The following is a 121,896-nucleotide window of genomic DNA, read 5'->3' on the forward strand; positions in this document are numbered from 1 at the left end:
TGGATGTCAGAGTGAGAATCTACTATAGACCTCCTAGCCAGCACGATAATCCAGTGAATTACTCTTCTAGGAACTAACAGACACCTGTAAATCAACCGTCCTTGTCCTGACAGGTGACTTCAGCTTGCCAGATGTTAACTGGGGAAACCACACAGATGGCACAAACAGGTCTAGAAGACTCCTGAACACCTGAATGATTGTTATAGATTGTAAGCTGTAGACAAACCCTGCCTTAGGATCAGATTTTTGGCAGCAACTCTAAATCCCTGTACCTAAATCACTCTGTTTTGCAAGTTCTTAAGGATGCCCAATCAGGTCTGTTATAAAATAAGTTATTTACTGAATAGAAAGGAGATTAGCAGACAAAAGGCCTAATTTAAAGAGTTACCTACTAGACAGGATAAAGCAAAACTAGTACTACTAATGGATTATGTAAAACAGCACATGACATAAAGGTACCTATATTATTGCTAGCAAAAAAAAATAACATAGATTAGGAGTCAATGTAACTTACCACTGAATTGACGATAGGGTACAATAGTGATGATAGTCCTTTCTCTCAGTCCCCACGAGAATAATCACAAAGTAGGCATCCTGACTTCGGGAGAAAGCTCCACACATTTCAGGGAATGTGTGGACTTCTGCTTTGTGAAAGTATGGTGTAGCTTTTATAGTTTTTGAAATGAAATGTCTGTCAGTCAGAAATTCCAGCTCATCTTTCCACATCTGCTTCCACAGCAAGATGTTTACTGTCAGCTGAAAGCATCAATCTGAATGGCACTGAAATAACTCACTACAAGGCAAACTGTCCTGATTGAGTTATTTCACCAAGGCTCATCTTAGGCTTATGTGAGAGAAAGATGTCCTGAGTTATTGCACCAGCTAACAAACAACAGATAAGCTCTCCTGTGGCAGAGGGCGAAACCCTGCTACAATGATAACTTCATGGTACATGTACTAAAGGAGCTGATCAAAGTTCCTTGATGTGTCGCTTGTTAACAGAGAAGGTCTTATGAGCGAAGCACTGATTGGTGCTGTCTTGGCCACAGTGGTCATAAAGCAATCAAGTTCAAAGTCTCTGTTGTCAATTGGAGCAAAACTTCAGCTCTGGACAGGGGCGGCGCAGACGTCAGACTGCTCAGAATAATAGTGAGAAAGGTCTTGTGGGGAAAAAGTTTTTGAAGGTGCAGGGGCCCATCAGTGCTGGTCACCTTTTAAGCATCTCCTCTGAAGGGCACAGGAGATGACCAAAGAAAGCCAGTTGTTGTGATGCTTCTGGATTTCAGTAAAGCCTTCAATATTGTCTCTCACAGGATCCTTCTGAAAAAAACAATGGGCAGCCCACAGCTGGATAAACACATCACAGGATGTGTGAGCAACTGGGTCACAGGTCACACAGGTCAGGCACAAAAGGTTACAGTGAATGGGGTGACATCAGACTGGGGACCTGTCACTACTGGGGTTTCACAGGGCCCCATCCTCAGCCCTCTGCTCTTCAACATCTTCATAAATGACCTGGACACGGAACTGGAAGGGATACTGAGCAAGTTTGCAGATGATACAAAAATGGGAGGAGCTGTTGACTCCCTCCAGGGCAGGGAGAGGCCCTGCAGAGAGACCTCCACAAATTGGGGGTCTGGGCAATCACCAGCCATATGAAGCTCAGCAGGGGAAAGTGCTGGAATCTGCATCTGGGATGGGGCAACCCCGGATATATGGACAGACTGGGAATGAGATGCTGTAAGCAGAGCCATGGGAAGGGACCTGGGGGTCCTGGCAAGTTGAACATGGGTCAGCAGTGCCCTGGCAGCCAGGAGGGCCAACCCTGTCCTGGGGGGCATCAGGCACAGCATCACAGCTGGGCAAGGGAGGGGATTGTCCTGCTCTGCTCTGAGCTGGGGCAGCCTCACCTCGAGTACTGGGGAGAGTTTTGAGTGCCAAAATATGAGAAGGATCTAAATCTATTAGACTGTGTCCAAAGGAGCCTGCAAAGATGGTGGAGGGCCTTGAGGGGAAGCTGTATGAGGAGCAGCTGAGGCCACTTGATCTGTTCAGCCTGGAGGAGACTGAGGACAGACCTCACTGCAGTTACAACTTCCTTGTGAGGGGAAGAGGAGGGGCAGGAACAGATCTCTCTTCTGTGGCAATCAGTGACAGGGCCCAAGGGAATGGACTGAAGTTGTGTCAGGATATTAGGAAAGGCTTTTTCCCCAATAGTAGCTGGGCACTGGAACAGGCTCCCCAGGGAGCCTGCATCAGGATTGTAGCATCAGCCTGACAGAATTCAGAAAGCATTTGGACAATGCTTTCAGGCACATTGTGTGACTCTTGGGAATCGTGCTGTGCAGGGCCAGGAGTTGAATTCAACGAACCTTCTGGGTCCCTTCCAACTCAGGGTGTTTTATGATTCTATTCTATGAGTCTATTATTGCAATCAAGAGATGCATCTTTTATTTATTAAATAAGAGACCACTATTACATCTGAAATGTGGAGTAATTATTCTAAATGCATTGATCAATTTGTTAAGAGCTTTTAGGTAAAAATGTAGAGTCTCTGTTGCTGCCACAGTAAGATTCTGCTCACTGATACAAATACCACCTCCTTTTAGTTAATTTCAGGAAACATCTCAGAAGTACTCTAGGCCAAAAAGGGATGATAAATGATTTGACATAGAAAATTGAAGTCCGTTGATTAGAAGCAATTTTTTGTATTTTACAATAGAAAGATGAAGTACATGATTCATGGAGACAATTTGCAGCACAACTTCTTCTCTCTAATTGCTGTTGGTCTAATGTAGGGGCACACTACTAGAAAGTAGAGAAATCCATTTACCCAATCATATAATTTAAGCAGTAAAGAAAAATAGTGGATTTTTCCATTACCTTTTATATTTGCTTTGCTACATTCCATCTGTGACCCTTATTTTGAGAGTGCTATGCTCCTTTAAACAATTCTGTAAGCATAATAAAGTTCCATTTCAGAATTTTTCAAAGTAGACTAAGGACTTTTCAAAAAAAACCCATAATTAAGGACGTAACCAATCTCACTAATTCCTGATAATCTACTGTAAAACTAAATTATCTGCTAAGAGGTCTAATGAATTCTCATCTTCAGGAGCAGGAAAGAACATTTTCTGTATTTCCTTTGGAATAAAAACTAGATGCTGTTCTCTTCTGACTACTTACTCTGTGGTTGTCCCAGGATCTGCAAATTTTGTTTTTAGTATTGTTTGAGGCTTTGGGGTTTTGTAACTGGAAATAGAGAGTCCTATTTAAATCAAGATAGGATTTCTTTTCTTTTAGTACTGTTCATGGGATAATAGATGGCTTTTTGCTACTGGAGAGATAGAAAGCATATCCTTAACTCCACTCATTGCATCAAGTCACAATGCACAAAATAATTATCTTTGTGTTCCAGATGTCTCCACTCAGAACCATTTCTATTAATTGCTGGAACTGCATTAAAACAAACAACATCAGTAAAAACAACCCTGGAGCAGAAGCTGATTCTGTGTAATGCTTTTAAGTTTTTTTTATTGAAATAAGAACTTGTTTTGAAAGATATTTTCAAAAATACCCAGAAGGAAAATGCAAACATATTTGAAGTAAGTATTCTTCATTATTTCATATTGAAAACAAACAACATCAGTAGCAGTGTCAGGTTCCCTAGGAAGCTGAAATATTTTTATACATTGTTTTCTGATCATCCCAATGAATGTATGCAGTAAATGCAACGTGTTGTGACACTTCAAAATATTTTCTGTGTTATAGCAATACCAAATTAAAGAATTTATGCAGGAATAACAGCTTGAATTCTGCACTACACATAGAAAGGCCCCAAGAATGTGAAAAAAATGTTGCAGCTTTTATAGTGGGATAATTAAGATCTGTACAGAAAAAATTGAAGAACTGAAAATGCCAGTTTATTTCTTTTAATTACAGCAGCTCTACTTATAAACATTAATATAACTAATAACAGTCTCATTGCACAATGCTCTGTTTTAAAACATCAGAGAAACCTGCAGCTTCCTGAAATCTGTATTAATGCTAACTGCAGTAATTCAAAACCAATGTTAAATATCAGCTACTTTTCTAAATACTGATTTGAATGCATTATTTAGCTACTGTAGAGCACGGCTAGCATAGATACATCAGTGTTATAGTATTTGCTGATATTTCAGCAGTACCTAGGGTTTTAAAACTGGCCTCACGATTACTTGATTGGGATGTTAGGGAAAAAGAAAGGAGTTAGTAAATATAAATTTTGCAAAGACACATTTTAGTTAATATATTATACATACCTAAACACGGGAAGTAATTTTTTATAAGTAATTAGTATCTAAAAAAGGGGTCAGTAGTTTTGATCTGTCTGCTGCATGTGCTGGTAATCCCACTACATATAAAGGATTTACTGATGATTTAGATAAAATGGGCTAAGTAAATTGCTCTTGAAAGGACTTCTCCAAACCAAACAGAGCTCATTACCTGCTCCAGGAAAACCAAGGAAAAAGTGAAAAATAGGCTACAATGTCCTTTTTGAACAGCAGGAACTGCATTACCAAAAACTGTCAAGCAAGAATGAACTGGTGAGGAGGAGGAGATGTATTTGTGAAGTTTTCATTTTCCTTGTGTGTTTCTTTTTTTTTTTTCCTTTCCCTTGTGGTTTAGTTAATAATTTTTTTTTTCTAAGTGGGAGCCTGCTTTGCTTATTCCTGGTCACATCTCACAGCAGAAACCAAGGGAGAGAGTATTCTCATGGAGGCACTGGCATTGTGCCAGTGTCAAACCATGACAAATACTTAAAACCACACAAATCTATGTGGCCAGATGGAATCCACCTGAGGATACTGAGGGAGATCTTGAAAGTGCTATCTGAGCCACATTCTATCATTTATCATTAGCCCTTGTCAAATGAGGGATCTTAGATGACTGAAGGCTGGCCAATGTGATGTTCATCTACAGAAGGGTCAGAAGAAGAATCCAGACAGCTATGGGCCTGTCAGTCTGACCTGGGTGCCAAGGAAAGGCATAGAGTAGATCATCCTGAGTGTCATTGCATGGCATTTGCAGGACAACCCAGTCAGGAGGTAGGTCCTGCTTGAACAACCTGATCTCACCCTATGAAGTGGGTGATCCACTTAACAAATGAGGGAAAGGCTCTGAACATTGTCTGCTTTTTCAACATTTTTCACAGCATTCTCCTGGGGAATCTCGATGTTCATGTCTTGGATGGGTCCACTACTCACTGGGTTAAAAATTGCCTGGATGACTGGTTGGAGGGCATTGTTGAATGGAGTTACATCCAGTTGGTGGCCAGTAACTACTGGTGTTCTCCAGGGATCAGTATTGGGACCATGCTCTTTGATATCTTGATCAAGGATCTGGATGAGGGTGTTAAGCACATTTAGTAAGTCTGCAGATTAATTAAGTTGGGTAGGAGTGTTGATCTGCTGCAGTTTAGGAAGGCCCTGCAGAGGGATCTGAACTGAGGCTGAGAACAACAGTATGAGGTTCAACAAGTATGACAATGGTGTCGTCAGCAGAACTAGGAACGAGATTGTTTCCCTGTATTTTGCCCTGATGAAACTGCACCTTGTTTTGGGTCCCTCACAACAAGAAGAACATTAAGGGGCTGGAGCATGTCCAGAGAAGGGCAATGGAGCTGGTAAAGGGTCTGGATCATAAGTCTAGAACTTGAGGAGTGGCTGAGAGAGCTGGAGGTGTTTAGCCTGGAGAAAAGGAGACTCAGGGGAAACCTTATCACTCCCTACAGCTCCCTGACAGGAAGGTGCAGCCAGGTGGGTGTCAGCCTCTTCTCCCTGGCAACCAAAGACAGGACGAAAGGTAATGGTCTCAAATTGCTCCAGGAGAAGTTTAGATTGGATGTTAGTAAAAATTCCTTCACTGAACAGGCTGTCAGTTGGAACAAATTACCCAAAGAAGTGGTTGAGTCACCATCCTTGGATGCATTTAAAACGTGTAGACGTGGAACTTAGGGACATGGTTTAGTGGTAGATGTGGTAATGCTGCATGAATGGTTGAACCCAATGATCTTGAAGGATCTTTTCTAACTGCACTGAGTCTATTACACTAAGTAAAACATTATTTCATATTTTAGGGTTAGAATTAAGGGTTAGGGATTATGGAGTTTGGTTTAGGGTGTTAACAGTTTTGTATTGAGGTTTATTAGGTTTGATTTATGTCTCCTTGTATTATGTTTTATGTTTTTACTATTACCTACTTAGAAGTTCCAAGTGAGTGTAGAGAAACAGTATAAGACCCTTCGGTTGAAAAAGCACAATTACTAAAATAGTACAAATGATAATGAATTTACAATTCAAGAACAAAAACTGGAAAGAATATGAGAAAAAGTAGTATAAGCAGTGCACACAATGGTAAAGTCAGAAACTGGAGGATAGGATTACATTATTGGTAAGGTTTTTGTGCGATTGAGATACTTTTTCTTAGCAATATACTAGTTCTGTGTATTTATTTCTTTAGCCTAGTGAAGATTTTCCTTAGACTAGCTCTATATATCCTCACTGAATTTATCAGTTATCAAAAAATATTTCAAACAGTACTATAATAGCCACTTCATGTAGCTTTGCTATGAATTCCAAATTATTATTAATAAATACTGTGATGATTAATGTTACTTATAAATGTTAAATTAGTGTTTTAAATCAGTTTTCATACTTTGATTAACTTGTGTGGAGATTTTGGTTTGCTGGGTTTTTTGGTGTTGTTTTTACAGTTTAAGTAATACTAATGGTGTGTGGATTATGGCATAAACTGTACTTGTATTAGGTTGTGCACATACCAGGTTTTTTAGAAACAACCTGACTAAGGTTTGTGTGGTAACTGAAAGATGTAAGAATTTCAGAAAACTAGGAATAGATTTTATATTCAAAAAATAGTTTTTCTTTGCACATAAGTGTTGCAGTACCTGAATCAGAGATAATAGACAAGAAACACATTTTAACAACATTTTATATTCACTAAAACCTCTGATTATCTGTCTTGGTCTGATTGTCTCATTTTCTTGATTTCCAGCTATTAAGTGCAAAGATACAACCTCTGGCTGAGGATGCCCACAAGCCTAAGATTGCTGAAAGAATCCAGGAGATAACACTTTCCTCTTGCCATGCTACCCTCCACGCCTAGTACTAGACATTTTCAGATAAAATACTCTACTACATGGGTTATTGATATCAATCTTTACAGGCTTTCTTTATTGTTAGTTATTTATTTAAAAAGTATTAAAAATTTCATGTGGCTGCCCTGCTATTCCACCATAAGTTAATATTTGAATTCTTGTGTATGAGTATGTGTTGTTTACAAATGGTTTTCTGTACACCAGAAGTGTGGAAAATCCCATTTTGTGTTTACTGTATCATTGATATACTTTAGTAATATATTTTGAGAACTCATTGGGATACATGGATTGAAAATTCTCATTTAAAGTTGAATAGTTCTTTAGCAACTTTAAAATTTAATCAGAACCTTTTCCTGCATTTCATTATGAGGTTATTTCATAATTACTCAGTAAATAGGTCCTACCTGTTTACTAATGCAGAAATGACAACTCATGACACTGCTGAATTACAACTGCACAGCTGGAGAAGATACTCAGAGAAATAAAGAACAGATTATTTAAAAAGCATCGGGGAAAAGTCAGCATCAAGAATCCTTCCTCAACCTTCACCCATTCTCCCCTTCACTGTTGTAAACAGTGCTACAAAATTCAGCATGGTTGTCTATATTCTAATTAGAGCCAGTTCATTATTTACTTAGGCAGCTTAGAGGAATTGGGATATTGATACCTAGAAGAAAGCTATGCTTCTAACCAATGGAAGGATGGGTGAAATGCTGCAACAGACCCTGTACTCACTGCATTGAGTTTAGTCCTGTGAGTGAACAGGATGGTGTAGAATTGGGTTCAAAATATACCAAGACACACCACATTTTGTTTTTCTTTGGGAGTAAAGTCCTAAACATACAATGTCCTTTGCTTGTGTGATACCTGCATTGCATGCTCCTCTGAATTCTGACAGGAAAAAAGAAGTTAACACCATGATTCAAGACTGTTTAAAGGTTTATTAAAGGTAATGTTTTATTACGATAACAGTTGGACTGATGATCTTAGAGATATTTTCCAACCAAAACAATTCAATGATTCTGTGTTACTACCTCTCAAAAAGACAAGCATGTTATTATTACAGTAACCTTATTTTTGTAGTCATTCACAAAACTACAGTATATACTTATCACTTCCAAGAAATTAGTTCAGTGGAATACTTATGAGAAAATAATGATTCACTGTGCCTTCCTTTCTCTTTCAGTAGGAAAATTTCAACAAGAACCATACTGTAGATACTAAGCCCTCTCAAATTAAGCAATTTATTCCAATTATTTTGTATACCTTCACTGGTAGCTTTAATCATTATTACCATGTATGTTTTTCATTCTAGGCTGCTTTGCAGTTGAATTGGGCTTTCTACAATTACATACAGATCACATCACAGAATTCTTTGATTTTCTCTTTTCCCCTTCTTTATTATTCTTTTTTGCTCCTAATAAAGACATTCTTTGTTTCATGATAGAAAACAAAGGATACAGTAAGCTCTTTCTCATTTTGATATTCATAGCTCTACCTCTTATCTTCCTTCCCTTCAGTTCTTGACTTCCCTCTTCATATATTTTCATCCTATTTTCTTCCTGCTGACTCCAAAGGATGCCTGTTGCTATCCTTCAGCAGAACAGTGGCTATGGCTCCACACACAAAAAACTGGCATATGCATTCTCCATGTCCCTCCCCCTGCTTCTTCCCACCCCTGCAGTATTTCCTCCTTTTTGCCTCGGAGAACTAATTCAAGCTAAAATCCAGCCCAACAACTACAGAGAATTTTTAACCCAGCAGCTAATGGTGATGGTTTTGATTGTTTTTAATGCAGACATGGAAGATGACATGCAAGCATGAAAAACTGGGCCAGGAAAGATTTAATACCTTCTTTTAGTGGCTAGTATGGTTTATACAGATCTAAAGCAAATGCAGAACTAAGCTATGAAGTGATCAGGTCATTTTTTCAGTCAGCCAAATTCTACTTAAAGTTTTAGGTGCAACATGGGGCGTTATTTTATTAACTAGGGTTATTACACAACTTTCTTTAAAAATGACATAAATTATATCAGCTTACACATCTTCATACCAATACCACAATGTCCAGCAGTTCTCAGTCTGTGTCAATTGTACCACAAATAATTAATTGCACTAAACCTGTTCCCCATAAAACCCAAACACATTCACTTCCTGTGCCCGAAAAGCATGAGGTTACCAAAGCATCTGAGAGGCTCATAGGCTTCTTCTGTAGAAATAATATACAAATTTTTGATTTCAACAACATTCCAAATGGGTTAAAAGACCCATCGAGCAGCGTGAAGCTTTTGGCAGATAAGTTCTGCCACGAGAGTGTCCAATAAAAGTTTTGGCACTTAATGGTCAGTGCATACCACTAGAGCAGCATCAAGCACATCATATGTGTAAAGCACATTGTTTCCTTGCCTAGGACAGCAACCTTAGTTTATTTAAATAGACTTTTCTACAGAAACCAAATCAAATTAAAACCTGTATATGATGCTTAGGCTTTTTTAAAGTTGTTTTATTTAAGCTTTTGTTTTTCTTCCCTCCAATCAAGTACAGAAGCATCTTGCTAAAATACACTTTCTTTAAGATACCTTTCTTTCCAACCACCCTTTCCTTTTCCACTAAAAAATTCTCCTGCTCTAACAATCCCTTTCACTCCCAAAATGAAGTCAGAAACAGACACACCATTTCCCAATATCAGAATATGCTTCTGTCATGATAAAAATTTGTTTTGTTTACTTCCATCACAAAACATCTTTCTTAAACATTTAAATGCTTGTTATAATACATTATGAAAGTATTTCTCAGGAAGATGTAAATTACACTGAAGACATACTACTGGATTCTTAGATTCAAAACTATTCACGAAATAATGAGTCTTCATAAATAACATAAACTGTGGATTTAAATCAGTTTGTTAAGATTATCAGAAGATTAATATTTTTTCTTAGCACATATTTTCATGTATGTGCTATTCAAATTTTCATGTAGATGAGAAAAACACTTCTGTAAAGAAAGCTTCAAAGAAGCTTTTTGCTGCTACAAAGAAGCAGCAACAGAGGCTTTAATATTTAATGTCTATCTACAAGCTAATGGTTTTGTGAAAGTTCCATCAATACATAGCATATGGTTGAAACATGTCAGATTCTGTGTCACATGGATAAATTACTAGTAAAAAATATGGAAAACATATAAATACGTAGACCTGCTGTGTTTTGTATACTTGTTTCTGTCTTTGCAATGTGATTAACAATCACTACTTATGTATGAAGAAATAGTACTGAGCTGTCAATATTCACTTATGCTACCTGTTTATTTTTGTACATGTACCCAGGGCCTAATTTACTGATTATTATTAAGGCCATTATGAAGATATCATTAGATCAAACTAACTCCCAATTCTATTTTTCAAATAATAGAAATGGAAGAATGGTCACTTAAATGCATTTGGGAAAATGATAGTCACCTAACCTTCTATCAAGTGTCACTTGATAGAAGAAAACCAGACTTTTAGGGCATTTTGGTCTCTTGATTAGTCATCGCCCATCACCAATATTAGACAGTAGATAAAGAACTTGGTTAGAGATTGAGGATTATTTCACACTGTCCTTTCTTATTTTACATTAAAAGATTATAATTCATATTTTACAACACTGGTATTAGAAAATAAGGTCATAGATAAAACATAATGTTGATTTTAAAAATATCATGAGCATTAGCCTTATGTTCTTTCATGAACAGGCCCTGTAAGTAAGACACCTACTTTTCTCCTATTTTGTCTTTGCCTATACTACCCAATGTGATCCCATGGCACTGAACAGCTGATGCTTACCTTTGCATCCGACCACCTCTAAAGTAAAAAGTAAAATATATGTGGAAGTGCTCTTCCATATACTAACATTTATTTTAAAGTAATATATTATTTATACAGGCCCTTACTGCACATAAGCTTGGCAGAATATTCTTGGCAGCTCAAACAAATTTTTCTGTATTTGCATTTGAGTCATCCATTTGTAATAAAAGGTTTAAGACAAAAGACATGTTTTCATAAAAAGGTATCTAATGAAAGATAATTTGAATGTTTTAAGTTGCAAATAGATCCTTATTTACACTTTCTACTTAATGGCACTTACTAGTTTGGAGAAACTGTAAGAGGGAATTACACTAACATTTGGTACAAGGGTGTAAATTACATAAACGTATGCTTAGGCAGTCAGCAGCATTAGAGGCTGCTGTATTTCTTTACGATAAATGATAGATTTTTGTTTAATAGCAATAATACTTGCCCAAATTTTATATATAGTACACATCTGTTAAATTATGATTGTACTCTAATTATAAATATAACAAGAGATTGTCCTAGGAGCAGGAAAGTCAGTTGTGAATATTTAGGTTGAAATTACATTTATTTCCTAAATCCTGTTATTGGAGCACAACACTTTCTTTTAATTATCACAAATCACAATCTTTTCCGTCACAGATTCTTTCAATATACGTATATTTTCATCTTAGCATTTATATGTTTATTTTAATTTGAAGAAATGCTTTGTGAAGGTTGTTATTCTGTCAATAATTTAAAACTGAGAAAAGACTTTAATCTTCTGCAGTTAGTGCTACTATTGCATCATTCTTGGACTGTGATTATCAACATCAATAAAATAAATCCTTGACCCTTTAAGTGGAAATAATAATCTGCTTTTCATAGAATAATCATAGAATTGCCAAGGTTACAAGAAGCCTTTAAGATCATCCAGTCCCACCATCCAGCATTACCCCTGCAATAACCCCTAAATCACTAAAGCACACCACCCAGCAACAGATCCAGAATCCTTTTGAGCACCTCCTGGGAAACCTATTTCCTGACCACCCTAACAGTGAAAAAGAATTCTTCTAATATCTGATCTGAATCTCTCCTGTCTCATCTTATGGCCATTTCCTCTGGTCCTCTCCTGCTGGCACAGTAGAGGAAACCAGTCCCCACCTCACTACACCCTCCTTTCAGGGCATGAAGTCCCCCCTGAGCCTCCTCTCCTCCAGACTAAACAAACCCAGATCCCTCAGCCATTCCTCATAAGACAGGTTTTCTAGTCCTTTCACAAGCCTTGTTGGTCTTCTCTGGACACTCTCCAGCACCTCAAAGTCCTTTTTAAAGTGAGGGTCCCAGAACTGAACACAGGATTCAAGGTGTGGCCTCACCAGTGCCAAGTGCAGGGGAACAATCTCTGCCCTGGTCCTGCAGGTCACACTATTCTTGATAGAGGCCAGGGTGCCACAGGGCTTCTTGGCCACCTGGGCACACTGTTGGCTTATATTGAGCTGGCTTCAACCAGCACCCCCAAGCCCCCTGCCGCTGAACAGCTCTCCAGCCACCAGCCATCCTCCCCCAGCCTGTAACACTGCATGGGGTGGTTGTGACCCAAGTGCAGGACACAGCACTTTGCCTTATTGAGCCTCATGAAGCTGTCCTTAGCTTGAGTCTCTCCAGGTCTCTCTGTAGAGCTTTTTTCCCCCCTATAGTAAAGACTATGCTCATCCTAGAAGAAAATTCCAACCTACCAAGTATGCAAACAAAAAGTTGTTTAACATGTCAAGGTGGACTATACCAGCTAAATTAACTGTATTGGATATCTCTGAAGTTTATACAAGGAATTAAACTGAAAAAACTATGTCAGTGTGCAGGGAGATGCTCATTCAGCTACTAAGAAGCATTAAGTATGGAATGTCTCCCAGCTCCAATCTCCAGCTACCATAAAGATGCTCAACAAGGCATCTAGAGGACTAGATGCTCTCTCTCAGTCAATTGGTTTGGAATTCCTACTTCTTTTTGAATAGCCACAGAATTGAGGCAAATTTTCTTTACCACAATGACTCTGTGAGAGCTCCCCTGGTACACAGGGAAATGCCCTTATCCTGAAAAGTCTCTAATCTGTTACTCCTTCTATGAATATCTCTCTCAGTTCACCCAACTCAGCTCATCTCTCTGGTTTATGTTGTATTACCAATTCAGACGGTATTTTTGGAGCCTGCATTTTGCCCTTTTTTATATTAACTGAACTTTGCTGAAGTCAATGTTTGTTTTGTCCATGAAAATAATGTAAAAGATGTTTTGGTATTCACTTGCCACAAAGCAGTAAGTTATATATTACCATGGCTTTTTAAGTAGTATCATCTAGCCAAAAATGTTCTTCCAGCATCTGCAGTGCCACTACAGTAAAACTATTTTAAAGCTAGCATTAATTGTGACTTGTATTACAGTATGAAACCCGTAATACAGCCTAAATAACTTACAGCTTACAGAGGCAACACAGATACTGGAAGAAGCAGGTGATCCATGAGCAGATGACAAAAAGCCTACTAACCTTCCCAAGCCTACTAACAGTATCTGTTGAAGGGTATTACAACCTACGTGAGTAATGGGGCAGGGAATGCGGTGATGCTGACCAGAAGATGTTGAGGGGTCAGTGACCCACATCATGTTATGGCTAACTTGAGCAGGCAAGGTCTGTGCTCTGCACAGCCAGTGTGGCCTTCAGACTGTGTTGGGCTGTGCAAATCTCTTGGTGGTGGGACAAACTCAGGAAGCACAGTGGTGAAGGAGCCAGTAGGCAGCTCTTGTCTTGACAAAACTCTTGTACCAGAGCTTATGCCACCTGCATGGCCTTGCCTTCATCTGAAAATGTCTTGTGTCCTAATATCCCAATAACTAGTTCTAATAACTAGTTATTGGGATATTAGGACACAAGACAGATGATTGACTTTGGACCTGGTTAGCAAAAGAGATTTGATAACAGGATGCCTTGGCAAGAGCAAACAGAACTTTGAGAATTAAATCAAGATTGCAAGAAGATCAAATCAGACAGATTTACTTAAAAAAAAGAAAATTACATCAGACTTCTGCAAGCAAGAGATGTTTAAAATGCATAAGTTTGTTTATGTGATTTTTAACCCAATCATTGTAGTAAAACATTTCTTGTGTTCCTAAAATACTATATGAGCAGTTGTACTTCACAATAAATTCGGACTCTTTGACCACCTCAGAGTCTTCCCTGTCTGTCCTTATTGCTGATAACTTTTGTTTTAAATGGTATTTTAGAGTCAGAGCGTCTTTCTTACTGAAATAATATGTATCAGCACCTCCTTGTAGCAACAGACAACTCTACCCTGCAAACATGCAACTCCCCAAGGGACCAGAGAGGGTGCTGGCTTATGTCCCACAAGGACATTCTCGATGACATTGGAAAGATTACAGCAGTACCTGATGAGTGGTAAAAGGCAAGTGTCACACCCATGTACCAGGAGGAGAATCCAGGGAATTACTAACTTGACAGTCTGACCTCAGTCCCAGCAGTTAGAGCAAATCCTCTCTGAATCCATACCTAGGCACATGAAGGTGATGGTATTTTGAAACAGTCAGCACATGTCAAGCCTACAATATCAAGTCATGTCTGCCCAAACTAATTCCCTCTAGAAAGAGGTGTCTGATTGTGTAAATAATGGGAAAGTGGTAGAGAATCTTCCACACATGGCAGGGAGGGGCAAGAAAAGAAAAGAAAGCAATGAGAGATAGAGAACCAGTACAGCACAGGTTGGACACATGGACTTGTAGAAATGAAATACAAGTTCAACAAAGACAAATACAAATTACTTCATCCTTGCAGAAATAACTCCATGCAACAGTGTGGGCTGGGAAACAGCTGCTTAGGGAGCTTTAGAGTAAGAGCTGTGTGCACCTGTGTGCAGCTTAACAGAAGTCAGCCATGTGACCTTGCGGTGGCAATGACCATCAGAGCCAGCAAGCAGGTCCCAGAAAGAAGCTGCCTCCTGCTTTCAGCACTTGTGAGGCTGCATGTGGAGTGTCGTGTCCTATTTAGCATTCCCCAGCACAAGAACACTGCTGACAGTGAAGCAGGTGACCAGCAGACACTGCCAAGGTGGTCAGGGAGATGGAGCACATGCCATTTCCTGGAAAGGATGAGAGAGCCAAGTTTTTTTAGACTTAAGAAAATAATCAGAGGCTGAACAAATTCTAACATCCACACACTGCAATTTCACCCTGTTAGAAAACCCAGTACAATAAGGAAAGAAGTCCTTAACGAAAAGAGTAAAAGTGATAGACTGTACAATATACATTTAGATGAGCTGCTGATCTGTAAGAAACTTACAAACACTTCTGTGGAATTCACCAGTTGCAATGTCAGTTTACCTTCATCCTCTCATTTGCTGTTATTACTATTGGTATTCTGTTCCTTCTAGGAGCATAACACCAAAGAATTGGATCTAAAATGAGAGGTGTTACCTACATTTTAAAGTCCTTTCTGCCTTTCCCTCTCAGATAAATACCATTTAATTTCCCTTGCCGCCAGATAATTCAGAAACATTGTACTATAAATCATTCTTTCCTCCCTATAGCAAAAAGTTTAAAGTTATTACCTTTTTGTTCAAAACAGGAATGTCTGAGATTATTACAACAAGACATCAAGAAATAGATCTTTATATTTAGAACCAAATGTTATGTTTATGGTTCCATCTAATCATGTTGCATAACCATGAAAATTTCTGCTTTTGATATGACCTGAAATATATAATTCTTCTACTGTGAACTTGCATTACTGATCAGTCCAGAATATCTTTTAGGATATTCTAAACATTCTTCACTCATACTTTGAAATTACATTATGTCAACTAGCTGATAACTTCCTGAGAGCACAGCCTGCATTCAACAAGGAGGCTGCTGGGTTATAATGACATGCACATTTGTGGCCAAACTAATATCCATGATTAGACTAGCTCTCAAGCTGTTTTTTCCAGCCTACTCTATTTGAAAACCTGCCATATTTCTTGGGCCAGCCATGGCCTTGTTCTACAGTTTGAAAAGAACTAGGGCACAGCAAAGTTTCTGAGAGCCTTCTGTGTTCTACTAGCTTCCCTTAGCGACAGAGCTTTTAAAGGACATTCTGATGCAGGTACCTGGCACTGCCATAGCACATTCATTGGCTTCATTTTCTTGAATAATGATCAGGCAAGAACTGACTTTCATTGTTAACAGGGTAACATCCATGTCCCTGTGTGAGAATATATATCGACACCGATTTAATTGGATGTTTTTACTGTGCCCTGTGCCTGGTGTTTTTCAACAAAAAAGGAGCTTATTTTCACCATTAAAAGGAAAACATTCTTGAAGAACACAGACCCTGAAACTGCAGTCAGATATGCTGCAAGTGCAGAAGTCTACTTAACACCTGAAACAAAGATAAGAAGAAGAAGTTAGTTGGTGACATACTGTAAACAAGAGATGACAGAAAGTGCAAAGGCTGCCTTCTGCCAGAAGGCTACATGTAACTTGTGAGAGCAGCTGCCATGACAAGTGCTACAGGAGTGCTGTTGCACTCTACAGAAATGTGGCCATACCTCTGCTGGGGTGACAACCTGTGTTGTGAATTCAGCCTGTAAGAACAGTGGTTATCTGAAGGGCTCTGACACACACCACTGCCAGGTACAGTGAGGCAATATATGAACACCATGCATACACACAGCACCAAATCATTATGAATTTTAAGAGAAAAGTTGATTCTGAGAGCGGACAAAGTGGTTAAGGCAAGAACCAATGACTGCTACGCAGAACCACACAAACCATTTTCTGTTTGACATCAGCTCTTAAATAAGCATGTTCTCTCAATATAACTAATTGAATTCCTTTTCTTGTTGGAAAAACTATGCAATATTTCTCATTAATTCTAAAAGCTTGAACACAGATCTGGAAACCTTATACACCAGAAAATTGTACTGAAATATCTGCACAGCAGTCATGCTGTAAACAGCTTTATTGAGTTCTTCTTGCTTGCACTGGACCACAGGCATGACAGTGGCTTTCCAGAGATCACATGTTGCAAGTGAAGACAAGGACAATGGGGGAGGAGAAGAAGAAAAAGTCAGACAAGTAACATTGCCTTTAAGATGGGAAGGTGGGGGAGGGAGGAAGATAACAGAAGGTACATGCAATTATTGTAGCAGAGATGGCTAAATATTAATGCAAATGCAAAAAAAGAGGGGCAGGTGTGACTTCATCATCTAAACCAAACACAACACTTAGATTTTGCAGTTTGAATAACATGACTCTTGCTTTGCACAAGCAGAATAAAAAACTATGGATTATTTGTGCTATTTGAAGTCTGAAGACTCCTATCCTCTTACATGCTAAAACAAAAACTTCAAAGGAAGTTTCCTAACTCATTATAGGAGAAATATTTCCACAAAACAGCATTGAAGGTTTACAGTCAGCTCTATTAACATCTAAAAGGTTTACATGAAATGAAGCTTGGTCAGTTTCCTACTAACAAGCAATTTTTTCTGAAACTGTAACTCAAGATCCAGTAATGTAGGTTCCAAACAGGCCAAAGCTTTTGCTGTTACAGTTTTAAACAATGTACTGCTCCCAAAATCCTCAGAAAAGAAACCCAGAGGTGGCTCATGAGGTTTTTAATTTCCTCAGGTTCTCTTCAAAGTGGGAGGGGCAAGGAAAGAAAGGGACACAGGGATGGTTGTCTTTGTAAAAAAAAAGCCTAAACTCCCTTACACCTCAAGCATAAAAACCCTCAAGATGTCTCATGCTCTACCTTCCTCCATTTTTACCTTACTTGGCAAATCATCTCTAGTTTTCCTTGAGTCTTAAAGCATGGTTCTCAATTTGGGATTGAGCAGTAAGCTATACTGACAACTTGTCACAGCAAATCTCAATGGCCTAACAGACATTGTTCAGAGAAAGAAAAGGCTTTGAAAAAATATAATGACGGGTCATTTAAAAAAAAAAAATTCCTCTCCCAGTCACCAATTTTACATTCTTTGCAAACACTGCCAATGCTGGGCAGACTGCTCCTGTTCCCCTATTCCTGCCAGAATATGAATTCTTCTGAATCGACAGAGAAGGAACCCAACTCAAGCCAACCAACCAAAGGAAAAAACAAACAAAAAACCCCAAGACAAAACAAACCAAAAAATGGGCGAAGGGAAAAGAATGGGAAGAAGCAAATAGAAGAACAAACAACTTAATAAAATAATTTCTTATACTCTATACACTCAATAAAATATTTATTTTTCTTTCAAAGTGACTAAGCAGCATCCACCAAAATTTAAATGAAAACTTTAATATATTATTTTAGAAGCAGAAATTTAAAAAAATCAATCAAAATTAAAACCAGCAATAAGTATACTATACAACATGTGCACAGCAAAAATATTTGACTGCACATGTAGTCAAGTAACTATAAGAGTTAATGAATGAGTTGCCTCTGGTTTCAAAACTACTAGCAATGATTAACATTAATGTGACAAAAATAGAATCCCCATATGTTATAGTAATTTTCTGCTAATAAACACCTTAAAACACTTGGCTTTAAGTTATTTGTAAAAATATGGAGGGTTTTAAAATCTCCTTTTTTCATAGGATTGGATTTTTTTCCCTCACACCTGAATATTTAGAAGACAATCTTTCATGTCTCTATACTTTAGGTTTTTGCACAGTGAATATAGATTTGAGTCTTCAGATTGGCATAGACAGAAGGGACTGTATTTGATTTAAATTTATTAAACTGATTTTCTCCAAGAAAAAACTGAGTCTCCTGTACCTTTCTTTTAAAAATCAGGTAAGTGCCTGAAAAAGTAAAATAGCAAGATGGTTTGTTCATTGTTATACATTTATTGACAAATTCTGCTACTCAAGATTACCAGTCTAGAATGCGCAGGATTTTGCAGAATGAAAAGGTGAAGACACAAATATTCGAAATCTTATTCCAATACTGTCACCATACAAAGCAATCTGCCCAGTTTAGCTCCAATGAGTCATCTCTTTGTCTCACTTTTACATTATAATTACTGATAAAAGACACACCACTTAACTTGAAGTTTAACTTTCAAGAATTCTTCAAGGGAAATCTGACTTTAACATTTCCTAATCTATAGTCTGGAATTTTGCACATATTATTTATTCAAACGTTTCTTCAATTGTTCTAGATGCCTAGCATCAGCATCCTGGAGAATTAATACAGTAGCTTTAGACTGAAATGGATTAAACTCAATGGTCATCAAACAACAAAGATCTATCAGCTGCTTTTGACATTTCTCTAAACCATCCTTAAGTTTTAGACGTAAAGCAGGATCCTTTTTCAACTCATTAATCTCGGGCACTGAAAAGCCAATGAAACTTGTCAGAATATCATCAGCAAAGTCTACTTCAAGATAAGCAGAGCCATCAGAAATTTTTGCCTTTATACCCCAGGACCCATTGCTTTTTGTGAGGTTTCCAGTGAGAGTGACAATAAAACATTTAACTTTCAGAAGTCTAACAGTTTCTGGTTTTTTTGCAAGGAGAAGGGAAATATATGTGAAAGGTGGAGAATCTAAATCTAAATGTGTCTCTACTGCCTTGCAAGGAAACATCTGTGAATCAGGTCTTTGCTGACCTCCTTCTGGATCCATTTTTAAGGAAAATACAGGATCATCATTTAATACCCTGCTGTCAGAAGTGTGTTGGTGTTTACATCTGCTCTCATCTAGGTCTGTATAATTCTGCCCCTCTTCAGGAGGAGTTTCCAAAGAAAATGCTGATGAACTGCAGGTCTGATGTAAGCCCTTGTGCGGCAAAAAGTTACTAATGCTATTTCCATCTTCATCAAATATTGTTCTTCTCATGTTCTTTTCGTTGCTGATAGCTTCCCTGGGCTTATCTCTTTCATTCACATTGTCTTCTTCACCAGTGCCATTTAAAGATGAATTGCAGGAGTTTCTAGATGTATGTGGAAGTCTGCCAGTAATTAAATCGATGTTTCTGTTCATCTCCACTGGTGGCACATCTTCCATCTCTCTTTGCATCTCTTCTTCCAGAAGAAAGTCATCTTCTAACGGAAAGTCATTTAAAAAGCCATCAGCATATTCTACGGGAGGTGAAACTTGTTCATCTGAGTGAGGCAAAGGACTTCCAGATTTTTGTAGCAAAACATTTCCATTGTGTGGACTCAGTGAACCTGAGGCTGTATTAAAATTGTTGCTTCTACTACAGTATCCACTTTCTAAAGATGTTATTTTGTTTAAAGTAAATTCATTATTTTCATCAAGGCTGGCTAAAAGCTCTTCATCTGAAGGGCCAAGAGTTTGTTCTAACTCATCCACAGGCCTTGAAAAAATCTGTTCATGTCCAGCTTGTCCAACAGAATTAGGGTTTTCAGCTTCTCCAATTAATCTAGCAAGGACTCTTTCCTGACAATAATCTTCAAGAAGAGCATCAACTTCACCACCCAACAGTTTCACATTTTCTGGTTTAAGCAGAAGAACTCCAAGACGATATGCAATATTGCCCTGTACAGTGATTTTTGTTCCAGGAGGAAGATTACTGCAGAGAACGGGCACTGGTTGATACTCCATGCCCTGAATTTGATGTACGCCATCTGTTAATTGCAGCATCAGCATTCGAGTCGGCTTTGCTTCCCAGGGCTTCTGAAATGTCTGAGTACTGGCTGTCACTTCTTCATTTACAGTGCTTTTCCCTCTTAGCTTCTGCAACTGAGAATATGCTGGCTGGCTAACATCCACCAGTGAATCAATCTGTATGGAGAAGCAGCCTGATAACTCTCCTTTGGGAGTATCTAAGATGCAGTTAGGCAAAATGGGATATTCCAAGTCTCTCAGATCAGTAAGAAGCCATTGCTCAAATACCTGCTTGTTAATCTGAGCTTGACTTAAATTACTACCACTATTTTCTTCCTGGATCCAATTAATACATGCTTCCAGCCACGCTAAAGGAACTTTCACGTGCCATGTGGATGAAAGCCAGGTTTCCACTCTTGCAACAATGCTAGACGTAGACATTTTCTTTTATGGTTAGATACGGAATTCCCTAAAATTGAATTCAAAAAGACATTTAATCTTCTGACAAAAACTGAAATTATTACAAGTTTCATGCTTATATTGCATAAAAAAATTTAAATTAAAAACACTTCTACAGACAAGGAAATTCATAGGCATTTCCAACATTTAACGTTTCAATCAGCATAGAACATATGTGCAATTATCAGCATAAAAGTTATGTGCAAAATATAAGAAAAGCATGGAGACTTATACAAGCAACCACACTTTTCTGTTTATTAAACTAGAAACATATAAATGAAACTCTTTTCTTATAGATTGAAAGTGAATGGACAAAAAACCCAAACCATAAGAGCAATAGGTTTTAAAATAGATTTCCTCTTTTTTTATGGTATTCTTTCTGTTAACACACAGCTTACTTTAGAAATTGACCTGGGATGTTACTCTCCCACTTCACCAGCACTGTTAGGAACAGAAGAGGATCTATAGAACCAAGCTGAGGTCTATCAACACCTATGTCAGAGGAGTGACTTTCAGTCCGTGACTGAAAGCTTTGTACCGACAACAGAAAGCTGGCTTTGAAACATTGTTATCTGGAGACCCAGTGCAGGACTTGGCTGCATAAGTGCCAAGTCTTGGCAGCTATCAAGGACATCAGTGGCTAATAAACTCTAACTCCTTGTTAGTTTAGGAAGTAGTTCTGCACAAACAGAGTAGAACAGAAGTATTTCAGTTGGAATGGACTCTGAACGATCATTTAGTCCAAGCACCTGAAAAATTCAGAGCTGACCAAAAGTAAAAGCACGTTAGTAAGGATATTGTCCAGATACATCTTAGAAACTAACAGGTTTAGGGCATCAGCCACTTCTACAGGAAGCCTGTTTCAGTGTTTGATCATGCTCTTAGAACTAGAATAATTCAGATTGGAAAAGACTTCCAAGATCATTGAGTCCAACCTCTGAACACCACTACCATGCCAACTAGATCATGGCACCAAGTGCCATGTCCAATCACTTCTTGAACAATTTCAGGGATGGTGACTCCATCATTGCTTAAACACACATTCTGTGAAAAATTCCTGATGTCCAACCTGAATTTCTCTTGGTACAACCTAAGGCCTATTTCAGAGACTGACCCCCAGCTTACAACAATTTCCTTTCAAGTAGATTGTGGAGACCAATAACGTCTCCCCTGAGCCTCCTTTTTTCCACCCCTGCTTCCTCAACCACTCCTAACACCACTTACTCTCTCGGCCTTGCACCAGCTTTATTGTCCTTGGTAAAGATATTATTCCTCTTGTCAAGACTGAACTTCCCTGATGCAGCTTTGAATCATTCCCACATCTGTTGCTGGATGAGAGGAACACAGCAGCATTCCCTCTCTAGGTCCCCTGCCCAGGGAGCTGTACAGAGCAATGAGGTCACCCCTGAGCCTCCTTCTCTCCAACCCAGACAGACCCAGAGCCCTCAGCCCCTCCTCACAGGATGTGCCTTCCAGCCCTGCCACCAGCTCTGTTGTCCTCCTCTGGACCATTCCAGGACCTTCTTCCCACCCTTCTCAGAGTGTGGGGCCCAGCACTGCACACAGGACTCGGGGTGAGGCGCACCAGGGCTGGATCCAGCGGGATGATCCCAATCCCAGCTGGTGATGCTGTGTCTGCTGCACCCCGGAATGGGGTTTGCCCTCCTGGCTGCCCGGGCACACACTGCTGGCTCACCCTGAGCTGCTGCCCACCAGCACCCCCAGATCCCTTTTGCAGGGCTGCTCTACACACACTCCTCTCCCAGCTTATACTGGTGCTCAGCTTTACTGCATCCCAGGGGCAGAATCTGGATTTGTTCTTGTTTAATTTCTTGCCACTGATAATTACCCAGTGCTCCAATCTATTTCAGATCCCTCTGCAAGGCTCTTCTCCATCAAGAAAGTCAGCAGCACCTCCCAACCCAGTATCGCTAGCACACCTGCTAATGATGCATTCAAATCCTGCATCCATATCACTACTATAAATATTGAAAAGATACCAAGTTGCCTAACTGCGCATGGATCATATTCAATCCCTTAGAAAGGGCGACCGAGTAGCTCAATCCCTCTACAGGACACAACGAAAACAAAACCTACACTAAGAATATTTAAGAAACCCCAGGTGTGGGTACTGTTGTGTTTATTGGGGTATTTTTGGCCTTTAGAGTGAACAAAAGAACACCCTGCCTCCAAGCTCTCCCCAGACGATCCACCACTCGGAAGATACCGCCTAGTTAGTCCAAGCAAAACCCCAGCTTTCAACAGAGGAGGTGAAAGGGCTGAGGGAGGAAGGGAAGCAGAGGTGGGGGGAGGAGGAAGACCTGAATGAGGACACGCCGCACCTCGCAGCTCCTCGGAGGGGCCGAGAGCTCCAACTCACCGGGGCGAGCGAGCAAACGAGCAAGCGGTGGCAGCGCGGTGGCAGCGAGCCGGCCGCGGCTACCGCCGGCCTGAGGGACCGGGCTGCGCCCGAGCCCGCGCTCCCCGAAACCGCCGCGAGCACCCACCAGCCAATGGGAGGCGTGCGTGGAATCATCGCGAGAGTCTCGCTACAGCCGGCACCAGGGTGCACGCACAAGGCGGGGTTTTAGGGGCCGCCATTTTCTCGCCTCCTGGCCGCAGCCGCTCCCGCTTTTCTGGGCCGCCCGCTCGCTGCCCGCGCCACTCCCGCAGCCCAGGTAGGAAAGGCAGACCAACCAGCCGCGGCACGGGTCTAGCGGCGCCACCCTTTCCCCGGACCCGTCTCATCCTTTTCCTCACGGAGGGCGGTGCGGGTCGCGGCGCCGCCTCCTGTGCTGACGGGCAGCGGCTTCACCCAACGAGGCGGCGGCGGTGCCTCACGGAGGGCGGTGGCGGGGCCAATCGCGGGTGGCGCTGGTGGATGTGTGCGTCGGAGTCCTAGGCTGCTCCCCTTTCTCTCCCGTACGCGGCGGGGCCGGCGGCGGCCGCAGGTACGCGCAGCCCGCGGCGCCGTGCGGCCGGGGCCGGCGAGGAGGGAAGGGGGGGTGGGAGAAGGACACAGGCCGGTTAAGGCCTTGTCTGGGCCGGTAGAGCCGCCGATGGACTCCGCTTGGCGGCGCGGCGTGACACAGCGGTGCGAGACGGCCTGTCTCCTGTCGTGGGGCCTCAACCGCCAAGGGCTGCCGTGGCCATAGGTCTTTCGTGGGATTGGCGGTAGAGCGAGGAAAACACTGCATGGAGGACAGTGGTGTGTGGCCACTTCGGCTATTGCTGAGGGTCTTAAGGTGGCCTCTGTCCCCGTTGCCCCGCGGGGACAACGCGCGTTTCGCAGCACCGGCGGGTGCGCTCCAAGGGCAGGGGTGCGGCGGCCGCTGCCGCCTTCCCGCGCCCGCCCCAGGCAACTGTGCCTAGGGAGAGCTTCTGTGGGGGATTATGATGGGGGCAGCGAGGGTGCTCCGGGCCGCGGCCTGCGCGGAAGCGGCCGCAGAGGCGGATCGGGGGGCGGAGGCTCCGCATCGCGACCGCGCCGCTTTAGGGGAAGGGCGGAGTGCCCGTAGCACTAGGGCTGACCCTGCCCCGCCCGCTGCGCCGGGCTTAGAGCCGCCGGGCACCTCCTTTGTGTCCGCTCGGGCCGGGATGGGTAACGCTCTCCGCGGCCGCGTGGTGGTGGCGGCGGCCCTTCCGCTCCCGGCTCCGCCTCGCAGCGGGTTGGCGGGCGCCATTTCGGAGGGCGCCATTTCCGTTGCTCCTCCGCGGGGGTGCCGCAGCAGCGCCGCCGCGCTCGCCCCTGTCCCCCCCGCGCTGGGCGGGCGGCTGGAGTGGGTGAAGAGAGGGGCAGGCGGGAAGCCCCGCTGCGCCTTGGAGGCGCTCTGACGTTCCTCATCTCTTAGGTCTGTGGTCGCTGGTTCCACCTCTCGTGTGTGCTTTAGCCCTTCGGTGTTCACAGAGAACCTGACTTTATTAGTAATGTGAATGCCCTCGATTTACCTAGCTGAGCAAGATTACTGAGAACACATGACGTATGGGGAAGCTTGACTAGGAGAGACTAAGCCTCGAATGGTAACTGCAGCTGATCACAGTTAGCTCCCCGCCGCCTTAAAATTCTTGGGATAGTTGGAAGTAGATTAGCCGGTGTCTGAAAGGGCTGTTTCACTTTGTCCATGTCTTCCTTACCGCCCGTCCACGTAACAGCGCAATATTGGCAGTGTCTTGTCTGAGATCCCGCTATTACTAAACTTGTGCATGCCCGTTAGTCCGCTTCAAATACGTGGAAATGCCGGCATGTGTTGGGAAGACAGAGCCTGCTTTTAGCCCCTACAAGCCGGGCAGCAATTACATAGTTGTCTGAGAGTACGTTTAATAAATTAGAATCAGCTTCTTCCCCACCCCCATTCCCTCTCCGCCGATTATGGATACAAGAATGAGTGCCTGCTGTTTGTTGAGGCAGTGGAAGTTAATGGAATGCAAAGGGAAATATGTGATTGTTCGGCTGTATTTGTAAATCACATTTTTAATGATAGTAAGTTGAATTTCTTTTAATTTATGCTTCTCGCTAATGTGATTTAGTCCCTAAAAGCAGGTCACAGACTGTTTCAGAAAATTGTAGTGAAGTAGAGGTGATTTTGGAGGTTTTGGGGGGGTGTGCATGCAGTGGGTTGTATATAACTGCAGAGGGTGATATTTTTAAAAAGACGTTATTTTAGTGTAGTTGGAAGTTGTCATTTTATTCATCAATTATAGTTGAGAGGAACACATGCTCAAATTCGTGCTAGTAGAGAATTTGTAAAACAAATGCTGATGATTATCGTAACAGGAATTTTTATTAAGTGTAAATAGTGTTGGCCTAAATAGCAGGACCAGATTTTGGTGTAGTGCCCTTTAGAAAGAGAAACCAAGGCACATATCTTATAATGTTGAGATTATGTGGTTACTTGAAACTTGTGTGTGCCCAAGAAGTGTAATTCAGACATTATGGGTTTATGTAGGTCTACAGATTTCACCTTCAACTTCTCTTCATGGTGTGTTTGGCTTGGCTATGGTTTTTCTTTTATAAGGAAAAAAATTGCAGCAATAGTTTAGGTCAACCCTTTGGTTTCTGACTGTAGCAGAATCAGACTCACAACGTGGGAAGACTCACAACTGATTTATGCTGTTTTCATAGGCTCTTGAAGCAATAGGCTGTTGGATTTTGATCCCGCCCAGAGTACTTGAGTTTTTGTCAGCAAGGATATATAACAGCGGTAAGTTCTAGCAGCAGGCATTTATTTTTTTCACTTTAGCATGAGGTACAGTTTGTCTTTTTACAAAAAAAATGTACTGTCTTTATTTTTCAACAGGTTTTGCTTGCCTACATAAGAAAAAAAGGCAATGGAGACTGAACAACAGGAGGAGACCTTTACCAACACAGAGACAAATGGTAAATTTTTTAAAGGACTATTCGTTTTTAGAAAGACTCTCTTTAAAATTTCAGTATTTCAAAGAATTTTATAATGATTTACCTTTACTATATATTTGCATCAGCAGTAATTTTGTGTTCTGCATTGTCTTCTATTTTAATTAATGTATCTTTACACATGCTTTTGAAGCATAAATATATAATCTTTCTGTTAATATGTTTTAGACATGAGAACTGAAAGTTATTACTAAATGTTGAAAAATATTTCATAGGCGTATGAAGAACGTGAATATGTATGAATGCTATAGGGCATATCTGTTCATTGCATTTTGTTCATTGTAACAGTTACATGCAGGGGTACGAATATATGAAATATTGCTTAAGAGCTTAATGGAAAATTTCTTGGGAATTACCAGGGACGTTTGGGCATTATTGTTGTTGATTCGTGCCATTTTTTCCCAGAACATTTGAAGTGCTACTTTGCTGTTGTTTCACCAGTATTTCAGTGTCGGACAAAATACATTTGAGCTTTATGCCTGAAAGGTTTTCCCCAATTGAAATTTTAAATAAGTACTAAGTGGGTGATGATCCGCTCCTTTGGATGTGTCTAAAATGTCGTGAATTTCTTACTGACTATGTGCAGCATTCTCATTTAAGCCATAGTTCATAGATTTTTAGATGCATTTTCAGTTGTTAATTAGTAAGAAAGCTGTTGACGTGAAGACTGGTTTCTGTGCTGAGGATGCTCAGAATAGAGCATTAACTGTAATTAGTTTTGTGCTAATAGGAATGAATGTATTAATAGTACAGAGCATAAGTTTGGCATGTGTTCCACTTCATTATGACTTAGAAAGTTAAATAAATGTTTATGTTTCCCCCCTATGGACCTCTCTACAGGCAAACGTCCTGCAGAAGATATGGAGGAAGAGCAGGCCTTCAAAAGATCTCGGAACACTGATGAGATGGTTGAACTGCGCATCTTGCTTCAGAGCAAAGTACGCTTTTTTACTTTCTTCGTGTGTAGCATTGTTCAAGATGGTGGTGACAAAGTGTGTGGTGAGATGGAAGTGTAGAGAGATTATGTGCTTTTTTTGAAATGAGGTAACAGATTAATTTTCAGTATATAGGAATGGTAGCTGTAGGTGTATTGCAATGGAATTGTCCTCCAGGTTCTCTTAAAAGGGTAAGTCCCTAAGCATCAATACAGGGTTTATTAAAAATATATACTTGCAAAGAAGTAGGGCAGTAAAGAGTCTAAGATACATTTGAGTGGAGGGTAGCTATTTTGGGGGGAATGACTGTATATGAGTCTTTGAAGAAGAAGGTTTTTAGAGGATTATAAATAAGTGCTTTTAGATTAAATATGTGAGATGAGAACTTAAGATTTTAGTAATTCTCTCAAATAGATCTACTAAACTTGGTCAACTATATCAACAGGAAGAAATGTGGGAGTAGTTCTTCAGGGATTGCAGTGATTTTGTTGACAAGTGTAAATAATTCAAGTTGCTGTGTATGAATTTTCTCTGGTGTTTCCAGTTGCTACAGATGATTTATATGTTCTGAAGTATCTCAGTCTTTGGTGTTGGTGTGAAAGACTGTTGCCTGAACTCTGTGTAGCATTTCTGACCAATAGCCAAGTTACGTGGAGTGTAACTATTAAATATTAAATATGTGGAGTGTACCATTAAATATTTTGCATCCCTTTAGCATAATGTGTAATAAAAGCAATATTTTTTGTAGAATCCTTGAAAAAACCTGGTAAAAATGTGGTTTTCCTATTCCTACTTTTTACTGTTTGTCAGTTTATTCCTGTTAATGTTGGTGGCTTTAATGAAGTTGGTGGCTGTTAACATTAATTTCAGCCTTTTTCAGTTTATATTGCTTTGAGAAATTAGTTACTTTACTCATGTGCAAAACAATACTAGCCCTTGAAATTATCAAATGTTTGGAGCTTAAAAGTGGAATTTGCAAACATATTCCGTAAGGGGGAAAAAAAAGATTAGATAATGGAGGAAATAGTTGTCCTGCATTACACTCATTTAGTTTGGTGAGAAGTTCAACATGGGCAGAATTGCCTAAAACTTCTCTTTAGAATTGAAATATTAATGGCAAAGCTGAGTTATCTTTCTTTGTGTGCTGTGTTCTGTGGTTGTAAGAGCTTTTGGTAATTTTTTTTAATGCCAAAATGATGCCTCCCCCCACCTCTTAAGCCAGCCAAAATAGATCTACTGTTTTTAGTGTTGAGTTCATAAACTTAGTCTGTACTGAGTTGTCATAATGTAACTTCTGAAAACTGTTTTCCAGAATGCTGGAGCAGTGATTGGAAAAGGTGGCAAAAATATTAAAGCACTTCGTACAGACGTGAGTATATATGAGTTTGAACTAATTTAACACTGCTTCTTTCAGAGCACTACATCGAAAACTTTATTGCGTGCATTTCTAGAAATGGGAGCAATTCAACTCTATAGACATCCAAGTTACAATCCATTTGTATTGATTGTCAGAGTAGATAACAGTTCCTCAATTTCTGTTTCAATTAAAATCCAGCCTGATGCATGGGAGGAGAGGTTTATGTTAAATCTCTTCACTTTTTAGTAGGATTCTGCTAAATTACACACTTGAACATGAAGTGAGTTACTATCCTAATTAAAAATATTGACAAAACTTAAACTCTTAATAATACCATTCCCCATATGTGTGCATCAGTTATAGTACTGCTGAAACCCTTGCAGGTGGTTGGCTTGGCCCAGTGATAAAAGAATTCTTTAACTTCCTTCAAAAAAGCAAAATGAAGTCACCCATCCGTTCCTCAACAGCTTGCACATGAAGCACAAAACCATTAATATTAAGGTTTCTTGCTTTAAATATGAGTATAAAACACTAAAGGAACATTGTATTCTATTACTTGGAAGTATTTTTAAATGGTCATGACTTAATGCCTTTTCACATTTTACAGGGGGGTTGACTCTGGTGATTGGACACATGCTCAGCGTTAATGTTGTGTATTTATAAAACTTGGCAACACTTCTTAAATTTCATTCGTTTACACTCCTGTACTTAACATCAGCTACAATTTCAATGGTTTTTCCAATCAAGACTCTGTCCAGCACAAGATTTGGCAGTATATCATTACAAATCAGTTCCAACTGCGTTCATAAACTACTGCAACTAGAGTTGAGATTTTAGTTGAAATGGTCAGGAATCATACATATGCTCTCTAACTTTGGCAACTAGTTGTTCCTCTTTTTTTAGGGTTTTTTTTAGTCGGGTTTTTTGTTTTGATTTTTGTTTTGGTTTGGTTTTTTGAGTAAATCAGTATGTCACCTATGTCCAGATAATTTAGATTGGTCTGGATCACAAACTCCCGATTTGCCCAAGGTTCTAGTACTATCAGTCTCGACAGTTTTTGCGTCTACCCTCAAGAGCCAGCCTGCTACTGGAACATCATTTATTGAAAATAAATAGTAGTTTAGTCAGATCAAGAGACTCATTTTTAAAGTCCATACTGTTAGGCCACAGTCGGTGTAGCAATCCGTTATTGTGTTAGCCTTCAGAACAACTTAAGCTTGTTTCATTAATTGAGAGTAATGAGTATAGTTTGTATTAAATTAAAATTTATTGCTTTTCCCCCTTTTCCCTCTCCTTGTTTTTTTGGCCATATATCTCCGTTGCCCATGTACTGGATCGACTTGCCCCTGCGTTGCCCACCATGACGTTGGCCCATCCGCCCCTGAACGCCCATGTGAAAACCCTGGTTGGCTATGCCCAAAAATGTGCTCGTTGCCAAACGGGTACCATACTTGACAACTTCCGATTGAATACCCATGCCCAATGCCAACATCCACGAACGCCAATGACCAATGCAGTACAATGCCAGTGTTTCAGTCCCAGACAGCAGTGGCCCCGAGCGGTATGTCCCAACAGTTTATGCCTCACTGCCTGAATAGAAAGAGAGAAATGTATTTTATTACCTGCCTTTGATATAATTAAATAGTATCCCCTTATAGACGGTGTATTGTTTTTTTTCAAGTTTTCTGTCTTATTTTCCCCATTAAGTCTTTTTGTCACTGAACTTTTACGTGAGTTGCCCACCCAAACAATCCACTAATTTTATTTCAATGGAAGGAGCACAGCTTCAAGTGTTGCATATTTGCTGCATTGTAAATCAGATTGGTTCAAAATAGTCTCTCGCTCTGTCTTTGTGGCCCACCTTGCTCCCCTCAACATTGCCTGTTCATAATTATTTCTGATGAAGTGCTAATTCCGGTTCGCTTTCCTTCACTTCTCATTTGTTTCGTCTTTTTTTTGTCTTGCATTTGTATTTGTTTTCTTGGAGGCCCCATTAGTAATCTGAGTTCCATAACCTTATTCCAGATACAACGTTCACCACTTGTATATCCTCACATTTAAAATGAGAAGGTGTGCCAGTTCTACGAATGTAATAGCGAGGGTATCCTATTTAGTGGTGGCGGGGAACATGAATATTCACTTCTACTTTTCAGTTCTGCGTCAGTTTCTTGCCCGCTTAATTTGAGCCCTTCCAAAAGCCCATTCTGTCTTTCTCTTTCTGCAAGACCTACCTAATCTTAAATTTCTCATGCATATATACTGGGCATAAACAAAGATGCATGTGTTGTAAATTGAGCAAACAGGTTTACTTTAAATGGGGAATACTTGTAATCTCTTCTTTGTAGTAAATCTTGTTAAAATGTTGTGCGTGATGATAAAAAGAATTTACTTCTATTTTTCTTTTCTACCTTCTCCATATTGTCTGTCATTGTGGCTTCCAACAGCATCTTGAGTATAAGTGCAGATATAGAGACAATTGGAGAAATCTTGAAGAAGATTATCCCTACTTTAGAAGAGGTATTTATCTTGAAATTTTCTTCTGTTTAGAATGAAAAGATTAATTTTTGAATAAGATTGTTCTAGAGTATTTACTACTTTTTAAACACAGGAAATTAGAAAAGTGAAAAACGCCAAAAGCCTTTTAAAGAAGGATTATGGCTGTCATGTTGGCATTTTTTGGGTAGAGGGCAAAGTCTGTCATTGTTTATTAAACTAACATTTTTAACATTTCCCGTTTTCCAAATAATAAGTGTTGCACTTTTTGATGCCTTCTTAAGTCATTATAGCAAGCGGTGCAGTGTAATTTAATAAATAATGTAAAAAATAGGGAAAAGTGATACTTCACATTGAGGTGAGGTGTTTAAATTGTTGTGGTTGTATCAAAAGAAATACACAACTACAATTCGGCAATAAATTAAATTGCCCCATTCTGTTTATAAAGAAGAAGCTTAAAACCCCAAATGTTGAATTTTTGTGAATCATCTTTATTTGCTTCTCCCTATATGCATCGTATTTACAGTATCAACACTACAAAGGCAGTGACTTCGACTGCGAACTTCGACTTCTTATTCACCAGAGTTTGGCAGGAGGCATTATTGGTGTCAAAGGTGCTAAAATTAAAGAACTCAGAGAGGTACTTGCTTTCTGCTATTCTGAGATTTCATTTTGTTCAATAAGCAATGTTTTCTGTTAATAAAGGGTACATCTAAGTATCTGCTGTGTGGTAATTCCTTCTCAATGTGTTGCATACATGCTTTTGATGTTGTGGGGCAGAGAAGTTGCAATTTCTGTGGGAAGTTGCAATTTTCTTGCAGACCCTCAGAAGTAATGTCAGTGGTAGGGCAAGGAGTTGGTTAAACATATTTTTGGTAGAGTACTGTTTTTAAAGAAAGTATTTTTACTTCATTTTATTACAATTGTATTCATTTCTCCTTTTAGACCAAACTGCTGCATAGTGTAGAATTATTTGTGTGGTTGAACACACAAAACAGCTGAGAATGAAACCATCTCCACAGCAGATATACTGTGGAAAGACTTCATGCTTGCTTTTGTATTTTTTCATTCTAACTCCTGGAAGACCATATTTTTTTAAGTGAAAGAGTAAGATTCTAAAAACTTTATGGTCTCTATGAACTGAAAACCCATGGTTGAGTATCTTTGCATTGTGTCAGGCAGTTTCAGGTCAGTTCAGGTATAAGCCAATACTTGTTTGCATGGATTAAGACAAGACAACTAGACATAATCCTAGCAACATTGCTGTCTTAGCATTCAGAGCATGTTTAATTTGGAAGCTAATACAGCCTGTAAGCTCACAATGGTTATGTGGTCCTTTTTCTAATACTTAATTAAAAGATGCATCATAGCTGCATCATAATTAAAATAGGAGAAAATTGGTTTTTTTTTCTTCTTAATACAAAACTTAGAGCAGTGAGATCTTTAAAATAGGTAATCTTGAAATTTTGTGTGGTAACTCAAAAGCGAGCATGCAAAATGAAGTGGGTAGGAACTTAATTGTATTTTGAATCTATTTTTAAAATATTGTAATGGTTTTATAAAGTTTTTAAAAATATATTTGATAATCTTGGTTTTTTTTTTCTTCTGCAGAACACTCAGACCACCATTAAGCTCTTTCAGGAGTGTTGTCCTCATTCGACTGACAGAGTGGTGCTTATTGGTGGGAAACCTGATAGAGTTGTTGAGTGCATCAAGATTATCTTGGATCTTATCTCTGAGGTAATGTTTATTAAATTTATTCTTTCACTGGCATTCATGAATGTTTTAGACGTTAATGGGATGAAAAATGGTGTCTTTCAGTTTGTGGTTTAAATTTAGTACCTCATGCTTTCCCAGCAGCAAATGATGGACAGTTACGAACCTTGGGATCTGTTCCTGTTGTTTAGAATTGGGGTACACCTCATGAGCAATTTTGGTGGTACTGGGCCATTTATGCTTTGCATGTGATCAGAATGAAAAATTCGAAGAGGAAGAAAAACAAAATGTGTCTGCCACATCTAAGTAGTTTTACTGTCATAGTTAAGTTCACAGGAAGCACATCAACATCTCCTTTCTTGGCAGCATTGTGAAATCAAGAACATGTTCCAAATGCATTGTGTTAGTAATTAAATATGCCAGTTGTAATATAAATATCTGATTTGGGGAATTGTTTTGTTTGTTTATATTAGTCTCCAATTAAAGGACGGGCCCAGCCTTACGATCCCAATTTCTATGATGAAACGTATGACTATGGTGGCTTCACAATGATGTTTGATGATAGAAGGGGACGGCCAGTGGGCTTTCCAATGCGTGGAAGAGGAGGTTTTGATCGAATGCCCCCTGGTCGTGGTGGACGACCTATGCCTCCCTCAAGAAGAGATTATGATGATATGAGCCCTCGCAGAGGACCTCCACCACCTCCACCAGGTCGTGGTGTTAGAGGTGGCAGCAGAGCTCGTAATCTTCCTCTTCCTCCTCCACCACCTCCTCGTGGCGGGTAAGTTGTTGGATAATTATAAATATAAAATATAGGAGATAATAGAACTCATGTTCTATATCTGAGTCATATTCATATTTTCAGTGATTTTTCCATGCTTCTATATTGGTAGTGATTATGCAGGATTGAGCCTGTATTAGACAAGAGTATTTTGAAGTATACTGAAATTTAATTACCTGCTGTGATGTAGTAAGTTGCCAGGACTATAGTCAGTAGTTCTGAAACTTCTCTTATTCAGTACTTGATTAGAGTAGTTTGATACTAAGTTTATGTGAACCCTGAATGGGAAAATTCAGATAAGAATAAACAAGCTAGCTTATAATACACGTAACACAATTAAAATACTACTGTCTTTCTCGTTTTAGAGATCTGATGTCCTATGACCGAAGGGGCAGACCAGGAGACCGTTACGATGGCATGGTATGAGTTTAAAATTTGCTCTGTTGTGTCCCTAAATACAGTTAGCATGCTGAACTACGTGCACTTTCATGCGGGACATACGTGGTTCTTATAGTAAAACCATATGTTTTGTCCATACAAATGGTCCTCCTGTGGATGAATATTTGAGATGTAAATGGTACTCTTTTGTTTTCTTTCTTTCTCCCTGTCATCAAAAAGATTCAGTGATTTTGATTGTGCTCAGGTCTGTAGGTTTTCTTGAACTGGCCATCTTTCAGATTTTTTTAATCAGTATGACATTCATTCTTGTCAGTTACTAAACTGTTCTTATCTCAAGCTGTAAGTTTAACTTTTGATTCTTGTCCAGTTCCACTGGGGTTTGGTTGTGGGTGTGTGAGCAAGCAGCTCTGTAGTGCTTAGTTACCAGCTGCTCTTAAATCACAACAGAGGTGGATATCTATAGTAGCAATATTCTTTTCTCCTCTGGCTTTGTTTGGCACCTTCTTTAAGATAACAGGTGACACATTTTTTTTTTCTTCAAAATCAGTGTAGAAGGTAAAAATGAAAAAGAGCTATGAAGTGAGCTACCTAAATGGGCTTCATATGAACTCCTTGGGAGTTACTGGAACTAAGAGTTACTGGAGCTCCAGATTGCAAGAATGCCATATGCTTATTAGTAATAATAAAAGGAAAGATTTGCAGTTACAAATATTTGCAGTCACAAAAAAAACCCTGTTTCCCATGCTAATCTACATGCTAAGAAACTGGAAGAATGGAGAAGTACCTCTCCAAGATTCCTTATCTGTAATGACATGTTTTCAGGGCTAAGGTATTGTGTTCTTCTGTTAGCAGCTTATAAAGCCTGTGCTAGAGTACATAAACTTAACAGCCTGCCCTTCTTTGGGTATTTGGTTGAGCACAGTCTTACTTAGCTTGACTCTTGGGCAGTAGTTTGTTCTAATTTTGTTCTATTTTTATTCAGTTCAGCTAGAAAATCCATTTTAACTTAGGCTTAGCCTGTCAGGTTGACCTTCATTTTATTGCTATGAGTTTCTATACACAAGGGAGGAATTTCTACTAGCTTGGTTTCTTTCATGGGAAAAAAAAAAACAATTTCATTTCTTTTCATAGTGAAGCTGCTTATAACTTTGGCTCCTTTGTAACCAAGTGTTATAGCCATTGAAGTGAGGACTACTTCCCAGCAAAGATAGAATTTAATTTCTAGTTTTAGTTAATCATGATCCTAATATCCTAAATTGTGTAGGCAGAAATTTCCACACTGAGCACGACATCACAGTTTCAAGCATTATGCCAAAAAGTAATGTCCTCCTGTGCTACAAGCATCAAAAATTGTTGTGTAGCTAAAAGTTTAAATGAAACCAATATTACTGTGGTTTGTGATGGAAAAAACTGCTCTTAAAGAGTAGAAATGCTGTTTTCACATGAATTCTGTCCTACATAGGTGTAATGAAAGGCAACAATTGATGAACATCTCAAAAATACTGGAAAAACTTACTGTACAAAACCAATTTTTTTTTGCCAGTTCTCTTTTTCACTAAAGGCAGAAAGATGGAACAGTTGACAGTCTTTAAGACTGGATGCTGAACTGTGGTTTTTCCTGTTCCAGAGATATGACAGAGCATTGACAGCTTTGTAAATGCTGAGATGAGAAAAACCCATTTTGATTTTAAAAGATGCGTAAATTTCTCTTGGCATACAGATTTAATCACTTAAGATGCTCCTTGTCTGTTAGCCTGGCTTAAAGTTGTAGTATAAGTACATACTGCTGTTTAAATGCTCATTTGACTTACAGTCTGTTCTGAAGCTTTTTCTCCAAAGTACAGACTTGTTTATCAGCATATAGAAATGTAACTACTACAGTGTGTAACACTCCAGATCGAGTCCTGCGTACCATAAGGGCTATGGTGATCTGAAAAATCCTGAGTTCTGTGTATTTTTTAACACCCTCATTATCAGGAGCATGTAAAAATTAGTAAAGGAAGAATGTATGACAACTCTTCTATTTATTAGTGCAGATGCCGGAAGGAAGTAACAAAATTTCACTTTCCTAGGTCACTCTTAAAAACTAGAAAAACTTAGTACAAAAAAATTTGACATCAGTTAGGACTCCATGCAGGGGTTTTTATTATATGTCAAAGTTAAGCTCTTTGCCTTATCCAGCCCATCTGTCATCTGGTTTCTGTTCCAGTTCTGAGTAGTGACTAGCACTACTCAGTGCTGGTCTGCAACGTGAAATATTATGTATGCCAAGACACCCTGGTTCAGAAACTAATTTTGCACAAATAAACATCACTTGTTGAAACGGTAAAATTCTGAAAGAAAGAAATGCCATATATCATATGTTTTAGAAACATAGTTAAGTTTCTAATGTGGTTAGGCAGTGGTAGATTGTTAGTCTACTTGCTAACAGGATGAGGTATATTACAGTAAAACATAAGAAGCAGTGTCCTTCCTGCTTAACCTGCAGTTGGCATAATCACTTGCAGTTACTTGTTTCAATCTTACTAAACCTTTTTTAGTAGATAGCAGAATTAATACATGTAAAAATATAAAAAGTCTTTCTGGAAGAAAAAAGAAGGCTTAAGTTTTGCCTTGCTTCTGAGTGAGAGGAAAAAGTTTCTGAGCTTCTTAGTGAGAGGAAAAATCTGCTAATACCATAGAAAGAGAAGGAAAACAAAAGTTGCCCATTTAGAGTTGCCCCAAAGTAAAATTAAAAGCCAGTGAGTTCTGAAAGTAGTCTAAATCACATAATTTCAAGTCTTTGTTAATGGTATAAGGGTTTCTTTATACCACTTTGCATTCTGTTTGGCTGCAACATTCTCTAAAAGTCTGTATGACCTGGATTTCCTTTCTTCCTCTAATGTTGCGTCTGGAAGATGATGCAGTGTCATGTGGATGCCTGTGATGACATGCAGCCACCAGAGTTGGTGAGTGTTTTCAGCCTGTTTTGGAAAACTGCTTTATTGAATGAATTCAGTGATAAAGCAAATTTAAGAGATTTTGAGTGTAGTCCATGGCAACTTGTGCCTATTAAAATTTATAAAGCCATTCTTCTGACTCTGAATTTAGGGGCAGACTTAATGATGTGTCCTTTGATGGCAGGTAATGTTAATAGAAATACAGAATTATGAAGCAGCCTGGTGGTGAGAATAGAGGAGCTTCTCTGTGCCTCTTTTGCCTCCTTTACACAGTATTTTCATTTGGGTAAATGGTAACTTTCTCTGTAACTGATGCACCGTAGATGCATCAATTTATGATTTATGTTTTGTTTTACTTCCATAATGTTGTGGGATTTTATTTCAAGCAGCAAATATTTAAAATAGCTTCTCAATTATTTGTGAATCAACTATGTTTACCTATCAATCTATTTGAAAATGTGTCATTTGACTGGATAGGTTTTGGGATGTTATTGCAGAATTACAGCATGATTTTGGTTGGAAGTAACCTTAAAGATCATCTAATTCCAGCCTGCCATGGGTAGAGAACCTTGAACTAGTCTGGGATGCTCAGGGGTCCATTGAACCTGGCTTTGAACACTTCCAGTAATTGGGAGTCCACAGATTTCTGGGCAGCCTGTTCCAGTGCCTCATCACCCTTGCAGTGAAAAATTTCTTTCCAACACTTAAACTAAACCAACGCTCTTGCACTTTAAAGTTGTTGCCCCTTGTCCTTCCTCTACATACCTGTGTGAAAATTCCTCTCCAGCCTTCTAGTAGGCTGCCTTTTGGAGCTAGAAGGCCACAATAAGGTCACCCTGGAGCCTTCTCCTCTCCAAGGTGAACAATTCCAGCTCTCAGACTCTCTTACAGGAGAGGTGCTGCATCCCTCTAATAATCCTTGTGGTCCTCCTCCAGACTTAATCCAGTTGATCCATGCCCTTAATGTTGAGGGCCCCAGAGCTGGATGCAGTACTCCTATTGGGATCTCAAGGCTTGACCTTTTGATGCAGCCCAGAGTAGCAACCATGCCCTGAGCTGCAAAGTACTCATTGCTGGGTCATGTCCCACCTTTCACTCGCCAGCATCCCCAAGTTCTTCTGGGCAGGGCTGCTCTCCATCTTTTCCTCCCCCAGCCTGTATTGGTACTGGAGGTTGCATCAGCTCAGGTGAAGCACCTTGCTCGTAGTCTTGTTAAATTGAATGATATTTCCTATGCGCTCACTTTCGGAGCTTGATGAGGTTCCTCTGGATGCCATCCAGTCTTTCAGGTCTGTCAACAGCACCACTCAGTTTGCATACTTGCTGCAGGTGTACCTAAGCTGTTTGTGTCATTGATGAAGACATTGAATAGTCTGCACTGCTCCTTCCTCTCTGCACTGGTCCCAGTGGAGGCCAATCTCTGAGGGACACCACTTAATGTCTGTTGAAACTCTGAGCCATTGACACTGTCCCCTGGATGTAACTATCGCTATTCAATAAGCAGTCTACAGTCTACCCGTGGACTCCATCCCTCTCCAGTTTGGAGGGAAGGATGTGGGGACTATGTCAAAGCCTTTACAGAAGTCCAAGTACATGGTACCTGTAGCCCTTTTCTTGTTTACCGATGTAGTCACTCCATTGTAGAAATTAGAGAATACATCAGGTGTTGCCACTGTCTTGAAGATGGCAAAATGCTGCCAAATTAATACTTTTTATTAATTCATGTGTAAAGTCAATTCTTAGCTTATGTACATGGCAACTGCTATAAAATTCTATTATTTTGTGGTGTGGAGAGGCAGATGTGATCAAGGAAAGGTATTTTCTTTAAAAGAAGTTAGTCCAAAAAGGTATCCTATGGCAAATACCAGCAGCAATATGTGTGTGTATGCAGTATGCTATGTGATCAGCCTCTCAGTTTAACCTTTAGCAGAGCCCTTCATTGTCTTGTATTTTGGACTTGTGAGCTCTGTTATGTTGTCTTATAATATGTATTGCTTAGTAACATGATTAGACAATACAGGTTGCTTAGAGACAGAGGATAAGCTCAACACTTTGATCTGAATAGCTTCCTTTTTGATGCAAAAAGAAATGTGATAAGGAATATTTTTTGGGAAAGTTGTTACATTATAACTTCTATGGGCCCCTCCTTGTGAGTGGATGAACTTGACTGATTACCAAGGGCCTACCCAGCTGCTCTCATGTCCCTTCCTTAGTAGAGTGAGGGGAGAAAGTAAGACAGAAAAGTCTGGCTCACGATGGAGACAGGCAGATCACTTGCTAATTAACATCATAAGCAAAACAGAGTTGGCTTGAGTAGGTTTACTGCCACTTTGAGTAACATGGTGAGAAACAGAAAAACACCTTCACCCACTTCACTTCTTCCCAGACTCAGCTTTCACTCCTTCATTCCTTACTCTGCTATTTCTCTGCCGTGAATGGTGCAGGGGTGGTAGGGAATGGTAGGTTCCCAGTCAGTTTGTTGTACCTGTCACTGCTCCTTCCTCTCTGCACTGTTCCCCTTCTGCAGTGTAGGGTTCCTTTCATGGAATGATACAGCTGGAGCTGCTCAAATGATCTGTTTCAGTGGACTGCAGTTCTTAGGGAACTGTTCCAATGTGGGTCCCCTTTGTGTGGTACAGTTCTTCAGGAACAGACTAATTTGGTGTTAGTCCTCTCACAGGGCACAAGTATTTGCCTGTGTGGCTTCCTTCTGGGCATTTCTTCCTGCTCTCAGCATAGCATCCCTCAGTGGGCTACAGTGTAATGATCCTTTCCAGTGTGGTTTTCTCCATGGGCTGTAGGGTAGTCTCCATGCCAGTTCCTGGAGCACTTTTTTCATCCTTGCTCTCTCTTGCAGTCAGTGCACATTGGGTATTTTTTACTCTTTTCTTAAATATTATCACTGAGATGTCATCAGCTTGGCTGATAGTTTCAGCTTTAGGTAGCCCCAGCCTCCTCTCAGATACCCCAGGAGTTCCTTCAGAAGTTGAATTTGAGAGAACCACATATATTTATTCTCTGCTTCTGTAGCAAAGTATAAATACATGGTTTTACACACTTAGAACACATTAGATGAAATGAGAATTTGATGTCAAATGCAAGTTTACAAATCCTAAAAATAACAGAGCCAGGAGTGCTTGTTGCAGTCATTTACATTCAGTGTATGGTAGATCAAATGTAACAGAAGTAATTATTGTCCTGATTGTTTATTCTAAGATGTAAAGGGTTTGTAGCATGGTCAGAATCAAAGGTGTAGATGTAGTCGGGCAATTTGCTGGGCAGACTTCTAGCCCCGTAACTGGAGACTGGAATGTCTTTTGAGCTGTATTTGTAGTATTAATAAGGTGGCTCTACCCTGATTTTGTATTCTAATGTTTAGTACAGATGTCACAAGTAGTTCAGCATCAGCAGCTGTCTGCAAGAAGCTGAGATGGTGAGACTGCCTTGGTAAACTGGCATGGCGGAATTCTTTGTCGTTTTATGTGTTATTCTTAGAGGATTTGATAGGGCAGGATAAGAATCACAGAATATCTGGAGTTGGATGGGACCTACAAGAATCATTGCATCCAACTTGTGGTCCTGCATGAGATGGCCTTTGGTCCAAATTGGACAGAGATTAATGAGATCTCTCCCAGCCACCCTTTTTGTTTCTGGTCTTCCATCTTTGCCTCAGGATGCCCTTGATGGCATAACACTGTTGTATTTCTATCAGATTGAGGGTTGTGATGTTTGATTAAATGGGCTCAAAGTTAACCATATAATGCTTAAGGTAAAAATGTGTTAATGAAACGTGGCTGTTCACATTGTTTTTTTCTCTTTTCTCTTACAGTTTGAGGGTGGCTCTGGTTATGGTAAGTGTTCATGTAGAACCTTTGCGTGTAGTTCATTATATAGTTACTAAAGGGCTTGATGCATACACTTAAATCAGATTATTCTTATGCAGGGGGGCGTGGTTCATATGGAGATCTTGGTGGACCCATCATCACAACACAAGTAACGATTCCCAAAGATGTAAGTAAAGTTGAGTTGCTTTCAAGTCAGGCTTTCTCTTAAAAAAGAAGTCACAGCCATTTTTCAGAATACTTAAAATGCTTGATTAAGTACTTCTAATACAAAACAAGTGTTTCTAAATTGCCAACAGTGTAATGCTTGACTGTTTGGTTTCTGTCTTCAGAGACACGTTAAAGATTTCTACTTGTGGTTAATACTCGGTAATAGATATGGTCCTTGTAACCCATGTTTTGCAAACGAGAGCTGGTTCTCCCAGTTTAATCTCATCTGTGTTTATACAATTAATACCACAGGGGATATTTTTAGGCTATAAAGAAATAAGCTCCCATTGCAGCACTTAAAACTGAATTTGTGGAAACTACTCAAATGGTGGTGTAATTTTCTAGCTTTTGGAAAGGCAGTTGTATCAGGAAATTAATGTTTTTGCTTTCTTCCTAGTTGGCAGGATCTATTATTGGAAAGGGAGGCCAGAGAATCAAACAAATACGTCATGAGTCAGGAGCTTCGATCAAAATTGATGAACCACTAGAAGGCTCAGAAGATCGGATAATAACTATTACAGGAACACAGGACCAGATACAAAATGCACAGTATTTGCTGCAGAACAGGCAAGTTAAAGCTTATTGTTGTCCTTACTGTCAAATTGACATGTATATTATAAAACTGCTCTCCTCTGTGAATCATTCTTTTAAGAAGGCAGGTTTTAAGTAACTATTTGAACCTAACTTCTCTAGTGGTAGTTCTGCCTTGATTCTCTTCTGCTCTCCATTCTAATTAAAATGAAGACACCCTCAAAACTAATCTTGCTGGAAGACATCTTAACCAAGCAGTCCTCTCATTTCTGTGGTGAAAACTGCTGCAAAAAAACTACTTGTAATAAATTACATAGAGCCTGTAGAAAATATAGAAGATTTCAGTGGATGTTGGCCTAGTTCTGTGTGGAAGACTAGTGATTTTGTTGTTTTTAGATAACTAAATTGACAACAAATCACAGTCTGCCATATGGCACAGACCATGCCTCTACAGGACAAGTTGAAATCGATTTGGGGCTGTTATGCAGCATTTCACACCTTCCTGACAGTACTTTGCCTTTTCTGCCAAATATTAACAGCTACAGATAGCATTTGCTGTATTAACATTCTGGCTGCTATAGCAGTTTTAATATCTTAACTGGAATGTTTGGCTTTAGATTACTAATATTTAACTATGCCTGAAATACACTAATATAATTGTTAGCCATTGACATTTTAAAATTATGTATTTTTAAATGTGTTAGTAATTTGTAATTTAATATGCTTTATGAATGTTGATGCAAGATGTATGGTCCATCATTCTAATACATGCTTTTTTCTTTTTCTTTTATAGTGTGAAGCAGTATGCAGATGTTGAAGGATTCTAATGCAAGATTATTTTTTCTTTTTTATAGTGTGAAGCAGTATTCTGGAAAGTTTTTCTAAGACTAGTGAAGAACTGAAGGAGTCCTGCACCCTTTTTTTTTTTTATCTGCTTCTGTTTAAAAAGCCAACATTCCTCTGCTTCATAGGTGTTCTGCATTTGAGGTGTAGTGGAATCTTTGCTGTACACCAGATGTAATGTTTTAGTTCCTTACAGATACATGGGGGGGGAAGGGCGCACGAGACTAACATTGAAATTTTGAAGTGGCAGAGAGAATGAATTCTATTTTTGTTCATTGTTGGTGGTAAATTGTACTGTTTTTCTGTAATTGTTGTGAACACCCTGCTTTATGTACACTGTATCTTACTTTGAAGGGGGAGAATGTGGTAGGTCCCATGTCCCTGGCATTTGTTGAGAGCAGTGTGCAGAATGAAACGCATTTTTGTAAGAAACATTTTAGGATTTTTAAATAAATTTAGTGAACCTATTCTTGGTGGTCATTTTTCTTCAGGTCTACATAAGGTCATAACTAAAATGGATACACCTAGTTTGGTTTTTTTTCCCTTATAAGTTAGAGTTGCTGTTAAGCTTGCTCTTCAATTTCCTTGATATATAGATGGAGTTATGTGGGGTTTTTTTGACAAATTAAAGAGATCGTGTGAAAACAATGACTGCTTTGCTGTTTGGGGGGCAGAAAGGTGAAAATATGCAAATGTGTAAAACTTGACATTTTTGCAAGTGTTTGGCCCTCTTTGCAATACCTATATATATTGGTGACGGTATATAAATAAAATACTTCAAACCTTTGTGATGTCACTGAGTAAACAGTTGTAAAGTACACCTGGTTTTAGACAGCTTGCTTCATGCAGAGTTGCTCTACCATTACTGAAAAAATTATACCTGTTTCCTGAGCTTTTGTTTGTATGAGGTAGGAGTTGCAAATTGGCAAGATTAGATATAACTGTGTAACTTGTTTTCCATTGTATGCAAAACTTCAACTTGTTTCCCAGATGTATGTTGAGTTCCCTAAGAATTATTTGTGAGAAATTAAAAAAAATATAACGCCTCTGGATATCTCATGTAATACCTTGGCATTTGTATTTATAGTTTAAAGTTTTAATTTCACTTCCTGAATAAAAACAGATTAAAAAGTTTAAAGGTGTGTGGCACATAGAGATATGATGGATCCAGACTAAGTGAAGATTATTTTATTGTCTTTGGTTGGTTGGTTGGTTTGTGGTGTCTCCCCCTCCTCCCCCAATTTGTGGTTGATGAACTTGGCCTTTTTAATACAGCTGCTCTTTAAAATAGCATGGTAAAGGCGAGGAGCCTGAAATGTTATGCATAAGGCTGGCTCCCTTGGCAAAGTGATACTGAATTCTGTAGAAGGAAATGCCATCACTCTGGTTAAGTCAGTGGGAAGTCAGCCAGCTTGGTACCTAAATTCTAGAGTCTGCAATGGAAGCTAAGGTTTTGGGCAAAATGCAAGTTAACTAAAACAGGCTCAATTTCTCTGGGTGCTTCCAACTTGTGTATGTATTCAAAAGGGGTTTTGGACCGTCTTTCGTGGGGTGCTTTTCTGTTTTGATCGAGAAAAAGAGCTCAACAACTCAACAGCACATTTTTGTTCGTTCCTCAGTCAGGTTTTTTTTCTTTTTATCCGACTCTTTTTCAACGATTGGAATCTTCCGGAAAACTTCGCTGCTATGAAGCTGGGTCTGCCCACCGCTCGCGCCTGGCGGGATTTCACGGGGCTACTCTCAACATGAGCGCGCCGGCCCAAGCGCTCCCGGGCCTGGCCTCCGTGCTCGGCCCCGCCCCCGAGCACCGCCCGGGCCCCGCCTCCGCCCGCGCCTGCGCGCAGCGGCAGCACCGGGGAGCGGGGCGGGGAGCAGGGCGGAGCCGAGCAGCCGGAGCCGCTGCGCGGGCGCGCCCCGCGGGAAGCGCGGCGGAGAGACTGACCTCGGCAGTGTGCGTGTTTCCTGCCAAGCATGGAGGTGTTCCCGTCCCCCCTGGAGTCCGCCAAGTTCATAGCCGAGCACAGCAAAGATGTCTCCGTGGACGAGGAGGGAGCGCGACGGGTGGCGGAGAGCCTGTTCGACAAAGCCGCGGCAGCGGAGTTCGGGGTGGCGGGGTGGAAAAGCCTACACGAACTGAACCCCCGGTCCGCCGACAAGGAGGCTGTAGACTGGGTGTTCCTGGTGGACACCCTCAACTTCTCCTTCTGGTCCGAGCAGGAGGAGCGCAAGTACCTTGTGAAGTACAAGGATAAAACCTACAGCGGCTACTGGTCGCTGTGCGCCGCCGTCAATAGAGCCCTGGACGACGGTCAGTGAGCGCCGGGGAAGCGTGGCCGGGCCGGGGCTGCGGGCGGGGGGCGTCGGAAGCCGAGCGTCGTGTATTAAATGAAAGCGGCGCCTCGGAACTGGGACACGCTCTTGGGAACTGCTGCTCCCCGTGTCAGTAGCTGTGTGTGTGCAGGCGTCCCGTTGAGCTTGGGGAAGGGAACCAGAAGTGCTTTCAAAATACCCTTGTACTGAAACTACCTAACTCTTGGCTGTATTTCTTCCATTCAAGAGACTTTAAGGATTGCCAGGAGTCAGCTGTGCGTGACTTGGGTTATTTCACATGTGCTCTTAAGTTGCGTATTTCCATGGCAAATGAATAAATGAGGCATAAAGTGAGAATCCTCTGGACTAATCAAATGCCAGTGTCTAAAGTAAATCTGAAAACCCATGTGCCCCTCAAACCAGTATTTTAAAACCAGTATTTTAAAGTTTCGTATTTAAACCCAGTACTTTAGCACTCACTCTTTTTGCTGTTCTCAGAAAAAAAACCCAGCCGTTAGTAGACACAGATGAAGGTTTTAATTAATTTTCTGCGTAGTTATTTAGCAAATTAAGGGGGTATTAGCATTAAGACGCTTTTTGTAAATGCACAGCATGATTAGGATTCATGGGAAAACAGGCCTATTCTGACTAAACTAGCTATATACTGACTATATTTGCTAGTGTGCTATGTAAACATCACACTTAAAATATGAAAATTAAGCAGTTGGGGAAATTACATACAAAAAGTAACAACAGTTCTGTGGTTGTATATTGGAAGTTTGCTGTAGAAGAAAACATTTTATGCACTCATAAATTTAATTGTGAGCAGCTCTGTGGATGCGGTTATTGCTGAAAGCAAAGGTGGGTTTAAGAGTTGATGGACTTCTTAGATCTTTCTATAGAAGTTCTTTCCTTTAGCAGACCACTGCACTAGGTCTATATGTTATGTTATGTGATAGCCTAAATATCTTATTTTCACTTTTCTGAAGGAATACCTATCACCAGTGCGTCCTATTTTGCCACCATGACGGTTGACCAGGTTAGGCACGTATTTCGCTCTGACACAGAAGTGCCTTTGCCCTTGATTGAAGAAAGACACCGGGTGCTGAATGAAAGTGGAATAGTTCTGTTAGAGAAGTTTGGAGGATCCTTCCTCACCTGCGTTAAAATGAGTGAGAAGAGTGCTCAGAAACTGCTACATCTCATACTGGAAAATTTTCCTTCTTACAGAGATGAAGCTGTATTTGAGGTAAGCTAATTCTAAAGCTCTGGAAAAAAAAATCCTTCTATTTAGTAACAGTAAAAGACACTTGATAGTCCACAACTAGTCAGGACAAGAGTCCTTTTCTTTTTCCCACCAGAGGAGTACCTTTTTCTCATATGCTGTCTCTTTATCACTTTACTCTAATTTATTTTGGTATACTCTGAGTTCCCAGTTAGATCACACTTCCTTTGTACTCCTTAAAAATGCATAGTATTTGAGATAATTCCTGCCTGAAAAATGGGAATCCTTAACCTTCCTCCCACCATCTTGTTTTTCTTTTACCTTAAGGGTCTCTGCAGCTAATGAAGGAAGTGAAACTCTGGTAGAATTAATGCACAGCTACTGAGACTCCACCCTCTAACAGCTGTTGATTCAACAGGCATTGCTCAAATCACTATAGATTAGAAGTAACCCACATTTTTACAAATTTTGACAGTATACTGAAGCATTTACTGAAAGAAACTGATGGGAATTAAGCAGGGATCATATGATATTTTGTCTCCCAGTTTTCACCTATACAGGCATGGTTTTCATTTAGCACCTGTGACTTATGTAGCAGCTCGTGTGCTCAGTTGCATGTGAAGTAGTACTCTGCTGTTACATCATTAAATCGAGAAGACTTTGTTAGTGACAGTACAGCCTATACTACTGGTCTGTGCAGTCTTTTCAGCTTCTTGGAATACCAGTCACTGAAGCTTTGACCCTATTGCATTTATTGCCCTTCAGTAGGAGGTGTCATTTTATTTTCTTCTGTCTCCTGCTGTGAAGCGAAATATATTTACATAAAAAATCAGAGGTTCTTTTGAATTAATCTTTGAAGCTACTGGTTTTGTTTATTTGGGTTTTTTTAACATAAAAGTATTTTTTGACAATTTTTATGATCAAAAAGGGAATATTTTCTAAGTAAAGTGATATTTTCTTATCTTTATAGTGACTGTATTCACTGATGTTATATCTTTCATGAGATGATGATGAGTGCTTTATAAAGCAAGCCTCCTTAAAAGCAGCAGCAGACTACAGAATGAAAAGCTGTTCCCTAAATGATCTCAGACCGTAAGCACTGACTTAGTAATAAAGCCTGTTGCATGAATATGGAAGCTTTTTTCTGCTTTCACTAAGCAAGATATGTATTTTGAAGTGGTGACATGGATCATTATTTTTATGGCAGCAGGTTGAGCTCTCACAAGTAAGACTTCTAAAGGGTTAGGAGGGAACTGGAAAGATGGTGAAATATCCAACAGTAAACCAGTGCTTTTCAGTAACTCTCCAAAGGAGAAATAGATATAAGTTAAGTCATACATTAGAATCATACTATCAGACTGCTACAGCTGACCTTCTAGGGAAGCTTTTAAAATTAGCACAATTATTTGACTGTATGTTTTTCCAAATACATATACAAAATACTTTTAATAATTACATATGTAATCCTAGAAATTGCCAGCGTTAGTTTTCCTGAAAAAGAAAATGCAAACCAAGACCAAAATCTCCAAAACATTTTTTTCTCTTTGGTGGATAATTCATATTTAGATGCTGTGCTGCATTTGATTCTCAACAGCAGTTTCAGTTTTAGACTATATTGTACTCATATATCAGGGTTTTTGTGTTCTGACAGAGACTTAGTGGAGTCCTTTTTGATCTTCCCCTATATTGCATGTTTTCATCTTTTACTTACCATCCATCTCCGGGAACTGAGGTTGTAAAATTCTCATAATCCTATTCTTTGCTTTTTTTTTTTTAATTGCTGTGCTATCACATTTTTCTCTTTGCCAACACAATACTTCTCCTTTCTTTTAATGCCAGTAGGTCATAATTAGGTATATTCCTTAATATTAGCACATTGTACTGCAGAGAAGATGCAAATGTTCCTGTACATGGTACTGTTTCCTGAAAGGCAAAGTGTTGCAGAAAAAAAGATAAAAGAGATATAGTTGTATTGCCATGTTGAAAAAAGTTCCATTTTTGATAAATTGAACTATCTTTACAATCTTTCACAGACAGAATCAGAGACTAGGTAAGGGTTTAAAGGACTATACCATAAGTGGGTCCAACCTCCCTGCTCAAGCAGGGTCATCCCCAGAGCACATGGTACACGATTGTGTCCAGACAGTTCATGTGCATTTCCCAGGAGGGAGACTCCACAATCTCTCTAAACAATCTGTGCCAGTGCAGTCACTTGCACAGTAAAGAAGTTTTTAAGTTCTTCCAATTTGACATGTAGTATCATCCACCTAGTGATTTTCCCTGCTTTCTGATAAATAGTGGGAAAATTTACTCAAAATGCTTCATAGTCCTTTTCACATTGAGATTTTTTGTATAAACTTAATGTGTTCTGTACAACAACAAAGTTAACAATGAAACAATGAAATTATAAATTTATCTGCTCAGCCATGAGTCCCAATATTTTTTTCCTAATTAAGCTACAGCATGAAATGAAAAGTCCGTTCTAATTCCACCTTCCTCTTGTGAAATGGTGTGGTACTAGAGACAATCAGTACTTTACTACTGGAAAATTCCTAATGCTATGAAAGAATGACACTCTTGCTTTGGGACATAGGAGCTATGATAAAATTTGGTCTGTTAATTATTTACTTCTTGTTACCACTTCTCGTGTGATGTTTAAGGTGGTGTTTTGTTGTTTAAGGTACAAAATCATGTATGTTCTCTAGAAGAAAGTTTGTGCATCTATGTCAAGTATAGAATGAGGCATATGGAAGGCAGGAGTTTTGAGGATGTTTTGGAAGTTGTTCTATGAAATGTAGTTGAACTTCCCAGTATTTCTGGAGAATATCATTCAAGGACAAAAAATCTGATTTGCTGTCAGGAATAGTTACAGCATCTTGGCAGTAAACAAAGAGGAGCATTCACTAAGTTTTCGCCAGAATTCTATTTCTTTAAGAATAAAGATAAATGGATTAACAAAATGTTTTAATTGTCTAGTACAATACATGCCTATTATGCCTCTCTTGTCAAATTAAAAGGTTGGATGTACTGTAGAGTTTCTGAAAATTAATGTTGCTGTTGTTCAACTACAGTGTTTACCAAGTGGCAGTAAACAACTGTGAATGTGTTCTGAGATCCAGGCATATTCTAAACAATTTTTATTTGCTGCAGTAACTTTTATTATGTTACTCATTTATTTCAGTTTATTTATGAGCATTCCACATAATCCATGTTTGCAGTTTGATATTGTTTAGATTTCAAGATATTTAAGAGTGTTGCAGTTTTATTCTGTTCTAGTTAACTAATGTTTGCTTAACAATATGAAATGGTTAATGTGTTATTTGCTCTATTTATTGATCAGGCACTTAAACAATCCATAAATTTCTTTCTTTAGAAAAAGAAGGTGTCTTTCTACAAACGGGCACAAATACTTGTGGCTGACACATGGAGTGTTTTAGAAGGCAAAGGAGATGGCGCTTTTGATGATATATCCAGTCTGACAATATTTGCTGACTACAGAATTCCACAAGTTCTTGTTCACTTAAAAGCAATGAAGTATTCTGAAAAATTAATGAAGAAACTACGTGAAGGTTTGTCCTTGCGAATATCAAGTAATCTTACTGCTCGATATTGTAGACTAAAGCTAGTTCTAAAATGTAATATGTTGTCCATGTAAGGGTTATGTGTCACTTTTTTCCCTCCAGGGATTTCTTAGGTACTGGAAGGAACTTTATCTCTAACCATGATCTTGGGTGAGATGTCAAGGTTACTTTTTTTATAAAGACCTAACTGTTTTGTGGATTAAACATTGATAAGGGAGGGATTAAAGAGATTCAAAGATAATTTGAGTTTCTGAATGAATTTCTGAAAAGCTGCTGTTGTAAAACCACTTTTCAGAATAAGAATAGTTAGAATTTTTGAAGTTTACATAAAATAAACAATGATTTTTGTCATTAATTCAAATTTGTAAAAGCATGGGAATTCCTCTGAACTGCTAGTTAATAAGCGAAGTAGTAATAATAATAATAATAATAGTATATTATTATAATTATAACATATATATAGGATTTAGTTTTTTAAGCATGGTTTCATCTTCCCAATACCTACTAACCATGAATTTTAGTGAATAAAAATAAGCCAATCTCTTTTGCACTGCAAAATGACTGTCTTTAGATGTAGAAGTGCTATTATGCAATTTCAGAAATACTCGGGAAGATAAACAGATTAATGCAGTCGCCCATGAACTTTAAAAGAATGGCCGTACATGTATTTATCTCTTTATGCATATCTATATAACTAAATAGACCTCACAGACATTCTATCCTTCCATGAATCCTAATGAAAAGATTCCCGTTTAAACAATTCCACTGTTTCTCTTTACATTCAGTTCCTTTGGGGGGTTGTTTGTTTTCAATTTTAAAATCTAAGTCTTCAGTCATCCTGGTAGAAAATACACTATGAAGTATAATAATTATATACTAAAAAGAATACTATAATAAAAGACTATTTTTTTTTGTCTCTGTAAGCAAAGAAATAATCATATGATTTGCAGTACACACTGCTCCTAAAGCAGTTCCTTAGAATACAGGCTGTTGCTTGAATTGAATGGGAAGGAAGCTTCTAAGTGCAATATAGTAAAATTAAAGTAACCATTAGAAAATGTGTAGCAACACTGTTAACAGTTGCTGGGTAAGTCGTGAGAACTAGAACCCTAGAACAGAATAAATGTGAAGGGGAAAAAAATTCACTTGGCCTCCTGTCTGCTCCGTATAAATGGATTGCTGTCTCTTGTGTCTGCAGGAACACTTTTCCAATCTGGAGACAAAGAAGAGGTAGAGATCCGTGGCTGTTCTATTTGGTGTTGTGCATTGATTTGTAAGCACCTTCAGGAGCTCTATCAGAAGAAGGGTCAGGATATGCATGAAAAAATCAATGCAGTTTTACTCGATTATTATCTTTGGGATTATGCCAGAGATCACAGGGCAGAGATGAAAGATATCCCGTTCCACCGAGTACGGTGTATATATTACTAAGTCCAATCCAACAGCTCTTGTATTGCTGCCTTATCTTTTGAACTTGCTTTTTCATATGGTGATTTGTCATGCACTAATTTGGAACTGTTAAATCAAATGCTTGTTTTCTAGTGATGTAGTAACAATGGACCTTTTTTTCCGCATTGTTTTATTATGTTTTTATTACCTTTTTTTTAATCTTTTGCTTGCCCTGATTGGAATTAACAGTGTAAACTTTGCAGGCAACTGATGTTAAGGTAGGGTTTATTACTCCTGCTTTGACCTTTGTATTGGTGTACGTGGCTACCTGTGTGCACAGCCAGATGTGTGTGCAGATCCTGTGGTGTACCTTGGTGTACCTCAGCCCCTCCCTGTTCCTGCCTGTCCCCTGTCATACCTGCACAGAGGTGGCAGGTGCCTGGCAGATGTTTTACTGCTCAGAGATGGAAGTGTAACCCGTCCAGTTGTCCAATAAACAATGCGGTGACAGACGTGCCATGGGGGTGTGTCTGTGTTTTTACTGCTAGGGGTGAGATGGCGGGGCTCAGTCCATGCAGTGAGGGAGGTGGGAAGGGAGGGGAGGAATCACAGAATCACATAGGTTGGAAAAGATCTCTGGGATCATCAAGTCCAACCCGTGACCGAACACGAGTTTGTCTGCCAGTGAGTGCCATGTCCAGTCTTTCCTTAAACATCTCCAAGGACTGTGATTCCATCACCTGACTAGGCAGCCTGTTCCAATATTTAATCACCCTTTTTGTGAAGAAATTTTTCCGGATGTCCAACCTGAACCTTCTCTATCACAGCTTGAAGCTATTTCCTTTTGTACTGGCACCTGTTGCCTGTGAGGAGAGGCTGAACGCCATCTTGCTACTCCTACCTTTCAGGCAGTTGTAGAGAGCAGTAAGGTCACCCTGAGCGTCCTCCAGGCTGAACAGCCCCAGCTCTCTCAGCCGCTCCTAACACCACTTGTGCTCCAGACCCTTCCCCAGCTCCGCTGCGCTTCTCTGGACACACACACCTCACCGTCCTTCCCGCACAGAGGGGCCGAGTCCCGCACAGAGGGGCAGGGCGGGAAGAAGGGCCGGGGCTCGCGCCGGTCCCGCCGCTGGGGGCGCTGTGCGCGCGGCGGGCGGCCGGCATGGCGGCCGTTGCCTAGCGAGGGTCGCAAACAGCGCGGGCCGCTCGCCGCCGCCTGCCCTCGCTGCGGCCCGGGCCCACGGCACGGCACGGCACGGCACGGCAGGGCACGGCACGGCACGGCACGGCGGCCTCTGCGGCGTTCCAGCGGCTCCCGACCCTCACGCGTGATACGATCCCGGCCGCTCCTTAGGTTTGGAGGCGTTGCAAACACGGAAAATCCGCTGGGCCGCACGCAGAACATCCCTGCAAGAGAAAAGGTTGCCTGTATGTTTGCCTCTGCCCTGTGGCAGCCGCGGGCGTCGACACCCGAGTGTCTCTCTTGCCTTGATGTTTTAGGAATGTTTCATATTCCCACGTTCTTTTACAAAGTAGATTCTTAGGAAATACGGTTTCCCTGCCACACCCGGGACATGGTTTGTTTTTTGTTTGTTTAGGAATATAACTTTAAAAAGAGAGTAAGAAATGTTGGCACTTAAGAGCAGCACTTGCTAGGGGGCAAAAAAATAATGCACCCAGATAACTAAACTCAGTTATCAATCAAAACGTGTTTTCAATCTGTAGTTAGTACGTTTATGTATCTGTTTCTGATTGGCCATGTCCCTAATGATACAAGTCATTCTCATGCTTTGTTTATTTGTTCTTGTGCTCAGTCAATAAAATGAGGCTTTTCTTTTTTCAAAGTTCAGCCAAATCTACAAATTAAAAGGAGTAAAATGAAATGCAAAAGCTCTTCTCTTCACTGCCATGAGATAATACTGTTTTAAGCTATTAGTTTTCAACAAACTTGAATTTTGGGAGCTTAGATGATTTCTGCCAGTTCAGTAATGCAGCTTTCTTGAAGACAATGTGTGTGAGAGCACAAAGTTCAACAAACTTTACCTTTCATGACAAAAATTCTCAGAGTTAGCAACAACAACAGAAAATATGTGTGTGGGATCCCATGCAGATTTTTGAATTCTAGTGAAAAATAGCTATAAAGAAAGGCAATTCCTTAATATTTACAAGTGTGCTACTGTACAATGCCTATGCTGTAAGAATGAATATGCACCAGGCAGTATAAGGAACCATGCATGTTAAAATTATAATTATTAATTTAATAATTACATATGTGCCTAAAGTTTCAGATCAAAATCGGAGGAATGTTCTACATGTAGTAAATAGATACATTTAAAACCACACTTCCTTGTGCTTGTTGAGTTAGAAATGTTTGATGCTTAATAAGTGGAAGAGGGTATGTATATACAACTTTTGGAGAAAAAGGTTTTGTTTGACTGATTTGGGTTGCCTATGCAATATGAATGCAGGAACAGGAAAATGAGAGGATCCATTGTAAGCCTTTGCTTTACCAATAGTGTTTATTAAAACTCTTGCAATATTGTTGCTTTGTATGACTGTGTTATATTCAAATAGGAAATCAGGCAACTTTCAGACTTAAGTCTGCTAACCTGGAAATAAATAGTTGCAAAAATAATTTATTAATTTATTATATAGTTATTAATAGAGCTGCATTTATATCAGGTAGTTTTCAAGATTGTAATATTGCTTACATGTTCCTTAGGAAATCTCAGCTTTTCACTTCAGGAGATACATTCTTTTGTATTATATAACATGGAAAACTTTTTTTCTTAGTTGCAGACAGCTGTGAATGAAGTGAACAGAGCTGTGGTAACAGATTTCTTCTTGACTATGTGAATACTGAGTGGCAAGCACAGTGGTGGAGTCTGGCATGGAGGAGATCCCAGTTAAAGTTGCAGTCCGAGTCAGACCTCTGCTTTCCAAAGAAATACTTCATAACCACCAAGTGTGTGTCAGATTAGTGCCAAATGCTAAACAAATTATCATTGGAAAGGACCATGTCTTCACTTTTGATTTTGTATTTGGCAAAAACTCAACCCAAGAAGAAGTTTATGCTGTTTGTATTAAGCCTCTTCTAGTGTCTCTGACTGAAGGATACAATGCTACAGTGTTTGCCTATGGACAGACTGGTTCTGGGAAGACTTACACCATCGGTGGTGACCACATTGGTAGGTTATAGAAAGGTTTTTGGTTTATGGAAATTTTTTTAATTGGTAAAGAGTGCATCTATGCAAGTTAAATATTTATAACATAGCAGATAATGCTGCATAATTTTAAGGACCAAGGCAAAAACCTGTAGTAAAAAAGCCCCAAGCTTCCAAAGTTTATGTGATAATTAAGGTTCTAAAAACTTCTCCATAAATTAGACTATACCAAAAATATATAAGAAAAACACAATTTGTTAAGTGTTCTTTCACATTCCACATTTTAACATGCAGTTTATATTAGAACTTTTTTTTCTGAGATATAGTGGTTTTGAAAATTTTTACTACATTTATCTTACCTTGCAAATGTCTTCATTAGGCACTTAATTGTTTACTTGCTCATTCTGTGTTGGATTTGTTTGCTTTTTTGGGGCTTTTGAGAGAAATTTCTGTGGCATCTGAGAAATTTATGCTTTAATTCTTCCAAATTGATATAAATAGAGTATTGTAAATATCTTGGTAGAGTCTTCCTTTTATTTAGAATCATAGGATCACTGAACTGTGTAGGTTTGAAAAGACCCCTAAGATCTTAAAGTCCAACCATTAACCCTCCATTTCCAGGTCCACAACTAGGCCCATTCCATTGGTTGACCACCAGTGAAGAAATTCTTCCTAATATCAAATCTAAACCTCCTCCCCAGGTGCAGCCTGAGGTCATTTTTTTCTTGTGCTGTCACTTTTTACGTGGGAGAGGAGACTGACCCCCCTCCCCCAGTTACACCCTCCTGTCAGATGGTAGTAGAGAGCACTACGGTCTATCCTGGGTCTGCTTTTCTCCAGCTTAAACAACCCCAGCTCCCTCATCTGCTCCTCCAGACCCTGCCTCAGTTCTGTTGCCCTTCTTTGGACACACTCCAGCTCCTCAATGTCCTTACAGTGGTGGGCCCAGAACTGAATACGACACTGGAGGTGTAACCTCGCCAGTGCCCAGCACAGGGGGACAATCACTGCCCTGGTCCTGCTGGCCACGCAACTGCTGGTACTCCTCAGGATGCCATTGGCCTTCTTGGCCACCTGGGCACATGGCTGACCTGTGATCAGCTGCTGTCAACCAGCACCCACAGGTCCCTTCTGGCTGAGCATCTTTCCAGCCACTCTGCCCCCACCCAACCTGTGGTGCTTAAGGGGATTTTTGTGCCTCAAGGGCAGGACCCCACAGCTGGCTTTGTTGAACCTCATACCACTGGCCTCTTCTGCTTATTGTTGTAGTGTTATCACTTCTATTCCCTTCACTAGTAGTTATTTAATGTTCCTATAAATATCGTTGCTAGCTAAATTGTTTTGGTAGTAGATGTCACAGTCTAAGGATGATCATAGCTCTGCAATTACAACCTTTTAGTTTAATGAATATATTTACTAAATTAATACTTAGATGTGAGCAACCCATTAGTCTTTTGGTAAAAGAGATTCTTTTTGTTGTCTCATAGGCAAACAGCTTCCATAGTTTTGGATAAAGAGCACAGATGATTAATGGAAACATTGTCCTATGCTGACTATGTAAAGAAATGTAGAGTTTGGCACCAGTGTTCCATGTTTATGAAGAAATAGGAAATTACTGTTAATGTTGGTCATAAATCTTGTCTCGCTATGTTACTGATGATTTTGCTTTATATAAGTAGAATTTATAGTTTCTCAAACCCTTGAGATGTCATTGCTAACCATACTGAGTAGGGATAAAGAAGAAATCTGTACTCTGAGAAATACAGAAAAAAGCAGAATCCATATTTTTCATAACTTTCTTAACTATAAAATTATGTAATTTAAATCCTCATACTGGATTTGAATCCTAGTACTGGATGCAAACAAAACTTCTGACACACACAGGAGAAAAAATTACAAAAATCCTTGTGAACAAGGAGCTCTTCAGATTCCTTAGTGTGTTGCATACTAAATTTGCAGGCTTCTCTCAAATTTCAGTCTTTGTAATTTATGTTACAGAATGACTGCAGTTTTCTGTGACATTTGTGCTTATATTTTAGCATCAGTTGCAGTGGATGAAAGGGGCATAATCCCACGGGCTATTCAGGAATTATTTCATCATATTTCTGAACATCGTAATATTAACTTCCGTGTGAAAGTATCCTATATAGAGGTTTACAAGGAAGAACTTCGAGATTTGTTGGATTTGGAGACCTCTGTGAAATATCTACATATTCGAGAAGATGAGAAGGGAAATACAGGTAGGATTCCAGCTCTCAAATTTGGTGTTTTGTGTTTCAGTTTGTGTCCAAATTATTCTTGCTTTCTCTTGAAAGTGCTTATTCACTGCTAATGAATAAAAGGAAAAAAATTATTAAAGTTTCAGAATATAAGCTCAGTTCAGCTGTTTGGAAACAGTTTGGGGTTTAGATGCTTGTCAGCAATATAGATGTTCTATTATATGGATGGAAGTGGCAACAAATGATAAAGTAAATAACACAATTATTGTTTCTGCAAGTTCTGTCTAGAAACAAAATAGTATGTGATTATTCACTTGAATAAATATTTTAAGATTAAACCATTGCTTCTTCCTTCAAAATTACAATTGTTAAGTCAATTATATTGTAAATATCTGCTCCCCTTTTACAATTAAATGAGTGGAAGAGACCACTTCATTAAGAGAAGGGGAAGTAGATATTTTTAGAGGCTTTGAGATTAATACTTGCCCTGTAGGTATCCTGCTCACCCCATGAAAATGCTAGAAGAATCCACATCAGAGTTATTTTATTCTGAAAGTACCTAATCTGGTTTAGGTTTGGATTTTTTTTCTTTATATTCTAATTGTTTAGTCTAGTATTCTTAAACTGTTATATTAAGCTGTCATGGGTTTTTTGTCTGTAGCTGGGAGAAAGCACTAGTTCAGCACAAATCTTGCAGACAATATCGTTGCTTCAAAAGGATCCCTCGATACATTTTAAATTATTTATTTTCTTCAGTACAGTTAGAGTAATCTTCTTGTTCTAGGACGTTTTCCATTTCTCATTAAAAGAAAAATATGATAAAAAATATTATTAGTAAGAGTACTTGGTAGAAGTACACTTACACTTTATTAGATTACTAACATACCTGTCCCAAAGGCCCAACTATCTGCCCTATTCAGAATAGAAATTATTTTCTTAGTACAGGCTTGGAATAAGTTTTAGTAAAAACTTTATAGTTCTTAGTCTTTTTTTTTAACTGGCAGAATATCCTTTGAGCTGATTTTGCTCATATTTTTTCTAGGTAGCACCACACTGTAAATTGTAAAGGTAATGTGCAGTGTGCAATGTGTAAATGAGTTGTGTCTTATGTCTAAGATACTGTTTCAAATGTTATGGCACAATAGACCCCTACATTAAATATCTGCATGTTTCAGATGTGTTATACCTCATGCTTTGCACATATTGTATCTTCTATTTCTATGGCTATATGCCATGACTTCATAGGTAGGTCATAGCCATAGCAGGCTTGTATGTTTCTCTAATGCACTATTATAGGTATTGCTGTAAACTATTGCTGAAGAATTATGATTGTAAACTATTGCTATTTAGAATTTATTAAATTATTCTTACTTTCATCTGGTTTGTTGTTTGAAGTGATTGTCGGTGCTAAGGAATTCCAAGTAGAATGTGCAGATGAAGTAATAAGCCTGCTGGAAAGTGGCAATGCAGCTCGTCACACAGGCACAACACAGATGAATGAGCACTCTAGTCGATCTCATGCCATTTTTACCATCAGTATTCATCAGAAGCAGTCTGCAGAGTATCAGAATGCTGCACAGGATTCAATTGCTTCAAAGTTTCATTTTGTGGATTTGGCAGGATCAGAGAGGGTAGCAAAGACTGGAAATACTGGTGAGCGCTTCAAAGAATCAGTTCAGATCAATAGTGGTCTCTTGGCCTTGGGAAATGTCATCAGTGCCCTTGGAGACCCAAAAAGAAAAAGTGTACATATTCCATACAGAGATGCTAAAATCACTCGTATTCTGAAAGACTCCCTAGGAGGAAATGCCAAGACTGTTATGATAACATGTATAAGTCCATCCTCACTGGACTTTGATGAATCTTTAAATTCCCTCAAATATGCCAACAGAGCAAAAAACATTAGAAATAAACCAGTAGTAAATTACAACCCAGAAAAAGACCGAATTGATGAAATGGAACTTGAAATCAGATTGCTTCGGGAAGCTTTGCAGAGCCAGCAGGCCCGTAATCACCGGTTACATGACTTAAATGAAGAAAAAGCCCGTATCAGTTCACTTGAGGAGCAGCTCACTCGCCTTCAGGTTCAATATTTCAGTTACAGAAATTGTGTAGATGAAGCCTTACCTTTTCTGGTTGATTTGTATGATGATGTTAGCTTAAGAAGAAGTCAGCGGGACAGGTTGCAGAGCTGGATCACTATGGTACAGAAAGTAAGGAAGGAAGCTCTCACCATCCAGGAGGCTGACACAGGCACTGAGACCAGCCCAGTACCACATCACATTACAATACTTCAGCTGAAGAGGGAACTAAAGAAATGCCAGGTATTTAATTATAAGCTGTTTATTTAAATGACTAAGTAGAAAAGCAATCTGCCAAAATTTGAGCTATATTTTGAAAGATGGATAAAATTGTCACCTGTACTTAATTTGACAGTTAAATTTAATTTCCAGCTTTGTAGAATTTCCTTTGGCCAATCCCTGGGATGTAGGTGTTTTGTAATGGATGTTTGAATACACAATCAGTGACAACAGTCACAATGAGTTGAAGTAATGTTATATTTTCTCTAGTCAGTTTCAAGATGATTCTTGAGGCTGAGCTGTTTTATCTGTTAGATATTTGGTTTTCGCTATGCTAGTATGCTAGGTTTGGCTGAGATGAAGGTAGTTGTCTGTATAGCATCCCCGAGGGTGCTGTGTTTTACATTTGTGACGAATACGATTGTAATAAGACATTAATGTTTTTGCTCTTTCTGAATGGTGTTTTGTATAGTGACAGGCCTTCTGTTTTTCTGCCTGCACCCGCCCCCAGTAAATAGATCAGAGGATGCATGAATAGTTAGAGACACAAACATGAAACAAAGCAGATGACCTGAACTAATCAGAGAGATTTCATACCACATAATGTGATGCTCAGCAATAAAAAGGGAGAGGAGGAGGTTTAGGTAGACTTAGCTGTATTTTGCCCAGAACTGGCTCAGCATTAGTCAGCCTTGGGAGGTGGTAGGCAATAGCTTTTGCATCATCTCTTTTGTTTTATTTTCTTTCTCTCTTGCACTTCATCATCACTTACTGATCAGTTTCTATCTTGACTCACAAATTTTCTTGCTTTCACTTTCCCTTTGCTCTTCCTCTGTGCTCCTAGGAGATGGGGGTAGGGGGATCTGAAGAGATAGCTCTTGTGCTTAGCTACCTCCTTGGGTAACCCATAACAGTCTATTTTGGAACCCAACCTATGGCTCAAGGCTTTCAAGATAATAACATATTTGATTATAGTGTGCTAGAGTAAACTTATTAATGCCTGTTTGGTTAAGATGTTTAAGGACTGTTGCAGGTCATGAAGCTGCATATTTGCTTTGGGTGCTGATTTGTATGTGTCCTTGAATATTTAGATGCTTGATTCCTTTCTAGCTGTAAAACAGCCTCCAAGAATCATTAAGGACTATTTTGAGATTTTGCTATTTTTTTTGCTCTTTATCACTTGGTTTTCCTTTGCTTGGGAGTGCTATGACAAAACCACTGTCCATCAGCCTAATCTGGTACTTGGGTCTTACATTGTGGATGTCCCAGCACTCCAAGAACCACGTCATGAATAAAATCAGCAACTATACTTTTCCCCTCTTCTTCCCTGAGAGACATTTTGCAGAGAGAGGGGGAAAAGTGGTACCTATCCCTTCCTCTCCTCCAGAACAGTTTTTTATAGTTTTGATGTAGTAGCTTCTGAGTTCCTTCAGTATCCTTATGTAATCAGACTGTTCATACGAATGTGTTGTGATCCCAACATTGATTATTGCTCATAAGGTTAAACAGCTATTTGGGGTTGCCACATGATTTGAGCATGCCAGGAACATGCTCTAAGGAACATGATTGATCCCTGGCGTGTCAGTATGTCTGGGAGGAGATGGGCAGGAGCACAGGGCCATTGCTGCCCCTGACAGCTTGTGATTTCATATCTGAACAGGCTCATTAACCCCTCAAACTAATACATTATTTGAAGAAGTGAAGGTGAAACACAGTGACTTCTATAGCTGTGTTGGATGTGCCCCATGCCTATAAAGTCAGCGTCCAGTGCCCTTAGAAATGCAAGACGGTCTGGTCTAAAAGCCCACAAACAGGGTTGTAGTGGTCTGAGACTCAGAAGATGTCTTGGTCTGAGGCCACAGAGACACTAAACCAGAGACTGAACCCTCAAGTGTAATAGCTGACCTTAAGAAACAGTGGAAGCAGAGATCAAGTTAATAAGAGAAGAGGCAGCTCATACTCAGAGGAGGAGAGAGGAAGAATCAGAACAGGTAGCCTGTTCCACAGCAGGATAGGAAAGCAAAGAGACAAAAATCATGAGAGGCAGAAGCTACCTGGTCCCTATCCATGGTCTAGCTGCAAGATAATGTGTAAAGATTTTGCCTGACAAGATGAACTAATTGCTACCTGGTTGCTCCAGAGCTGGAATAGTAGGGCTAACAGTCTGGAACTAAAAGGTAGGGGAACACAGTAGGTAGGATTCTTTGCTAGAGATTGTGGAACTGACAGAGGGATTGGAAGAGGGTCAGCCACCTCCAGCTTCCAGAGGTGACTCCTATTGAGCATGAAGACAAAGTACTCTCTTAAGGAAGATATTGTCATCCAGTGAGGCATGTGGACTGCCACAGCGGAATATATTTAATTAGGGAATTAGAGGTGGTGGAGGTAATCTTCAGCGACATGGACAATAATCAGGCCTTGAAAGATCCAAACAATGTACAGTCCACACAATCTGAGTGTCTGAAATCTATACAGAACACACAGACATCATATGACAGCAACCTAGTAAGGCTGAATTAGGCTTACTCTGTGGTACCAACTTTGTATAGAACAGTTTGCCAGCCCTAGAGATTTACTGAAAATCTCTATTCCCTCTCCTTGATATGGGCCTACATCTCAGCTGTGGAAAGATTGTTACACAAGGTCTAGCAACTCAAAAGATAATGTGGATAATCTCTTTACCCCCTTGCTTGGGCAGGCCAGCATATTGGCTACCATGACCAGGAATTACTCTGCTTAAGGGAAAGGGAGCCATGGGCCCATGACAAATCCCACCCTACAGTTCTATCTGCATGACTGTGAAATGGATATGAGAAGTGGGGCGGTGCACCTATTTTGGTCCTGGAACTTTGCACATAAAGCAGTCTGTACATAAAGGGGGAAGAGGCAGTTTAAAAGGGTCTTCCAGGAAGATTACTGTTCCAGTTGCTGTCAACCAATTCCTGAGATGCAGTAGACCCCTTCCTCTTTCTGATACTGATTCAGTGGACTTACAGCTCTGTGGGTTTGAACCTCATGCTTCTACAATGTGTTACAATCTGCTCTATTCATAAAGGAGCAAAGAAAGAAAGAAAGAAAGAAAGAGAAGGAAGGAAAGGAGAAAAAGGAAGGAAAGGAGGGATAGGAAGAACGACAGAGAGATTAAGTAGAAACATACCACCCCTCCATGCGTCTTAATAATGTCTCATAGATCCTCTCCATCTGGTCTTCTTGGTGGTGAGGGTCCCCTGCCAAAAGCATAGTATCCAATGGATTAGCATACATTTGGGCCAAATGGGAATGCCCAGGTGCCTCTCCTGAGGGGGGGCCATGTTTGACACTGTCCCTTGAAAGACTTTGGGTCAGCTGCATCATTTTGTATCATGAACAGTCCTCTGGCACAGGGTCTCAGGAACCCTTCAGGGGGCCTTTGATGAACCTTGATGCCCCCTTAGCTCCCACTCATGCGAATGTCCCATAGATTTGATTTTCTGGGGTGGGGGGCCCCACAGCTGAGCTAACCTGCACAGTGGAGGATGCGTGTTCAATGCCTCTGACCAGAAGTTTTCACATGCACCCAAAACCCTCCTCCCCCACCCTTTGGTGGGAGGAATTTTCTTCAAACCTGGCAATAGACAAGCCTGGGGCCATGGCCTCCACCCTGAACCCACTGGGCTTGGGTCTTCGTGAATGCTCTCCCAGCCTTATCCATTACTTCCCAGGCCTGAGATGCTTTAACCAATTTTCTTTTTTTTTTTCACTTTTCTTCTCTCAAATAGCCTTAGTCACAGAAGGCTATTGAACTCACAGAGTTTCCATCGGGAGGCACATTCGCTCTGGGCTTTGGTGGTGCTGCTTCGTTGTACAGTTTTGCCATAACAGGCAAAAAATCATTATGACAATGTTTAAGCCATGAGTGATAACATTTCAGTCTCTGACACCATGGAAGGACTGTGCTGGTCTGTTGTAGGATCATACAAATATTCTTGTAGCATAACCTGGCTGTCTGTCCTGAGTGATCACTGTAACCAGACAGAACCCACATCATGGACTATATAAATTCAGTGGACATTTTATGGGTATTTTACAGGACTAGTCTATAGACTAAAGGAATGATATCTGTGCATGAGTCAAAGGATGAGAAGGGAAGAAAGGATGGTTAATAAGGTTGCATTGGATAGTGTGGGGCTTGAGCATGACATAAATGGTGTGGAGTATGAAGTGGGGGTTGTACTAAGTCTGGCCAAGATGGAGTTAATATTCTTCATAAATGCTTGCAGGGTGCAAGCAAATGTTTTACATTTCTGACTAGTACAATTCTGATAAAAGACCAGTGTTTTAGGTCTTGCTGCAGAATGTTTGCACAGCATCAACGGGCTGACTCTGTCTATGACACCAGTGAATAGATAGGCCGGTGTGCCCAGGGACAGGAGGAGCACAACCAGGCAGATGACCCAAGTCAACCAAAGAGATATTTCACATCATATGATGTACTCAGAAACTGAAAGGGGAAGGAGGGGGATTTAGTTATGTTAGCTGTCTTTTTGCGCAGGAGCTAATGGACATCAGTCTGCCCTTTGGAGGCAGAGAGTAATTGGTTTTGCATTAATTAACTACCTTTGTGTTATTTTCTCTGTTCTTTCACTTCACCTTCACTTACTGTACAATTTCTGTCTTGACCCACAAGTTTTCTTACTTTTACTCCTCCTTGGGACTGGGGGCTTGGAAGTGAGGGAGTGTACTTAGTTAGGTAAGTTAGTTTTCCTCTTAGTTAGGGGGAGAAAGAAGAGAAAGAGAGAGAGAAAGAGAGAAAGAGAGAGAGAAAGAGAGAAAGAGAGAAAGAGAGAAAGAGAGAAAGAGAGAAAGAGAACTTTCCTATCTCTTGGAAGTGTGTACTTAGGTGCATATCCTCAGCAGCTGTCCTGTGAACCCAGAAATTGTTTTGAATCTTGGGAAGATATTACTTCGTCAGAAGCATTACAGATATAATTACAATACAGATATTTTCAAAGCTATCAGTGAATTTACAGATAACCCAGGGACTAATTTTTACAAGTTGTGTCTCATATTATCTAATACTATGTATGTAATATGCTAGTCTGTCTAATATTACAAAGTTAGAGTCTCATCTCTTATCTCTTAGCAATTTCCTAAACTGTATTTCTTCAGCTATGGTCTCACAAAACCTCCTATATTTCCTTTTCCATTACTATGCCTTTAGCTAACAGAGTTTCTAAACTATTTGCAGATTTCTTTGTCTAATCACTTTCTAACATTTGCTTTTGTGTTAAACATCAACTTTTGCTTTTTGGTGACATCATACTTCTTTATGGTTTTCCAAATAAGGTGAAAACTTCAAAACATCTGGGAGTCTTAGCATGCAGATACACCATGAGGATCCTGTCATATCACTAGTGCTGATCAGCTGTTTCTCTCACAGTAGATAATAATCCTAGAGACGACCCATGGGGAGAAGAGCTCTCAGCCTTCTGAGAGCATGTCTCCTAACAGAACTGACACATGATCAAATAAATAATTCTTTTTGGAAACATCCCCATATACATTTAGGAAGTACTTATATTGGATGTGCTGAGTTAAAATGTTGACTGTGAACATCAAAAGAAAAGAAATGCAGGTTATTGTACAGTGAAAATCATCTCAAATCAAAATTAATAACAGATTTTATTTCTTAAAACAACTATACACCAGTTGGATTCTGAGTGAAGTTCTGATGCCAGACAAACACCTCAGAAAAACTAATTTGAGTTTTGTCACGTGTGGAAGGAGGCAGTGCTCCAATAAGTTAGAATTTTGTAACATCAACCCATTTTTAAGTTTGCTACCAAATTGATAAAGCTATAGATCATTGTCAGGCAATTGCATAAACAAATTTTGTCTTTTCTTTGTTCTCAAGAAATCTAAATCACAGCTTGTTTTCTTCCTTCTTGATTTTCTTCTGTGACTTGTTTGAAACCTCTGTTTCCCTGGTTCAAAACAGTGTAAAAGCTGAACTTAAACTTAGCTTGAACTCTCTTCCCCCAGGGAGTATGCCATCCACAGCCAAGTTAGAGGAAGGCTAAAATAAATGGGACACAACAGACTCCAGAGCAGGGTTTGCATATGGACAGATTTAATAACTAGTAGAGGACCTGTTCTTGTCTTTACATACACATTTCTTTGCTAGCAGCTATTGTTTCTTGGATAATGCTGTCTTGCATGATATTAAAATATTGAATTGGCTGTAGCTAACACCCAAACTCATTCATATGTCCACCACCAGGACTCTTGGAGAAAAAAATAGGAAGGGCAGGAATGAGAAGGTTTATGGGTTGATGTAATGTTTCAGTACTGTCTTTGGCTTCTGCAAGCTTTCTAGAAGACTAATAACATTTGGAAGCCTACATCCATCAGTATAAATTCATTCACAAGAACATATGAACAAGCATTCTTGTGTTTTCTTTAATCTTTAAACTGTTATCCAAGTTGCAGATTGAGGACAGCTGTTCTTATTTTTTCATTAGAGAAGTATATTAATCACAAGATGCTGTGATCTTGTAGCTACATATAACAGCATACTAAAGATAATAGTTGAATTTAATATATACTTCAATAAATTAGGTTTGGTTGTGAGTACATTATCGCCTTGGGAAGAATGAAACTTGTCAGAACAAAATCAATAGATGGAACAGAAGTGAAGAAATAGCTGCTAGAACTGCAGATAACCACTTAGACAATTTGCTATACATACTTCAAGACTTTGCAGTGCTGGTCATGTCTTTTAACAACAAATGAGGTTTTATTTTATTGTAGGAATAATAAAGTCCCTTTTGCCAAGCTGAACTTTTCTTTTATTATCTAGCAGGTACTAGTTATGGATGAAGAACTATTTAGCCAGAAGAATCATGAAGTGCAGATACTGCAGAATCAGATAAAGACATTACTACAAGAAAAGAAACAACAACAGGAACTTTTAAAGGAGGCTCAAGAAACACAAAGATTACAGGTATTTTCCCACTGGCACACATTTATCTGCATTGAACCATCCTTCTACCATGTGAATGCATTCAACAGTCCCTCAGAATTTTTTTTACTTATTACCAGTCAATACTGGGGACATTTTGTTTTAATTAGAGCTGTTTTACAGAATGAGTTGGGTGCTTCTAGTGGATGTATCACAGTAATATGATATCTGGAGACTGTATATGAACCTAGCTGTGCCAGGAGCCTCCTGAATAACTAGAAGTGAACCATTCATGCTCTCCATGCTTCCTGAAGCATAACACACAAGTCTCTCCCCAGATTTGTATCATTGTTAAGGAGTTTCAGGACAATTAATAGATTAGGATTTGAAAGATGATTTTAAGACTTTGAAAGATGCTTTAGAATTGAAAAACGACTATATGGATCCTATAGAATGCTTGAATTGAAAAGTTGTGTAGAAACTTATTTTGTTATAGCTTTATTAAGAGTTAGAGTATTGGCTCCTTTTGACTTTATAAGACAGAATTCCATCCTGATGTTCTGATCATTTACCATTAGAGAAAACTGAGTGACACAATGGAAAGTGAGGTAATGACAAAAATATCGCTTGCCTCTTTCCTTCCGTAGATCTTGAATTTGCTAATGAAATTACAGTGGCTAGTACGTGCATAACGTGCATCTAGAATAGTTAATATTCTGCTGGTGTTGCCAGACATGCAGATTACAGATAATTTATTATATGAATTTTTAAAAGAGAAAAGCATAAACATGGATAGCTAGTGCTCTTCTCCTTATCATACTTTTTCTCCTTTTTCCATTTCCTTTCTGATGGCTTGGGGAGAGTCAGTGCATTAAAGGTAAGTAAACTAGTCATGATCTTTTTCTTCCTTCTGTACTTTCTTTCTTTTCTGTCACTTCTGGCTAGATTTTTTTTTAGCCTGCACACCATAGTGTCAATTTACACTGTGATAATGCTTATATAAATTTTGGAGGATACAAGGTAGCTATCACAGTGTAGATAGAAGGTTCTTTCAGTTTCAGAGACAGGAAGGAAGCTTGAGAGCTTTCAGGCACCATTTTGGCATTTAGTTCACTAAACTGCCACTTCTGTTTAAAAACATACAATGTAAAGCAAGTGCTTCTGTCAAATTTTACATTGTGTTCACAGGCATATATAATTTAATGGTACATGATAGAATAAGGACTTCTAGAGTAGCAGGTATGAGGTAGGAGGTAATAAATGTTTATACACATATGTATTCATGCAATGGGTATTACACTGTGGAGTTGTATGTGCAATTTTATCAGGGACAAATAGTTTCGAGGTGGATCAGTTAGTTCTTAATATGATATTCATTATATATTCTATTTTCTATGGCATACGAATAATATGTATTGTATTCCAACACAATGTCAACTTGTAAAGCATTGTTTGTGTTTGGAAGGAACTTTCAATCTAAGACAACAACATAAAGAATGAATAAAAATGTGTTACTCAAAGTAGAAGAATGCAGAATGTATCGTGAGCTATATTTCAACTTCCCTGTTGTTGCTAGGCCAGATTTTAACCATATTCAAAAAGAGTCAAAAATGATAGAGTGAGTTGAATAATGGATATATTCTTGGCCTTATGGACGAATCAGTTTAGATAACATAAGTTATCTAAGTACTAAGTAAGTACTTTTGAACAATGTATGGAGAATGCTGTAGGAAAAGCAGTTAAGGTCTCCAAACTAGCATTATCAACAAACCTGAGGCTGGGTGGAAGAAAAAGTAGGAAGTGAACCTGGATCATGTACATGTTTAGTTTATTAATACAAGTAATCTTTTAAGTGGAATTGTACAAAGTGGAAGAGGAAGCCCATATACATGTTTAATTAATAAGACTCAGACCATAAGTTAATTTGAAAATATTTGTTTAATTCTCATTTTATTTCTCCATAAACATACATATAAAGCAAGCATGAGCTCCTAATTATGTCATCCACTTCTCACTAGATGCCTGGATAGGCTAACGTATCTAAACCAGGTGTGCTGAGAGAGAGATTTCAGGTCAGAGTCACAATTTAATAGAAAGGTTAATATAAATGTAGTGATACACATTAAAACTGGCTTAGACCCACAAAGTCAGATTACAACCTGCCATCCTATTGGCCAAGGTGGTGGTTGCAGTCCTATCAAGTGGTGATTGCAGTCCTGTTGAAGTGATGGTTGCGATCAAAAGTGGTGGTCCTGTGGAAGTTCTGGGCCTTGTCTGGATCTGTCCAGGTGTGATGGGGGTTCCAAGTTCCCAGTTATGTATAGTGAGGTTCAAGGAAGAGTATTCAGCACCTCTCCCAGGGTGGACAGTTGCACAATGGGAATGATGTAATCCTGAAAGTCATAGGATATTTTTGGGAATCCTTGGTGGTCTAAGTTGTTACAGCTGTCCATTATGGTGGTGCTGGTGAGCCATTATGGGCCATTGGCAGAGGTGACCCCCTCAGGATGAGGGGGGGGGGTCATCGGTGGGACTGTGCTGGTGTTTCCCCAGAAGGAGTTAGCACTGCAGTCATTTGTGAAGAAAAAGAAACACTCCACTCCTCAGAGGGTTTGGCTCTTCTCCCTTATCTCATTTAACACCCAGCTTGTAGCCTGAGGTGTCAGCTGGTGAACTGCTGGGCATCTACTGCAAACGACCCATCATTAACAGTTTGTCAGAAATGACATAGAATACTCAATTCGGTTACACCCCACACTGGCACTCTCTCTGCAACCCAGGACACTCAGGTAGGTCGTTCTGAACAAAAAAAGTGTCTAAACTTTATTGGATTGGGGAGTGGGAGCAGGGAGGGGATTCTGAGACTGATGATATGTCATAGAATTCCCAGTTTGTTGCAGAATTTGCCTGTGCCTTGTGCAATAATTTAGGGTCAGTGGGTGATTTGCAAGATTCATGACCTTTGTGAGGAAGTTGAGAATATGATACAATGCTCAGTTTTGCTTTTGCTTTATTTTTTTCCCCATGAGATTGAGAAAATGGTGGAACAGCACATAGTCATTGATCAGCTAAAATTGAAATTAGAGAAGTTTACAGATGTGAAAGCTTTAGATTTCCCAAGTTCTTATGAAGATGGGCCAGCTGTCATGGCATTTGCTAAGAGGGGCTATGGCGTCCCAGTAACAAAAAACCTGCCTTCAGAGACAGAGATCCAAAAGGTAAGGTCTACCCAGATTTTCCCCTTTTTACTTTGTAATGATTATAGGCCAATCATTAGACATGACATGATAACATATGATGTCTTCCTCAGATACTGCTGCTTAACTTCCCACTGAAAAACTAGTTTTGTAATATTTGTTTATGCCACAATTATCCAAAATGTTTAGTCTTAAAGTTTCCACCTACAAGTGCTATGGCTGATGTTTTCACCCCCCCAGCTGGTTTTCTAGGGGCTTTGAGGGTTCAAGTTTGAAACATTATAAAAAATGAATTTTATTCTTACCAATATGTTGAGTACATGGGATAATGAATTGCTACCAGTTCCCTCTTTCACATTTGGAATGAATGACTCCTCTAGGTTCTTGCAAAATGTTTTGTTACAAAGGTACTCAGAGTTATTATAGAAAACCTATGTAATTGCTTACAAGCTCAGGTGGTGAAACATTTTTTAAAATATGAGTAATGAATTGCTAAACTATTGCAAGTATTTTTACCCATCACTATTTTTTTGCGCTTTTTGACAGGGGTATTCCAGGCTCCCCATCTTGTCTCTGGCCCAGATAATAGCAGAATTCCATATTCGCAGGCAGATTAGACTGACCAAGTTAGAAGATCAAGATAAAGTCCTTCACTGCCACCCCTCTGATCAGAGTGATGAAGAGGAAGACAATACAGGCAGCGAAGAGAAAACCTCCTATAAGTAATTTTTTTGTTGTTCTTTAACTTTTGTTACAGAAAAATGTATAGCAAAGGTAGTATTAGTGCCTAATCCTTCCATGATACTCTTACAGTGAACCTGTGGGACCTGGGCATACTGCAAAATAAGTTTAATATATGTAGGTTTAGAAAAGATTGCATAATCCTTGCTTGTGGGTAAGAATCTACCTTGAATACTGGGGGATTGGGTGATGGTGTGTGTGGGAGTGGTGTGGATGAGGAAGAAGGTAAGAATGCTTTTGTATGTTTGAGCTTCTTCTCTGTTAAGATCATCTACTTTGCATGATGCTTAAAGAAAAAAAAATCCCTGTGCATTTGCAGAGTAGTATGTTTATTGTTCTTTCATAGGTGTTCCATAAACCAAACATGGACACAAAATCATACTTCTCTGTGCTTCCTTCCTGATGTAAGTGACATGAAATGTCCAGTAGTCAAGCCTGGTGTGTCCAATAAATCTGCGCTACAAACCGACACAACTACAGGTATGATGGGAGTCATTAGAGCAAAACTTACTACAGTATCAGAATATGCAATAATGGCTTTAGCACATGTAATTAGTTTTCCCAGAAAAATACTGCATTTGTTACAAATATTTTTTGGTTATAATTCAATGTAGGTTTTCCAATTTCTGTTTTTCTTTCCCATTCTGAAAATGATGTTAGTAACCTCTAAGTAATGCCTACTAGCCAGAAAGCAGTTCACTTATCAAAAAGCTAGTCACATATAAATCTTTAGTACTGCTTCAATGAAAGAAAATGGATGCTATTATCTTACCAAAAATACTGAAGTGGTTTCTGGAATATTTTCCAGACTTAAGGTCCTGAAATGCAAGTGCATAGCATCCTTTTTTTTTTTCCTGTTTACACACATGGCAGGGTAGAATACCCTGCTTTCTTCTCTCTTTTTGATTCTTGTACTTCATATGGAAGAACTGCACACAGTCGATATTGCAGAGCACTCCTTTTGAGTACAGCATCTATTCCAGATTTTATAACTCTATTTTGATTTGTTTTTTTCAAGGTGAAGAGATTGACAGCCTCCAGAAAATCCATGTTTTTAACATGCAGAAGTTAAAGAATTCAGAGTTGAGACTTGCTAAGGCTGAGCAAAAAATAAGAGAACTTGCACTTAATATCAAAAGGAAAGAGGAACTTATTAAGGAGTTATTAAGAACAGGTAACTATCTACTGTAGGAATACTGGATACTATAGGCAATTAAGATGTTCTGAAATAAAGGAAAAGGCACTGAAAACCAAAAGTCCTGTATGTCTTAGTTTTTACATAATCATCTTAGACAAAAATACTTTTAACAACCTAAAAATCAATAGATTTTGCTAATTACTTGCTGTGATCACACTGAAAATTTTGATTACAGCCTACTCTACTATGAAGATTGATTGTTAAATATTTTTTGTGCTTTGTTGATTATTGCTTTTATCCAACAATAGTGTAATTTTTAATGTATGGTTAGTGCTATCTCTTTGTAGATGTGTATTTGTGACATAGTATCTGGGATTGGAGAAAAGATACATGATTGTATCTTCTATATGCTATAACAGTAGAGAAATGGGAGTCAGAAGTGGATAAAGGAAAAAATCAGTGACCCTGGTAGCATACATCCCTTACACATCTGTCCTGATAGAGAAACAGCCTTGTGATGACAGGAAGGATCTCTTTCCTCAGCCCCTTCAATCACACTCTTTTTTTTTATTTACCTTCTCTTGAGGTGATCTGAGAAAGGTTCTGTGCCATCCCAGATTGTCCAAATGGGACACGTCACAGAGTAGAAACACAATCCAAGATCATATACTAATTATTAAGCTGAAAGTTGAGTAATAAATTAATGGCATATTTTTCTGGGGGAAAAACAAAATTATTAAATACAGGATAGCCATTTTGCCAAAATCTACAGTAGGCAGAAGAATTTAACTCTGGCACTCAGATGGCACTTTATTTGGTGGCATGAGGTGACTCATGAAATGTTCAGATTTAGCACTCTCTTTATGGCCATTTCAGAGTTAGAAGGGAACTGCAGGTTCCTTTAGTGTTGGAAAATGTATCAGAAATTACTGACTTAGCCAGAACAAAGTAAGTAATATTTCCACTCCAGACATATTACATTTCAGCTCATTATCATGTTGGTTTTAAACTATTTGTATATGCTGTCTTTAAGGTAAGGATGCTCAGTCTGTAAGCAGGCAGTATTCTTTGAAGATAAGTATACTGGAGCAAGAAATTGAGCAGGCCAAAAGAGAACTGGCTGAAACACAAAAGCAGCTTCAGGAGCTGGACAGTAAAGAGCTGAGAGATATTCCTGAGAAAGTCATGTTACAGAAAGAGTGCCAGAAAAAGATGGAGGCAGCTAAGTTGAAAGTGCAGGTATTTCTGATCTGATTATGATGATTTGCAAATCTCTGTCTCACTGTGTGAACTTTAACACTCTGTAAAATTTTTACCTGTTTTACATGCTGGAAGCTGGTCAGATTGAAGTAGCTAGTGAGAAACTTAATACTATTACACTCAAAATGCTGGTTAACATCTACTTGGTTAGAAACATAAAATACCTTCTTGGTATGTAAGAGGCTAAGAAAGTATTGAGAGATATGAGATTTCCATACATCATTGTATATAGTCCAATAGAGGAATTTATCCAAGAGTGGGCATTCCAAATATATTACTTGCCTTAAATAAAATTAATGTTTTATGGAAATACTATATAAATTGTAGGTCTGAGCAAATCCCTGTGATGCCTTGCAAGATCAGGCCCACACAGGCATATTTGTTTGACACTGACCTTCTATTTTTAAGTTCTGTTATATCTAAGTTAGTATTCTGTATAGGGTCAGCTTAGGTGCTCTGTGCCTCTCAATCCTAGAATGACAGGTCAGAAAAGTTCCATACAGAAAGAGGGAGTTTGCTTATTGACTTGAGCTCAGGACCAGCATTCTGACCACCACTATTCTGGCACCAGCATTCTGACACCATTGTGTCTTGCAAATTTTCCACAACTGTGGTGTCTGCTAGATTTTAATACTTTTACTGTATTGCCAAGCATGAACTGTACCTTTGCATGTTTAATTCAGCCTGTGCCAACTCCACCAGATAGCTCAAAACTACAGTAATAACAAGTGATTGTTTGGGCAGAAGTTAGTAAATCTTGGTGACCCTAAGAATTCAGTGAAATAATGAATGAAGCTGAGTCATATTTTAGTTACAAGTTTTCCTGCTCTTAAGCTGAAATTTGACATGAACATTCAGACCTTACAGAAGAAGCAGCAAGATACCAAGAATTTGGCTTCATTATCTAATCAAAGTGAGAGAGAAGCAAGAGAACTTGAGCAGAAAGTGGCTCAGATGAAGCATCAGCAATCCCAGATGCAAAAGAGACTGTGTGAGGAGAGCGAAAAGAAGAAGCAACTGGAAGCAGAGCTTCAGCAGGACCAGCAACAAATTAAAGTAGGATTCTTCCTGTTTCCCTATGACAAAGATTAGGATGAATAATTTTTGCCCCTGCTTCCCCAATAAACTACACTACCAGGCTTTCCCTTATTTTCAATAATGCCTTAATGAATTTCTTGATAAATGCACCAAAGAAATTGTCTACAAACAATTTACATTAATCTCCATTTTACCTTTCTCTTTCAGCTTTTTTTTTTCATTTTATTACCTGGTGTCTAGTTCTGAATTGCAATTTTATAAATAAATTTAGAGTCAGTATTTCAGATTATATCTTGGGGAGACTGTCACATGAAATGTATTTGACTGACTGATGTAGGAAGAATGGTGCTTTTTGTTTGTTCAAAGGAACTTCAGCTTAAGATGGAGCAACAACAGAAGATCCTTAAAATTAAGGATAAAGAAATTGCTGCTTTTAAAAAGAAGAAAAAAAATTCAGTGGGAGCTCCACAGAAACTCCAGGTAGTTAATCTATTCCAAATATGCGTGACCCCTGAAATAAAAAAATCTTTCTTCATCTCTAGTCATCTATTTTTGTAAACTATTTGAATGAAGAGTATTCCATCATAGTTTTGTCTTTTTTTTCTTGCTCTAGAAAAAATAGGGAGTAGAGCCTAGCAGCTCTTGTACTGTACTCTTTTTGAATGAAAAAAAGGAGGGCCTTTAGTGTCTTCTCTTTTTTTCGCCTCCTATAATTTGTCAAAAATACTGATTCAGAAACCTGTGAATTCAGCAGATTTGGTTATCCAGCAGGTTTGAGGGTGACCTTGATGTGCTGTGTTTTAATTGTTCTGTGCATTGTTCAGGTGTTTTATTTTGTTTTGGTTTCTACTCTGACATAAATTACAGTGGTTTCTGGTTTTGATTGTTGATAACAGGGTCAGAAAAATATGTACCCTATGTAGCAGTGTCACCTACATTATTTCAGATGTGGACACTGAAATATGAATTACCCTTAGTCTTTAAAGGTGAAAAGAAATTTTAAAAATTAAATAAAAGAAACTTTTAATGCCTTACAGGAATATATCCTCTGATAAACTCTGGCTTCAGAATAAATTTATAATGGACCGTGCTTGCAGGTCCAACAAAGAGCTGGTTTTGCATTTTAAAATGCAATGAGGATGGGCTAGCTGAATTTTCTTGGGACCATCTAAACCTAGTTACTGTGCTAGGGTAGATGACATCTATTTATGTAAATAGTGTAGAAAATACATTCTTTAGAAAAGATACTGCATCTGATACAAGTTTGTTTATATGAAATGTAGCAATGTCATATCGCTGGGGCCCCTTTTAAGTCAATCCAGTTTCTGTATTATTCTGAGTAAGGATTCTGTGGCAGAATTAATACTGATGTTAGAAATGTTAATGTCTTCTACAGTTTTATCAGTAATTCTGAAGAAAGGTACAGCATAAACATAACATTCTGAGTCAAAATATCCTGGTTAATACTCTCTGGATCTCTCTTGAAACTTTAGAAGTTAGAAGAGCAGAAGAAGTGGCTGGATGAAGAAATGGAAAGAATTCTTCAACAGCACCAACAGTTAGCAGAACTAGAAGAAGATTTAAAGAAAAGAGAAGCCATTGTATCAAAAAAAGAAGCATATATGCAAGAGAAAAGCTACCTGGAAATCAAGAAACTGAGATCTAGCCAGGTAATTCAAGAAAAAAACCCACAAAACTCACCACAGTCATAAGGCTAACTCAAAGAGTGGTGGTGTGGGAGGGCAGATAACATAGCAGAGGAGGCTCAAGGGACTTCCTGTGTCTATACCACTGTGATGCAGGTACTCTGTAGCTTGACCAATTGACATTTAAATTGTAATTAACACAGACAATCATTTTAATTCACTTTTCCCCCCAAAATTGCAACAATGAAACAAACCCCAAAACCAAACAATTCTGAACTGTGGAATTGTTATTGAAGAGTATTAAATTATATTATAGGATATTTTTGATATATTATTTATGAATCTGACCAAATCTTTCTGCTTTCTAGAGAACACAGCAGGGAAATGTCTTGCAATATTTACTTTCCAGTAGAAAGAGTGAATGCAAAGTATCATTGTCACATATAATGACTAGTGCCTTTAATTTTTATTATGTAGAAAACTACATGTTGAACTTTTTTTTTTAATGCTATCTGTCCACTCAAAGTAAATGAGGTCCCATTACAAGAAACAAGCAATTTTTTCACTTCAGAAGGTGACAGTGTCACCTACTTTTTTCTTACTGGAAAGGAATATCTCATTTTTATATCTGTGGTTGTTGTGGTTTTTTTTAGGCTTTGAACAAAGATAGTATGAAATTGTCTGCCCGCTTAAGTATTCTGGATCAGGAGCTGTGTGATAAAAGTATGCAGCTTCAGGGCAGCACCACTGACAAGTCAGACATTTTGGAAAAAATTCGGGCTCTCCAAATGGAAAGGGATCAGCTGCTCAGAAGGAGAAATAGTATGGATGAGAAACTGAAAGATGGTAAAGTGTTGTCAACTGAAGTAAGTAAGCACCTCTGAGATAAATACAGGTTTTAGGTATTGTTTGATAATAAAGAATTCCAGTCAGAACCTAAAATATCTCCAAATATCAGGTAAGCTAGAAATAAGGAGCAGAAGTTGGATACTTTTGTAAATAGCAATTTTAGTAGAGGTGCTACGATCGCACCAATTATGTACTGGTGGATGAAGTTTAAGATCAGAGGAACGTAAGTCAGATTGTGTCTTGCCAAACTCTATTGGTCTAAGAGTCATATAATGAGAAGTAAGGGAAACAGAAGTTAATCAGTTTATCACAGCGAGGAATTTTAATGTCAGGATACAGAACAAGCGAGGTATTCACATAGTCACACCCCTTGATTTTTTTCATAGAATCTTGTGAAAAAAGCAAACTTTACCTGACGGACTACATAGTCCTACAGTGGAAATAAGTCATATTACCTGGATGGCCCATCACTTGGAGTTGATCAGTATCATTATGTTGAACATAATATAAAATCATAGAAAATGCACTGATTACTTTTAGGTCTTGAGAAGCCATATGAGACTATGGCTGAGTGATACTGTTCCGGAAGGACCCCTACTTGTCTCACTCATCAATGTCTGCTGTGCTTCAGGCCAGGCATTTCTGCCACTTCCATACACAAATCATGGTCACCAAACTCTTTACTGACTGACTGATTAATTCATTAATCTAACAGAAAACTAGCACATAAAAAAATAAAATAGCAGAAGTCAAACTTTGGAGAGGATGAGGGAAGGATAGAAAGAGAAACATGACTTCTAGTTTTGTGATGAGCCAATTGATCAACTTCTATATTGTGACAGGAAAAGACAAAAGTTCTAGATTTGCACTCTACATCTTGTTTTCCCCTCCACTGTCTGTGCTACAACTAGTTCATCTTACCATAACGTTTAGGTTTGCTCTTGAGAATAAAGTTAAAGATGTTTTGAAAGATTAATTCTAAGCTTTCTTTTTGTAAAGATCTCACTCATGTGTTCCTCTGTAGGAAGAACATATTTTTTTCCAGCTAGAAGAAGGAATTGAAGCCCTTGTAGCTGCAATTGATTACAAGAATGAAAGTATTCATAATCGCCAGCACTTACTTTGGTCATCTTCTCAGAATCTTTCACAGAGCAACCATAATGTAATAGGGAAACTAGTTTCCCTGTCTGCTGCTGAACTCAGAGCTATCATCATCAGTTATTTCAACAAGGTTTGTTTTGGCTAATGAATACTATTTTATCCCACTTTCTATTACTATTCTAGATATTGAGATGGTGGCAGGAAATAAAAATAAATTTAAGAAGCTTAAGCTTTTCTTTAATATATCTTCAGGTTACATAGATCTGTATTAAATTGTTTTTAATTTTTATGTTAACTTAAATAGGATACTTGTGGGTTAACTGTGTACATCTTGTTTTGATAGATTAGCTAGAAATGTGCTACAAATCTGGAAATTACCTTGCCCTTTTCCAGTGCTCTGTGTTGCTAACTTAAGGAGAAACAACATGTTTAAATAGTGTTATTGTATTCAAATTCTTCCTGACTGCAGAATTTCAGAAAGTTTCATAAAGCTCAGGCTGCTATTCTTATTGTGTTTTTCCTAAATCTGGTTGTGTTGGTTTAACACAGCCTGGCTTTTAGAGGGGGCAGAGGAAGCCACAGAAGCAGCTTCTGGGAGAGAAAGCTGCTCGAAGTTTCTGCTATGTTCAGCAGAGCCAATCTCTGAAGGCTCTGACAATGGACATGTTGCTGGCCCAATTAGAGAAGTTTGTGATGCCTCTTTGATGACATATTTAAGAAGGAAAAAAAATGCGTGCAGTTCTTCTTTTCTGAGGGCTGGGGGGCGCCGGGGTGGCCATGTGGCTGCTGTGGCCGTGTGGCTGCTGCCACCTCAGCTTGGCCAGCAGTGAACTGTGCCTGCCTGGCCACTTCTAGCCTGCCGTGCCACCGACAGAAAGGCAGGGGCAGCGGCAGCAGCTTCTCTTTCCCTCATAGCCACAGCTATCGTGGCACAGTCCACAGGAAACTGTGCCTGCTTGGCCCCTTCTAGCCAGCTGTGCTGCAAGCAGAAGGGCAGGGACAGTGGTAGTGGCGTCTCCTTGCTGGTGCCCCACATCAAGAGAGGAGCTGAATGGTGCCAGCACCACAGTGGCTGGCATTGCCCATGTGGCCAACAGTGAGGGGCATGGCGAGCATTTCCCCAATACTGAGCCAAGACGAGATCAGCATTTTAGCACTGCAAAACCCCATAAGAACTTTTCAAAGGGTAGAACTTGAGAACAAACAAACCTGCAGACAACAATTTTCTTCTGAGTCAGATAAAAGGAGGTGAAGACACATGAAGAGAACAACATGGTGACACTAAGGTCAGTGGAAAACCTCCTCCAGGAAGAGGAGGTGCTCCAAACATCAGAGCTGAGAGTTTTCTACAAGCCGTGGTGAGGACTATAATACAACAAACTTTCCCAGTACTTCCATGAAATGCATAGGGAGATGCAGAGATCCACTCACAGCCCATGAGAAAAGGTGCTCATGCTGGAGTAAGTAGATGCTGAAAAGCTGTAATTTAGTTGGAAACTTGAACAGAGAGAGAAGATAGAGAAAGAGAGCCCTTGCTTTCAAACTAGAACAGTTTATCCTTAAAAGACTATACCCCATGAACTAAAATGACCCACGCTATGCAGTTTTGGGAAGGCTGCATTAACCGTGGGAGGGACTCATGTTACAGCAGGTCAGGTGGGACTGCTACTCGTGAAAATTAGAACCACACTAGAAAAGTTCACAGAGAATTGTCTCCTATGGGAAGGACCCCAGAGCATAGTAAAAGAAAATCTCCCTAAGTGAACTGAAGAAAAATTTCAAGTGAAAAAACTGAGCAAAACTCTCACACCCTGTCTCTCTGTGCTGTCAGTGGGAAGGAAGGAGGGGCTGGAGGGGGAGAAAAACAGTGTTCTAAAACTTTTATTTTAGTTCTCATTATCCTCTTTTAATTCTGTTAATAAATTTTCCATTGTACCATTTAAATTTGAGCCTGTTTTGCCCTTCGAGTGATTCCTTCTGGGCCTTATCTCAACTCATAAGCCCTTTAGTTTTTCTTTCCCCCTCCTCTGCTAAACTTAGCAGGGGAATATGAGCGAATAGTTTTTTGTGAGTGCCCAGCTTTTAGGCATATCAAACCACAACACCAGTATAAACTGATACTTTGCAGTGTGTGCAGCTATGTGCTTAGGAATCATACTGACATCTGGAAACATAAATATTAAATGCATTATGACATGGTGTCTTTGTGACCTTGGGTGAAACTTTGGTAATTTTGTAAAAAAGTTGTCTGTGGGATGCAAGTTGGAAGTCTGGAAAACAATGTTCTTTCAGTTTAAATTTTGCATAGGGTATTGAAAAAATCCACTAGTCCATGTGATCAAAATGTATGTGTTTTAGTTCTGAAGAGTCAACATGTAGCAGTGGCAAGTCTATTTCCAGTATAAGATTAATTACTTGTAGAGATCCAGTGCTTTTGTATGTTTTAATCTATTAGGCTGAAGGGTAAAAGATTTTCTTAAAATCTCTTGTTAAATCAAAATAAGTGTGTTTCTTTCTAAGATTGTTGGCCTGCGTGAGTCTGAACGAAAATTACGAGTGCAGATTGAAGAACAAGAAATGAAGTCCATACACCAGAAAAACATGATGCATGAATTAGAATCTGCAATTGAACACATCAAGTTGCAGTGTGACAGGCAGCTGACTCACCAGCGCCAAGAACATGAGAAAAAAATACAGTTTATACTGAATAATTTCAAAGGTATTTTTTTTTGGGTGGGGATTATACACCAAGTATTTTCTTTGGTCATTAACAGAGAAATACTGTATTCCAGCTGAAAAAACGAATAAGGTTCAGAGATATATTTTGGCTGTCACTAATTCTATTGCTATGTAAGATGTCAAGGATAGACACATGATGTCCATATGAATGCAAAACAGATTATTTTTTTAAAGTGGTATCAGAATTGTTGTATTTTCATATTGAATTTACAGGTATTGAAAAGTCATGAGATACTGGTTCTGTTGATCTTGATCTTCTAAATACTATTACAACTAAAAGGTGGGATTGGCACAGCCTTTTGGATCATATTTCATGTTAGTTAAAACATGCACATTGCAAGCAAAATGCCATCAAGATACTCTGCCTAGTTGGGCATCTTGATTTTTGACACAGATACTTGGTTCTTAAACTGATTTTATTTCTCCTAGAACAAACTAGTGAAGGTATTGCAGAAGCCCTGAAAGGGTATGAAGTAAAAATCCAGCAACTGGAAAAAGATTTATTTTTCTATAAGAAAACCAGCAGAGAGCTGAAGAAGAAATTAAAGGGTCTTCTTGGAGAGTCATCTGAATAATTATTGTCATCCAGTAAATGTAAGCATATTATCTGATAATGTTTATGCAATTGTCAGTAGACTGTTTGAAGAGTGGTGAACACACAGAACTATGTCAGATAGCTGTTAAACATCATATTTTTACTGTATTAACTGTTCTTCAGGAATATATTCTACCTCTACCCCCGTTTCAAGTGAGAGACATTTGTTTATATCTGTAGCTGTAGCTGTAGCAGTGGTGTGCCAGTGGTTTAAATTATTGTTCTGCTTTCTCCAGATTCTAACAATTTCAGCATCTACAACCTCAAACTGTTATGGTTAAGGCAAAGGAATTTTGTTCTCTGAAAGCCTCTGAAATCTATTGTTGCTAACGGCTTTGCTATATGCCATGCATTTGATTTCTTAAAAGTTTCTGGGAGGTTGTGAATGAAAAGTGCCACACTTCCAGTTACTAACTTATTTTAACTATTTACTTACTAAAGCTGAAAGAGCATTTACACATTTGAAGGGGAAAAAGAAGTGGTCTCTCTTGCAACTCTGTGCTTTGACATAAAAAAACCCCAACCAACTGAACAAAAAAACCACAACAACCAACTGTTAGTATAAGTTTTTAATTGTTTCATGTCCTTCTTGCCAGAATCCAGATGTACAACAAAGCTATTCATGTGGAGGAGAAAAGAAGGTTCAGTTTCATCACTGTTTCTGTTGTCTCATACCTCTCAATGCCACCACAGTACCTCCCATACCCAATATATCCTTCTTGGCCTGTTGGTGTTTCTTTTTGAGGCTCAGCAAGACTGGTTCTTCCTCCCAATGGATGCTTCTGTTTCTTTCCACTCAGTGCCATGCCTTCCTACAGAGAGATGCTGATCACACACCTCTACTCCCAGAGTGAATTAGGGTTCAGCCCTTTCTCTCTAGGCAAGATAATGAGCCTGCACATTCATTACTATAAAGTACACCATCAAACTGTGAACATGAAGATTCCAGAGACTGGATAATAAAAGAGGATGGGAAAGACTATTCTGTGTCTAGCATACACAGAAGCATGTAGTTTAGGATATGTATCTATGTGGGCAAACACTTATCCTTGGCAAATTGTCACAGTGGGAAGAAGGGAGAAGGTCCCTGTAAATTTCCAACTTTTTTCCAATTCATATATTTGCAAATTTTATAAGAGATACTCCACATCTAGTTATTTTTCTTTTTAATACATTATGAAACATGTTGCTCTACAATGCAATAAAACCATAATTTGTTACTGGGCTTTAGAAATAATAAAATTCCTGTTTGTATATTGCAGTCAAATTTGTTGAATGTCTTTTGTGTGTTGTACTAGTATAGTTGCTGACTGTTTTTCAATATATGAATAATTTCATATTTGTCATGGTTCAGTTGTTTTTAGACTGCTTACTAGGATACATGACAAGTTAGAATGGTGAGCCTTGTATTAACAGCACCTTCTCAGATGAGATTAATGGCAAGTACCTCCTATGTTCTTGTAGATGGTGAACTTTTTTAATAGAAAGGGCAAAATGTGAGGTGCTGATAACTTTTTACCATATTTATGCAGTAAAACCATGTTGCCTACCTGAGACAGGCAGAGAAGTTGCAAGTTTTAGTTATTTATCTGCTGATAATTTCATTTTAGATAACAGTATTGGTGTTATCCAGTCAAGAGGAAGCAGAAGTTACTTCTGATGAATTCAAGCGAAAACAGCCATTAACAAAGTTCATGTCTTTACTAACTACAAGTAAAAGTACTTTTTGAAGTATCAGAAAATTCCCACTCTGTCAGTCTGCTCAGTGTACTTTAAGCAATGAATATCAATAGTAATAAAATAATTAAAAATAATTCTATAGTGCTTTACTGGATTTTGTTATGTGCCAATTCCTCATAGAAATTTTTTGGGTTTTGCTTTAGATACTATCTAGACAATAACACAGACTGAAAACGGGGAGGGAAGGCAATTTTCCTTAGCCACTGTAGTGGCTAAGGTGGCTATTCACTGTGGTACTGTGTAATTATTAACAAGCAAATCTTTTCTTCCGGGTGGTGAATCAGATTTCCAATTTCAGTTATAAGTAATAGGAAAAAATATAGCAAAGTACAGGTCTGTATTCTTGTTATACTGCAGCTTTGAAGAAACTTCTCTTAAACCTGAGAAAATACTGATTTTTTTAACTACTTCAGTATTGAACTTAATGTACAGAAATATTCCCAACAATATGTAGCTCTTAAATGCGAGAAAATCTGAATAGAATTTAGGAAAACAAATAGGTTGGAAATAGGTTTTGGATAACAATACATTTTGGATGCCCCATTCATGGAAGTGTTCAATGTCAGGCTGAACCGGGCTTTGAGCACCTTCACCTAGTGAAAGACATCCCTGCCCTTGGCATTGGACTGCCAAGACAGTACATAACAGACTTAGATGTTGAAAGGTCCCTTCTGACCCAAAGCATTCTGTGATTCTAAAATTTTATGGTCTGTGTCTTGTTTATACCTACCTGACTTTCACCTGGAAAATGCAGATGCCAGCATGTGCAACTACCACAGAAAAAGCTCTTCCATGCCTGCTAAGTGTTAAGGAAAGTGCCATTCTCCAGAGCCAGCCTAGTAATAAACAATTCCTCTGATACTACAAACACAAAGCTCAAGCATTTCTTTTGTCCCATGTTAACTCTCAATGCACTAGAGCTATAAAAACGCAGAATTGTTTTTGTGTTTGTGCAGCACTGAATGTGGTACTAAATCCTGGGATCTTAGTGATAGTTGCTGAAGTTGAACATTACAAAATGTTAAACTATGAGTAGGAGCTGGCTGATTAGAAGCAGATTAGAAAACCTCTGTCAGTTACCTGGGAAAAATACAGAGAACACAGATATTAGAGGGAAAGAACCAGAGAAGAGACCAAATGTCGTGAACGGCGGAAGAAATGCCTCACACAATATGCGTGAATAGCAAATCTCAAAGTTTATTGAAAGCTCACACATATTTATATTAGTGTTAATGAAGCTTATACATATTGCAAAAGCTGAGCTCATTATTGGCTAAAGCACATTTAGATCAACCACACCTACTTCTATGCTCTAATGATTATTTTGTTTCTATGTTTCCATTCTTATAGCTTCTCTACCTAGGCTATCTTCATTTTCTGGCAAGCGATTTTCTCCCCCATCTTCCTGCTTCAGCGAAGGTCACTATGACCTTTGTCAGTGATTGGACACTGGTTACTTAATCCCCAGCTTGTTTCCCCTATCCTTATCCAACGGTATCACATCGAAGTGGCCTTTCTCAGCTAGCCAATTATCCACAAAGCTCTCCATATTTCCCCCGTTTTTCTGTTGAACAAGCATGGTTTGATTAAATGCGGTAGCTATCATCTTTCGCACCATATTCTGTAAGCATATACAAAAACATGGCAAAATTAATACTAACAACAAAGCTACAATAGCTACTACAATGCCAACCTTAACAATAGACCGTAACTATGATCCTAAGTTTAAAGATTTGAGCCATCCATCAATACCAAGGCCTGATTCTACCTGTAAGTTCCCAGTTAACCTCCATAACTCAGAGAGCTGTGAGTGAACAGACTGTGCATGATCAGAAAGATTCATGCAACACATGCCCTCAAATTCATCACAGCCATGGCCCTGTGCAAGCAAGAGAAAATCAATTGCAGCTCTATTTTGAAGTGTCGCATGGCGAATAGAATCAACATCAAGCAAAAGACTAGAAATCGCTAAAGAAGTTGCATTTGTTTGTTTAGCAAGCCAACACCCTAACCTATTTAAAATAGCATGAGCACGTGCTGCTGATACCCCTGGAGCTAAGAAAGATGCTGCAATTATGGCCGCTGGGGACCAAAACTTTACATCATCCCGGCAGTCTGCTGCAAATGCATGAGCCATTTGTTTGCTTCTACGATGGCGGCGGCTCATGTTCAGTATCATGGACTGTAGAGAGCTTTGTGGATAATTGGTTAGCTGAGAAAGGACATTTCGATGTGATACCAATGGATAAGGATAGGGGAAACAAGCTGGGAACTGAGCAACCAGTGTCCAATCACTGACAAAGGTCACAGTGACCTTCTCTGAAACGGGAAGATGGGGGAGAAAATCGCTTGCCAGAAAATGTAGTTATCTTAGGTAGAAAAGTTAGAAGAATGCAAACATAGAAGCAAAATAATTGTTAGAAGATAGAAGTAGGTGTGGTTGATCTAAGTGTGCTTTAACCAATAATGAGCTCAGCTTTTGCAATATGTATAAGCTTCATTAACACCAATATAAATATGCGTGGGGTTTCAATAAACTTTGGGATTTGCTATTCATCGCATATGGTGTTTCGCATTTCTCCCGCCATTCACGACAATGGACATGTTAGGTGTAAGTAGAGACAGCCGTCCAAGTGTACATGGTCCCCCGTGCAGCATTGATGGGATACCGGCCCAAGCACGGTCTCCACATATCAGGAAATATCCTGCTGGCAATTGAATAGGGTCATTTGATGAGACTGACACTCTCTTTGTTGTATAATTGCACCAGGCCGATGCATTTCGGTAGACAGCCATGCTGGAAGTTACAACATTAGAATGGTTCTTGACTGACAGCAGGCTTCTATGGTTAAAATGAATACATGCATCTGCCATCACTGACCCTAACAACTCCAACTCTTGGGGCTCTTGTGGTGCTATAGGAAAGTGGGAAATCCACTGATCCCAATTATCCACACTCGTCCTAGCATTGCTGACCTTACAAGTTGGTACATGTGAAGGGCACGGCCAGGGATCTGCTGGTAATCCAACCAAACAGGTTGTGAATGGATTGCCAGGAGAAGATAATGACAGGCAAATAGTCTCCTGTTTAGTCAAGTTTGCCAGGGTGACCCATATGTTAGTCTTGGGCTGAGGTGGGGCCCACGCCTGATGGTCTACACTGTCCACAAAAAAAGCAAAAACTAATAGAGCAATAACATAAAGTTTCCATCTCACCCTGATTTTTCCAGGCACCTTTTTGAACCATCCGGCCATCATGTCTGTCACAAATTTTTAAGAATGTCTCTTCTTTCTCAGATTTAGCTTCTTTAGGTTCTTCAAACAATCCTCCCACACTTGGTTGGGATCCTGACTTCCCGAAATAGGACCTATCACACTCGACTGTGACAGAGGAGTATTTCTACCACACTTAGTCTGCAAAATACACGACCGAGATATCCCCAAAACACGTTTGACTAAATGTTGTATTTCCCATCTAAACCATGCAAGGATTTTCTGTTCTGGGGACTCATACAACTGTAACCCTTGGAAACCAGGTAGTCCTGTAAACGATTTAAGATCTCTCTGCCAAGAGTCAAACTGCCAATAGAAACCGCACCTTTCACACCACAATTCAGCTAATCGAGTTTGATGTACCCACTTAGTTTCCTGACAACCTCCACAGAAAAGCAGTACCCATGCAGCACAACGTCTATCTTGACACTTAATACAAGCTAAATCCCTAGGCCCTTCAGATTCAAAATCAGAAAACATCGAATGCAAGCTTAATATGTTATCAAGAGATTTGCACCGATCAACTGCTCGATCGATGGCAGCATCACACTGTCCTTTCAGTTTAAAAAGTATCGGTCGAAGGATGATCAACAGCTTCATCTCCACTCGCTGATGATCCTCTTCGCTCAGCTGATCGAGGTCTTCCATCAAACACAGCTGCTCGGGTCCATTTAGAAGGTACCCACAGAGATCCTGTAGGGGTAGAAACACAAAGATATCCGCGGCCCCAATGTAACACCTTAGCAGGACCTTGCCATTGTCCTGTTTTAGGATCTCTGTATCTCACCCATACATCTTTCTTTACACCATCTGTTTCTTGTACGTAGTGACGAATCACAGCAGGAACCTTATTTTCCCCAAAAACACACAAGTGGTTCAAAACAAACAAACACTTTAACAATCTTTCTTGTGGCTCTCTGGTATCCATATATTTACTCAAATATCTTTTCAAGGTACCATTTGCTCTCTGCAGCTGCATAAACAGCTCATGTAACCTCCTGTTTTGAACCCTTCTTATAGAGGCATCCTCTATTCGCTCACACACTCCTGCAACATACAAAGAATCTGTTACAATGTTAAGAGGTCCAGAGAAATGCATCATGGCCCATAAAACAGCCAATAACTCCATCGTTTGCAAAGTGTCCAACTCAGTAGCTCGGAGTATATGATGATGCCATTGTCCCTCTTCTTGCCAGGTCACTGCAGCGGTTTTGGATTTTCTTCCTGCATCTGTGTAAGCAGGTATAGCATCTGATAAGGGCTTTAGTGATCTTTTTGGGCATTGAATCCAACCCCACTGTCCTATCCAATTCAATGGTACATTGGGAATATCATCAGTGGCAGTCACACTACCGGCTCCCAATAGGGCCTCTTGTAACTCCATACTGTTTGTCAGGTACCAGGTCAATGTATCTTTCTTCATTGGTATCTGTATCTGATCAGGTTCCTTTCCCGTAATCTGTACCACCCGTTCACAACCCTTTTTGAGCAAATCAGCTAAAATTTCAATTTTCTGAAGAAGGGTTTTATGTTGTTGAAGTGGAGGAGATATCCATTCCAAGGCCCATATCTCCCCCATTTTTCTGTTATGCTGAGTAAGTGCACTCAGTAAAAATTTTGGTCCACACCAAACTGTCAACTGTATAGGGAGATCAAGATCACGTCTCCAAACACTGCCTTGTGTGACACAGTCCAATATCTGCTGCAGTGTCTCAACCTGTTCAGGGGTTATACGAACAGACTGTGCCTGACGAGGGGGTACAGTTTTAGCCAACTGTTGCAAAGGAATCAATTGAGCTATCCTTTGTCCTTTTTCGATTAGCATAGGTGGAAAAAGAGTATGCACCATAATAGAAATCTCCCCTGTATAGTCAGCGTCTATTATTCCAGATAAAACAAATAATCCCATCATTGTAGCTGAGGAACGACCTAAAAGCAAAGCTCCCATAGGTAATCCATCAATAATGAGTGGTCCCTTTACCCCAGTTGGAACCTTTTCTGGGTGGGTAGTCATCAGGGTTACTGTGGCTGCGGCTGCCAGGTCCAATCCGAGGCTCCCGGCGGTGGCGGGCTGGAGGCAGGTTGAGCTGAAGCGGTGACAGCAGCTACTTGTGTCCGGGCGCGGCGGCTGGTGGACGCGCTGGCTCTGCCGTTTCCCGAGCGGCGTCTGCAGGCTCCGGTGTTGTGGGTATCCAGGCGGCAATTGTTACACCAAACAGTGACGGCGGGACAGTCCCGTCGCGTATGCCCCATACCTCCACACCGGTAGCATTTGAATCGGCCAGTAGATGGAGCTTGTGGAGCATTTATTGCTGCTGTGCAATGGCCCTTGCCAGGTCACTCTCTGACCCGGGGATGGGCGCATTACTAGGCGGAGGAGGTGTAGGGTTTGACACCGAGGCAGGCAGCACAGACGGCACTACTGGAGTACACGCGGGGGGGGGCTGCTGCCTGAAGCAGGAGCTGATAGCGGCGGGGAGCTGCTGTTTAGAGCGGGAGCTAGTGTCGGCGAGGAGCCGCCGCTTAAAGTAAGTGCCGGTGCCGGCAGGGGACTGCTGTGTAAAGCAGGAACTGAAGACGGCGAGGGGGTGCCACTTAAAGCAGGCGCCGATGTGGGTGGGGAACTGCCGTTTAGAGCAGAAGGCGATGCCGGCGGCAGATTGACTGTGGACGTAACAGGGGGTAGTGGGGAACCAAACCAGTCTCCGTAATTCCTGTTTCTTTCATGGGCTGCACTAGCCTGCTGGGCAGCTCTTTCCTCTGCCTGGTATTTCAACAATTCATCATGCACGATTCGCCATAACTTTCCCAACTTTCTCGCAGTTTTATCATCATCTATGACTGCCTGCCACAACTTATCCCCAAATATACGGCACTCTGATAACTTATGCACTGTGTGAGGATTTTGAAACAGTCCTTGTGCATACCCATGAGCTAACAACCCATGAAGCTCTTTCTGCAAATCTATACCCTTAACCTGACGCTTTTATAAAAAGCCAGTAAATAAATCATATGCTGCTTGCCTTTCTTTATCCATGTTAAAGATAACAGCGCGCTTCTTGCAGCCCTTCCAGGCTCTGGCAGCACGTATCGGCCGGGGTCTCTGATGAGGTCCCCAAGGCGCAGCACCTTCCCTTTCTCAGCAGTGCTTTCGCCGTCCTCGGCTGCGGTAGGACCCGAACTCCTTACGCCGCTCAACCGTGGCTACCAGCGAAAAAACGTCCGGGGTCACCATTTGTCGTGAACGGTGGAAGAAATGCCTCACACAATATGCGTGAATAGCAAATCTCAAAGTTTATTGAAAGCTCACACATATTTATATTAGTGTTAATGAAGCTTATACATATTGCAAAAGCTGAGCTCATTATTCGCTAAAGCACATTTAGATCAACCACACCTACTTCTATGCTCTAATGATTATTTTGTTTCTATGTTTACATTCTTATAGCTTCTCTACCTAGGCTATCTTCATTTTCTGGCAAGCGATTTTCTCTCCATCTTCCCGTTTCGGCGAAGGTCACTATGACCTTTGTCAGTGATTGGACACTGGTTGCATAATCCCCAGCTTGTTTCCCCTATCCTTATCCAACGGTATCACATCGAAGTGGCCTTTCTCAGCTAGCCAATTATCCACAAAGCTCTCCACAACCAAAGAGTAGACAAAGCAAAATACCTGTAAGTCTAAAGAAGACTTTTTTTCCCACACACTTGTCATGGTTTGACACTGGCACAATGCCAGTGCCCCCATGTAGATACCTTCTCCCTGGTTTCTGCTGTGAGATGTGACCAGGAATAAGCAGAACAGGCTCCTACTTAGGGTAAAAAGAACCAGAACTTTATTAACTACTCTACAACTACAGATAAAAAGGAACACACACACAGGGAAAATGAAAACTTCACAAGGGCATTTCCTCCTCCCCCCACCAAATTTCCAACACAATAGATTTGGTTCCTCAAATCACCAACTCTCGGTCCAGCACCACCTTTTAGACAATCAATCCTCAGTTCATCAAGAGGAGAGGAGTCCTTCTTGTACCATGGGCTTCCCCTGGAAACACAGTCGAAGCCTCGTGTGTTTCCGTGTCACTCGTGGCACCGCCCGGAGTACATCTGCCGTCGTGACTTCTTCCTTTTCATGTCCAGTGCTCTCACCACTGAACACGGACCAGAGCTGCTTCTAGGGTTGTCTTTTAAGGATGCTCTGTCCCGATCCAAAAAAGGCACAGTCTCTCCTTTGGGACACCTGTCCCCACAATCTCTCCTTTGGGACACCTGTCCCCCCCATATTTTCACCCCCTGGGGCCGAGGGGCATCAACACTGAACCCTCTTGGTTCTGAGGCCATTGCCTCCCCCTAGAATGCAGTCTCTGTATCACAAGGAACATGGTTCTGTCCATGGCTATACAAAAAGAGTCCAGCAAAAGCTACTCCATCATCTCTTCCCAAATACTAGGATTCTTCTCTATTCTTCTACTATCTCTCACTCACCCAGACCTCTCTCACACTGGCCCATTTCTTTCCTCATCTTCCACTCTATCTTCTAGGAAAGGTCAATGTTCTGTAAAGTTCTCATTCTCCAGAAAGGGGTTAAAAGCTCCTACAAGCGGCCGGCTGCACTCCCCCCCCTTCTCCGTCTCAGCTGCCGGCACAGGCCCATGTTTATCAAGCTTCAAGGTTACAGTCCCAGGCAGCGGCTCTCTCTCTCTCTCTCTCTCTCTCTCTCTGTGTCTCTCAGGGGGGGCTGCCCGGTGGCTCCCGGTGTCTCTCTCTCTCTCTCTCTCTCTCTCTGTGTCTCTCAGGGGGGGCTGCCCGATGGCTCCCGGTGTCTCTCTCTCTCTCTCTCTCTCTTCCACCCTTCCACCCCCGGGCTCAGGCCTACCTCTCTCAGCCACATGGCTTTCCCCTCCCCTGCCCAGCCAGCAGCTGGGCCGGGGCAGAGACCCGAACTCTTTCCCGCCGGAAACCCAAGAGAGCCCTCCCAGGGGAGAGCTCTGCTTTTAACCCCGTGTTCTCAGAGGCGTGTCCATGTCCCAATGGCCAGGTTAAATGCCAATATTAAAGTCTGAATATCCATTGGCCAAAAACACAGCATCCCAAAAAACACATTTCCTGTCAAACTACCACACACTGTAGCATTAAGCCTTTTCCAAGCAAAGTATGTGTGAAGAGAGCACTTCACTTTGGTGGGCAGCAGGAGATGAAAGTGGGACAAAATTCTTTATTAATAAAGGCACCATGAACCTGTAAAGCTGTTACAACTTATTACTGACTTCTGAAAACTAGTTTCATGAAGATGCTAACAGTGAAATAAGACTTTTCAAATAAATGAGACAGTGTAACTAACAGTCCATATTTATTCAGACTTCATAATAATGCTGAAAGTCTTATCGTAGACCCACCAATTTGTTTGTCCTACCTTTGTTTGTTTGTTGTTTGTTTGTTGTTTGTTTGTTTTCTGGCTAGCTCTTTGAAAATAATTTTCAAATATGATATCTTTGTATTTGATGGTACTGATGCTACTGTTCAAAACTGTGGACCCTGTGACCACACGGGATAAAGTGTGCGTAATTATATCCTGACAGACAGAACACTACTGGATGGAATGAAGTAATCTGGGTTTGTTACAGTCTGATTCAAAGTAATGGCCCTTCATTTGGAGAGGTGGTATGTGTTTTCATTATCTCCGGCACTACAGAAAATACTTACAAGGATTACAAGAACACGACTTTTATTTAATCAAATCAGTGGTGCCTGTAACTTGGAGATGTGACTTCTTTTCCAACATGTTTGTATTTGTAACAAATTTTTAATTAGGAAATCTGGGATATTTATCTTTTCACAAAAACTAATTAGTCTGTTTCAAGGTACCATTAAATTGATAGATTATTTTTAGAGAGAGTAATTTGATTATTCTGTATTATAAAATAGAAGTCAAAATCCAAAAGACTGATTACCTGCTATTCTATAAATTTGTCATCCCTTATGTTTTAATTTGTCCACCTATCCCTATTTGACAGATTTAGTTTGATGTTCTTTTTCTTTCTGGGCATTTATTTAAAGCTTTGCCCACCCCCCACCCTGTCATCCCCCACCATAGAACTAACTTGTGTTGTTTCTTGTGCTATTGAGTTTGACATACTTAAAAATTAGCTTGTATTATGCGTACTGATTAACAGGAGTTCTATTTAAATGAAACCAAAATTGAATGCTACAAGTGCCTGTTGATACCATCATAAAAAAGTCCATAAAAACCAGTTTTTAAGTGTTAAAGAAACACATACGTTTCTAACTTAGATAATGCTGAATACAGTTCTTATGCAACACAACTCCTTTCCCAATTCCCTACTTGCTGTATTAGCCTGTCTAGTATAGAATTAGTCTTAATTACACAGAAATTCTTCAATCAGCTGATTTTTTCCTCTTCTATGTTGTTCTTACTCTTAAATTCTTTCTATGTCTCTTGGGGGGAAAAAAAAGTATTTTCTCATATCTAATTCCTTTTACATTTGTAATAACTGAATGTTCACAAAGACAAAGCTTTTCTTGCAGCTGTTGCAGTTTGTTTCAGGAAGGATACCCCTCTTATGCTTTCTTTGGAAAATTCAGCAATTGTTTCAATATTATTTCTCACAATGAGTCACTTTAGAACGTGACTGTATGTAAACTGGCAATAGACAGCTTTGTTATTATTTTGATTTCCTGTACAAATGTTCAACACTATTTTGTATCTGTTCTAGTTACTTTGAAATAAGCTGTAAATTGTGTCACAACACAATAAAACCTTTCTTTTTCAAAAAGGTTAACTAAAAAAAAATAAATCTAACCCTCATAACTAAGGGTGAGGTGAGAAAGCTGGAATAAAGATGAAGAGCAAAAGGCTCTCATTTACTGAACACTGAGTTTAGACTGCATAGATTCAGTGCTACCTTTAAATATGCAGTTAAAGTTCTGAAATGACAGGAACTTTCCCAGTGAAACAAAAAGTTCCACATAACAGAGTCTAGAGAGACAAGGAGGCTTGTTGGAAAGACCAAAGCACAGTGTACATATAGAGAGGAACTGGAGAAAAGAATTCTGGGATGGATATGACTAAAGACAACTACAAAACTTTAAATATTATTTTTATGAATCAAACTAACAAAAATATCTCAGGTTAGGGCAAAATTTGGGGAAAACACCTGCTAATGGATTGGGATAGTGAAAAGGATTATTCTTTTTCCTGGACTTTTGAATGTGTAATTCTTTGTAAGAACTAGAAAAGCAATCACCAAAAAACAAATCCCATTGAAAGTGAGACAAGATAATTTCATTTATTAGAATTATTGAAGACCTGACAAGGATGCTGCCTTCTGTTGAGACCAAAAAAGGACATGGGCTTGAGATTTGCTGTATAGAAGGCAGAGAATCTGCACAGTGAGGTCCCTATAAAGCATAACTGGGTATAAAGCCCCCTAAAGTGTAACTGGGTAGACAGTAATTGGGTAGATAATTGCTGTCTGGCCAGTTACGCTTTAGGATGAAGCTTTTTTAATTTAACCCCTTTAACTGAGTCTAAATCAAAAGCCCTAACCTTTGTTCTGGCAAATCAGGAATGGAAAAAAATATATAGAATATCTCTTTAATGACATATGAAAGTAGAAGTCTGTATTTTTTACATTAAAAATAAATCACAGGTGTCTGTATTATATTTTGGTTTGAATATTCAGAAATACAAGGAATGTTATGCATCATTTACAGCAGAACTTTGGAGATATTGTACATAAGTTTTACTGTCATTGGACCACCTGAGGCCTCATCTAAAGTCAAGACTGTGTCTCTAATATCAGGTAAAACATTAAACAGAATTCAGCCAAACTGGTTCAAAACCTTTTGCTAAAATTCTTAATTTGATTCAACTTGATGTGAGCCACTACTTTCACTTGATTCAAAATACTGTTTGGTCACTGCATGTCCATTTTCATTTTGTTTGTTAGTTTGTAGCCAATTTAGATGGCTTTTCATTGGTTACATCAACTAGGAAAAAAATACTGAATTGAAGCTGCCTTGTCAAAGTTGGGAATTTAGCTGAACTTCTGCAGTAAACACCAGTAATCGTAGGTGAGCAAAATGAAGTGGCATAAAAATTAAGCTGGTCTAATAAACACGCTGAATTTTGTTCTTTAATATCGGCAACTAATGAAAAAAAGTTGCACAGGTGTTTATTTTCCCCTTTTAGAAAGCAGAAATAAAAATACAGGTGGAAGAAAGTGGGAAAGAAAAGGAAAAGCAAGAGAAAAGAAAGAAAGAAGTATTTTTAAAAACCAGTCAGGCTAAGAAGATTAAGAACTCAAAATTCTCTGCTGTATCATTTTCCATGCACTGTTTATAAGCTTTGCTCTCAACTATCTGATGAGAACCCATATGCATGTTTTTCTGGCTTAGGGTATTTTCCATCTGGACCCTTTCAGTTCTGGCAAATGAGATCCCATATTCCTGTTATCTGCACCAAAATTAACATGAAAATAAAAACATTCTTTGTTAAAGTTCCCTCCTTGCTTAGTTAGGAACTTTCAATAATTTCCAAGTTGTTTGCTATAAATTTTTAGTATCCTTGCCACTTACAGCAAGTATACTTCAGTAAATAACACAAATTCCTCTAACTTGTAAACTTCTGCTAGCTATAACCAGGTAGAAGCTGAGCTACTGTGGTATAAAGTTTATTAATGTAATGATACAGTCAGCACGAGCTATACCTGTAAACTGTGAACGGCCTGACATGAGGAATATCTCCTTGCTCTTTGATCTAATTTCTGCTTAAAATCCCTTCTTGACTGCAGTGCAGGATTCTACTGTGTGATGTCCCTCACTCTGCCAGTCAACAAGACAATGTGGCAGAGGCACCTGCCCAAGTGTTCTGCTGCAGCAGAAGCCTTGTAGCATCACAACCAATGAGCAAGGGGAACATGTGTGACCAAAGAAAGGCTTAATTCTTGAATATGCCTGGAATCATTCTTATCTGCAACAAACAAAAGCTCTAGATCAGGCAAAACCTGGAATTCCCTTCAGCCAATCTCTGTTATTCCTATTTTAAGGTCTCTTAGCAGGTCTTCAATTCCTTTAGTAAAAATGTTAAGTGTTTTAGAGCCTGCCATGCTGTGTTACACTTTTTTTTTAGTACTAGCTGAACCAATCCACAAAGGGTGTTGAGAGATTATCCCAAGAGCAGACAAAACCAGGAAATCATCTTGTGATTCAGAAAACTGTGGGAAACATCTGTTCTCATCCAAGCAAAAAAGGACATTTGATTCTACAGTTCAGCCACATGCATACTTTACACCAAAACAGGAAAAGACATCTTGAATTTCCTGAGAGGCAAGAATATTTTGGGAAAATGCCTAATTTGGTAATGCAATTTTAAGTTGTGTTTGAGGTTTTTTTGGTCCAAGTTTGACGAAGACGTGTTTTCCTGCTATGGAATTGCTACTGTAGCAATACCTTTAATGTAGTAAATGTTTAGTATTTATTACTCTTTAGCTGGGGCCAAGTAACTTAAAAGCAACAGGTACTGAATTATTTCATTGATGTAAGTTCACAAACTATGCCAAGTTAGTTTTCTTGCATTTTCCAACACCAAACCCCTGCATCTTACTAGAGGCCTCTGTAGCACCTCACGTCCTATGGACAGGAGCTCCAGCAAACCACAGTTGCCTGGCCAGCACCTGCAGTCCCAGACCCTAGTTGGGGAACTGGTGACCTTCTGCACGGACATCTGCCGTCCGTCCCTCTGCCAAGGCAGGGGCAGCTGGAGGAGGTGACACAGGAGCGTGTCTAGACAGGTTTTGAATGCCTCAAGAGAGGGAGAACCCATGACCTTCCTGGGCAGCCTGCTCCAGCGCTCTGCCACCCTAAATGTAAAGTTCTTTCCCATGCTGAGGTGGAATTTCCTGTGTTTGAGTTTATGGCCATTGCTCATCCAGTCACTGGGCACCACTGAAGAATCTGGCACCATCCTCTTGGCATCCACCTTTGGGATATTTACATGTGTTGATGAATCCTCTCTCAGGCTTCTCCAGACTAAACAAGCCCAGTTGCTGCAGTCTCTCCTCATACGAGAGATGTTTCAAACCCCAAATTATCTTTGTGACTCTCTGCTGGACCCTCTCCAGTAGCTCCTTGTCTCTCTTGTACTAAGGAGCCCAGAACTGGACACGGCACCCCAGACGTGCCTCACAGAGTGAGGTCCGTGGAGGCTGGCAATGGCCAAAGGGCAGGGATGGGAGAGCTCAAAGCTAGAAGGGCGGCGGAAAGGCTCCGCTCCGGTCACGCGGCCCTGGCCGAGTCCCCGCCGCCACACTCAGCCCTCGGCGGCGCGCGCGGAATCGGCCGCGCGCACGGGCGGTGCCCCTTTCTAGTACCTTCCCCGTTGCGCTGCGTCATCACGGCGCGCGGCAGCCAGGCCGAGCCGTTTCCGGTGTCGCGGGCGCGGCGCGAGCGCTCAGCTCGAGCCGCCGGGAGCTGCCGGGAGCCGGCAGCCAGGCCCCCTGCCCTGCCCTGCCCTGCCCTGCCCTGCCCTGCCCGGCCCGGCCCGGCCCAGCCCTGCCCTGCCCTGCTCCACGCCCTGCCGTGCCGTGCCCTGCCTTGCCTTGCCTTGCTTGCCTTGCCCTGCCCTGCCCTGCCCTGCCCTGCCCTGCCCTGCCTTGCCCTGCCCCGGCCCGCCCTCACACGGCAATGTCGGACAGAGCGGAGGGGCCCGCGGGGGGCCCCTCTGGCTCCCCCGGCTCCCCTGGCTCCCCCACCCGCGACTCCGCCGGTGTCTCCGAGCCGCGGATCATCAAAGTTACGGTGAAGACTCCCAAGGAGAAGGAGGAGTTCGCCGTTTCCGAGACCAGCAGCATCCGGCAGGTGAGGGGCGGCCGAGCAGGCTGAGGAGGCCGTCGGGGCCGCGTTGGGGCCGGGGCCGAGCGGAGCGCTGCCCGGCAGGGGAGCGCCGGCCCGCGGCTCCCGCCTCCGGCAGCGCGGGGCGAGGGCCCTGCCCGGTGACAAAGCAGCTTTTGCTCGCCCGGGTCGCACTGGGCCCTGTTGGGCGAGCACCAGCACCGATCCCGGCCCAGGAGAGGACTGGTGCCATCGGAGGCTAGCGGGGGTAGTGGAGAAATGTGCCACCTCGTACTCTCCTCACCGACTTCTCTGTTGCGCTGCAGAGGGCCGGCTCGGAAGGTGAATGTAGCTCATTCGTGAAGTCACTGAGTCGTAGAATCGTTTGGGTTGGAAGGAGACATCAAAAATCTTCCAGCTCCCCTGTCGTAGGCAGGGACACCTTCAGCTAGACCAGGTTGCTCAAGGCCTCATTTAACCTGGCTTGGAAAACTTCCAGGGATGGGCCATCCACAGCTTCTCTGGGCAGCCTGTTCCAGTGCCTCACCGCCCCCACAGCAAAGAATTTTTTCGTAATTGCTAATCTAAACCCACTCTCTTTCACTTTGAAGCTATTGCCCCTTGTCCTGTCAGCACACGTTCTTGCAAACAGTCTTGCCTCATCTTTCCTGTAAGTTCCCTTCAGGTACTGGAAGGCCACAATTAGGTCACCCCAAAGCCTTCTCTTCTCTCATTTTCTAGCTGTGAGTTGTCCTGTTGAGCTGACTGGTTTTGGTGGTAGTCGTCTCACTGGCAGGCTAACATGACTGTAGAAAACATATGCAGTCACTTGTATCTCTCTGTTTCCAGTGTTTATTTTGATCTAACACTGTCTTTAGAAACGGTGAGTCAGCCTTCAACTTTGGGAAGTTGTAGCCTTGAACTGTGTGTGTAAAATCTGCTGTCTCCTGTACTTTGATGTGCTAGTTACGGATATGGTACTTAGCATGGATGGCATGGTTATGTCAGATAACCAAGGTATTAGGGATTTTGTGCCTCCCTGTGAAAGCCTGTGCCACAGCTGCCTCTGTCTCGAGCTAGTGACACCTGCTGATTCATCTGCACTGTTTCCTGCAAGTCTTCTAGTTTTGTAGAAGGTTTGCTGCACAAGTATTGGCTAAAATTTCATTTATTTAAATTAGAAAGCAACAAATCATAGAAAAGGTGCTATCAAAATGTAAAAATGCAGAGTGTCCTGCTTATAAAGCACGTAGACATCGCTAGATTCAGAACTGCTTTCATTTTCCATAGGATTTCCCAGTTTTCTCCTTGAAATGGCTCTAAATGTGGCAGTTTTGTGCTATTCCACATTTTTTTGTGTGTTACTGGTATTGCAGACCTCATCAAAAAAAAGATTACATGTCTGAAAGCACCACTAATGTCTAGATACAGAACTTGGCATCATTCTTTAAGTGTGAGCTGAAGGACACTGTCTGGTTTATAGAAGACATACAAAAGATGAAGTAAAGGCTCTGAAACTTCAAATGTAGTGCTAGCACTTCAACTAGACTGTCAGACTTTCGTTTCACCTAGCTGCTGTGAATAGAGAAAATGCTAATATTTTTTTCAGGTTTTTTTTGTCCTTAAGTTTAATCTACATTCAGTTTGGTTTTTTGGGGTTTTTTTGTTTGGTTGTTTTTGTTTTTCCTTTTGTACATCAGTGTTTGGGCTAGAAGTGTCCCAGACCTGAGTTTCATTGTGGTTTTCTCCAGCTGCCAATGTATTGAAGCTGCTTTCTTGTCTTCTCTAGTCTTTTGGCAGCTGCAGTGTTGTGTGCTGTGAGCTACTCTCTCTGCAAGCTTAATCTAGGCATTTCTCCCAAAAGTAAAATGTCTGTGTTTGCTTTTTAATGTTGTCCACTGCTTTCCCAGCAATCTCAGTCTGAAAGGGGTGCTTTTCATTTCTCTGTTCTCCATAGATTTGTGAGCAGCATCAGTGCAGTTTTTGTAAAAGTCTTTGCAGTTTTGGGGCTTTTGTTTTGTTAGGATATTTCAAAAGACAGATTCATAAACTGAATCTAACCTGAGGATTGTGTTTGTCCTGTAAAGCAATCAGCCATTAGTTGGGTCCTTTGGAAATAATAAACAGATTTGCTCTGGCTGTGAATTTTGTAGTACATTTGACTTTTTAACAGGTTTTTTTCATATTTGAATACTGGTGAAGCTGCCACGTTTTCAAATAAACAGTTGTCATAAACTGAAATGGTTGTACAACCTATCAAGAGCATGAATTTTTACTGAAAGCAAAGGGAAGTTTAGGGAATTAACAGAGGACACTACTTCAGATGTCTTTGTTGTCTACAGAGATGTCTTTGTTGTCTATATCTTAAACTGTGAGTGTTGTCTCTCTTGGAACTGTTGTTAAAATATTAGATCTGCAGTTATAACTTGATTCTTGTGAAGTAAGATTGCCCTGCTGGGTTGACCATTGGATTGAAGTCCCAGGCAGTGTAACAGCACTAAAAATGCACTGTCCCTGTAGTGTGACTAATATGAGCTTTTTCTCTTTAACTGCAAAAGTGAGCTGTTGATAATAATAAGCATCAACAGTAGATGCAATGTTTCTAGAACCAGTCTTGAAAATAGGTTAATCTCAAATACCAGGCAAGTTACACATCTGTTCAAATGCATCTGTGATCAGCAAGGGTTTTGTACAGTTGAGATAGGTGGGCCAGTAACTTGTCAGCTGAAAAAAAAAACACCAAAAAAAAAAACCCAGCAAGAGAAACTCCCTCAGTATATTTCTATAGCTAACATTAGAACTTAAAGAATTGAGTTGTTTATTTCTTTATGGTCGTTTCAGAATACTGCTAGAACATGAACCTAGATTTTCTAGGAAAATATTTTGTGTCATCAGGGCCAAATTTAAGGGTAAAAAAAATTAAATTTTCTGTTGCCCCATTAATGTAAGCCATGTCTGCACTTTTCTGTCAAAATTTTTTCCTGTATTCGAATACTTCAGTAGAATAGATTTGTTACTGTGATCCTGTGTTGTGCAGCTAGAACAGTGGGTATGCAGGTTGGCATGGAAAACAAACTGAGTACAAAGCTACTCTGGGAGATCAGTTGATGTAAATTGCTGTCTATCTGTCTTTTCTTTGAAAATTATTTGATTGTGCTTAGCACAGTTTGGCTCAGTACTAGGAGAAGGACCAAATATTTGCATTCTTGACTGGGTATGATACTGATCTTTCTCAGAGCAGAGGCTTAATGAATGCACGATGGGTGAAAGATTAATACCTATAAATATGTTGACTAGCTGACCCTGACAGTGCTGATACTCCAGCTCACTAAGACGGTTTGTCTCTTGTCTTGTGCTTTCTTCCTTCAGTTTATTTTCTGAGTTCGTGGCAATACAGTCTTTGCAATTTCTTGCTTAGCAGATTTGTCTTAATGTGTTTGGTAAAGCCTCTATACAGAGAAAAAGCGTACTCATTTTAGGAATGACTCAAGTCTTAGTGGATGACTTGAGTTGTTTGAGTATTGAGATGTTGGCACCAGTTACATGGAAAACCAGTTTTTTTACCTTCATCATTTAGAATAAGGGAATTTTAGAAGAGTTAAAGCTTGCTGATGCTTCTTGATGCTGTTTTAGTGCCCTGTGTTGAGATTTGCAGTATTTGTGAGTTTATTATAACTGGTCCAGAATTACTGTCTCTGCGTGTGTAGCACACTGAAAGATACTGAGTTGTCCATTCTGTGAGCATTCCAACTCTGAGACAGAGTAACATGTCTAACTGTGTGTTATTAACTTGTGGGCCAACAAGTGGATACAGTAATCTGTGCTAATAATTTCAGAAGCATAAAGTTCTTGCAGAGAATGATTGCCAGTCCTTTGATTATACGAAAATTTCAGAGCAATGCCATCAGGAAGAGTTAGTGAAATTGAGTTTAGCTCCACAGAAAACAGATTAGATCCTTTTGCAGGATTAGGGTTTTTTCCCCCCCTTTTTGTTTAGCTTCAACCTTTAAATACAGTATCTCTTCAGTGTGGAATACAGTTTTCGGTAACAACATATTTAACAGTTTCTAGTGTGTTTTCTAAATAGGTGAACACAAATGTGCTTTCTGCACTAGACTAAACTACAGATAAAAATCCCTGAGTTACTTAATTTTAAGTGTACATGTATCCATTGTGTTGAGACTACTGATTTTTGTCAAGTGGAGAGCTTCTAAATTTTTGATTGAAATTACAGTACTGTTTATGGTTGAAACTTTAAATCTATAAATCCAGGATTTCATTTATGTGCCTGGATCTCACGATCCCAAACTGGTAGTGTTCTGCTTTATAAAGATCACACAGGTGTAAATGTTAAATTGTTAAAGCTTTGAATAGTTTGGTAGTGGAGCATCTTTCCTGGTTTGCATATGCTTTTAGTATTTTATGTAATGGTTTCCCTTTTAAGAAACTGTACTTTATAGGAACAATTCTTTTAACATGATCCAATTCTGTTTCACTGTTTTTCTGTAATCCAGGGATTACTGAATGCTACAAACCAAATAGGTTGAAACTATATAATGGAATCCAGTCTGTTCTTTGTTTCCAGGGTTGTGATTCAGGTTTCTGTTCTTTCTCAGGTGTCTCAAGGCACTTGAATACACTAAGCATTTAGTGTTAGATTTTCCATCGTCTGGTGTCTCAGTGCATTGTAACACATCTGTGTGATTTATTATGGAGTCTGTCTCGTGATATACTCTCATTATACTTATTTCTTAACCTGTTTTTTTTTTCCCCTCATTTTGTGATATCAAAATTCTTTTAGAGCAATGGTAGGTGATTATTTTATGGAGTGATCTTCCAAAGTAAAAGTATGTTGACTTTTGTTGGCTTAGTTAGATGTAACTCAGAGGTATCAGTGGCCATAGTGCTCAACAGGTGTTTTCTGATAAATGACTGGTAAACAGAATAAAATAAGAAAACCTATTTAAATAGTAGTTGAAGTGTCTTTTGTGTAGATACCTCTCTGCATAATACTAAGACATTTATATTTTAAATTATTTTTAAGAAATGTTATCTGTGTCAGATGCATTTGTCCTGTGAGTTTGTTTTGCTAAAATCCTTCACCCTCAGTCAGGGGTGTCACACAGTTTTAAAAAATTGCCATGTGTACAGTTCAAAATTGCCAACAGCATAGAAAACCTTAATGAATAATTAGCTGTGGTAAAAGTGTCATGTAAAGATTTTAAAAACCAATCAATATTTCAATAAGTGACTATAAACCTTGTCTCTGTTAAAAGGGTCATTGTCTGGGAGTAAAGTTAGGGTAAAATCTTAAGAATTTGGAAGATATGGTTACATGGTGTTCTGGTTTTGACTGGAATAGAGTTCATCTTCTTAGTAGTTGATACGGTGCTTTGTTTTGTATTAAGTGCAAGAATAATCTTGGTAACACACTGATTTTGGCTCTTCCTAAACAGTGTTTTTTTCTAAAAAACAGTTGTTTTTTAGGAGCGTTACTCCCTAACTCAGTGACCCCACTGATACTTCCCAAACCACACTGCCTCTCTCTCTCTCTGCCACCTTTTCCTTTCCCTCTCCCCTCTGAGCCTGAGTGCTTTATTTGTTAAATAATGTTGAATGTTGTATAAATTAGTTGAGTTGTAGAATACAGCTGAGAGTTTTCAAGATGAAAATAACACTGAAAAGAGGAGTTGAAGCATTTTCTATTTTTACGCAGCACAAAAACCTCAATGAGTTAACTTGAATCTTAGTGTCCTGTAACTTACAAAGCTTTTTTCTCTTTTCACTCTTCTTAAGTTGTCAGTCAACCTAAGACATGCTGGAGAGGAGAGTTGGAAGCACAAAAAGTCAAGATCACAGGTCGAGATAAGAACAATTTACTGGAAACAGCAATGAGATAAGAAAACAAATATTAACAGCAACAATACTAATGACAAAGGGTGCAAGAAAATCAGTGATTGATACGAAAAAACTCCCTTGATAACTGACAATACTGGACGTCTCCCTCCACCATGTTTTCTTGACCGGAAGGAACCCCTTTTCCCTGGAAGAAATTCCATATCCCGAGCTGCTGTCAATGACAAGAGGTGGTATAAAATAACCTCTGGGTCCAAGCCATGCCCCCTCCTGGCTTCTGCAAAAATTAACCTGTGGTGGTACCAGTTGTTGGTTTCTCCGGGTCTGGATTGAAGGCACTTGAGATGGTAGATCATGTTCAGACTCAAGTGTTTATTATTTTTTATCAGTGAAACAGTCTCACTACTGTGAGTTGGGCAGCTTTTCATTAGAAGGCACAAAATGGCTAACAATCTCTTGTTACAAGGTCTTTTAAGACTAAACTATCCAACTAAGAACTGACACCTAGATTATTTTCCCTTTTAACCCAATAACTGATCCCAAAGAGCCCGCAATGCAGATGTTTCTGCTCAATTACAAAATGCCACCCAAACCCACAAAGAAGAAGGAAGAAGCATGAAGAAGAAACCCAGGATGACACCCTGTGCCCTCCATCTGGCTTCCATCCACAACATACTAAAAATCCCAAAACCTAAATTTCTTACCAAGTGATACACCTACGCACGCTACTCTCTATTTCACACTTTTGTGGATTCTAGTCGATCTTGAAGTCTAGGAAACTTCCTCCATGAATGAGGGTCAAAGTCAGTGCTCCCCTGGGGGTCAGGGCACCCCAGAGCAGACAGAAATATTCCCGGTGCCCTGGGTTTCCACATAAACCCTTTCTTGGCCTGAGGCAGGACAGTGCTTATTTTCAGTTTGTGTTGCTTTGCCAGTGATCAGGTACTAACAAACAGGGAGAGAGTAGATTGCCAAGTGCTTTTAGGGGAGAAGCATTGCTTCTCCAACAAAGGCTTGGAGAATTGGTAGTGGCACGTTGAAGAATTCCTGAAGGGAATAGAAATGGCTAGAACTTTACACTACCATGTGCTGCTGCAGTTCGCCCTTTATGGGCTGCTAGCCTTTTAAGCTCATCAAGAATCTGACTTTGTGTTTTGAAATGTGGTTTTTCTGTGAGTTTGATTTGATTGCAGACATTTGAGGAAATAATTTTATTATGAAACTAGCATGGGTCATCGGCAAAGCTACCATAAGATAGTAACTCCATTAAGACATGAAGGACAGTACTCTTACATAGAAGTGTTATTTTGTGTGTTCTTTCTAGCTATGCTTTATCTGTTGTATTCCTGCTTGAAATGACAAATTCTTGTCTTCCTTCCTGTATAGTGTCCTAGAGTTGTGCAATGAAACCCTGTTTTTACTGACTCACTTTAAGTCAGTCATAAGACGTCCAGGTCATGATTCATCCCAAAAGGAAACCACAGCTATCAGCTGTGGCCATGAGTGTGTTTGGTTCCTTACTTCTTGGGTCAAGACGACCTGTAACCATTAATTCTGTTGTATAAAAGAAAGCTGTAGCTCATAAAAGTTTACTTCTGAGACTGCACAGTGTGGGTGTAAAACAGACTGGAGTTGAGTCAATATGCTTAACTGTGCATGTAACTAACTGTTGTTAGGAAAGACAGTTGAAAGTTTAAATATTATGGGCATGTTTTGAAACAGCAGTGCCAAACAAAGTAATGCTGTTTCAAAATCTTTCTTTGTAGTAGAACTATTTGAGAGACTGCTGAGAATGAAAACTGCAGTTCAGCCTTCTATGCACAAACATTTGCTTCCATGGCCTCCTCTATTGTGTTCTAAAAGGAGTTTCCTGTGGGGGGAGTCAGCAACCTTACTTTTTTTTTACAGTCATCTAGATAAAATTGTAGCTTAATATTTTCAAAGTAGTTGAACTTTTTAGGTACCTGTTTTCTGTTAAAAAAACAGATGTTCATTGGATGTTAATTGCCCAAGACCTCTTCCAGGTTGTTACTGTAATTTAATTTTTACGTATGACTTACTAAGCTGAGGTTGAGAGAATTTGGGAAAGTATTTTTTAATTTATTTGTTTTCTTCCTTTTATTACTTTATCACAACACTTTGTTTTGTGAGTGGATAATAAGATTATTACAGTTAGTGGTTTTGATATCATAAAATGAGTCAACAGAAGCTTTTGAAGCATTATATGGTTGTAATATGTCAAAGGAGAGTTTGAATGTTAATACTTTCACTTTACCTGGAATAACACTTTACCAGGTTCTTGCAAGGCCAGGTTGTCAGATGTTAATAGGTTAATGTTTAAATTATGGATCTGCTCTGCAAAGTGACAGTGCAAAACAATATCTGGTTTAGTCAGCTGTTCTACTTCATGTGCATTCAGATATTTGCTTTGTTTGGTGACAAAGTGTTTACTTTGTCAGGTACCAGTATGCATTTTGTTCAACACTAGACATTAGCATTTTATGGTGTCCATCTGTACCTTGAAAAAACTTGAGAGGCAATCAAGTTGAGCAGGTGTATGGAAAGTCCTAGCTTGCTTGAGAGAGTTGGGTTTTTTTTCTGTGTGTCTTAACAGTGAAGAAAAAAAGGCAACTTTTGTTAATGGTGATTATTTTAAAGTTCTATGAAGATAAGGGTATTTGGCATGGAATTGAAAGTATGCACAAGAAGTGCTGGTGTGCTGCTAAAAAGCCAGTGAGTGTTCTCAACATGAAAAACTATACTGCTTTTGTATTTCAAAGCAAAAAAAAATTTTTTGTAAACAAGTTAACTTGAAGTAAAATGGCAATTTGGGCAAGGTCCTTCAACAACAGAAGCGTTGAATTTGTTCTAATTAATTTAAAATCTTCAAGTTGCCATGCTTTGAGGAGAATGTTACCTTGAATAAGCTCACTCTGGTTAAGAATGCTTTTTACTTTTCTCCCTAGGAAAACCAGGCCTCTGTCTAGACATTAGTCCAGTGTTTTAGTCTGATTCCCACTTGTTTCTCTCCACGTATTTTTGTAATAATCATGTAAAAAATTGACATGATTTTACATTATTTTTACTGTATTCAGTTACTAGAGGAGTACAGTGAACTAGTTTCCATGAATACACTAGGTTTCAAGTATGTTGAAACATTATTTTCATAACTTTGAGTTCTTTTCTATGCCCAGATATGACTGAATACCTTTGTAGTATTATTGCAATGAAGTAAAACTTGCATTTAGAACAATAAATCAAATGAGCTGACATTGTTGGTTGAATTGTTACATGATAATTAAAAGGATGAGTCACTGCATTAGGAGAATTGGATAGAAATGTTCATCATTTCCAGCCAGTGAAGCTGAACTCCTTCAGCTTTTGGTTTCCCCAGTCGATGAAGTATTTTAACTGTAATTTACAGATACTGTTACTTAGTTATGTTGTGCAAACTGAAGACCTAAACAACACCAAAAAATTATTTTTTTAGAACTGCTTGAATTTCCATCATCATAATCTGTCATGGTTTAAACCCAGCCAGCAATTATCATGCAACTGCTTCTTCACTTTCTTCCTGCCTAGTGAAATGGGGAAGAGAATCAGAAAAAAAAGGAGTAAAACTCAGGGATTGATATAAGAACAGTTTAATATTTAAAATAACAACAGTAGTAAAAATAACAATCATCATAGTAATGAACAAGAGGGAGAGAGGAGTAAAACCCAAGAGAAACAAATGATGCACAGTACAGTGGCTCAGCACCCACTGTCTGATGCCCATCCTGTTCCCTTCACTGGCAAATCCTTCAGCCACACTTGTCCAAGTTGGTGAGAGCAGGGGCTGGGAGAATGAAGAACCATCCCCTGTAGAAGATCAGGTTCAAGACCCTTGTGATCTGATGAGATACATGCATGGGCCCTGAGGGAACTGGGCAAGAAAGTAGCTAAGCCGCTAGCCATCATATTTGAAAAGTTGTAGCAGTTCTCCATGGAAATTCCCACAGACTGGAAAAGGTGAAACAGAATATCCATATATTTTTGGGAAGGGGAATTGGGAAGACTCAGAGAACTACAGGCTGGTCAGTCTTACCTCAGTGCCTGGCAGGATCGTGGAATGGAACCTCCTGGAAATTATGCTAAGGAACATGGAAGGTAAGGAGAAGATTGGTGACAGTCAACACAGTTTCACTAAGGACAAATGTGATGGTTGCCTTTGATGGTGTTGCAGTGGTGACAGATGAAGGAAAAGTGAGTGCTATCATCTACCTGCACATATGTAGAGTGTTTGGCACTGTGCCACGTTACTTGGCTCTAAACTGGAGACCCATGTTTTTGACAAATGGACTACTCAGTGAATAATGAATTTAAAGGGTTGTGGTGAATGCCTCATTGTCCAAGTGGAGACCAGTGATGAGTGGTGTCCTTAGGGATTGGTACAGAGGCAAGCACTGTTTAACATCTTTGTCAGTAACACAGACATTGGGATTGAGTGCACCCCAACAATGTGTGCCAATCAGTGTGGGATGAATGAGGTGCTGGAGGAAAGGGAAACCAATCCTTGCCAGGCTTCAGAGGTGGGCTCATGTAAACCTCATAAAGTTCAACAAGGCCGATTGCAAGGTCCTACACTTGGTTTGGGGCAATCCCAAATACAAATACAGGCAGGATGGATTGGGAGCAGCCCTGAGGAGAAGGACCTGGGGGTGCTGGTGGATAAGAGGCTGGACATGACCCAGCAATGTGTTCTCACAGCCCAGAAAGTTGCTTGTATCCCAGGGTGCATCCAAAGCAGCATGGCCAGCAGGGTAAGCGAGGAGGATTCTGCCCCTCTGCTCTGTTCTGCTGAGACTCCACCTGGAGTGCTGCATCCAGCTCTGAGGACCCTGGCAGAGGAAGACATGGAACTATTGGAGTGAGCTGGGAGGAGGCCACCAAGATGATCAGAGGGCTGGAGTCCATGTCCTGTCAACACAGGTTGAGACGCTTTTGTTCATCATGGAGAAGAGAAGCTCCAGGGAGACGTTAGAACTGCCTTTCAGTGGCCAAAAGGGACTTACATGAAAGATGGTAAGGGGCTTTTTATGAGGGCATGGAGTGATAATATGAGCGTAATCACTTTACCCTCTTTAATATTAAGAAGAAATACTACTGTGAAGACACTGGTACAGGTTGCCCAGAGAAGGTGGGAATGCCCCATTGCAGGAAGCGTTCCAAGCCAGACTGGACTTTGAGTAACCTGGTCTAGGGAAAGGCGTCCCTGCCCTTGGCAGAGGAGTTGGAACTAGATGATCTTTACATTCCTTTTCAACAATGTTTTTAGGACTCTGTCTTCCAAGTGTGTAGAGGATTTTCTTCCTCTGCCTCAGGAAAAAAGAAAAAATAAAGTGTATGAAGCTAATCTATTATTTAAGGTGTTTTTGACAGTTAACGCTTAGTAAGTAGTCTCTTTTGTAAAAGGTCTTGTATGGTAATGATTTCTCAATGATGAATGAAAAATGTGTTTATTCACTGTGACCTGGGCTGTAACTTCATTTTCTGTAGCTGTGTCATGCGTTAAATGAGAAAGCAGAGCCACCTAAAGTATAACTTTTGTCTGTGTGGAAAGGAATGCTAGTTTTGACACATGGAAAGAAGGCAGCAAAAATACATCTAAGGAGAGAGTATACTCAGTTCAAGCAAAAGTCTAGACAGATTTATCCTCTTTATGGCATTGTGTCATCAATTCTTCAGCAATGGATGGCTTCAATGGTATGCACATTTGTATATGTGTACTTGCTAGTATGTAATTATAGGCATACTTTACCATGTATATACGTATGGGTGTGTTTAAGTACTGTATATACTATTATGTATTTACATCATGGATGCATGCTTGATTGAAGTCACAGTAGTCTTCAAGAGAAATTAGCTTCTCGTTGTCACGACTTATGGAACTAATGATCTAGAAATTCTTCAGATTTCCTTTTCTGAATGACAAAGAAATATTTTCCATCTTCCTATGGACAGAAAGAAATTCAGGAACCAAAAGTAGTTCTAGTTTGTGAAATAGAGAATATGCAGACAAGTGAGGTAATATAGCAAATGTAAAAACCAGCTTGTTCTTAAATTATTTTTAAAAATTGAAGTTCACTATTTAATTATATAAATGTATAATACTAATTTTTTTGTTTAGTTCAAGGAAGAAATCTCTAAGCGTTTCAAGTCCCACACTGATCAGCTTGTGTTGATATTTGCTGGAAAAATTTTAAAAGATCAAGATACTTTGACTCAGCATGGAATTCATGATGGACTCACTGTTCACCTGGTTATCAAAACACAGAACAGGTAATCTTAATAACAAGTGGTCTTCTGTTTACCTCTAGAGAAGTTAAAGTGCTCTGCATTTCTGTTGGGCAAAACTAGATAGGACTAAATCACCTTAGTCAGCTCCTTAGTTTCAGCTGCTGCAGGACAACAGTGAGGTTATGAAATTACACTGTTTTTTAAAATTTATCTCATATTTTATTTTGATTTATGTTTTTAAATACATTCCTTTTACTTTTTCTTTAGGTTGTTTTTTTGGGTTTTTTTTGGTTGGTTGGTTTTTGTTATATAGCGCTTTTTTTTTGTTCCAGCTGTGTGAAGTGCCCAAAAATCTTTCCAAAAAGCAGAGCAATAGATCCCTCAAAAGCAGTTTGATATTAGTCAATAACATGTTCATTCTTCTAGAGTGAAAGTGCTTTTGCTTTTGTTCTACTTAGGTCTTTTCTGTTTATGGTGAGGATCCCCTCTGATGTGAAAATGTCTTTATGTTAAAGGAAAGAGCATGAAGTGTAGGAGAGAACAGAAGTAGGCTTTCCCTTTCAAGGCCTTACCAAGACACAAGACTGGCTACTAACATTAGCATTAAATACAAATTCTTGTTGAAATTAGTATCATTACCATTAAATGTAGGTACTTTTTGAAATTGATACCTTCAGTTCTATATTCATGCCCTGGGAGGATTATGTTCCCTGTCCTGGAGTCAAAATACATGTTTGTGCTCTCAGAGGTCTCCCTTTCCTGCCCTTTGCCTCCTCCACCTGAAATTTAGACTGATACAAGCCATGCCAGTCCTGAATACGGAATTAGGCAGTACTGCAGTTCTGTTCCTTTTGCATCTGAGTGAGTGTTCTTCTGTTGCTATTTTTTTTTGTTGCTTTTTTGCCTCCAGTCTTAAGTGTGACAGAGAGGCACCATGAGTACTACTAGAAGGATGCTTTTGACTTGCACAGTCTTCAGAGGGTTTATAGTTTGGACCTACTGTAGCTATACATACTGAAATACCCCTGCCAGCCTCTTGGACCTTCTTGCACTTTGCCTCTGAGCAGAGGAACCCTCAGGAATGCAAATGTCAAACCTGTGGCTTTTGGGGAATTTTCAGTGTTCCTGCATCTGTCTTATCAGCATTGCACTCCATGTCTTCACTCATGCTGGCTTTTGTTTGAATCATTTTGGAAGGCTGTATTTCTACTATCTGCAGAATGTTTTAATCATTGGGAAAATGAAGTATGAGCTAAGAACTACAGATCCTTTGCATGTACATGTGCTGTGTTCAAATGATGCATTGAAGTTTTCACCTACTAGCTTTACTTGAATAAACTAAAAACATGGTAAAACCTGCTGGAGAGAATGTAAATCAGCATTGTCCTGAAATATCTCAGTTGTATTCTTGCTAAAATATCTATATTTTATGCTTGTCTTGAAAGACAAGATTTAGACCCTGCCGGTGTGGCCTGGAACATGCTGATTTTTGGCCGTGAGTATCGAGATTGATTTGTTCCCAGCTACTTTGGTACACTCTGCCATTTACTTTTCTGTTGACTCTTGCTGTTACTGTTGCTGCTGTGTATCTGAAAAAGTAAAAGTTATTTTCCAAAACTGGATCTGAAACTGATCTTTTCCCTTGTAAACTATGTTATTAGATTTGTAATTTCAAAATGGTAATCTTCATATATCCCAGCCACATGCTTGTTAAAAAAAAGATTACTTTTTCTACTGTGCTACATTTTCTAGACTGCTACAGACTTTCAGTGCACTCTTGTAACCTATCTTCTACAGTGTCAGAGTAGCAGTGAGTGATTAGCAATGGGCAGTGAAGATAAACAGAATTTCTGAATAGAGTTCTAGGTCAACAGGTGTCATTTGTTCGCAAGTGCTGGGAGGAAACATAATGGCAAAATGGGTGTAAAAGGCGATGTGCCCTTGACAGGAATATTGCTGAAAGACTGAAGCTCAAAGGCTTGAAACTCACATGAACCATTATCTTCAAGAATATGCCCTAATTTGCACTGGAGCACTATTGTACTTCAGCTTTCAGTGTCACCTACTTTTCTGTCACACTTTTGACAACCTTTCATGTCTATTACATGAAGCAGCATAGTTGTTTCTCAAAATAGTTTCTCAGTTGAAAATACAAATAGGATTTGATGCTTGTTGTTTTTCTTTTGCTTATGGAGGAAAGATGTGTATGTTTTCTAGATGAAAGAAAACTCAATATCTCTAGCAGGAGAATCACAATCAGTATACAGTCTACCATCTTTCCCATTCAAGTTACAGCTGCTTGGCCAGTTATAGTCATCTTGTGTTCAAAGTTTGCAATTGCTGATAATTAAGTTAAAGAACTATTAGAAACCTCAGGAGAATCTATGCTTTTAAAGCATCTTTCTGGGGTTTTTTTTTGTATGGTTGGGATTTTTTTTCTGATGTTTGCTTGAGTGGAGCAATTGCAGAGTTATGTTATAGGAGAAAGGTCCTCCAAGGTGAACTGAAGTATGGAGACTAGTGTACTGCCAAATTCTCAAATCTTTTTGTGATGTCTGAATTCATAGTTTTAAAAAGTATTTTATTCTGTAGTACTGCAAATATAGGCATTTATTGATTGTTGAACTACAGTGGAGAATTGATTTGGATTTCAAAGCAGTATCTTTTCTTTAGAACAGAGAGGTCAGGTTAACTTTATTCAAGCTCAATTCCTTGATCTCTTTTACTGCATGGCAGCATTTATCTTTCTGCCTGCAGCAGAAGAGTGTGATGAATACACAGCCTGGGCAGGCTTTAGTGCCTGTGCTAAATTATGCTGGCTTTAGTGTCATGTGATTTCATTATCAGCTTTTTTTTTGAAGTCTTAAAGGTTTGAGAGTTTTGAGATTTGTCTTCTAATAAAATGTGACATTAACTGAATTTCACATTCAATAAAGGATCCTATTAGAGATGTGGCATGAAATAAATTCCGCATTAAATTTGTCAGGCTTTATTTCTTGAAGGTGTGGGCATGTTATCAGTAGTATGTGAGTATAGTGAAATAAGACATGGATCCTTAAAGCAAGGTAACGACAGAGAAAACAATTAATTGGCAAGCGTCATGGGGTAGGATGAGAAGGTGGTAATGGCTGCAGTGATACCTATCTGTTTTTTCACTATTTAAAACTACTGTTCTGAAAAACTCATGAAATAACAGGTGTCTGAGAAGGATTTATTACAGGAAGCCATGTGGGGATAACTGGGGTTATCCCCGGGTTATGACCAAGAATCAAAATGTAATTTAAGATTCTGAAGTATAATGCTTTAGCTACAAATGGCACTACTTAAAATAACTTGTTACACTCTATAAAGTTTTAAAATTGCTTTTTTAGATCACAAGACCACCCAACTCAACAGGCAAACACGTCTGGGAGTTCTGCTACCACATCAACATCAAGCAGTAGCACCTCAACACCAGCGTCAACAAATAGTAATCCCTTTGGCTTGGGTAAGAATATTTGTTAGGTGGAATGGTGGGTATCTTCTCTTGAATTCCACTAATTGTGCCCAAAACTTTATCCCAATGTAGACAAAACTTGAAAAACAAAGCCCAAACAAACACATCAGCCAAAAAATTAATTACAGTTATATATTGAATTGGCTGTAGAAGGTTTCTGATCAGTAAGTTACCAGAGGAGAGTTGTTTCATTAGTTTTATAGAGAATCATGAAATAGTTTGGGTCGGAAGGGATACCTGTTAAGGTCATCTATTCCAACCTCTGTGCAATTAGCTGGGACATCTTTAAACAGATTAAGTTGCTCAGAGCCCCATCCAACCTGACCTTGAATGTTTCCAGAGTTGGGGCATCCATCACCTCCCTGGATAAACTGTTCCAGTGTTTCACCACAAACTTCACTACAAGATTTGTACTGTTTCACCTTCAGTGGTAAGGTGCTACTGATGTTATATTTTGGCACTAAGGGTAATGAAATGCCTTCCAATGTCTTTGTTCTACTTAAAAGTGCATCTGAATTCCTGTTATCTGAATACAGATGAATCATAGAAGTTTGGACCTGTGACATCAAGCCAAGATCTGCAATAAAAGCAACAAAATTGCTGCTAATCTTACAATTAACTATTTCTCAGGTTTCAAGTCTGATAGTATTACAAGTCTTCACTTCTATGAATGAAGAGGCTGCAGTCTGTTGACTTAAAAATTATAATCTATTTCCATAGTTGTGGTGGGGTTTTGTTTCATTCTTTTTTGTCTTTTTTTTTTGCTTTTGGGAGTGGGGAAGAAGTAGAATTGGAAAAGCCAATTATAGTAAGAGATGATTTCTTAGGTTTTAATCATTCTTTGGTCTGTTTAGTACCTTCTGAAACTTTTTATCTGGATTCAGCAAAGCACAAAAATTCAAAATGTAATTTGCTCTTGGTGCGTTATTACCAGGAGGAACACAGATTTTACATTTAAGTAGAATTGGAAATATTATTCATATTGGGAGTTCACTCTTAGTTACAGTTTAAAACCAAGAGGAGACAGATAAATTATTATTACAAATGCAGTTGTTAAATGTTGCTGGAGGGACATGGACCTAAAGCCCCCAGACTCAAACATTTCTTGTATCTTGGCTTTGGAAAATGAGAAGAAAAGTTGTTAGAATTATAACAAAATTTATTTAGAAATAAAGTTTGTTGGATTTTTAGTTATGTGTCTTATTCTTTAAGGAAGCATACCGTGAGTGAATAACTACTGAACAGCCTTGAAAAAGATGGGACTTTCCATTCATTTTTGTTATTTTGAAGTATGAGATATGTTCAAGTATTTTGTATTTAGAAAAAATCTGGATGTGATTGGAAGTACAGTCAGTCACATTTTTTCATCCTCTTGAAGGTGGCCTTGGAGGTTTGGCAGGCCTGAGTAGCCTGGGCTTAAATACTTCAAACTTCTCGGAGCTGCAAAGTCAGATGCAACGACAACTTATGTCCAACCCGGAAATGATGGTTCAGATAATGGAGAATCCATTTGTTCAGAGCATGCTTTCAAATCCTGACCTGATGAGGCAGTTAATTATGGCTAACCCTCAAATGCAGCAACTGATACAGAGAAATCCAGAAATCAGTCACATGCTGAATAATCCAGATATAATGAGACAGGTATGTAGAAAGATCTATTGGTTCATGACTTGTGATTCTGCTGTTACGTAAACAACAGAGCCAGAATTGGACATACTTATGGAGTTTGTGAACATTCTTTAAGTATTTAGTCTTACTCGAAATCCATAAAAGGTTGCCATAGACAACCAGTGTCTACATTTCTTGTTGTTAATGTCCAAAATAGACTGATATTTCAGAAAATCTGCAGCATAGTTTTTGAAAGTCACTGAATACATGTCTTCTGAGGCTAGAACTGGATGTGGCTGTCTGCCCTTGAAACCTGTTGTCTAGCCAGGAATTTTACCATAAGTTGTAATTCTCAAAAATTCTGCATATTTTCATTGTGTCTCACTGTGGGTACTTCTAAATGCTTTTTAAATTAGAAGATAGATAAGATATGTTGTGTGGCAAAACCCAAAGAGATTAATAGATGCTTTTGAAATTCTATGTATTTATTTTAAATTTCATATTATAGGTTGCCTGCTGTAGTGATGTTAGAAATAGTTAGAATTAGGGTAGAATGCTAGCTAAATACTGAATTGTGTTGATTCACACTGTGCTGACAGGTTGATTCAGTTCTAATCATACTTTTAAACTGGGTTAGACAGGGATAACTGAGATATTACCAAATGCTGACGTTTTCACTTTAGAATGGATTTCTTATTAATACAGATTAAACGTTCCACTTCTCTAGACACTAGAACTTGCTAGAAACCCTGCAATGATGCAGGAAATGATGCGAAACCAGGATCGAGCTTTGAGCAACCTTGAAAGTATACCAGGGGGATACAATGCCTTGCGGCGTATGTACACAGACATCCAGGAGCCAATACTGAATGCAGCACAGGAACAGGTGAGAAAAGATTACAAATGACACAGAAAGGAAATACTTAATATTTAATAAAATAATTTAAGTAATTAAAATTTCCAGATGTTTGTTTGACAAAACAATTTTTGAAACTTGAAGTTGTAGTGTAGCCTTTTACTCTTGAAAGACCTTTAAAAATTGTGTTCTTCTGAGCCTGAAGAAATACAGCTATTACTTTGTGTGATTGAGAAGCTATTTTAAAGTTAATAGATTCATTTGTTACTTAATTTTTAATTCCTTTAATTCACTGCCTTAAGATTTGGAGGTCCAGTAAAATCCTTTTAAGGGTGTGTTTAGTAACTTTTAACTGAAGGTGAGAAGAATAAAAGATTTTAAAGTCAGAAATCAGTATGCAAGACACAGTTTTACTCTGATCAAAATACAATGCAGTAGCAACAATTTTTGAAATGTGATTTAATTTTTCTCAGTGTTAGTGTATTTTCATAATATTTACATTTAATTACTGTAGACTGGTGAGTATAATTGATTAGAAGCCATAAACGTTTATTTTTATGTATGATTTATAAATTTGTAGATGATAAGTGTTTGCTTTCCTTTGTAGTTTGGAGGTAACCCATTTGCTTCTTTAGTAAGCAATGCATCAGCAGGAGGGGACAATCAGCCATCTCGTACAGAAAATAGAGATCCTCTGCCAAATCCGTGGGCTCCTCAGTCCAGCTCACAGACTTCGACAACAAATACTGGCACTACTGGTGAGAGCAGTGGCAGCAGTAATGACGAAAGTAGCACTTCAGGCACGACGGGACAGAGCTCAACTGGACCAAATTTGGGACCTGGGCTTGGAGGTGTGTTTGTTACTGCGACTGTATATATTTGTACATACTTGCACACTTACTGAAATTATTCTTTCATTAGGCAGAGAGTTTTTGATTCAGTTTTTATTGCTATTTGCTTTTGTAGAACATTTTACTATTATTAAAGTCCTCTGAAGAAAAAATAAAAAAATAGGAAAAATAATCTAAGTGATAATAATACTTAAAATAACAAAGATAGTGATTCTGCAGATGAATTGTCGTATTTTTTCTGTTCTAAGGCAAATGAGAAAACAGGTAATAATGTGAATAGTTGATGGGAGTGTGTGTTGGGTACATCTGTCTTAACTTCTACGGTAGATGTGTCTGTGTAACTAGAACAGCGCTGAGGTAAGTTTCAGGGTCTTAAACTCATGAAAACCAAGTGGTTATATTCTGGGTTTAGATAGTCTACTTTCTCTGATGATAATCTGAATGCTTACCAACGCACCCTTTACCTTTTCTTTAAGCTGGTATGTTCAATACACCAGGAATGCAGAGCTTATTACAGCAGATAACAGAAAACCCACAACTTATGCAGAATATGTTGTCTGCACCCTACATGAGAAGCATGATGCAATCGTTAAGCCAGAATCCCGATCTTGCAGTACAGGTAAATTGCATTTAGTATAGTAATATATTCTGTGTATTAAAGTAAAAAAAGACAAAATCCAAAAGCTCAAAAATTGCCTGTGGCAAATGGGCCAATTTTAAGTGTTAATTCCTAAGTAATTACTGAAATTATTAGCTGCTTACTTTCAACAATTTGTTGCCTTGAGTTTCTTCAATTTGTAGTTGGATATCATGCCTGATGTGTTTCGGAAATCATTATGGGGTTGTGTATGTTTTGCACAGCCCTAAACTTGCGATCCAGCATTAGAAACAGACAAAAAAAGTGCTTTCATTATGAATTAAGGTAGAGCTAATGGTAAATAAATACCCCCTCTAGTCTGGGGGAAGTGAAGGGAGGGGACTTGGTGCCGTATCTAGATATTACTCTGTTTTTAACTTCTTATTTTTGACCTGTGCCTCACTGTAAAAGTAGAGATGCTGTTTTATGAATGGTGTTGTAGAAGTGCTTTGAATTTTTATTTAAAGTGGTAATATTGAAGCTCAGATTCTGAACTGACATTGAAAAAATATTACCTCTTCTGAGTTAAATACTCATTGGAAATATCCTTGACTTCAGGTGATATTTACAGCAAAGCTATTACTTAGATTTGTAGTGGAGGCTGAACAGAAAAGTGTTTTCTTGTAATACTTTGCAAGACTGCCTTATTTGTATCTGGAAATCCATTCACTTAAAAGAAAAAAAGAACCAATGAAGCAAAAGTAAACCAAAAAAAAAACCAAAACAAAAAAACCCCACAAAAACAAAAAAAAAAAAAAACACCCCACAACATACACCCCCAGAAAGTTTTGGCCAAAGGAGTAGATGATTATTATTCTGTGAGGTAATTTTCATAGACTATTACTTTTTTCTCCGTATTATCCGTAGTTGTTTTAAAACCTCCAGTGGTTTTTACTGCTTGATCTTTGAAGTTAAATATTTTTGTCCTATAGATGATGTTGAATAATCCTTTATTTGTTGGAAATCCTCAACTTCAGGAACAAATGAGACAACAACTTCCAACTTTTCTTCAGCAAGTAAGATGAGATACTAGCTCTTAATAAAGGTCTTCAAGTCAATGAGCAATATATTTGGTAAACTGGCGCCTGTCTTTGATTTGGCTAATAGCTAGATTCTGTAATATATTCTCATTAGCTTTAGATACTAAGTTAGCTTGTCCCTTAATAATATTCTTGCTAATGTCTCCATCTCTTTCAAAAGTTAAACCTGTTGTCTGTGACTAGCATAACCACTAAGATTTGTTCTTGCTTCTTTGCTTAGAGGGAATAAATGCTCTTACTGCACACCAGCCAGAAAACACCTGTTTGTGACAAAATTTGTTTCAGAAATTAAAAAGAATAGTACTTTTCACAATACTAGTTAAAGTTTCAGTATGCTTTGCTCATGCCTCTTCAAACCTGCATTAAATATTTGGAAAAGAGGTCCTTGAGCATGTCTTGAAAGACCCAAGTCATTAGCTAATTAAAGAAGTGAGTTCTGAAGTCTTTCCTGGAAAGATTGCTCCACCATTGTCTTCCGCCCATACCAACATTGTGTTTGCAGCCCAGGTATCTGTTTAGTATTAGTTGCCACAGTGTGTAGTAGTACTTGTTTCCTAAATAGAAGCAAGCAAGATTTTTGTAGGAATTAAAAAGCTAATCCACTGCATGAGTTCTGTTATTAGGCAGTCCTTGCAAATCAGTGTAAATCTGCATTGCCAAGATCTGGCTGCACACAGGAGGTTTTATGAGTAAAATAATGAGCACGTACATGAATTACAGTAGCATGTTCAGTGTTCAGAAGATAGTTTATATTGTTTGAACCACATGAATGGCTGTGGTGTTTTGTATTGCCACTGCTTTGTAATGACTCAGTAGTAGCGGAGGAGCCAGTACATTTATGTTTTGAAATCTGTGAATAATTGGTAATTAATGAATGCACAGTAGGAATCATATCTGTTTCCTTTGTGTATCTCCTTCTGTTATTAGCACCTTGGAATTTATCTGCACAAATAGTTCTCTGTTGTATTCACTGTCTGAAGTTAGATGATTAACAGCATTAGAAGGTGAGGTGTGGAGAAATAGCTGGATATTCTCAGAATGTTGGTAATATTTCAACTTATGTTTTCTTGCTTATCTACCTGTGTTTATATTATGGGATTGGGGGACAGAAACCATGGAATCTGCATAATGGAAGACATCTTTTGCAATTAAGGGCAATTGCCCAGCAGAATTAGGGAGAATGGCTGCTACTGGAATTAATAACATTAATAGAGATGAGATCCAGGTCACCTAAGTGCTCTAAGAGTAGTTGGGCCAGCATTTATGTAAGACAGCTTCAAATATCAGACTGTAAGTCAAGATTTAAATATTTTCATAAAGTAGTTGCAGCAGCTTTATTTGGAGAAACCCCAAAATGTTTATCTCTTTAAATCTGAGTAATCTTTTCCATATACTATTCATTGATTTGTTGACTTTTAGCTATCATGAAGATAAAAGTCCAAGAAATTAATGGAGAATATTAATTGCTCTTCTGAAGTCTATTTAGGCACTCAGATCAGAGTTCTTCATGTCCTGTGCTGCAGTTCTGCTCTGCAGTAGGGGAAGTTTCACCTTAATCTGTGATTTCCACATTAATCAAATGTGGTTTTTCAGCAAAAGTAACCTGGTCTAGTTGCCAGGGGAAAGCTGCCCAGATTAGTAAGCCTATCTGCTCTTTGGTCTGATTACCAAAACCATATTATTTGTAACTGAAACATTGCTTTTCGTGTACCTGTTGCATCTCTCTGCAAAGGTGAGCATAAGCCACTAGTTTTGTGTCTAAAATAATTAGGTTTTTGGATGTTTAATTTCAGAAATGAAAAGGATTTGCCTTCTAAATTATTTGATTATGTGAAAGCCTATTTGTAATTGAAGTCACAGTAGACAGAGAACCCTTGAATATTATACATTTGCTTGTTGGTATATTTTCCAGTATATTTGTTCACATTTCAGGCTGTAAGAGCAATACAGATAAGATGTACAAATAGTCACAACCAAATAGCTCTGATCTGAAGTCAGCTAGGAAAAAGGAACTTAGTACTTTTTCTTAGGTATTTTCTGGTCAAGTTTCGTCATATTCAGCATTGTTGCTTACCAGTAGTATGATATAGGAGACTAATTCTAAAATAATGTACTAACACAGTCTTGTAGCCTTTGAAAGATTGAAATCTGTAATGAAAAATACTTCTCCTTGTATAATTCTTGTTCAAGAGGCTTTTTCTACATCTAGAGAGTTCATTCATCACCTTCTATGGAAGTTTTCTCACAGAAGAAAAATAACTGAAGGATTTCCTGTAATATTCAACTACAAAATCAAAAGCCAAGTTCTGAAATTATGTCAGATTCTATGAGACATCTAGTGATAAAAATTATCTTGAAACATCTGCATTTACTGAAGAGTTTCTCTCCTTCTCTTAGATGCAGAATCCTGACACGTTATCAGCTATGTCAAACCCCAGAGCAATGCAGGCTCTGCTACAGATTCAGCAGGGCTTGCAGACATTAGCAACAGAAGCACCGGGGCTTATACCAGGGTAAGAATTGATCTTACAAATTTGGACAGGAAGTCTTCCCTTGTTTTGGTTACTCTTCTTAGATTTAGAGATTTATACAGTCTTTATTAAAGATTCATCCTCTTGCCTTTTTTAGTTTAACCATATTATTTTTAGAACCTGTCATATTTGTCTGCTGTGCAATTCTAAACAGTGATAACTCTAGGCTTTTTCTCAGTACTTTACTCAAATTGTTATCCTCTGTTTCACAGAATTTGTACCTACTAATTACTGAGAAGAGACAAACTAGTGTTTATTATTCAAGTGGTGTATTTCTTTTCCTGTAATTTATACAGGTTTAATCCTGGTTTGGGTGGAGGGGGAAGCAGTGGAACTCCTACACCATCCACTGTATCTAGTTCTGTTTCCACTGAAAATACAAGTCCGGCTTCAGGAACTGCTGAACCTGGTCACCAACAGTTTGTCCACCAGATGTTGCAGGCACTTGCTGGTGCAAATGCTCAGGTAATGTACATCATTATATTTAGATATTTTTGCTTTTATTCTTAATTGTAAAACACTGGAAAGAAGACAGGTAGTTGAGGGGAGAGCCCACTGGATGCTTCTGGTCAAAGGTCAGTAGAAGAGGCTTAAAAGTGCTATTGCAGCTGTGCAAGTAAATACTGAAAAAATACATCCTCTGTCCTGATGAAAAACATGCCTCTGAAGGTCATATCATTAAGACAATGCAGGATTTTGCCATGATGTTGTGTAATCAGGATCTTCCTATAAAGCACAGCTAAGAGTTTGCCTTAGACTCAAGCTTTCTAACAATCAGGATTTTGGTAATTTTAGTCAACAGATACTTGAGAGCGTTACAAAAGTGATGATCTTTATGTTGAAGAAAAATAAAGCCTGTGATGTTCAAGATTGCTGACAACAACATAATCTTTGCTGTTCCACATTGCTAGGTTGAGCTCTGTTTTGTTTTAAAAAAATATGCATATCTTTAAGAAACAGTTCATGGACATACATGCACCCAATTTAATGTGACTCCTCCACTATTAGTCAGTTTTTCCTGGAGTTCAGGAATGGTATGTAAGTGTAGATAATTTGATGTTGCTGACTTGTTAAAAAAAATTTCTTTAGTTGCTAATTGAATTTATCTGAATATATTTTTTGGAATTTGAAAAAGGTGTAGTCAAAAATTAGAAAATACAGAGTAGTGCAGAACCCAGCTGTGTTTAAATTGTGTATTTTGCTAAATATGTATGATGCTTTTATAGCTTGAAATTTTGTTCTTAGCAGTTACAAAATCCAGAAGTTCGATTTCAGCAACAACTGGAACAGCTGAGCGCAATGGGCTTTCTGAACCGTGAAGCAAATTTACAAGCACTAATAGCAACAGGAGGAGACATCAATGCAGCTATTGAAAGGCTGCTTGGTTCTCAGCCTTCATAGCAGTGTTTCTTTTAACTTGAAAAATGTAATTTATTTTTGATAACACCTCTTTAATCTTTCAGATTGCTTTATTTCATTCTGACTCTTGGGATTGTCTTGTTATAACTAAAACCAATCTGATGCATATGAAGGTGGAGTGCAGTAGTTTTCTTCAGACTTTGGGAATCAATGCATTTTCACTTTTGAGTGTGTCAGTTCTTTTGTTCAGCATTATTTGTGATTTTTTGGAAACAGTATCAGCTTTCACAGTTGGATGAACAAGTTTTGTCTGACCTACAAATGGCCAATTTATTTACTACTTAAACAGTATCCTTCAATAGTAATTTATGTAGATTACACATTAAAAAGGAAACAAATTATTGAAGCTGTGGGTACCAATACTGCTTATTGTGATTTTAGCATGTTTTATTCTCTTGACTAGCAAAATGCTGGAAGATTTATACCACTTGAGTAATCTACCATCTTTTACTTTAATTTGTCTAAGGTATAAACACAATATATACAAGAGAGACAGCTCATTTCTAGAGATGTACACAATACAATAGAGTGAAATTGTAAGCAATGAAAAAAAACAAAAAAAACCCCAAAGCAACAAGAAAAAAACCACAAAAAAAACCCCAAAAAAACAAACAAGCAAAAAAAAAAAAAAAAAACCAACAAAAAACCAAAAAAGAAAAACCCACAAAAAACTCCAAAAAAAAAACAACAAAAAAAACCATCATAGGACTTGAATTTGGTGTAGAACTGCCCAGGATCTTTGGTAACTATCTGAGAAAAAATGCTTAAGCAACTTCAGTTAAAATATGCTAGAATTACTGTTCTGGTTGTCTCTTTACATTTAACTGTACAGAAACTTGCATTATAACATTATTTCAATATTCACAGATTTAACTGTAAATTACTTTTGTCATTGTCCAAATTAAAGAGCCACAGCCTTGTGCGCTGGAATTGCTTCTATGGCTATTTGGCTTGTTCCACTGAGATTTTTACATGTATTCTGATTTATAATTGGAGAAATTACTTCTATTCATGGTCATGTGATACTCTAATTACTTTTAACCACCAAGTAAAAAAATACTGTATATCTTTTGAGTAGTAGTTACTTCTCTTGTGCACAGGTAATAAATGAATTAAAAAATCTTTAAGCATCTTGTTTCAGTGTGTTTGCAATTGTTCATTACCTAAAAATCAAGATGACAGTCCATCTTAAAAGCATTTGAGTGAACTCAAGTTCTGGCAATACTTACCATTTCTGCACTAAAACTGGTTAACAACTCCTGCGGTGTGAGGTGGACAGAGGAGAATAAGAGATGGATGATGTTAAAGACTTTTAGCTTAGATGAAGTAGGGATTGCAGGACAAAAGTTGAAATGAATCTTGTTTTTATTGCTCTTTTGTGTCAGTTTAATGGACTTGTGCATCTTCAGGTTCCTTCGATGTTCTCAAACCTGATTTTCTGCAGAGTGCAGTTCTTCATTTTCCCAATCCCTGTTTTCACCTTCTGTGACTTGGGCAGGGTGGCTGGAGCATTTGCTGGTGAAGACTGAGGTAAAAAAATCGAGTA

General features: G+C 39.3%; 5 protein-coding genes across 15 annotated transcripts; 4 read left to right on the forward strand and 1 right to left on the reverse strand.

Moving 5' to 3' along the window:
• Window positions 1-18,212: 18,212 nt before the first annotated feature.
• On the reverse strand, window positions 18,213-23,506 carry RMI1 (RecQ mediated genome instability 1). 2 transcript variants are annotated; one of them, XM_066569288.1, is made up of 2 exons: window positions 23,400-23,506; window positions 18,213-21,029 (listed from the first exon to the last, which is right to left on the reverse strand). In XM_066569288.1, the coding sequence occupies exon 2, from the start codon at window positions 20,999-21,001 to the stop codon at window positions 19,118-19,120; it is 1,884 nt and encodes a 627-aa protein (XP_066425385.1). In that variant the 5' UTR covers window positions 21,002-21,029; window positions 23,400-23,506; the 3' UTR covers window positions 18,213-19,117. The 2 variants fall into 2 exon arrangements, with proteins under 2 accessions (XP_066425385.1, XP_066425386.1); XM_066569289.1 differs by having other exon boundaries at window positions 23,362-23,458.
• An 84-nt stretch (window positions 23,507-23,590) lies between these two features.
• HNRNPK (heterogeneous nuclear ribonucleoprotein K) lies at window positions 23,591-43,616 on the forward strand. 7 transcript variants are annotated; one of them, XM_066568807.1, is made up of 16 exons: window positions 23,591-23,697; window positions 26,142-26,220; window positions 26,317-26,395; window positions 27,260-27,370; window positions 28,680-28,736; window positions 30,242-30,285; window positions 31,169-31,241; window positions 31,729-31,857; window positions 32,829-32,957; window positions 33,407-33,714; window positions 34,080-34,134; window positions 37,011-37,061; window positions 40,882-40,903; window positions 40,981-41,063; window positions 41,502-41,671; window positions 42,429-43,616. In XM_066568807.1, exons 3-16 carry the CDS (start codon window positions 26,348-26,350, stop codon window positions 42,460-42,462), a joined length of 1,314 nt encoding a protein of 437 aa, XP_066424904.1. In that variant the 5' UTR covers window positions 23,591-23,697; window positions 26,142-26,220; window positions 26,317-26,347; the 3' UTR covers window positions 42,463-43,616. The 7 variants fall into 7 exon arrangements, with proteins under 7 accessions (XP_066424904.1, XP_066424906.1, XP_066424908.1 ...); XM_066568809.1 differs by lacking the exon at window positions 23,591-23,697 and adding an exon at window positions 23,873-23,970 and having other exon boundaries at window positions 26,317-26,396; window positions 27,273-27,370; XM_066568811.1 differs by lacking the exon at window positions 23,591-23,697 and adding an exon at window positions 23,873-23,970 and having other exon boundaries at window positions 26,317-26,396; window positions 27,273-27,370; window positions 31,744-31,857.
• A 729-nt stretch (window positions 43,617-44,345) lies between these two features.
• On the forward strand, window positions 44,346-51,500 carry QNG1 (Q-nucleotide N-glycosylase 1). Its single transcript, XM_066569032.1, has 4 exons — window positions 44,346-44,786; window positions 45,778-46,037; window positions 49,387-49,582; window positions 50,793-51,500. Exons 1-4 carry the CDS (start codon window positions 44,450-44,452, stop codon window positions 51,023-51,025), a joined length of 1,026 nt encoding a protein of 341 aa, XP_066425129.1. The 5' UTR covers window positions 44,346-44,449; the 3' UTR covers window positions 51,026-51,500.
• Window positions 51,501-52,334: 834 nt separating this feature from the next.
• Window positions 52,335-81,724, forward strand: KIF27 (kinesin family member 27). The gene is made up of 18 exons (XM_066568935.1): window positions 52,335-52,411; window positions 53,777-54,171; window positions 56,187-56,387; window positions 57,762-58,690; window positions 65,505-65,648; window positions 68,636-68,824; window positions 69,350-69,525; window positions 69,891-70,024; window positions 70,563-70,718; window positions 71,716-71,921; window positions 72,801-72,998; window positions 73,347-73,460; window positions 74,474-74,650; window positions 75,280-75,492; window positions 76,500-76,706; window positions 79,097-79,295; window positions 79,745-79,909; window positions 80,507-81,724. The coding sequence occupies exons 2-17, from the start codon at window positions 53,874-53,876 to the stop codon at window positions 79,888-79,890; spliced, it is 3,687 nt and encodes a 1,228-aa protein (XP_066425032.1). The 5' UTR covers window positions 52,335-52,411; window positions 53,777-53,873; the 3' UTR covers window positions 79,891-79,909; window positions 80,507-81,724.
• A 13,847-nt stretch (window positions 81,725-95,571) lies between these two features.
• On the forward strand, window positions 95,572-121,485 carry UBQLN1 (ubiquilin 1). Of its 4 annotated transcripts, none has more exons than XM_066569482.1 (11): window positions 95,572-95,804; window positions 107,803-107,954; window positions 111,284-111,399; window positions 112,787-113,049; window positions 113,744-113,902; window positions 114,480-114,723; window positions 115,200-115,342; window positions 116,293-116,376; window positions 118,798-118,913; window positions 119,228-119,396; window positions 120,177-121,485. In XM_066569482.1, the coding sequence occupies exons 1-11, from the start codon at window positions 95,631-95,633 to the stop codon at window positions 120,330-120,332; spliced, it is 1,776 nt and encodes a 591-aa protein (XP_066425579.1). In that variant the 5' UTR covers window positions 95,572-95,630; the 3' UTR covers window positions 120,333-121,485. The 4 variants fall into 4 exon arrangements, with proteins under 4 accessions (XP_066425579.1, XP_066425580.1, XP_066425581.1 ...); XM_066569483.1 differs by having other exon boundaries at window positions 120,180-121,485; XM_066569484.1 differs by lacking the exon at window positions 116,293-116,376.
• The last annotated feature ends 411 nt before the right edge of the window (window positions 121,486-121,896 follow it).

The sequence above is a fragment of the Molothrus aeneus genome, chromosome Z, assembly GCF_037042795.1.
Source record: "Molothrus aeneus isolate 106 chromosome Z, BPBGC_Maene_1.0, whole genome shotgun sequence".
Classification (NCBI taxonomy): Eukaryota; Metazoa; Chordata; class Aves; order Passeriformes; family Icteridae; genus Molothrus; species Molothrus aeneus.

Coding starts and splice junctions, on each gene's coding strand:
- RMI1 (XM_066569288.1), bottom strand. CDS start 21,001: ATGTCTACGTCTAGCATTGTTGCAAGAGTGGAAACCTGGCTTTCATCC.
- HNRNPK (XM_066568807.1), top strand. CDS start 26,348: ATGGAGACTGAACAACAGGAGGAGACCTTTACCAACACAGAGACAAAT. Junction 28,737..30,241: donor TTAAAGCACTTCGTACAGAC/GTGAGTATATAT, acceptor TGACCAATGCAG/TACAATGCCAGTGTTTCAGT. Junction 33,715..34,079: donor CCACCACCTCCTCGTGGCGG/GTAAGTTGTTGG, acceptor TTCTCGTTTTAG/AGATCTGATGTCCTATGACC.
- QNG1 (XM_066569032.1), top strand. CDS start 44,450: ATGGAGGTGTTCCCGTCCCCCCTGGAGTCCGCCAAGTTCATAGCCGAG. Junction 44,787..45,777: donor CAATAGAGCCCTGGACGACG/GTCAGTGAGCGC, acceptor ACTTTTCTGAAG/GAATACCTATCACCAGTGCG. Junction 49,583..50,792: donor AATGAAGAAACTACGTGAAG/GTTTGTCCTTGC, acceptor TTGTGTCTGCAG/GAACACTTTTCCAATCTGGA.
- KIF27 (XM_066568935.1), top strand. CDS start 53,874: ATGGAGGAGATCCCAGTTAAAGTTGCAGTCCGAGTCAGACCTCTGCTT. Junction 54,172..56,186: donor CATCGGTGGTGACCACATTG/GTAGGTTATAGA, acceptor CTTATATTTTAG/CATCAGTTGCAGTGGATGAA. Junction 71,922..72,800: donor CAGCTAAGTTGAAAGTGCAG/GTATTTCTGATC, acceptor ATGAACATTCAG/ACCTTACAGAAGAAGCAGCA.
- UBQLN1 (XM_066569482.1), top strand. CDS start 95,631: ATGTCGGACAGAGCGGAGGGGCCCGCGGGGGGCCCCTCTGGCTCCCCC. Junction 115,343..116,292: donor ATCCCGATCTTGCAGTACAG/GTAAATTGCATT, acceptor TTTGTCCTATAG/ATGATGTTGAATAATCCTTT. Junction 119,397..120,176: donor TTGCTGGTGCAAATGCTCAG/GTAATGTACATC, acceptor TTTTGTTCTTAG/CAGTTACAAAATCCAGAAGT.